Below are 144,179 nucleotides of genomic sequence, written 5' to 3'. Positions count from 1 at the left end.
ATGCTGAATACCACTCATAACCGATGCACCATCATAACTCTGAGCAATCACTTTTTCATGCTGGTCTCCCACTACTTCCTTCAACTGTTGTTCTATCACAACAGCAATATGTTGTGCTGTCTGTCCAAGTGGTGTAAAGTATCCCCAAAACGTTCCACCACCTGTCCATTGACAATGTAACGGAACACAATAGCTATTTGCCACGCGCAGCAAAATCAGTGGTTTCATCTGCAATTACCGCTATAAATTTTGCAGTACAAATCTCTTTTTTTATTTCTTCTCTGCATACTGTTAACATGCAGTCCAGGAGTTCATTTTGAATAGTTTTGATGTTCCTTTGAAAACAGTTGAAGCTGTCATGTGGTCTGACAACTTCTTATCAAACTGGCTGACTAATTCTACTATTGCCCGGAAGTTTCCTGGATTCCTTGACTCTTCAGACTCATCATGACCTCTGTAAGCTAGTTCTTGTGCACCACACGTCTTCATGCATTCTATTAAAATAGACAGAACATGACGGTTGTCATCCACTTTCTTGTTGTGTCTTTCTACTGATAACTGGTATCCACTACTTAACTGAGACCTGATATCCACAGTTCCCAACACTGCTAGACTCATTTCGTTGTCTAGATGTTTAGCAGACACTTCATGCCTTCTGGACTTTTCTTCCAGTCTCTTCAGGTCATCCATACCCTTTGATGTCCAGGCTTCCTCTCCACCAAGTAACAAACATGGGAAGCAGTACAAGCTGTTTGTTTCCTCACAACCACAGGTCCAGGTGTGTTTGTCATACACTGACCTGTTGAAGCTGCGTGTGTATGTTCTTGACCTACTTGTACCTGCAGACTCTATCTTCAAATCAGGTGTGGGTCTTCCAGTCCTCTTGATTCTTAACTTCTCATTAAGAGTCAACTCTTTAAAATTAATAGACTTCAGATAGGCCACTGTAACGCTCTGTTCACTCATTCTGGTTAATGTAGTCGAGCTGTTGCAACTCTGAAATGAAGATATTGCAGAAATGATTTAAGTGCCACTGTTGTATACATGTAATGATTTACAGCTTCAGAAACAGCACTCATTTCATTGACATTCATTGACAGTGCCACAGCCATGATCTACCAACTATCTGGCTTGGCCTTGCCAGGATTAAAGACTATTAATGCATTTGTGATGCACACACTGTCACAGCTTACATTGTCTTTGCAGGACTAACAGGGGCAGTCATTCCATTGCCTCCACTATACTTTCTGCTTTGATCCTTCCAGCATTAAAATATATCTGCTGCACAGAGACTGTAGTCCCACAGCCTGTATGCATATTGCTTACTCCCTCATTGCAAAGCCAGAATTACAACACTAAATGGTTATTTCATTCCAACACTGGCGTCTGGCGACAAGAAAGTCCCCCATCCCAACAGCCTACCAAAAATACCTGGCTCAAAAACCTCTGAAATCAGAAAGCAAAAAACAGTAATGAACTGCAAATGGCTGCATTAATTTAGTCCATTGCACAGAAATGGTAGTTACAGGGTTTCCCCAACAGCAGACTTTACCCAAACAGTCATCTTGCAAGGCCATAACGGACAGTAAACAAGGGCAGTCACCTCAATGAATTCACAAACACCCCCCCCACACCTCCCATTACCAAGTAGCTGCTTTTTACTGGTCAGGATTAAAGTAAAAATACTAACAACTGCATTGCATACTTTCATTTTGCTGACAGACTCACTATCACAGCTTGTGTGCATCAGCCAAGTATACATTTAATTTTAAAATTTACTTACCAGACTTTCTACAATAAAACATGGTTTAACAAAAATTCCTTGACAGCCCCCCCCCACCACATACATACAAACCACTCAGATTTTAGAGCTTCAGCTTCTGGTCGATCTTATTTGAGCGAAATCGACATTACTGTTGAAAATGTAGACAGAACTGCAGCTATTCACACAAGCATTGCCCCCAGCCCAACTCCCTACCCAGAGAAACTGCTTTCAGCCTACAATGTTTAAGCGAAATAAATCACCACCATTTCTTTCACATCACAATAGCCAAGAACTTGCACGTAATCTTACTTTATTTGCAATAGCCAAGAACTTGCACATAATCTTACTTTATTTGCTGGTGTGTCTGTAAACTACAGGCCATTTCATTTCAGAGACCCCCCCCAGGCTATTTCTGACAAAAATGATCTAAAATGCCCCAACCACCCAAAAGAAAGACTACAAAAAATGGCCAAAAATGATCATACTATATTATGTTATGTAACCACCATAGTCATGTACAAGCTTCACATGCAGTTGTTTCCTTATTGGTATGCACAATATCTTAATTTTATTTTCCAGAAAAGGAGGATGCATACAGAGTACCAGTCCCAGATCAATACACATTTCCATTTCACATGTACTGATTCTGAAGTATTCAAGTACCACATATACCGATTTAAAACACAAGGCATGTGTAGTACACTGCCTGCTTATTTTAGATTATTCTAATGCAAGCATTCTACCCTAATTATGTTTTTCATTTTCTTACAATTATAGCTACTCAGACAATATAGAAGTGCAGTAGTAGTGCTAATGACCCACCCCCTAAAAATAATTTACACTCAACATCTTGTTCTGGGAAAATGTTAAGAGTAAAACAAAGAAAAATATAACACTACAGTGCAAGTTTGTTAAGAGGGAAGCACATCAGCTAACTTAAGATAAGTGTGTCACTGGACTGCTTGCTGTTGCCAAGTTAACCACTGAATAGGATCACAAGTACACTAAAACAAACACATGAAACATTAATCCTCAGGGCCTCAGGGCAGGGTAAACACCTGGACTGCCATAAACCCATAAAAGTCAGCATTTTCTGCATGTTGTAACTACCAATCTATTCAGCCTGTAGACACTCGGTCTCCAACTTCATTTGAGAGTGTGAAAATTTTATAACTTAAAGCCATTTACTATGTGCTGCTATTTTTGGGGAGGAAGAGAATTCCTAGCCTTCTGATCTTCCAGAATCTAATAAGGGTTATTCTGCTCTTAAGTTAAGAGTCTCTCCACACTGTATAATTACTTATCTCTTGTGTATAATTAATCTGCATCCTTTCTGTAAAGTTGGTGCAATCTGAAGTGGGTCTTGGGGGAGGGCCAAATGAATGTTTAACTACCTCAGACAGTATTGTTTTGCCAGGTGTAGCCTGAAGCCAGTATGATTCACTGGAGTGTATTAATCCATTGCATTAGTCAATCATTAAAATTTGTTAATTTCAAGACATTAGACTGCAAAGTGTGTAAACATTTATTCTTACAGGAAAAAGTACATTTGCTAGCATTCTTTCACTATGCTCAAAACCACAAAAGCTGGTATTTTAAATACACTTCTTCCCTGTTTGCCAACAAGCTATCACTATGAGAGTCCAATCAAAACAAAATGAAGTGGTAAAGAAAACTATTTCAATGCCTTGGCTACATGACAGCTTGCTTAATATCTGGATGGGAAGCAAAGTCCCCCATCCCAACAGCCTACCAAAAGTACCTGGCTCAAAACCTCTGAAATCAGAAAGCAAAAAAACATTAATTTAGTCCATTGCACAGAAATGGTAGTTACAGGGTTTCCCAACAGCAGACTTTACCCAAACAGTCATCTTGCAAAGCCATAACGGACAGTAAACAAGGGCAGTCACCTCAATGAATTCACAAACACCCCCCCCCTCCCATTACCAAGTAGCTGCTTTTACTGGTCAGGATTAAAGTACAAATACTAACAACTGCATTGCATACTTTCATTTTGCTGACAGACTCACTATCACAGCTTGTGTGCATCAGCCAAGTATACATTTAATTTTAAAATTAATTTTACTTACTAGACTTTCTACAATAAAACATGGTTTAACAAAAATTCCTTGACAGCCCCCCCCCCCCACCACCACCACATACATACAAACCACTCAGATTTTAGAGCTTCTGGTCGATCTTATTTGAGCAAAATCGACATTACTGTTGAAAATGTAGACAGAACTGCAGCTATTCACACAAGCATTGCCCCCAGCCCAACTCCCTACCCAGAGAAACTGCTTTCAGCCTACAATATTTAAGCGAAATAAACCACCACCATGGTTGCATTTCTTTCACATCACAATAGCCAAGAACTTGCACATAATCTTACTTTATTTGCAATAGCCAAGAACTTGCACATAATCTTACTTTATTTGCTGGTGTGTCTGTAAACTACAGGCCATTTCATTTCAGAGACCCCCCCCAGGCTATTTCTGACAAAAATGATCTAAAATGCCCCAACCACCCGAAAGAAAGACTACAAAAAATGGCCAAAAATGATCATACTATATTATGTTATGTAACCACCATAGTCATGTACAAGCTTCACATGCAGTTGTTTCCTTATTGGTATGCACAATATCTTAATTTTATTTTCCAGAAAAGGAGGATGCATACAGAGTACCAGTCCCAGATCAATACACATTTCCATTTCACATGTACTGATTCTGAAGTATTCAAGTACCACATATACCGATTTAAAACACAAGGCATGTGTAGTACACTGCCTGCTTATTTTTAGATTATTCTAATGCAAGCATTCTACCCTAATTATGTTTTTCATTTTCTTACAATTATAGCTACTCTCAGACAATATAGAAGTGCAGTAGTAGTGCTAATGACCCACCCCCTAAAAATAATTTACACTCAACATCTTGTTCTGGGAAAATGTTAAGAGTAAAACAAAGAAAAATATAACACTACAGTGCAAGTTTGTTAAGAGGGAAGCACATCAGCTAACTTAAGATAAGTGTGTCACTGGACTGCTTGCTGTTGCCAAGTTAACCACTGAATAGGATCACAAGTACACTAAAACAAACACATGAAACATTAATCCTCAGGGCAGGGTAAACACCTGGACTGCCATAAACCCATAAAAGTCAGCAGTTTCTGCATGTTGCAACTACCAATCTATTCAGCCTGTAGACACTCGGTCTCCAGCTTCATTTAAGAGTGTGAAATTTTTATAACTTAAAGCCATTTACTATGTGCTGCTATTTTTGGGAGGGAATAGAATTCCTAGCCTTCTGATCTTCCAGAATCTAATAAGGGTTATTCTGCTCTTAAGTTAAAAGAGTCTCTCCACACTGTATAATTACTTATCTCTTGTGTATAATTAATCTGCATCCTTTCTGTAAAGTTGGTGCAATCTGAAGTGGGTCTTGGGAGAGGGCCAAATGAATGTTTAACTACCTCAGACAGTATTGTTTTGCCAGGTGTAGCCTGAAGCCAGTATGATTCACTGGAGTGTATTAATCCATTGCATTAGTTAATCATTAAAATTTGTTCATTTTAAGACATTAGCTTAAAATACTTTCAAAATAATATATATATTATATATATGCAAGTTACCTGGCATTAAGCTACTTTAGGTGTAGAAACCAAGACTGCGAAGTGTGTAAACATTTATTCTTACAGGAAAAAGTACATTTGCTAGCATTCTTTCACTATGCTCAAAACCACAAAAGCTGGTATTTTAAAATACACTGCTTCCCTGTTTGCCAACAAGCTATCACTATGAGAGTCCAATCAAAACAAAAATGAAGTGGTAAAGAAAACAATATTTCAATGCCTTGGCTACATGACAGCTTGCTTAATATCTAGATGGGAAACAAAGGCTGTGAAGAATCAAAAACATAAATTACTTTTAAATACATTACTGGAGTGGAATGCCAGTCAAAATAAAGTATATAAAAAAGACAAGCAGCCAACAAAATGCATTTTCTGAATACACAAAAAACAGTATAAAAATGACAGAAAACCAGAACATTCTGCAAAAGGACAGATTAAAAGCCATGACTGTTAACTGCATTTTCTACATATACTAATATATCAGAGAGTTGGGCAGTAACAGTCCATACCGGTGTTTCTCAAACTTTTCTGATCGTGGCCCACTTGAATAGTAAAGCATATAACTCAGTGGCCAACAAGCCTCTTCCATAAGCCACATGACATCACATATCCAGGTATACACAAGCACCAAAATGAAACATTTCCCAAACACTGACACAGTAATGAATAATTTTCCCCAGTAACCTGTTCATTAGTTTGAATTGTGTATGCACAAGCACTGAAATGACACAAATTATTTTGCTCAGTGGTTGCTTCAGCTGTCTGACCATGTATGCACAAGCACTTCCCTGATACACGAATGAATTTCCCCAAGCAAAATCTTCATTACTATGTCCAGGTATACACAAGCACCAAAATTAAACACTTCAAATAGTAACAGTAATTTTCCCCAAGTAACCATTCATTAGTTTGTACTCTGTATGCACAAGCACTAAAGTGACACAATACATTATTTTGCACAGTTTTCACTTCAGCAGTCTGACCATGTAAGCACAAGCACTTCCCTGATACAAATTCCCTACGCAAAATATTCATTACTATGTCCAGGCAGGTATACACAAGCAAGCACTGAAATGAAACATTTCCCTAAAAGAAAAAAGACCCCTTCAGTAAAATGTCCATAGCCCAGAAAGATGAATGCTGTGCTTCTTAGTCCCAAGAAACTGTGGAAAGCCCCACTAAGATGGCTGTATCTTGCAGTAGTAAACATATTCAGTGCAAGTAAGCAACTATTGCTGTAATTTGCTTAACAGTAAATGACAGGCATTCTCATGCCTGATAAGTGCTTTCTGACTGCACCAACATTCTGAGATCGGAGGGAGGTTTTCAAATGAGGCTGGATTCTAACTAGACACAAATGCAGAAATTGATGAATATAGCAGTTGTGATAATCCAGATTTCCAGTAGGAGTGATTTTATTATTCTGCTATTCATCTATTAAGCACCCAGGTTCAGACATCCCATTTGCAAAACCATCAGCTGCACATGAATTAATTTAGTAATTATGATCCCTGTACATACATATGTTTCTAATCATAACAATTCTGCATAAAACATTAGCTTCTGATACTTTGCATATAGGTTACTGAGCTCAGACAGACACAAGTGATGTCTTTAAAGATGTTAGAAATTCATGGTAATAAAAATGTATAGTAATGCAAGATATTGAGAAGAGTGGGGATACACAGCTAGCATAGTCTGATAGCAAGCAAACACACACAATAGTTTTAGTGTCTTGTCAACTAAAGTGTCCATAGGAATGTCAATATTTTAAGTAGTAATCTGTGTGTGTATAGTGTTTGTAAATAAAATGCCATTGTCAAAACATTTTCTTTTAGAGTGGATAAGGTAAATACAAATCTTGCTTTAAGGAAAACAGAAGTCTTGGTGTTTCATGTAGAAAGATTTCTGCTAGACTACTGTTAAAAAAATATCAATTATTCAGACACTGTGTATAAAATGAGGGTACTACTAATACTATGATGACTGCAAACTGGGCGCCATAGTCGAAAACACATCTGACACAGATATCCTTCAGAAGAGCCTCACAGAAACGGATAACTGGTGCCAGAGCCATGGCCTAAAGTTAAATGCCAAGAAATGCATAGTCATACCCTTCGGGAAAAACAAGGTTACCCCTAGCTACCATATAGGTGGCAATCCACTGAGCACAGAAGAAGTCATCAGGGATCTGGGGACCCAGGTTGACAGTAGCCTTTCGTTTGACACTCATGTTGCTAAAGTAGTTAGGAAAACCTTCTACATTGCCCACTTGATCATGAAGGGATTCACATCTAGATCAAGGGAGGTCATCGCCCCCATGTACTCATCACTCATTAGACCTATGATTGAGTACAATGCCCCATTCGGAATGTATCTGACCAGACACCTGCAGCAGCTGGAAAGGCCCCAAAAGTTTCTCACCAAAAGGATAAAGGGCCTCAAAAATATGTCTTATGCTGCCCGACTGAAAGAACTCCAGCTCTATTCAGTCTCATACCGCTTGCTCAGAGGTGACCTGTGCCTGACATATAAGGCCATGTCAAACCCTGATTTGATGAATATGCTTCACCTCAAAAAATCTAGATCCCTCAGAACCACAAGGGCGGGAGACTTAAACCTTGACACGGTTATTAAAAGAACATGCTGGAGGGACAGATTCATCACCCAGAGACTCCCTATGCTGTGGAACAAAATCCCGGTACATGTGAGGCAGAGCACCTCGCTGGCCTTGTTCAAGAGGAATCTTGACCAATGGATGGGGGATCGCAGATATACCCCAGGGATTACTTCAGTGTCACTGCTTGACAGAGGCACAGCAAAATAGGCATAGTTTTATTCTAACTAAAGGGGTGGCGAAAGCCAAATAACTATGGGCTAGGCTTATAAATGCCCTTGGGCAGATAGCCTAACCTATCAGAGCAAAGTTTATATCTGTATGTAATGAGCATTTTTGCCTAGAACAAGGGTTCTAGGAAGCTTTTAGCACTCAAGGAGATGACTTGGAAGACCTTGGAGATGCTGCAGATTTTCTGCCTAGAAATCTAAAAGACAGTGTGCAAGGTGCCCATGAAACAGCTCACTATTGGTATGAGATACTGTATTTAGCAGTAATATGAATGTATTCTTTTTTTTTTTTTTAATAAGAGTTTGCTTTTTATGTTCTGTTCACCTATGCAACTAAAACTGCACTTAGACTTTATTTCCCTGCTGCTTTGTTAAATAAATACCACCTTGTTTGGTGCAGTTGGCAAATGTTCACCTTTTAAACAGAAATATTCCTTTGTTTCCAGTCTATCAGAAGTTTGAGCTGACTTTTCACCAAGTAAGCCAAGTATGGTCTATCCAAAAAGGGAGCATGTAGTATGTTCCTGTAGTACCAAAATCATGGCAGCAGTCAAGCAGCGTCTTCAGTCACTGCTGCAAATGAACAGAAGGTAGCAAAGACCAAACTGATTCTGACTCCAAACATGTTACCATTACTTATGTGACAAATGTAGAGGAAGCACTTGAGATGTGCCTAGTCGCCTTATAGTAACAGGTTATACAAGAAAGACGAGACCAGAGCAACTAGATGGGAATATTCTCAACTTAACTGATGGGAGAAACGATGACAGCCTACATGGACATGGAATGGACTGAGTATCATGACTATAATAAAGTCAGAAAAGCACTGTTTTGACCAAGCTACTGTTATTTTAGAGACACAAGTTTTGAAGTGTCATAGCTGGAAATTTTCTAATAACATAACAGTAAGATCGCAATTATGTGATTTTGAAACATTCTAAAATTATGGCTGAATACTGAGAAACATACTAAAATAGAGTAATATTAGTCTTTAATGAATTCACGAGCGTTGCCTTCTGCATTAAGAAAATGGGTATTTCAAGGCTAGCGCACAAGGCTACTAAAATGTTGTGTTAATAGACATATTATTCAATTAAACTGCGTTTAAAACTGAGTAGCCTAGAACTTGGATCTCATTCTGTAGTAGTAGCAGCAGGGCTGTAATACCTCTGGCAGATAGAAGGGGTCCAAAGATGTGTACATCTGAGAAAAGCACAACCATATCTTTTCATAGGTTAGTACTAGGCTAGATGCCCTCGTAGCCAATTTCCCTTTCAAAGGTGAGACTCAAACCCTGTATCTTGTGTCTGAGATTACCTTAACCATTATGCCAAAAAGTAAATACCAAGAAAAAAAAAATCAATTTTCCGTGCCCCTCCTGTCTTGCTGGCATATGCTGGTAAGCAGACAGAAGGCTGAGGCATCAGAATAGTTTGTATAGAAATGACAGAAGCCAAAAGAAGAATACTTTGCACTTTGAATCTTAGTATATCCAATGCAATAGCTGCTACTTGATGTCACGATCCATCACATTTGTACTCATTTAATAAAAACACATTCCTCCCTCTGGCCAACTTCCTTAAACAAAGCTGCTTGATCCATAAGCGGTTTTGGATTAAGGGTATGGTAAAGCTTTTCTGGTTTCTGCCTGACCTATGTGTTTTATTTTTAGACAAAACTTATTGTTAACAAAACAGCCTAAAATGCGGTTATTAAAACAAGATATTAAAATGGTACATCCACAACAGCATGTCACTAATGTATTCTTTGTTTTCTGGTACAACTTTCTTATATTTATAAAGTGCTATACAGAAAATATTTTTAGTTAAATAAGAAAGCACAAGTTATTCAAAGCAGCTGAACTGTAACTAGATGAGTGAGTTGAGTATTCATCAAATGGAGCAGGCAAATATGATGTTCTTAAGTTGTACCCAACCCATTATTTTCAGATATGATAACAAAACAGACTTCCTGGCATACCATGAAGCCATGACGAGAATATTATGAAGTGACTGTTTTTTTATGCATATACTATTATATTTAGAAGAAAACACATTTCAAATGTGCATTAGTTGAGAAATGTATTCACTGCAGTACAGCAGTCAGATATGGCATTAGGAGCCACGAAATGAAAGCCAGGATAGCAGTATAGTATCTATCATCTCCTAACCATGTTTTTTATCCTCCTAAAACTAATATATCTTCCCTTAAAGAGTGAGTGGTCATCTAAATTTACCACGGGGACAAAAAAAATGCAACCAAATGCCACACCAAGAACGGTTGTAAAAACTGAAGTACTACAAGACCTTAATTAGAAAGTTGCCTTAATGTTAAAATTCTTTAGAAAACGCATGCTAAGTCTGAAAGTCAAATAAATCTAAACTTTAATAGATTCATTGATTAGTACTAAGTTAGCTGCCCTTGTAAGCCTCGCCAATTACCCCACGTGAGAATCAAATCCTGCACCTTGTGCCTGTAAGGTAAGCACCTTAACTATTATGCCAACTTCCAACCCTCAATGAGTTATCAGAAAATGACAAATTTTATAAGACAGAACATAACAAAAACATGAGGCGAAAGTTTAAACTCTGCACAGTTAAGAGGTATGGTACTCTATTACAAAATAACCCAAGTAATAAAATGTAAAAATATATAAAACACTGATCGATTTGGAACTACGACAGCCTTAGCTGTGAATAAATAACTGGAATACTAAATTATCCTATGATGAAGAGGAGTGAGGTTGCTTTCTTCCTTCTTACCAGCAGTTGAAAGGAAGGAACCATTTCAGTTTATTTTATTTTGTTTATTTTTAACAAGTTTGATTGGTGAAGGAATACATAAAACCCTGTGATTGTTCATGACTAACAGCAGACAAAGTTTCCCAGTTTATGGAACTACTCAAGATACACAATAATATGTCTAGCATGCAAGGCATCCTCTGAACAAATTCTGATGGATTTACAGAACATAAACAAATGAAATGGCATCATAAATCCTCAGTATAGAACCTCTTCTGCACTATACTGATTGGAGAGATAGGTGTACATCCCTGTCTCTGCTGTCCATATTCAAGTACAACTTGTATCTATGGATGGGCAACAGAAAATTGACCCCAGGACTAGTAGTGCCTGCATCCTTACACACCACAAAAAAGGCAAAAAGATGATCACTTTGAGTATCCCTCTGATGTTAGAGTGCAAGTTAAGTCAATGTAAAAATGGCCACAGCCTTATATTTCAAGAGACTGCTGTTTTACATATGTGCAGTGTGCCTCCTCACCTTTACTCCCAAAGGTAGCCTAGCCACCTTCTCACCATTACTCCCAAAGGCAGCCGCCTTCTATTTTTCACTATGATGTTAGACTGGGACAAAACTGAAAGACCAAATAAAAGTTAACAGTTTTTAAGCTATTGCTGTCAGAAATGTATAAACATCAAGCCGCTTACCTAATAAAATAGCCATGATGTGATGTTTGATATAAGGAAAGTTAAAAAAATGACAATCACAGTAATGTATTTCAAAATGTTGTATCTAAACACAACACTGTACATCCAAGCTATAATGACCCTCTGAGCACACAACACTGTACATAACCAAGCTATAATGACCCTCTGAGCACACCTCTGAGATTGAGGAAAGTTTAAGAAATAATGACCACACTGACCCCATTTCCATCATAAACACCAGCATCAGCAAACATCTGTCTTAAATGACACAATCAGAAAAGTGCGCACAAAAAACATATCTAAAAACATGCATAACACTGTTGTATAACATTTAAAACAGTCTATTAAATTTCAAAATATTAATGTTAATAAATATCAGTTTTGAAGAGATTTAAGTTTTTAAAACAGGATGCAATGCCACATTTTCATTGATACCTGGATAAACCATTGCAATGAGACATAATTGCTGAATAGTCACTGCCCTGATAAATCTGGTCTGTCACAAGATGCACATAAACACACACACACTTGATGCACATTTACCTTCAGGCAAATTACAGGAATACTTTTCAGATATGCCATGTCTTTGTTGGCAGAATCCAGCACATGGATAAACAGAGACAGGGAAGGTATTCATACTCCATGCAATGAAGCCACAACCAAGAACTTAACCATGCACTGCGAGATGGCAGTGGTACTCAATGAACCACTGTGCTAATAAGCAGTTACATTCACACACATGCGGTTACTGCTAGACTACCAAAGACAGCCCCACTTATCAGGTACAAATGTTATTATTTAATTTATTTTGCTTTTCATCACTGTGAAATATTATTTCAGCTAATAATAAGCCCAAGAAGTGTCCACAGGTACTGCATCTAGTGTAGCAAAATTCTGGTACAATTTTAAAATGCTACACTGTCAAATGATTCTCAGTCAGGCATATAAAAGACTTTGCAAGTCCAACCAAATATTGTTTTCATGAGCACTGTCACTGTTTATTAAACATAATTAAGGCCCCAAGTCTTTATTTACTTCATTTTATTGCTATTTTCACAACAGTCACCAGAGAGCAACCATTTTGCAAGTCTACTAGGGCTCTTTAATCACTGTTAGTAGTTAAAATTATCTGTGACAAGTTGACAACTAATCCAAAATAGCAGATTATATTTATTTTGGCTACAGTGGCTGGTGACAAGTTGACAACTAATCCAAAATAGCAGATTATATTTATTTTGGCTACAGTGGCTGGCAATTCGTTAAAATCAACAAAGGCTTTTCATTAGCCCCCCATGTTCTCAAAACAGACGTTCTCTTGGTCTCAAAGAAAGCACTGAGCTGTGCTGTGCACGTGCTGTAAAGCTGCAGCTGACAGGCGGATGTGCTTATTTGCAATAGCCAGTGTTAGTAAGCAGTCTTCCAACCCCCTGCACAAAGCCAGCTTTTGCATAAGGGCTCTCTCTTAAGATCTACATTTTTAGCCTAAAGACTATGTCATGTCCAGCCGAGACATTCACTGAAAGTGAAACCTTTTTCTCAGTCTTTTCCAAAAGGCTGGAGACAGTGTGAATTAAATTGCCAGACTAGCCTGAAGGACAGCTTAAAAGAGGCCGACGATAATAGCATGGCCAAGTCAGCAGGATACCTACGCGTAATGCAAGAATGAAAGCCTAATCCACGTTAGTTTTCTTTCATTCGGGAAGCCTGATGTAACATTCTGAAGTTTTAAAGCCTAGTTATCATTTATGCCTATTATGGGACCTTGCCTGCATATACAATGTACTGCTTACTTCTGAAATCCAAAATAGGTAAAAAATGAATAACAATAATAATAAATAAAACTAGCCTACTGCATGTGGAAATGCAAACCTTGAATTAGAAGACAGTCCATAATTCTAACAACAACAACTGACATGTTTTTAACCTAACAATCACCGTTGCTTTAAATACATTACCCCACTTTAAATGCGACCCAGATGAAAATACCTGGGAACTGAAAAGACCAAGAACCAATAAGTTATGTATCAGAGGTCGTCATTTAGTGGTCCAAGTTCCTTGAACCATGAATGTAAACATTTTACCATTTACTAAAACGTTCTATCTCTCCAGACTGGAAAGACAGATTTTAGCAGTTTAAAGGGTAAAAATATTAATTACCAAGGCATTAAACTTGTTCACAAAATGGTATACTGTCTCGGAGGAATTCACACACACACACACACACACACACACACTAACTCACCTGTTGTCCGTGTCGTTGATTCCAATCCACTGATTCAACTTCTTCAAGCAGCTGCAATAAATCCACCCGACCAGTAACCAGACAGACCACCACAGACTGACGCTATAATTTTTTCCTAACTGTTGAGCCAAAAAAAAAATAAAAAAAACGTTTTTAAGCTATATAATAAAATTAAATAAGCACACAGAAAAAAAGAGATTAACTGTTCATCCAATGCTGCCGAAAACCGACTGATTGATTCTCGCTCTTTTCCCAGCTCATAAAGCCCGGGAAGAGAGCGACAACCAATCAGTAGCATTTGCCCAGCAAGCACGTCATGTCGTGCCTGCGGACGTCGCAGTCCGAGCCCCTTCCATATCTATGCGGTTTGTGAGTCAACCGCCAGATTTCTGAAGTTCTGGGCATCAGAATGATGCCTCCTTAGCTTCTCCGGGCTGCAATGTAAACATTGCAGAAACCCAGCAAGAATTTAGGGAAAAAAAAAAAACGCTATTGCGATTAAAGCGCGCAATGCGCATGCGCGTAATTTCGAGTCGCGGACTCGAAATTTAAGGTTAAAACGTAAAAAAATAGATTTTTTTTTTTTTTTTTTACATAAAAAAATTAAACAAACTACTCAGCTGTCTAGCTGAGGGGGCTGCAGTCCGGCAGACCGATGCCACGAGCCGCCCCTGGACCCTGGGAACTATGGCCCTATACACCTGACTAACCTGGTCTGCAAGGCTATGGAACACATTATCATGGAACTCATTAACAGAGACATTGGGAACCTCCAAACCTTGGACCCTACCCAGTTTGGCTTTGCTAAAGGCAGATCATGCCTCCTAAACCTGGTGGACTTCTTTGAGATGGTTACCAAGGCATTAGATGAGGGAAAGGAGGTCTACACAGCCTACCTAGACCTCGCAAAGGCTTTCAACACCATTCCCCATTCTAGTAGTATAGACAAGCTCACCAGCTTGAACATAAACCCCTACATTATGAGATGGATTGCCAACTGGCTCATGGATAGAACCCACATGGTGAAAGTTGCAGACTCTACGTCCGACTCTAAACCGGTTACAAGTGGCGTCCCCCAGGGCTCAGTCCTAGGACCCCTCCTGTTCGGTATATACTTCTCAGAGGTACAGACAAGCATGGGAGGACTATGGCTGACCAAGTTTGCAGACGACTGCAAACTAGGGCCATAATTGATTCTCTAACTGATACAGACACCCTCCAGATGGGTCTCACTGAGACAGATACCTGGTGTCAAAATCATGGTCTCAAGCTAAATGCCAAAAAGTGCATAGTCATCCCCTTTGGAAAAAACAAAATACCCGCGAACTACCACATAGGTGGTAGTACCCTAAATGCAGGAAATATAATAAGGGATCTGGGGATCCAAGTAGATAGTAATCTCTCCTTTGATAATCATATTGCCAAGGTGGTTAGAAGATCCTTCTATGTGGCCCACCAAATCACAAAAGGGTGCGCATCTAGAACAAAAGAGGTTATTGTGCCTCTCAACTCATCACTCATTAGACCCATCATAGAATACAGTGCCCCATTTGGGATGTACCTTACAAGACACCTGCAACAGATGGAAAGACCACAAAGGTACCTCACCAAGAGGATTACTGGTCTCAAACAGATGCCCTATGCAGCCCGACTCAAGAAACCCCAGCTGTACTTGGTTGCATACTGCTTACTCAGAGGTGACCTCTGCCTGACATACAAGGCCATGTCCAACCCAGAATTGATGGACATGCTCCACCTAAAAAAAAAAACAAATCCCGGAGAGCCACATGCTCTAGAGATATAAACCTCACCACAACGATAAATAGGACATGCTGGAGGGATATATTCCTATCCCAGAGACTCCCCATGCTTTGGAACAGTATTCCAATATACATCAGGCAGAGCCCTTCACTAACACTCTTCAAGAGAAACCTTGAAGGGTGGATGGGAAACAGAAACTTTACCCCGGGAATCACTGCAGTGGCTCTGCTGGACAGTGGCACAGGGAACTAATGGCTCTGCTGGACAGAGGCACAGGGAACTAATCTAAGGGGGTGGCGAAAGCCAACACATTTTGGCTAGGCTTATAAATGCCCTTAGGCAGATAGCCTAGTACTTACCTATGAACCTATATATATATATATATATATATATATATATATATATATATATATATATATATATATATAATATACGTGAGTCTACTTTTAAAGCTCAAAGTTTCAAAACTTAGATCTTATGGTCTTGAACATAAAAAATTTGAAGTTTTGAAACTTTGAGCTTTAAAAGTAGACCTATATATATATATATATATATATATATCTATATATCTATATATATATATATATATATATATATATATATATATATATATATATATCCCTCTCTCTCCCATAAGACTGACACCCAAAATCTTGAAAACTCAAAATCTTGAAAATTCAAAATCATGAATCCCAAAAGACTGAAAACACATAGGATACAAACACTGACTAGAGACAAGAGAAAGCATATTACGTTCCACAAAGTAAGAGCAGGGGGGCAAGCCCACTTGACACCCCATGTGGAGGGCACCCTCTGATACTTAAATATATCAACTCCGAGATTGCACTCCACAGAAAAAAAGTGGTGGACATATCATTACATGCTTCATGACTGCCTGTTGTAACCTTAGCATTGTTCCCTTCCAACTTGCTACACTACAACATAACTCATGTTAATGTAGTGATGTATGTTCACTCTCGGAGTTGATATATTTAAGTAGCAGGGGATATGGGGAGTGCAAGGGGCCTTGCCCCCCCCCCGCTCATACTTGGTAGAAAGTAATATCCTTTGTCTTGTCTTTGTTTCTCTGTGTCCTTGTACTGGAATATAGGTAGTGTTTGTATTCTTTGTGTTTTCAGTCTTTTGGGATTGAGGATTTTGAATTTTCAGAATTTTGAGTTTTCAGGATTTTGGGTGTCAGTCTTATGAAATTTGAGATTGTGGGTTTTCAGTCTTCTGAAGTGAATCCCTGTATATATATATATATATATATATATATATATATATATATATAGATTCCTATCAAATTGTATTTCCCACCTATTCTGGTTTTATATCGTCCACTTTACAATTCAGAATGTTGAAATTTAGCATTGTAAGATTTCAGTATTATAGGTACATAGGTTCATAGCTAGGTACTAAGCTATCTGCCCGAGGGCATTTATAAGCCTAGCCAGAGTGTGTCGGCTTTCACCACCCCGTTGATTAATTAACTGATCCTCTGTCAAGCAGAGCCAATGAAGTGATCTCAGGGGTGTATTTTCTGTTACCCATCCACTCGTCAAGGTTTCTCTTGAAGAGTGTTAATGAGGGGCTCTGCCTGATGTAATTTGGAATTTTGTTCCAAAGCATGGGGAGTCTCTGTGACAGGAATTAATCCCTCCAGCATGTTCTATTTATTGTTGTGGCGAGGTTTAGCTCACTAGAGCACATGGCTTGCAGTGACTTGGATTTCTTTAGGTGGAACATGTCCATCAATTCTGAGTTGGACATGGCTTTGTAAGTCAGGCAGAGATCACCTCTGAGTAAGCGATATGCCACTGGGTACAGCCAGAGTTTTTTCAGTCTGGCTGCATAGGACATATGTTTGAGGCCATTAATCCTTTTGGTGAGGGACTTTTGTGGTCTTTCCAGCTGTTGGAAGTGACTTGTGAGGTACATCCCAAATGGGGCATTGTACTTTATGATGGGTCTAATGAGTGACGAGTAGAGGGGCACTATAACCTCTTTATTTCTAGATGTGAACTCCTTAGTAATTAGATGGGCCACATAGAAGGATTTCCTAACTACTTTGGCAATATGATTGTCAAAGGAGAGATTACTATCTACCTGAGTCCCCAGATCTCTTATTACCTCTTCTGTATTAAGGGGGCTGTCACCTATGTGGTAATTTGTGGGTGTTTTGTTTTTCCCAAATGGGATGACTATGCATTTTTTGGCATTTAGCTTGAGGCCATAACTTTGACACCAGCTGTTCATCTCAGTAAGGCCCTTTTGGAGGATGTCCGTGTCAACCAGAGAGTCAATTATGGCTCCCAGTTTGCAGTCATCGGCGAACTTGGTTAGCCATAGTCCTCCTGTGTTTGCCTGTACTTCTGAGAAGTATACGCCAAACAGTAGGGGTCCCAGGACCGAGCCTTGTGGGACACCACTTGTGACTGGTTTAGACTCAGACCTGGAGCCCACTATTCTTACCGTGTGAGTTCTGTCTGTAAGCCAATTGGCAACCCATCTCATGACGTAGGGGTTTATGTTCAGGCTGGTGAGTTTTTCTGTAATACCCGAGTGGGGAATGGTGTCGAAAGCCTTGGCAAGGTCAAGGTAGGCTGTGTGAACCACCTTTCCCTCGTCTATGGCCTTGGTGACTGTCTTGAAGAAGTCATCTAGGTTTAGTAGGCATGATCTGCCCTTAACAAAGACGAACTGGGTCGGGTCAAGTGTTTGGAGGTTCCCAATGTCTTTGTTAATGAGTTCCATATTGATGCACTCCATAACCTTGCTGACCAGGCTAGTCAGGTTTATGGGGTGATAGTTACCAGGGTTAGTTGTGGCCCCTCCTTTGCGGAGAGGAATATCCATTGCTGTGCGCCATTCTATGGGCACATAGCCTGTGGAGAGGCTGAGGTTGAACAGCATGTTTAGGTGGGGAGTTAGTTCATTCTGTAGTTCATGCAAGACGCAGCCTGGGACAGCATCTGTTCCCATTGATGCTATGTTTTTTGGCTTTTGAAAGGGCTGTTTTCACCTGTGTGTCTGTGATTTTTGGGACACTACACTTTCCAGTATTGTTGTGGGTCCTTTTGGAGGTAAGAGGGGGGTGAAATTTGCACTGAATCTATCTGCCAGGTTGTTGGCAATATCAGCAGGTTCAGTATATGTTGTGCTATTTTGCACTAGTTCAGTGCATATCTGTGAGTTGCCACTTAGATTCTTAACATAGCTAAAGAAGGCTTTGTGGTTATCTTTTGAAACCTTGGCTATATTTCTTTTGAAGTTAGCCTTGGATGATTTTATGAAGGACCTTAGTTTCTTACTGATGCTGATCAGGGATGTCTTTCCTTTTTGAGATTTGCTTTTTTTCTGAACTAGTTTCCTCCTTCTATTGTATAGCCTGTTTATTGCAGGGGTCCACCAAACTGGTTTCCTTCTCTTAGAAGAGTGAGTCTTGGTTTTGCTAAGGATGGCACAATCCATGCATCCTTGTAGGTGCTCATAGAGTGCATCTGTAAAGGTTTCTGCATCTTGGGCAGCATTATCCTTTAGCGTGGGGGCTGTGAAACTTACCACCTCTGTCTTAAGTAAGGTGAAGTTTGCTTTAGAAAATTTTTTTTACTGTGGTTTCCTTAGTTGGGGGTGGTGGTGGGGTGTGGACATCCAGAGTGATTAGTTTATGGTCTGATCTAACCGGTGAGGGGTTGACCTCTGGTGTGGAACACCTGTCGCCCATGTTGGTGATGACCAGGTCCAATATGTTTTCATCTCTGGTAGGGGAGTTTACCAGCTGATCCAGGGCATTTGAGTTGATGAATTCCAGGAAGTGCTGGGCCTGGGAATTTGTACTCGAGTAGTTTTCCCAGTGAATGGTATGGTAATTGAAATTGCCCAATATCAGGGTGTTCTGTAGGACCTTCATGTTTTCCAATGTCTCCAGAAAGGTGGAGTAGTGGTCCTGGGTCATGGAGGGTGATCTGTAGCAGGCCACAATTTGCATTGCAGATTTGTCCGATGTTAGTTGCACATGGATGATCTCAGAGGTATCATGCTGCGCCACTAACCTTGAGTTGTAGGTATCCTTGATGACTATGGATACACCCCCTCCTTTTGTGTTTCGGTCCGTGTTCTGTGGCTGAAACATGTGGTATGAGTTGTAGCCCAGTAGTGGTGGGGTGCTCTCTGGAGCCTTAAACCAGGTTTCAGTTACTGCACAGATGTCGACATTGTCCATACTGAGAAGTGCTTAGAGTGCATGCATTTTGAGATTTAAACTCCTGGCGTTGAGTAGCATAACCCTCAGATTTTTGTTAATTGTGCTGTTTACGGAGGTGGGTTTGACTTTTGAGCCTTGCCTAAAAAAGGCACTATGGAGGCAGCAAGAGCCTTGGCCAGTATTCAAAAGCCTAGGGGTGACAGGTGTAAGCTGTCTCTTGCGAAGCAACGTGGCTTGTCGATCATGTCGTCCCAGGCTGACAGACACTAGATCCACTTTGAATGACACCGGAAGCTTAGCCAATTGTTGAAATTTATAATTTTTTCTTTATACTGAGGTGTCATTCTTGGTGGGAGCAGGATGCTACTCAGGGTCAGGGTCATACCAGCCTGGACTGCATGATCAGAGAGCTCTTCCATGTCTCTTTTAATACAGTCCAGGGAGGTACGTCTTAGGTCATTCACACCAACATGAACAATGACAGAGTCATATTTGTACTTGTTCTGGAGTGACCTGAGTGCATGTGTTATGTGGCAGGGTCTGGCTCCTGACAGGCATCTAACAGTAACCTTCTGCTTGTCCAGCCTAGTGAGTGGGACGTCACTGTGCCTGACTATAGAGTCACCTATTACTAGTGTGTTAGGTATGTTATTTCACCTTAAGGGCTGTGATTGTGCGGCACACTGATTTTGTGTTTTATGTGTTGTCTGGTTTGTGGCGGGCAGTGCAGGTTGTCTGGGTGTCTGCTTTGGAGGTCTCTGATGCTTTTGCAGGTTTTTATTTAGAGCCTCTAGTATGATTTTGTGTATTTATGTGTATTTTTTGCCAGTGCTATTTTAGTAGGTCTGTGTGTGGCTGGAGGTGTGGTGCAAGTGTTAACCTTCTCCTCTTGACTGTCTGTTCCAGTCTTGGATGGAGACAGCTTAGCTTCCATTTCAGCTGTATAATTGCATCTCTTGCATATGTTAGTGTTTTGTGGTAGGAGGAGAGGGTTGTCTGTGTACATGAGGCAGTTGTAACATTGACTCAGGATACCCAGATTCATCAGCTGGACTGGAGAGTGCACCTGAAGTTGCCCTTTGTTCATGCCTGAATAATAGGGTGAGCTGCTTAGTCGCTTTGTTGGTGAGGGGTGAATAAAGAGCCTTGCCCTGCTGGGCAATCAGTGTCAGGGTATATTAGCGCTTGCTATTAGGTCTGAGCAAGTGCTGGGCTGTAAGATGCTTTTTGAGTGCTTAGGTTGAGAGTTAGACTAGTTTCAAGGGAAAAACTGAAGAGGAGACTTAGTGGAGCCAGGAATAATTTAACCATAGCGAACCAGCACTGCCGGTGTGCAAAACCATGCAAACACGTTTTTTATAGTAGGGAAATGAAAGAGATAGAAATTATCCCAAAATGGCCAATAAACTACTAACTTCTGGCTGGAACCACTCCTCCAGGGACAGATAGGTTGCTCAAAGCTCTCCTCTCTCAAAGGTGAACAAAGAAACTTCCTTCTATCCAAGTAAGTTATGGGCAACTCAGAAACTAGTATCACAGCCCTGAATTCAGCACTAGCCTGAAAATTGGACTATACTAGCTTAGAAAGGCAGGAAACAAGGATTTTTTTTGGTTGTTTTGTTTTTTTGAAAAGATAAGGCAAAAACAGTAAAAAATACATTTAAAACAGCTTTAAATGACTACAAACGATCAGAAAAGGCTATCGCACCTTAGTGTGTAGCCTACAACTGTTAAATAAATTATTAAAATAAAAAACAACTTTTTAAAAGTGCAGGCAGTCAAATAAATGCAATATGTGAAAAAAAACAAGCTTTTAAATCACAATAAGTGCTGGAAAATCTGCATTTAGGCAGACAACAGTTAAGTACAGCAAGAAAGTACAGAAAACTGATAATCACTCCAAAGTCTCTTTTCTAAGCTAGAAGGCTTGTATCAGTTTAAGGCATTCTAGTGCTACCCAGTAGGTTAGTTACAGGAAAGATGGGAAACAAGCGCAGATGTGTTTTTTTAAACCAGAAAGTTGAAAGAGATGGACAAACTGTCCAAATGGTCAATAAACTACAATTTCTGGGCCAAGAATCTCTCCCCTTGTGGTAGACAGGCTAACTAGGGCTTACCACTCCCACTGATAAGCTAGAAGGCTTTCTTCCAACACAGACAGGCTTGCGGGGCTCAGAAGCTTACCAACAGTCTTGGATACAGCAACTCTGTATCTGGATTAGGCTAGTTACAGGAAAGATGGGAAAAAAGCGCAAGTGTGGCTTTTAAACCAAAACATTGAAAGAGATGGAAAAAAAATGCCCAAATGGCCAATAGCTACAATTTCTGGGCCAGGAACCACTCCTCTTGTGGTAGATAGGCTACCTAATGCTTACCACTCCCAGTGATAAGCTAGAAGGCTTCCCTCCAACACAGAAAGGCTTGGGGGCTCAGAAGCTTACAAAGAGTCCTGGATACAGCAAATCTGTACCTGCACTAGACTAGTTACAGGAAAGGTGGGGAACAAGAACAAATGTAGGTTTTTAAGCCAGCAAGTTGAAAGAGATGGAAAACTGTCCAAACGGCCAAATAAACTAAAATTTCTGGGCCAAAACTCACTCTTCCTGTGGAGGATAGGCTACCTAGTACTTACCACTCCCACTGATAAGCTAGAAGGCTTCCCTCCAACACAGAAAGGCTTGGATGGCTCAGATGCTTACTAACAATCCTGGATACAGCAACTCTGTAACCAGACTAGGCTAGTTATAGGAAAGGCAGGAAACAGGCACAAGTGCGGCTTTCAAACCAGAAAGTTGAGAGAGATGGAAAAAAACTGAGCAAACAGCCAATAGCTACAATTTCTGGGCCAAGGACCACTTCTCTTGTGGTAGATAGGCTACCTGATGCTTACCACTCCCACTGATAAGCTAGAAGGCTTCCCTCCAACACGGAAAGGCTTGGGGGGCTCAGAAGCTTACAAAGACTCCTGGATACAGTAAATCTGTACCTGGACTAGACTAGTAACAGGAAAGGCAGGAAACAAGTGCAAACACAGACTTTTAAATCAGAAGGTTGAAAGAGATGGAAAAGCTTCCCAAATGGCCAATAAACTATAATTTCTGAGCCAGAAACCACTCCTCCTGTGGTAGATAGGTTACCTAGTGCTTACCACTCCCACTGATAAGCTAGAAGGCTCCTTTCCAACACAGAAGGGCTTGGGGGGGTTCAGAAGCTTACCAACAGTCCAGGATACAGCAAATCAGTACCTGGACTGCACTAGTTACAGGAAAAGCTGGAAACAAATGCAAAATGGGCTTTTAACCAGAAAGTAGAAAGAGATGGAAAAACTGCCCAAACGGCCAATGAACTACAATTTCAGGGCCAAAACCCACTCTTCCCATGGTAGATAGGCTACCTAGTGCTTAACACTCCCACTGATAAGCTAGAAGGCTTTCCTCCAACACAGAAATGCTTGGGGGGCCTCAGAAGCTTACCAACAGTCCTGGATACAGCAAGTCTTTATCTGGACTTGACTAGTTACAGGCAAGTCAGGAAACAAGCTTAGAATTTTTTTTTTGTTACAGAAAAGCAGCTAAAACAGCAGTAAATACAATTCAAATTGTAGTGCAGGCCAGCACACCCGAGTGTGTAGCAACACTAGGCAAAAACAGTTCAAATAAATGCAATTAAATTAACAAATGACTAAAAAACAAGTGCAGAAGGCAGTAAATTAGGATACTAACAAGCAGTAATAAGTGCAGAGTAAGAGCAACTGAACAGATAGCATGCAGAAGAGGAACTAAGACAGTTACAGTTAGAGCAGCTGAATATAATATATATACATATATATATATATATATATATATATATATATATATATATACATATATATATATATATATATATATATTTTTTTTTTTTTTTTTGAGGGAGGGAACAGAGCAGGATTAAGTGGCTACAGGAGTTGTCCTTTCCACATGCTCTCTTTGTACACAGTAGGAGTGCCCGAAATCAGAATATGATCTCACTGCACTCAGTTGAGTGAGCAAATGAGATGGGCCCAGAATGAGTATCCAAATACAAATTTACAAGAGGGGCAGGCAATTAAAAAGCCACCAACATTAACACCAAAACAAGAACAGGGAGGATGGGTGGGGAACTAACTGTAGAGAGACAGCCACAACTTCAGTTGAGTTAATATTCAGTGAAAAACACAAATAAAAAAATTAAATACAGTACTATATGCAAAAGAGCAGATAAAAGTGTGCTTAAATTCACTTACACATCCAGCTGATTTCAGGTAGATGTTAGCCAGCCAAAGCTCTAATATTAAGCAGAAATAACTCAAAATGTACCACTTATATTAGGCAAGACAGAATGTCAGTGATGAGCTGAAACTACCCCCACTGTTATCAATGGCTACACAGAAATTCTAAAAAGTACTCTGTAGAGAGACAGCCACAACTTCAGTTGAGTTAATATTCAGTGAAAAACACAAATAAATAAATTAAATACAGTACTACATGCAAAAGAGCAGATAAAAGTGTACTTAAATTCACTTGTACATCCAGCTGATTTCAGGTACATGTTAGCCAGCCAAAGCTGTAATATTAAGCAGAGATAACTCAAAATGTACCACTTATATAAGGCAAGACAGAATGTCAGTGATGAGCTGAAACTACCCCCACTGCTATCAATGGCTATTCAGAAATTCTAAAAAGTACTCTGTAGAGAGAAAGCCACAACTTCAGCTGGGTCAATCTTCAGTGAAAAATACAAATAAATAAATTAAATAAAGTACTATATGCAAAAGAGCAGATAAAACTGTACTTAAATCCATTTATACATCCACCTGATTTCAGGTAGATGTTAGCCAGCCAAAGCTCTGCTATTAAGCAGAGATAACTCAAAGTGTACCACTTATATAAGGCAAGACAGAATGTCAGTGATGAGCTGAAACTACCCCCCACTACTATCAATGGCTACACAGAAATTCTAACAAGCATTCTGTAGAGAGACAGCCACAACTTCAGTTGAGTTAATATTCAGTGAAAAACACAAGTAAATAAATTAAATACAGTACTATATGCAAAAAAGCAGATAAATGTGTACTTAAATTCATTTATAAATCCAGCTGATTTCAGGTAGATGTTAGCCGGCCAAAGCTTTGTTATTAAGCAGAGATAACTCAAAATGTACCACTTATATAAGGCAAGACAGAATGTCAGTGATGAGCTGAAACTACCCTCCCACTGCTATCAATGGCTACACAGAAATTCTAAAAGTACTCTGTAGAGAGACAGCCACAACTTCAGTTGAGTTAATATTCAGTGAAAAACACAAATAAAAAAATTAAATAAGTACTATATGCAAAAGAGAAGATAAAAGTGTGCTTAAATTCACTTACACATCCAGCTGATTTCAGGTAGATGTTAGCCAGCCAAAGCTCTAATATTAAGCAGAAATAACTCAAAATGTACCACTTATATTAGGCAAGACAGAATGTCAGTGATGAGCTGAAACTACACCCACTGTTATCAATGGCTACACAGAAATTCTAAAAAGTACTCTGTAGAGAGACAGCCACAACTTCAGTTGAGTTAATATTCAGTGAAAAACACAAATAAATAAATTAAATACATTACTACATGCAAAAGAGCAGATAAAAGTGTACTTAAATTCACTTATACATCCAGCTGATTTCAGGTACATGTTAGCCGGCCAAAGCTGTAATATTAAGCAGAGATAACTCAAAATGTACCACTTATATAAGGCAAGACAGAATGTCAGTGATGAGCTGAAACTACCCCCCACTGCTATCAATGGCTATTCAGAAATTCTAAAAAGTACTCTGTAGAGAGAAAGCCACAACTTCAGCTGAGTTAATCTTCAATGAAAAATACAAATAAATAAATTAAATAAAGTACTATATGCAAAAGAGCAGATAAAACTGTGCTTAAATCCATTTATACATCCACCTGATTTCAAGTAGATGTTAGCCAGCCAAAGCTCTGCTATTAAGCAGAGATAACTCAAAGTGTACCACTTATATAAGGCAAGACAGAATGTCAGTGATGAGCTGAAACTACCCCCCACTACTATCAATGGCTACACAGAAATTCTAACAAGCATTCTGTAGAGAGACAGTTACAACTTCAGTTGAGTTAATATTCAGTGAAAAATACAAGTAAATAAATTAAATACAGTACTATATGCAAAAAAGCAGATAAAAGTGTACTTAAATTCACTTATAAATCCAGCTGATTTCAGGTAGATGTTAGCCGGCCAAAGCTTTGTTATTAAGCAGAGATAACTCAAAATGTACCACTTATATAAGGCAAGACAGAATGTCAGTGATGAGCTGAAACTACCCCCCACTGCTATCAATGGCTACACAGAAATTCTAAAAGTACTCTGTAGAGAGACAGCCACAACTTCAGTTGAGTTAATATTCAGTGAAAAACACAAATAAATAAATTAAATACAGTACTATATGCAAATGAGCAGATAAAAGTGTACTTAAATTCACTTATACGTCCAGCTGATTTCAGGTAGATGTTAGCCGGCCAAAGCTCTGATATTACGCAGAGATAACTCACAATGTACCAGTTATATAAGGCAAGACAGAATGTCAGTGATGAGCTGAAACTACCCCCACTGCTATCAATGGCTACACAGAAATTCTAAAAAGTACTCTGTAGAGAGACAGCCACAACATCAGTTGAGTTAATATTCAGTGAAAAACACAAATAAATAAATTAAATACAGTACTATATGCAAAAGAGCAGATAAAAGTGTACTTAAATTCACTTATACATCTAGCTGATTTCAGGTAGATGTTAGCCGGCCAAAGCTCTGATATTAAGCAGAGATAACTCAAAATGTAGCACTTATATAAGGCAAGACAGAATGTCAGTGATGAGCTGAAACTACCCTCCACTGCTATCAATGGCTATTCAGAAATTCTAAAAAGTACTGTGTAGAGAGAAAGCCACAATTTCAGTTGAGTTAATCTTCAGTGAAAAACACAAATAAATAAATTAAATAAAGTACTATATGCAAAAGAGAAGATAAAACTGTACTTAAATCCATTTATACATCCACCTGATTTCAGGTAGATGTTAGCCGGCCAAAGCTCTGATATTAAGCAGAGATAACTCAAAATGTACCACTTATATAATGCAAGACAGAATGTCAGTGATGAGCTGAAACTACCCCCCACTACTATCAATGGCTACACAGAAATTCTAAAAAGCATTCTGTAGAGAGACAGCCACAACTTCAGTTGAGTTAATATTCAGTGAAAAACACAAGTAAATAAATTAAATACAGTACTATATGCAAAAGAGCAGATAAAAGTGTACTTAAATTCACTTATACATCCAGCTGATTTCAGGTAGATGTTAGCCAGCCAAAGCTTTGTTATTAAGCAGAGATAACTCAAAATGTATCACTTATATAAGGCAAGACAGAATGTCAGTGATGAGCTGAAACTACCCCCACTGCTATCAATGGCTACACAGAAATTCTAAAAGTACTCTGTAGAGAGACAGCCACAACTTCAGTTGAGTTAATATTCAGTGAAAAATACAAATAAATAAATTAAATACAGTACTATATGCAAATGAGCAGATAAAAGTATACTTACATTCACTTATATGTCCAGCTGATTTCAGGTAGATGTTAGCCGGCCAAAGTTCTGATATTAAGCAGAGATAACTCACAATGTACCACTTATATAAGGCAAGACAGAATGTCAGTGATGAACTGAAACTACCCCCACTGCTATCAATGGCTACACAGAAATTCTAAAAAGTACTCTGTAGAGAGACAGCCACAACATCAGTTGAGTTAATATTCAGTGAAAAACACAAATAAATAAATTAAATACAGTACTATATGCAAAAGAGCAGATAAAAGTGTACTTAAATTCACTTATACATCCAGCTGATTTCAGGTAGATGTTAGCTGGCCAAAGCTCTGATATTAATTATGGGTTTCAGTCAAGTGATTTTTCAGTATTTTGGAATTTCAGTCTTATGGTCTCAGTTAAATGAGTTTTAGTCATATGAAGTTTCTATCATCTGATATATTCATATATGGGTATGTGATGTGTGATCTATAACACATTTCATCCAACAAAGTATCACAATTGCTCAAAAGCACATTTCATTGAAAACACAAATGGCTAAATCACATTTGATAGAAACATGGGTAAGACTACAGAAAATCACTGTTAGTGTGGTTTTGGGTCATAGCAATTACAAAGCAAATTAGTAATGATCGGTATTTGTACCTTACTCACCTTGTACCTTGCACCTTGCTCAGTATTGTTACATCTCTGTCTATAGATGTTTGTGTTTGTACACCAGCAATGATTCACTATGCAAGGAGTTTTCTCTTTTCTGTTTGGATGTGTGACTGTGGAGTTAGTTTATTTTAGTAAGTAAAGAAAGTGTGTGGGAAAGCCTTTTCATACTATCTACTTGCCATCTCCCCATTCTTAGGTTGGACTTGTATAATTTTTTTTGATTATTTCCTAGCATAGTAGACAATGCTTCTAATAGGTTCATAGGTAGGTACTAGGCTATTGGCCCTAGGACCTATATAAGCCTAGCCAAACAATACCCTATCTTTTGCCACCCAAGAAAATTATTTTCCTATGCCCCTGTCAAGCAGAGCCACAGAAGTAATCCCCGGGGTGAATTCCCTATCTCCCATCCAATCATCAAGATTTTTCTTGAAGAGTGCTAATGAGGAGCTTTGTTTGATATAGATAGGTAGTTTTTTCCAGAGTATGGGAAGTCTCTGAGACAGGAATCTATCCCTCCAGCATGTTCTGTTTATTGTGGTGACAAGGTTTAGGTTCCTAGAGCGTGTAGCTCGGAGGGATTGGGATTTCTTCATGCAGAGCATGTCTAACAGCTCTGGGTTTGACATAGCTTTGTATGTTAGGCAGAGATCGCCTCTGAGTAGGCGATATGCAACAGAGTAAAACTGAAGTTTTTTGAGATAGTCTGTGTAGGGCATCTGTTTGAGGCTGGTAATTCTCTTTGTGAGGTATTTATGTGGCCTTTCCAGTTGTTGTAGATGTCTTTTGAGGTACATACCAAAAGGGATGTTGTACTCTATAATGGGTCTAATGAGTGATGAGTAGAGGGGAACAATTACCTCTTTTTTCCTGGATGAGAAACCTTTTGTGATGAGGTGTGCCACGTAGAAGGACTTCCTGACTATTGTGGTGATGTGATTATCAAAGGAGAGACTACTATCCACCTGTGTCCCAAGGTCTCTTATCACAGTTTCGGTGTTAAGTAGATTACTGCCTATGTGGTAGTTCATTACTACAGAGTTTTTACCAAAAGGGATGACAATGTACTTTTTGGCATTGAGCTTGAGGCCATGGCTTTGACACCAGGCATCTGTCTCAGTGAGGCCCTTTTGTAGGATGTCCACTTCATTAGGAGATTTGATTATGGCCCCTAGTTTGCAGTCATCTGCGAACTTTGTTAGCCAAAGACCTTCTGTGTTGGCCTGTACTTCAGAGTAGTAGATACCAAACAGGAGAGGACCTAGGACTGAACCCTGTGGTACTCCACTTGTCACTGGTCTGTAGTTGGATTTAGAGTCTGCTACTTTCACAGTGTGTGTTCGGTCAGTGAGCCAGTTGGCAACCCATCTTGTGACATAGGGATTTATACCTAGTTTAGTGAGTTTGTCTATAATTCTAGAGTGGGGGATGGTGTTGATAGCCTTGGCGAGATCTAGATAGGCTGTGTGTACCACCTTACCCTCATCCACAGCTTTGGTGACCGCTTCAAAGAAGTCTATCAGGTTTAGGAGACATGATCTGCCTTTTACAAACCCAAACTAGGTAGGGTCCAGAGTTTGGAGATTACCAATGTCATCGTTTATAAGTTCCATGATGATACGCTCCATAGCCTTGCAGACCAGGCTCATCAGGCTAATGGGGCGGTAATTCCCAGGGTCCGTGGTGGCTCTCCCTTTGTGGAGTGGGATAACTGTTGCTGTGCACCATTCAGTGGGCAAAAAGCCTGAGGTGAGGCTATGATTGAACATGGTAATTAGGTGGGGTGCCAGTTAGTTCTGTAGTTCATGTAGAACGCAGCCTGGGATGTTGTCAGGTCCCATGTATGCTGTGTTCTTGGCTTTGGAGAGTGTGTTTTTTACCTGTGCAGCCGTGATTACAGGTACTTTGCATTCTTCCGGTATAGAGATGGGCCCTTTAGGGGATGAGAGAGGGGTAAAGTTAGCACTGAACCTGTCTACCGGGATGTTGACAATATCAGTTGGTTCTGTATATTTAGTGCCATTGTGCTGTAACTCAGAGAAGATTTGAGTGTTGCCATTGAGATTCTTGACATAGCTATAGAATGCTTTGTGGTTGTCTTTAGAATTAGTTGCGATTTTGTTTTCCTAACTAGCTTTGGAGGATTTTATGAGGGATCTCAGCTTTTTACTGAGGCTGACCATGGAATTCTTCCAATCATGGGATTTTTACTCTTTTTTGCAACAGTTTCTTTCTTCTGTTGTAGAGTTTGTTTATAGCAGGGGACCACCAGACTGGCTTCCTTTTTTTTGGAGGATAGCGTCTTGGTTCTGTTAGGGATTGCATGATCCATGCACTCATGTAAGTGCTTATAAAGTGCAATTGTATAGGATTTAGCAGTCGTATCTCTATTGTCCGTCAGCATGGGTGTCGTGAAGTTTGCTACTTCTGTCTTAAGAAGCGTGAAGTTGGCTTTGGAGAAATTTTTTATGGTGGTTTCCCAAATGGGGGGGTGGGGCTGGGATGTGGATGTCTAGGGTGATTTGCTTGTAGTCGGAACTGACCAACGAGGAAATGACCTCTGGTGTGGAACACCGGTTGCCCATGTTGGTAATGACCAGGTCTAGGATATTGCTGTCCCTGGTGGGGGTGTGGATAAGTTGATCCAAGGCATTGAAATTTATGAATTCCAGAAAATGTTGAGCACAAGAGTTGGTACATAACTAGTTTTCCCAGTTAATGGTGGGGTAGTTGAAATCGCCCATTATTAGGGTGTTATGTTGTACCCTAATATTTTCCAGTGTATCAAGAACTGAGAAGTGGGAATCCTGGGGCATGGTGGGGGAACTGTAGCAAGCTACAATTTGCATTGCGGTCATGCCCAGAGTTAGTTGCACTTGGATAATCTCAGATGCATTATGCTGAGCAACTAGCCTGGAGGTGTGGGTATCCTTAATGAATATGGACACTCCTCCACCTTTAGTGCTTTGGTCCAAGTTAGGTGGCCAAAAGGTGTGGTATGAATTATGGCCTGGTAATGCAGGGGTGCTCTCTGGATCCTTTAACCAGGTTCCTGTCACTGCACAGATGTTGATGTTCTCCATTTTATGGAGTGCCTCGAGTGAGTGCATTTTGAAGTTTAGACTTCTAGCATTGAGTAGCATTACCCTCAGATTTTGCTTGCTTGTACCTGTTACGGTGGTAAATTTGTCATTTGAATCTTGCCTAAAAAAGGCACTATAGGGGTGGCAAGAGCCTTAGCCAGTATCTGGAATCCCAAGGGCGACAGGTGCAGGCCATCTCTGGCAAAGCATTGTGGTTTATCGATCATGTCAGCCCAGGCAGACAGATACTGGATCCCCTTAGAATGACACCAGAAGCTTAGCCAAATGTTGAAGTCAATCATTTTGTCCTTGTACTGTGGTATCATTCTGGGTGATGGCAGGATGCTACTCAGGGCTAGGGTCGTACCTGCCTGAGCTACAAGATCAGAAAGCTCCTCCGTGTCTCTTTTCATGTAGTCCAGGGAGGTATGTCTCAGGTCATTCACACCAACATGGACAATGACAGAGTCATATTTGTACTAGCTGTGGAGTGACCTGAGTGCATGCATTATGTGGCAGATCCTGGCACCTGACAGGCAGCTGACAGTGACTTTCTCCTTATTTAGCCTGGTGAGTGGAACATCAGTGTGCCTGACTATAGAGTCACCTATGACTAGAGTGTTAGGTACATTGTTATGCCTTATGGGCTGTGGTTGAGTGGCACACTGAGTTTGTGGGCTATGTGTCATTTGGGTTGTGTTGGGGGGTGGAGGTTACTTGCGTTTCTGCTTTGGAGGTCTCTGTTGCTTGGGTAGATTTTTTTTAGAGCCTCCATGAATGTAGGTGTGTGTTTTGTGTTTCTATGTGTGTGTTTTGGTAGTGTAGGTTTTGATGGACTATGTGATGAGTGTGGTGTGGTGCACGTGTTTACCTTCTCCTCTTGACTGTCTAGTTCAGTCTTGGATGAAAATAGCTTTGCTTCCAGTTTGGTTATATAAGTGCTTCTCTCACATGTTGTAGTGTTGGGTGGTAGGAGGAGAGGTGTGTACATGAGGCAATTGCTGCATTGCCCCAAGATGCCCAGATTCATCAGGTAGACAGGAGAAAACACCGGGAGCTGACCCTTAGACATGCCTGGATAGGTGCTTATTTATTAAGTACTAAAAACTGGTTTCTTCTAGACAAGTGAGGAAAGTTGAGTGCTGTAGTAATTTGTAGCTTATTTAGTGCTTACAATAAGTTCTGAACAAGTGCTAAGCTTAAAGAAACAGATTTGAGTGCTGAAACTAGAAAACTGGCTAGTTCTAAGAAACAAAATTAGACTAGAAGGCTTCCCTCCAACACAGAAAGGCATGGGGGCTCAGAATCCTACAAACAGTCCTGGATACAGCAAATATGTATCTGGACTAGACAACATATAGGAAAGGCAAGAAACAAGCTTAGAAATTTTTTTTTTTTTTTTTTTGTAAAGTGGAAAGGGGAAAGGAGAAGCAGAAGCTAACTGGGTTGGCCTTCTCAAATGTTCTCCCTGGAATAGGTAGAATGAAGTAATGACACTAGGCAGAGAGGAGTGTCCCAGATCAAATTTACAGTAGGGGAGGGCAACTGCAAAGTCACTAAGTATAAAAACAGGATACCTAGAGGGACGGAGGGTGAGAAACAAAAATCAGAACAAGCAAACCCAACCAGATGCTTAACAATTGTAGAAAATGTGTAAAATAAAAGTGCTATAAATAACTCAGAAATAAGCAAAAAACGGGATACTTAATGTTATATATCTCAGATTTGTTAGCTCAGAGCCCTTCCTCCGACTTCCTCCGACTTCCTCCGATTAGCTCAGTGTGAAATGGCAGAAATAGTCACAAGTTAACTTCTTAAGTAACAAAATTGAAAATACTTTTGTATGTACTGATTTTTGTATTTAATTATATCTTTTTTTTCTTTTATTATTACATCACTGGTGTCTCCACATGCTTTATTGTATAGTATTTATTCCACTGTCAAATTTTGTGTATATGTGCTTTATAATTACATCTATACCCCCTAGGACTCCATTGATAATGGGTATTTATTACCCAGTTGGACCAGTAAACAAAGTCACTAAATAAATAATAAATAATAAATTAAATGTTTTTCTTAGTCACACCAGTGTATAGGAGGTGGGAACTGAAGCCACTGGCATCTTCATCAGTGTGAGAATAAAGACATTTAACCTGAAGATCTACTTGTTCACCTATATGGAGGGAGACATGAAGAAACACTTCTTACTTGGCATAGTCGTAATAATTATATCTTTGATCTATGCCATTACTGACAGATGTGACACTGGTGTACAATAGTTATACATTTATTTTTAATGTCTATAACTGTTATTGTTAAACACCAAATATTTTTTATGACAGAATCTATACTCTTTTAGGTGCTCCAGTCTGCTCCTGTGCATCTGCTGATTCCTTTCAATCTGTTCAGGGGCTACATATATAAAAAAGGGCATAATGGCAAAATTGATAGTGACACACTGTAGCTATTTATTTGGGAATGTAAAACAAGTTATACTTACAGTACACAGTTGGTGACTGTGCCATAACTTCTTCCTCCCTTTAGCAAAGGAGGTCAGGATTGTGACACATCATGTCAGCGTAATGGTGACGGCAGAGTTACTCCACGTGTGTGATGCCAGTAGTATGGATAACAGCCTTGCCCATAGTATTCTAGGCATCAGCCTTACACTCTGACCCTGTCTAGCCATCATGTAGGAGCCTTTGGCTTTATTCCTGCTGGAGCATGTCCAGAAAAATGTCAGACTCCTCCTTAAATCACCTCTATGATCTAAAATGAGCACTGCCTTCACCTTCTCCAACCATAATATCTCATCTTGAAGAGTCTCAGGAAAAGTTGTAGTTGATTGGCATCCAGAACAGTTCTGTCTTGTTCCAACATCCATGTAACTATGGGCATGAACTGGCAACTCATCTGCACAATGGATGGCAAATTCAGGAAATATAGATACCATATTATTGTTTCCAATGACACTCTAAAATGTGCAACATGGCAGCCCTTCATTCCTGTTTATCCTGTTAGAATGCAAGCTATACAGCAACTTCAACTAATGATGGTTAATTATAGGAAAATAATTTTCTCCTCCCAGAAATAATTGTCTTCTCACTTCTTTGGAGATCTGCACACAGGTGCCCAGGCATGCCCAAGGCATTGTATAGAAACCTCCACAATGTTTACCAGATTTGCTCAGTGAGCAAATTGCTTGAGTCAGAAACAATACTTAGATGAGCCATAATTAGCATATTCATTGCACCCAGAGGATGAAACTACTCAACAACTGTCAGACAGCCTCATCACACTAAGGAAGAAGCTCAAGAGCACAGACTTCTCATGAGGATGATGACTCATCCAATGCACTTCCTTGCTGAGCCAGCTCTCTTCATCACCTTTATTTATTTATTTTTATGTATTTTACATTGGTTTACCAGGATTATCCACCGGGCTGAAAATAATTAGCCCCTTTTCAGTGGAGGCCCTAGGAGAAAAGCTCCACAATGAACATGACAAACAATAACAATGTAAAAAATAAAACAATACATAATAGCTACATATATACAAAATGTTTGAAAACATGCTCTTACACAGCCAGGAGAAAGAAAAAAAAACAAAAAGGTAGCAGTAAAGAAATATAACAGGTATATAATTGCATTTGAAACAAATCAAAATAGCAAACAATTGCAAGAGTTAATATCTTGAATAACGGGTCTATATTAGAACACCGAACATTCAAAATATTGAGTGTTCTAATATCGAACCCTAGCAATTGAAAATACAAAACATGAACATTCGGAACAGCAAATTTTTTCCTAGGGAAAAAATTTGCTGTTCCAAAACACATACACACAACACAAGCACACCAAACAAACAGCAATCCACACACATACACCTAAACTCTTACACCTAACCCTACACTAAACTATGCATACACCACTAACTATCCACTTACCTTAACCCAAACCCTAACCCTAAGGTCCATCACTATCACACAGTCACCTCACCAGCACCCTAACCCTAACCCACCTAACCCGCCCTAACCCACACGTCCACACAAACGGACATTTACCTGACCTGCGCCCTAACCCTAACTCAACTAACCTGCCCTAACCCACACGTCCACACAATCACACAGTTACCTGAACCCGACCCATAACTTTCCACCAGAGCGCTGAAAATACCAAAGCAACAGAAACAGACAACCAAATTCTTTCCCAAGGTAAGAATTTGGTTTCCTGTTTCTTCGATATTTTCAGCATTTGCTGAGAGCGGGTCGATATTAGAACACTCGATATTTCAAATGTTCGGTGTTCTGATATAGACCCTTGAATAACTATATGATTTTCAGATAAGTAGGTAAAATAGTTCAGAATTAGATTGGGAGTGAAAAAACATAAGCCAAACCAATTAGGGTCTAGTGGCAAGTGGCGAATAAGGTATATTTTAGTTAACAGCAGTAGTAGTGATAGTAGATGTGACATGGAAATTATGCTGATGGAAAAGAAGGATTGTAAGACTGAGATAAAGTGGAAGACGTGAGCTTGGAGAGGTACAGCAGAGGAGTGAAATTAATAGGCCAGTGGTAGCAAACAAAAAAAGTGGGTGAAAGCAATACTGTGGAAGCATTGTTGGGAAATAGAGGCTCTAGAGTAATTCTCAGAGCAGTTTGGTCAATAGACAGACAGAGGTACAAAGAACAAATATAGCAAAAACTGAGGTGAGGGGGTAGATTGAAAGTGGAGAGGGTGAGAGGGGAGGAGAGAGTAAGTTTCAGTGAGGTGATAAAAGGAGAAAGCAAGAGGGAGAAATTTTGGAGAAAGAATTAGAGAGAGTGTTTGAGAAAGAGGGTGAAAAAAGGGGAGGTAGTAGAGAAGAGATTGATCATCCAGGGTTGGTGCAAGAGCATAACCATTTATTTGTAAGGTGTTTCTTCAGAAGTGTTTTAAACTTTAATGTATTGTTACTGTTGATGGTTGTTTGGGGTATGGAATTCCAGATTTTGGATATCTTGTTTGATATTAGGGAGTCATCATGGTAATTGCTGGATTTAATTACTTCTAGAAGTAGTTTGTTGGTTGTTCTTAGAGATCTGTTGGTGTTATAGGGGTGAATCAGGTCTTTTAGGTATGTGCAGTTGCTAGGGTGGAGAAAGACATTATGTGTGAAGTTCAGTTGGTGGAATGTTAGTAGGTTTGGAAGTTCCAGCCATTTTAGTTGGTGTAGTTTGTTACAATGGTGTGATCCATAGGGGAGCAAGTGGCAAATTTTGCTTTTTTGATTTAACAAGATCCCATCTTATTTAGGTCTGTGTTCTAAAATTAGTGAGTACAGGTGATGCATACAGCAGGGAGGAGAGTAAGTGTGTATTGGCTATGGATTTTTTGGTGGCATTAGTAAGGAAAGGTTTGACCCTATAGAGTGACCCTAGTTTAATGTGTACCTTTTTGATATTAGTAGATATGTGTTTATCAAATCTGAGACTGTTATCAATAGCAACACCAAGGAGTTTGGTGTGTTCAACAGGTTCAGTTTTAGTGTTGGTGGAGTGGATGATGATGGTAGGATGTAGAGAGTGATATTTTTTGTTGGTGAAGAGCATGAGTTTAGTTTTATTGGGGTTCAGGATAAGTAGGCAGTTAGAGGGGAAATTTTCGATGTCAAGGAAGACAGGTACAACTAATGCTAACTGTGACCTGTCATTTCTACTTTCTTAGTAGGTCTGTCTATTGTTATAGTTTTCCACACACATTGACAGTACTTCTGCATATATATTTTCTCTCTCTTTGTCTCTGTATCTATCTGCATGTATATATATATATATATGGGTCCCTATCAGATCGTCGAAATGCCAATTCACCTAACTTTCATTTCGTCGAAACTTCATTACATCGACAAGCATTTTAGGTGGGGGGCTTCGCCCCCCACACCCCCCAATGTGGGGGGCTGTGCCCCCCACACCCCCCCTAAATATATATATTAACTCCAGGGTCGCACAACATTGGGGACGGGGGCAAATGCTTGTCGATGTAATGAAGTTTCGACGAAATGAAAGTTAGGTGAATTGGCATTTCGACGATCTGATAGGGACCCATATATATATATATATATATATATATATATATATATATATATATATATATATATACACATCTACACACACACACACACACACACACACACACACACACACACACACACACACACACACACACACACACACATATATACGCACATACATAAGTACTATTTTTGCACAAATACTTTCTATTTTTATTTTATTAATGTTGACATTGTGCATCCTCTGACAAACCAGCTGCAATGAAAAGCTCCAGCATATTTGCATGATGTATTCCATCTGAACATGGGCATATCGGCAAGTGCAAATCTAAACAAGGGCAGCCTGTTTTGCTTCATTATCATATGTAGCAATTCATTATATAGTCATTAGCATAAATCATGGCTGACCATATTATTAGCCTAGCCATGTCATGTAGCTGGATTTTCTGCATTGCACCCACCCTGCACATGGCCACTTGTTGGTCAAATCCACTTAGCACAATGTGACAAAGTTTTATGAATCTTGGCCTGCAATCTCAAGTTATTGCCTGCAAGCACAAGAGATGCCAGAGATTATAATTAAAATTTCAAACAGTAGATTTATGCATTTCCCTACCATTCACCTCATTTTACATTTATTATAGATAGTGTCACAAAGTTACACACATTTTTCAGACCAGATGTGTTACCAGCAGGAAATAAGAAAGAAAAATATATCAGTATCTTTAAATTAGTTTCCTTAGTCTGGTACCACCTGTCACCATATATTAATCAAAAATACTTGTAAGTCAACTCTAAAATCATGGACCCATTCAGTGAAACTGCTCATGCCATCAAAATAGATAGATAGATAGATAGATAGATAGATAGATAGATAGATAGATAGATAGATAGATAGATAGATAGATTATAGATAGGTGCTTTACCACCAATCAACACCTTTGTAACTTCATATATGTTAAGTCTTGAGAAAGATGAGAAAGTTGAAAATCTTTACCACAGACTCATCCAGTGTTAAAACACTCATATCAAAAGACACATATACTCATACATAAATGTCATACATGTTAACAGTTAACACCCTTATATGCACATAGATTCATACATACATACATATACATATCAACAAACTCAATTACAAGTTACACATGCACACACATACACACATACACACACACACGCACACTCATACAGACACACACACACACACACACACACACACACACACACACACACACACACACACACACACACACACACACACACACACACATACATGTGAGGGCAAAGCTAAGATAGCACTGAGTTAATAGCTCTTTTCAGAGCTTTGACCGGAAATGTTATTATATCTTCATATTTTTTATAACCAACAATGAAGTACTTATTTTTTTATTATATTCTAAAGTCTGGACCTTTTTTTGTAGAAAATGTCTTGGCAGATTACTCAAATTATTCAAGAAGTAACTCAAAGAACAATCGTTCTGATTCTACTATTAAGATAGAACTACATTCAGTGTCAACATCACTTCAGGAATTAACTACCACAATAGACGGATTCCAAGAAAATCTCCAAGAAATCAAAGAAAACAGTCTTAGATAAACTAATATTTCGAAGAATTTATTTAATTAGCTTCAATTAAAAGTCTCAGGTATGGAATGTGTGATATTGATAACAGACTAAAAGAAAATGAGCTTCAAACAGCAACACTATAAAAACTGGAAAGGCTCACCTAGACTCTGCCACAACTTGCTGTGAGGGAAAGGATAGTTTGTTTTTATTTCTTGTATTTTGTATTACTTGATTGCCTTTTTGTTTTGTATACTGTGATTTGTTTTCTTTACACTGTGTTTTTCTTGTATTCTGCTTTTAACTGCATATTAAAACTTGAAAAGAGACCACACCTCTGTCTCTTGTGAGTCAGACAGAATTTTTTCCTACCTTCCCACCTGTTGTGTTCTTAAACACCACTGTCTTTCTAGTTGCCTGCCTCTTATGTTAATTTGAACATATATCTCATTCCCCCTCTCCTTTCACTGGCTGGTGTGAGTAAGCATAAGATTATCATTTTTGTGAAATCAGTCCCCTTCAACTATTTAAATTTATTGGCCATCCTACTGTATTCTATAATACCAGAATACAAAAGTGTCCACCCCCTTTCAATCTATCTTGCTCTTTTAAAATAATGGCTCTCCAGTAAAACCTAACTGCTTCATTTGTTTCTAACTTCAGAATATCTCCCTAAATACTTTATCCTTAAATTTTCAGGGTCTACGTATTAGTTTCCCCTCAAGTGCTTGGTAGTGCTCTGTACAGACTCAAACACTTTGACTGACATTTTTTCTGTAAAAGCATGATTGAAATTTCTCCAGTACCTAGTTGCACACATGACAACTAGTTTTCAGTGACAAGCACTGTCCACATAGTTGCAAACCAGATAATGCTGACAGTGATTGATATTCTCACTCCAACTGTCTGATCAATAAAAAAAGGGTCCGTTGCCATGGATATGAACTTTCCTACTGTCTCCATTACTGGCTTGGTGGATATGGGCATCCTGAGGCAATGTAGAAATTGCCTCATGTTTACTGACAATCAGTTAATTTTCAAACAAACTGATATGGTACGTGAGCGATGTAGTTTCACAATGTCACAGGAGGCAAAATTCTCATGTAAAAGTATTCCTAATGTCAATATGGTTGTCAGTAGTACACACGCTAATCCCATCATGCACAATTTAAAGCAGACATATAGACCCACGTATATGCTGAGGCACTTATATGTAGCCTTCCGAAACCATAATGACAACCTAGATAAACTTTTCAAAAGCAAACTTCACGTTACTTAAGACCAAGGTGGAAAGTTTCAAAGCCCCCATGCTAAAGGATAATGCTGCCTAAGCTGCAAAATCCTTTACTAATGCACTCTCTGGGCACCTGCAAGAATGCATGGATCATGCTATCCCAAGCAAAACCAAGACTCACTCCTCCAAGAAAAGGAAATCAGTCTGGTGGACTCCTGCCATAAACAAGCTATACAACAGAAGGAGGAAATTAGTACAGAAAAGAGTAAAATCGCAAGAAGGGAAGACATCCCTGATCAATATCAGCAAGAAACTACGATCCCTCATAAAATCATCCAAAGCTAGCTTCGAAAGAAAAATTGTCAAGGACTCCAAAGATAACCACAAGGCATTCTTTAGCTATGTCAAGAATCTAAGTGGCAATTCTCAGATCTGCTCTGAGTTAGTGCAGAATGGTACAAAATACACTAAACCGACTGATATCGCCAACATCCTGGCAGACAGGTTCAGTGCAAACTTCACCCTCCTCTCACCCCCAAAAGGGCCCATAACCATACCAGAAGAATGCAGTGTCCTTGAAATCACAGACACTCAGGTTAAAACAGCCCTCTCCAAATCCAAAAATACAGCATCAATGGGACCGGATGGTGTCCCAGGCTACGTCCTACACAAGTTCAAACTCAGCCTCTCCACAGGCTACATGCCCATAGAGTGGTGCACAGCAACAGTTATTCTGCTCCACAAAGGAGGAGCCACAGTAGACTCTGGGAACTATCGCCTTATAAGCCTGACTAGCTTGGTCTGTAAGGCTATGGAGTGCATCATCATGGATCTCATTAACAGAGACATTGGAAACCTCCAAACACTGGACCCTACCCAGTTCGGCTTTGTTAAGGGCAGATCATGCCTCCTAAATCTGGTGGACTTCTTTGAGACAGTTACCAAGGCTATTGACAAGGGAAAAGTGGTCCACACATCCTTCGACACCATTCCCCATTCTGGTATTATAGACAAGCTCACCAGTCTGAACATAAACCCCTGTTTCATGAAATGGGATGCCAACTGCCTCACAGACAGAACCCACATGGTAGGAGTTGTGTGAGCTAGGTCTGACTCTAAACTGGTTACAAGTGGCATTCCCCAGGGCTCAGTCCTAGGACCCCTTCTGTTTGGCATATACTTCTCAGAGGTACAGGCAAACACAGGGGGACTATAGCTGACCAAGTTCACAGTTGACTGCAAACTGGGGGCTGTAATTGACTCTCCGGCTGACACAGACATCCTCCAAAAGGGTCTCTCTGAGACAGATACCTGGTGTCAAAACCATGGCCTCAAGCTAAATGCTAAAAAGTGCATAGTCATCCCCTTTGGAAAAAACAAAGTACCCACAAACTACCACATAGGTGGTAGTCCCCTAAATACGGAAGACACAATAAGGGAGCTGGGGACCCATGTAGATAGCAATCTCTCCTTTGATAATCACATTGCCAAAGTGATTAGAAAATCCTTCTATGTGGCCCACCTAATCACAAAAAGGTTTGCATCCAGATCAAAAGAGGTCATTGTGCCTCTCTACTCATCACTCATCAGACCCATCATAGAGTACAATGCCCCATTTGGGATGTACCTTACAAGACACCTGCAACATCTGGAAAGACCACAGAAGTACCTCACCAAGAGGATCACTGGCCTCAAACAGATACCCTATGCAATTTGACTGAAGAAACTCCAGCTGTACTCGGTTGCATACCACCTACTTAGAGGTGATCTATCCCTGACATACAAGGCCATGTCCAACCCAGAATTGATGGACATGCTCCACCTAAAGAAAACCATATCCCCTTGAGCCACATGCTCTAGGGATCTAAACCTCACAACAACAATAAATAGGATGTGATGGAGGGATAGATTCCTGTCCCAGAGACTTCCTATGCTTTGGAACAAGATTCCAATCTACATTAGGCAGCGCTCCTCACTAACACACTTCAAGAGAAACCTTAACGAGCGGATGGGAAACAGAAAGTTTACCCCTAGATCACTTCAATGGCTCTGCTGGACAGAGGCATAGGGAACTAATATAAGGGGGTGGCAAAAGCCAACACATTCTGGCTAGGCTTATAAATGCCTTCGGGCAGATAGCCTAGTACCTACCTATGAACCTATGAACCTATGAACATAACAAATACCTTCACCATCCCCAAATGCACTCTTTCAAAACAACACCCACATCAACACATAGAGCTACATCTCATGGTGCCTCTACCTCTAAGCCCATAAGGCAAGTCACCACACAATCCAACATTCTACTCATTGGAGACTCCATCACAGGACACACTGATGTCCCTCTCATCAGGCTGAGTAAGAAGAAAGTTATGGTCAGTTGCTTATCAGGGGCTAGGATCCATCACATTACACATGCACTCAGGTCATTGGACCACAGTTACCAGTATAACTCAGTCATAGTCCATGTGGGAGTAAATGACATGAGATGTACCTCTCTAGACTATATGAAGAGAGACATCATGGAGCTCTTGGAATATGTGTCTCAGGTTGGTATGAGCCTAACATTGAGCAGCATTTTACCTTCTCCAAGGATGATGCCATAATACAAAGAAAAGATGATTGACTTTAATAATTGGCTTAGTTTCTGGTGTCATTCTAAGGGGGTGCAGTATTTGTCAACATGGAAGGAGATGGTGAACACACCACACTGTTTTGCCAGGGATGGTCTGCACCTCTCCCCTCTAGGCTTCCAAATATTAGCTAAAACATTGTCTTCCCCATAATGCCTTTTTAGGCAATGTCAAACTGAAAGTACTCCTGACATAGCAAATCAAAGCCAAGAAAATCTAAAGGTATTACTGCTCAATGCTAGGAGTTGAAACAAAAAAACTCCACTCCCTAGAAGCTCTCTTTACCCTAGAGAATGCTGATGTCTGTGCACTCACTGAGACATGGTTTAAAGCTGTGGAGAGCACACCAACAGTGAAAGTTTATAATGCCTTCCACACATTTAGGCCAACTACTTCACAGGTAGGGACTAAAGGTGGGGGGTATCTCTATTTACATAAAAAAATAAATATACTTCAAGGCTGGTCAAACAGGACAATGTGCTTGAGCTGCTCCATGTTCAAATTACCATAGGTAAAATCCAATACCACTTCCTTGCAAGCTATAGGCCCCCCTCTATGACCCAGGAAACCCATACCATGTATTTAAACTTATTAGAAATACTAACAATCCAACCCAATACCATATTCATGGCTGACTTTAATTACCCCACTATTAACTGGGAAACCTATATGACACCAAAAGTACATGCACAGAGATTCCTGGATTTTGTAAACACAAACTCCCTGGACCAGATAGTCAATACACTATCTAGGGGTGCAACTATACTGGATCTGGTCATCACTAATATGGAAGACTGCTGCACACCCCCTACTGTATTGCCTTCTCTGGTAAGGTCAGACCACAAAATGGTCTCATTTGAAGTAAAAATAAAACCTGGATCCCCAGCTAAACCTGGAATATTCAGGAAATATTCTAAGGCTAACCCCCTGCTACTAAGTGAGAACCTGGCAAAATGTCAAGCCCCTATAACCCCTGAGAACACTTCTGCCTATGCAAAACTGTTAACAGAAACACTGTAAAAGCATGATACTAGCTACATAGAGGCAGCTGTACCCTCCAGGAAGAAGTACAGAACTAACTTAAAAAACAAGCCACCTTCGTGGAATCACAAAATCAATTGGCTGTATAAGAGGAGGAAGAAAATAGTGGCAAAAATTAGAAGGTGCAGCAGCATAAAAGCACACTCATCAAACTAAACAAACAACTCAGAGGATAAATAAAGTCTACCAAAGCCAACTTTTAAGTATGTTTGGCCTCCCAGGCCAAGGACAACCACAAGGCATTCTTTAGCTATGTCCACAACCTCAAAGGTAATACACAACTGTGTGCAGAGCTCACTGTAAATGGAGCTACCTATACTGAGCTGGAAGATATAGCAATCCTTCTGGCTGATAAACTTAGTTCCAACTTTACCCCTTTCTCCCCCTTAACCTTCCCTCAGGAAATATCATCAAATATAACTCTCCCTACTATTACTAGGGAACAGGTCCTTAATGCTCTCTCTAAGACCAAGAGCACTGCATCAATGGTCCCAGGCAATATCCCAGGATGACTTCAAAATAGCATGAAACATGACCTATCAAGGCCTCTGGAATTGCTATTTAACTGTCGCCTCCAAGCAGGCTTTGTGCCTCATGAATGGAGAAAGGCAATAGTTATCCCTCTGCATCGAGGTGGGCCATCTACAGACCCTGGAAACTGCAGACCCATAAGTCTCACTAGTCTTATATGTAAAGCCATGGAAAGTATTATCATGGAGATGATCAATAGAGATATAGTAAAACTCCAGACACTGGACCCAACCCAGTTTGGTTTTGTCAAGGGCAGATCATGCCTACTCAGCCTGGTGGACTTCTTTGAGAAGGTCACCAAAGCAATGGATGAGGGAAAAATAGTTCACACTGCCTACTTCAACCTGGCCAAGGCATTTGACACAATACCCCACTTGGGCATTGTTGACAAACTCAAGAGGTTAGGTACAAACCCATATGTCACCCAGTGGGTAGCCAACCGGCTCAAAGACAGGACCCAAGAAGTTAGAACTGGGGAGTCCACCTCTACAAAGAGGCCAGTCACAAGTAGAGCCCCTCAGGGATCAATCCTTGAACTGCTCTTTTTGGTATTTACTTCTCAGAAGTCAAGGTCAATGTCAGTGGTCTCTGGCTGACTAAATTTGTAGATGCTTGCAAATTAGGAGCTGTCAGTAAATCTTACACTGACAAAAATGTTCTCCAGGAGGGGCTGATACAGACAAACAACTGGTGTAAGAGTCATGGACTAAAACTTAATGCCAAGAAACGCACAATAGTATCCTTTGGGAAGTCATCTATTCTCTGGTAACTATCATACTGACGACACACCCCTTAGAGGTGACCCAGTAGTCAGGGACCTAGGGACACACATAGATAGTAATCTAGCCTTTGATCATCACATGTCTACACCAATGAGGAAATCATTCCGTTGTGCAACTTATAAACAAAGGTATGGCATCTAAGTCCAAAAAAGTCATTGTTCCACTGCATTTGGCATTCATCAGACCTATAATTAAGTACAATACCCCTTTGCCTAACTAGGCATATCCAACAATTGGAACGTCCACAAAGGTTCCTCACTAAAAGAATACAGGGCGTAAGTAATATGTCCTATGCAGACCATCTCAAGGCCCTATCCCTGTATTCTGTCTCCTACAGGCTTTTGAGGGGAGATTTGCACCTGGCATACAGGGCATTATCAGAGTCCAGTCTGATAGACCTCCTGCATATCCACAAAACAAACAGCACCAGAATTACCCATTCTAAAGACTTAAACCTTGCCTGTCATATAAATAGGACATGCTGGAGAGATAGGTATATATCCCAGAGACTACCCCATCTATGGAACAGGCTCCCCATCCATGTTAAGCAGAGTTCCTCCCTAACCCAATTCAAGTGCAACTTGGACAATTGGATGGGAAACCAGAAATGTTGCCCTGGTTTGGCACCTATGTCTCTAATGGATACAGGTAACCTGTAAATGGCTCATCTCCCAGGCCCATGCTTACACTTACTAAGGATATCAGAACTTGTCAGAGACTTGGAATGCATTGCTAGGCTTAAAAAGGCCCTTGTGGTATTTAGCCTAGTAAACACCTATGAACCTATGAACCTTTGAATTCACAACTCCTGGCTGATGGGGAAGCTGGATGATCTGGAAAACCAAGTGAGAAGGAACAATATAAGAATATTTCATCTGCCTGAGAAGTCAGAAGGTGATGATATGGTCTCTTTCCTAACAACTTGGATTCCTGAGATACTTAATTTACAAGAAAGCTTCTGATATGGAATAAAAAGAACACATAGATTGACTGGGAAAACATCTACTTCTACTAAGCCTAGATCTATTATAGTCAAGTTTTTATCCAAAGAACTGGTAATTAAGTCTACTTGGTCTATAGCTCCAATAAAATTTGACCAGTCAGCTATTAGATTTGACAATGATTATTCTTCCAAAACTATGGAACTTAGAAGGAAAACTTGGCCATTAATTAAACTTCTTAAACAAACCAACATCAAAGCTCAGATGGTCCTTCCTGCTAAAATACAGCTTCAGCTGTCTTCTGACACAAAGATTTTCTCCACTGCTGAAGAGGCACTTTCTTTTATTAAAAACAACTTCATTTCTCTTCCAGGAGGACATGGACTAGTTATCATCTACTTCTAAAAGATCTCCAGAAAAGGATACCTGGATGTTAACAAAAAGAAAGAGTTTTCTAAAGATGTAACTATCAAAAATAGCATGGACTAGTCAGTATGTTATATTTTATATCACTAGTAAAAATAATTTTATTTACTTTATAATTCTTTCTCAGAAAAACATCAGGTACTATTTGTTCTCCCTTCTTATCTTTCCGTCATATAATATTTACAGAACATTTATTTGTTATATGTTCCCTTTACTTTTTTATTATAAAAAAGGTAGTTATATGCTGAACATGTGCTTTATATCACAGTTATGAAGAAACTCTTTGCAAGATATTAATAAGTTTACTTTTTAAGGTTTGTGATAGTTTTTGTATGAAGCTGTTAAAGTCTGGATGAATTTTTGCTAGTCAGATATGTGATAAAGGGTACCATGAAAGGGAAAAAGAAAATGACTATGCTTTGGTTTCATTGTTTTCATGATCTGTGTGACTTGTGTGGCTTTGGGTGGTTTGGGTGTCTGTAATGTTATCTCCTTTGCATATTCTTATTGAGATAGAGTCATGATTTTGGAGGTTGGCGTAATGGTTAAGGTGTTTGCCTTACAAACACAAGGTGCAGGGTTTGAGTCTCACAAGGGATAATTGGCTAGGCTTAAAATGATTCACAAGGGCAGTTAGCCTAGTACTAATCTATGAACCTATGGTTGGCATTGTAAATTAACTCTGCTCTTTGATTGCTTTTGTCGACTGGATTTGGATCTAGTGTTGCAACTTTCCATTGTATGTTCAGTTTTGGGAGAATGAAGGAGCCTTCCGTGTCGAATCTTGAACATGATTAGTGAAATGTGGGGGAGATTATTGTGAGATTGATAATGGCTGCATGCTATCTCATTTCCGAGCATAAGAGTTGCATAGGTGTTGCTTAGGTGGAGAGATCATGAAGATGTGGTTTGCTTCCTTCTTCATTTTTTTTTTTGTGTGTGTGTGTGTTTTTGCTTGATTTGTTGATGTATGGTTTTGGAGTCCTGAGAGGAAGTTGGCTGGATTAAGTGAAGGGAACCAGTTTTGTTTAGAGAGCATTTGACTTAATGTTCCTCAGGGTGATATTGTACATTTTTCACTTGCATTCAAATATGGCAGTTGAAGATTGACATACTGTGCTTGTGGGTATGTTTTCCCACTAGTTTGTATGTCCCTTTAGTAGCTATATCTTGGCAGATAATTGGGATTTGCACATTATATTTCTGTCATGGTCATAAGGAAGCGAAGCAGCCTTTCTTTTCTTTGTTTTACTCACTTTTCATAGTAGCCATGTGTATTTCAGTAGACAGTATTATAGTTTATCTAAGTGTTAACCTGTGCTTATTCTTTGATGCACCCATGATGTGGAAGACATGAAGGGATGCAGCACTTCATTTTGTTAGCACTGTTGACCTAGAAATGGAGGAAAAGACAGTTTCACTTTTATGATAGTGAGGAAGTAAGCACCATCTAAAACCATAAGTGCTGCAGCCAAGGAAACTATAGTATTTGTGGATCTAATTTTAAACAAGAATTTTTCAGGGTTAAAGCACCATTGCTGATTCTGAGGAATCGCAAAGGAGATGACAAATTCACAAATAACTTCAAGGCTAATTTTCAAAGTTGTCTTCGTGTAATGTAGACAGTGTCAAGTGAAGTTTTATTCCTGCAGGTTATTTATTATTAAATGTGTGGTGCCATGCCTGAAGTCATATAATCCAATTCAATCAAGGGTGTGAAAACAATGAGACATCTGGGAGATTAATTATGTTTAACTCCTGGGTCAGTCACACATTTTACCCACAGACAGTATAATTACCAGATAATTTTAGACATTTATTTCCTCACTGTGCTTAAAAAAATATAATAATAATAATAAATGCAGCGACTTCAAAAGTGTTTCATCTTCACCTACAATGATTTCTGCACTGAGCATGCAAATGTTTATGGATGGCTGTCATCAGAATATCACAGCAGTGGTCACTCACTTCAATTGGTATTAGCCAGTGTTCTTTGCCATGCACATATCTACTGATTCTGAAGATGATTTCTAATAAGAATAATAATAATACTGCCATGCACTTGATGTTTAACTGGAGTACTGAAAAAAATCAAGGCTTTGAGGGACAGCATCTGGGTGCCTGGTGAGAGTGGTGATAAAATGAAAGCCTGGAGTGACAGAGATTAACAAAATGGAATACAGCTGTAACTCATGCATATTTTTTCCTCTTTCCCACTACAGAAGAATATTAAAAAAATGAAATGTGCTAATATGGTATAACAAATATCATGCCTTTGATAGTATGCTTATATTTGTCCATCATTTTTGTCACTCTCTGTTTTTAAACATGTTTCTGTGTAATATCCCACATTCCTGCTGTAAGCAAGAAGAGTTATATGCTATTTGTTACTCAAATTGTATCCTGATCAGTTGTTTAAATTTCTGGTTCGATATTCCTACACTTTAATGACATTTTTCCTATGTTCAATGTCTACATTTTTAGAAGTCTGGTCAGAATGCTAGAAAAATGAGTGCTGGTTTCTACAAATGCTGATTTAGTACATTATTTCACAAATTTATTTTATATTCCCCCGGATTCACTATCCTTCCATGCAGGACTAGCTTAGTCCTGCACAGACGTGGCCATTTAGGAGCAGGACGGCAGCGCGCCATGCATATTAATGAAGGCATGCTGACTGAGCTCCTAAACTTACACAGAACGTGTACAAGTGCAGGGGGCATATCTGAGAGCAGATCTCTCAGAATATACATGCCCCTGCAATGAAGAACAGCAGAGTATTAATAAAAGAATGAGCGAGACTGCTCATAGGTGTTCGCATACCCCCAGCAACATTCTCCCACGTTTACAAGAGCAATAGTTAAAACAGCAAATATAAAGATTTTTTTTTTTTTTTTATGAAACAGATTCAATTTAACCGTAGGTGCATGGGTTTGCTCATTGCTTAGCTACAGTTAATGCAGCTTAAATGGCACAAGAGGATAAAAAGCAAGATATATGCAAATGAAGCAGTACAGCAATAGTGTAGTGGGCAGCACATTCGCCTTACGAGCAATCATTCCTGGTTCGAGTCCCACTCCAGTACATTCAATTTTCCATGTCAAATCACTTTATGACCAATATTTTTAGTTGCATAACTGACTAAATAACATGTATTTGTGAATTGGAGTACTGCATGAAATGCAGATGTGAGGTGTCATTGTCATAATGTTGCAAAGTCCACAGATAATCACAACTGCCCCATACAGTACACAGGAAACAGAGATACAAATGGAAGGTAAAATGTGTAACGAATAATAACTGCATAAAGTTTCCTAATCCACCACCTTCCCAAGAACCAGTACACATTACTTTCTAAATTAGTGCGGTGGTAAGCATGAATAAGCACTAGTAAGCAAGTGTAAGCACTATTAAGCAGTAGTAAGTGAGAGTAAGCATATTTAAGCAGTAGTAAGTGGGTTTAAGCCTGTTTGTGCAGGAGTAAGCAATGTACACACAGATTAAGCAATATTGAAGCTAACTCTCTGTAAGCATATTTAACCAGAGGTTAGCATTGCTTACCTTCGTGCAAACCCGCTTACAATTGCTTAAAATTGCCTTAAGCACTCTGTATGCATCAGCTGCTGTTCTGGCCAGAAACAAAATGCACAGCCTTTGCAGGTCTTGAACTCAGGACCCTGTACACCATAGTCACAGTAGTTAACCACTAAGCCATCAGACCATTAAATAGGATAGAGGGATCACCAAACAGATCTTCACTATAGGGAATTCAAACTGAACATGCGAAAGGAATCTATATGCAGCTTTATGTTGTATAACCTACTACATAACATAAATATGTCAACTGGAGTACTGCATTAAGCCCAAATGTGAGGTGCCATTGTAATAAAGTGTTGAGATCCCCTAATAAACACAAGGACCCCACATAGTGTACGTACACATGAATCATGGATACCAAACACATATATAACATGCAATGAATAATAAATCAATGACAAAAAGCAAATATAATGCAACTTAAATATTAAGCAACGCTAAGCATTGCACAGCACAGCTTAGTATGTGTAAGCAATGTATAGGCCAGCTAGTTCAGTCTGCCCATTGGTATACCCCTTTTAGTAATGCCAACCTTAGGTAAGCAGGTTGGCCCATAGCTTAGTCTTTTCAAAACCTTCCAATCATGGCAAAGTGCAAGAAAAGGCCCTATTTAAACCCAACAGGCAGGAATACATGTCATATCTGGTTATATCTTCCCCTTGTAGGCAATATGTCTGGAATGGGAGAGGGTGTGCACTTTTGGGTGCAGCACTGGGACATCCAGGAGTCCAGAGTCATGGCAGGACTCCTTGTGAAAGACCATGACCAAAGACTGCTGCAGGACCAGTACCAGGGTTCCCACTATAAAATGGAAGCCTTGGATCATCTTGTCCATGACCTCACCAGTGCCACTGGCATACCCCAAACTGGTGAGCAGATCAGGCATCACTATGCCAACCTGAAGTGGTGAAAGGTGGATCTCTTGGATCAGTGGATCCAAGAGGCTAGGAGGATGGGGGAGGTCCCAGCCGTGTGTAAGTATCAGCCCACTACCTGTTTAATAATTGCCAGCTCATGTATATTATGGATATGTATGGCTAAATATTTATCTTATGTCCTTCACAGTGGCAAATGAGCAGGCTATGAACCAGGAGGCCCATGGATGTCACTTGGAGCAGTTGTGATGTGAGGCAGGTTAGTAATACTCTTGCATGTACTGTCATAGGAAATAAATCTAAAAATAGTAGTAAGTTAATTGCCTGTATAAAACCTGTATTGGTTCATAGGTTCATAGGTTCATAGGTTGGTACTAGGCTATCAGCTCTAGGGTCTATACAAGCCTAGCCATAACAATTCCCTGGCTATTTCTTCCCACACTATTTACTTCCCTGGACCCTGTCTAGCAGGGCGACTGACGTGATCACCGGGGTGAATTTCCTTTCTCCCATCCAATCGTCAAGGTTGCTTTTGAAGAGGGCCAAAGAGGCACTCTGCTTGACATGTATGGGCAATCTATTCCAGTGTCTGGGGAGTCTCTGGGTCAGGAACCTATCCCTCCAGCATGTTTTGCTTACTGTGATGACAAGGTTTAGATCCCTGGAACATGTGGCTCTGAGGGATTGGGATTTCTTTAAGTGTAGCATGTCCAACAGCTCTGGGTTTGACATGGCCTTGTATGCTAAGCAGAGATCGCCTCTGAGTAGACAATATGCGACAGAGTATAGCTGGAGTTTTTTAAGGTGGTCAGAGTAGGGCATCTGCTTTAGGCCTGTGATTCTTTTAGTGAGGTATTTCTGCGGCCTTTCCAGTTGTTGCAGATGTCTTGAGAGGTACATACCAAATGGGGTGTTGTATTCTATAATGGGTCTAATAAGGGATGAGTACAGTGGGACAATGACCTCCTTTTTTCTGGATGAAAAGCCCTTAGTGATGAGGTGTGCCACATAGAAGGATTTCCTGACTGTTGTGATGATGTGGTTATTGAAGGTGAGACCACTGTCCACCTGTGTCCCTAAGTCTCTTATCACACTTAAAGTGTTTAGTGTACTGCTACCTATGTGGTAATTCACGGATACATGTTTTTTCCCAAAGAGGATAACTATACATTTCTTGGCATTGAGCTTGAGACTATGGTTCTGGCACCAAGCATCTGTTTCTGTAAGGCCCTTTTGTAGAGTATCCACATCATTTGGGGATTCAATAATGGCTACCAATTTGCAGTCATCTGCGAACTTTGTTAGCCAGAGTCCCTTAGTGTTGACCTGTACTTCAGAGAAGTCTGAATTGTTTAAGGTATGTACTGCATACACCAGAGAATATGGCAGGAAGAGTCTCATATAGGTTGTATGTAAATAAAAGCATAATAGCCATACAATAAAGTAAACTGCTGGACTGCATGTGTTTACTCTGGTATCATATGGTAATGTAGATTTGCAATCACTTCATAGTACTGTTGTATTAAGCACTGTTACCCACACAGTGCAACATAAATAAAATGTGTAGGAATGTCTGCATATGACTGGTGTAATCCCAAGAGGTCATATAGTACAACTGAGAGAGACATAGACAGAAAACAGTGAAAAAGCAGACAACAAAATCCAAATAGCACTCTCAACTGAGACGTGAACTGTTGTAGTTTTAGCACACGCAGCCATAGTCCAAATCCTAAGAGTGGTAGTAGGCTACATACAGAATCATATCCCACAACTGTACAGATATGTTCAGAATGTTCTTTAAATCGGCCCATATCTGCTGCCTGTTACCCTGTCCCCCTGGGAAATCAGTGGGATGATCCCAGATGTTTAGGCAGCAAACAAGAAATACAACTGATTGTCACACATCTATAAGAACAAACCTGTCACTCTAGCAACTCCACAAAATGTTATGAGAGTAATAAGCCAAGTATGTCCCATCTACACCCCCATGTTGTCAAGCTGTGATCAGAGTGTGTACAGTAACAGAGTGAGATGTATGTGCATAACACTAATGTGGAATCTGGTAATTTGTTTGGCAACAAAGGGGAGTGTTAACAAACATTGCTCCCACAGGTCTGTCAGATGCAAACACTGTGCATAGAAATAAAAGATTGATACCCTGTACTGGTACTGTTTACTTTGGTAGTGTATGGCATTGTTATTGTTGCAGTTGCTCTGAATAATAAGGTATCACTGATCACTGTCACCCACGCTGTGCTACATAATATAACCGTCTAAGAAATCCTGTATAAAAGTGTTGTAATTCACTAAAGGTTTAAGAGGGCAATAGTCGAAATGTGTCCCAGTTCACCTGCATGTGGTCAAGACATGCCCAGAGTCTGTGCAAAAAGAGATGGTCAGGTATGTGCATAACATCAACCTGGAATCTGGGAGTATGTGTAGAAACAGTTAGTTAGTGTTAACAAACAATTCCTCCACAGGTATACCAGGTAAGAGGTGTATACTGCATGTAAAACCAGTTCATGTATATAGTTGTCGACAGCCATATCACTGTCCAAAGCAAGGCAATAGGGTAGTGTAATAATACTTGTAAGGTACTGATAGCACTGACTAGGAAAGTAATGCACACTACAGGAATATATTAGTTGTTAATTGACATCTTTCTCTCCCCCCACCATATCTGCAACAATAAATGAAATACCCAACTCAATTGGTATGTGCGGAATTAAATGTAATGTTGTGACATATGTCCTATTGTTGGATAATTATTTAAACCTGTTTCTATGCATGTGCTATGTTGAAATACTCCCACATTGGTGGCATGGTGTCATCAATGTACCTGCATACTGCTGTAATTACCACTGTGGTACCATATATGCATGTGTTCTGTTTGCTATGCAACTGTTCCATATCTGGTGTCGGGGTAATGGGAATATCTATGCATGCTGTTATACCTATTCCTGGAATGTGTTGACTATTACTAACCCACATATGCTGATAAAACATAAACACCATAGCACGTATGGGAATGCGGGTCCCAGCGGACCCACCTGTCCCACCTCAGCTGGCCATGGACCAGGGCACCAGCATGTCTGGGGCCCAACCCGGTATCTCCTCGTCCATTGGTCCTGCACCATCTTTGGGTGGAACTGGCTCAGGGGATGGGGCTCACCCCCCCGGAAGCGGGTGCGGACCAGGTGACAGGAACCTGTTACCTGTCGCCAGGTCCGGGTCGTGGTGCGTAGCGAGCTGAACTGGGAGTTTTGAGATCTGCTACACCAGCTCAAGGGCTACGTGTCATGACTAGAGGGTTGGTCTGGCTCTCCAACTCAGTCCCCAGCACAGCCACCTTCAGGGCTGTGAAGGTGCAGTGGTGACTGCCCATGGGTGGGGACCTCAGTCCCACTGTTTCCACTAGGGAGCTCACGGGATTCTGATTTCCCAACACCACTCCCCATCCAGGTGTTTTCCCCCCACATGTGTCATATACCACCTCTATATGCTTCTTGTCTTGTCTGTTAACTTACCCAACCTACCTCCCCAAATATACCTACTATCCCTCACCAACATCCCACTCTCACCTGAAAAAAATAGGGCAATCTTTTCCCAAAAAAAAATCTCGCTCCATACATACCTATCCATTTTGCACACGTGTCCACTGGACACGTAATCTGGTCTAATTGGCTTCACAACATAATACTGTTGTCCTCACCCCTCCCTCAGGGGCTTGAATGTCCAAATCTATCCCCAAATTCAGTGTATATGTATAGTTGTCAGCTGTTGCTGTAGAAGAAATGGACAGCTATGGACCTTCCCTAAACCTTCCTGCACATCCCAAGCTATTTTCCCTACTGTTTTTCCCTCTTTGTGCCCCTTTTTCATCACTTTCTTATCAACTTTTTTTTCTTTACTTTTAAATACATTAGCAAGGGGGTAAGCAGGAGTAAGCACTTTTAAGAAGCAGTAAGCGAGTTTAAGCCTGTTTGCACAGAGGTAAGCAATGCCTACACAGGTTAAGCAATTGAGAAGCTAAATCAGTATAAGAAACTGTAAGCGGAAGTTAGCAGTGCTTGCCTCCACACAAACCCATGCCAACCTGCTTACAAGTGCTTGAAAGTGCCTTAATCACTCTGTATCCAATGGCCCTTGTTCTACCCATCAACAAAATAAACAGCCTCTGCAAGACTCAAACGCAGTACTCTGCACACGATAGCAAAAGTGATTTACCACTAAGCCATGTCAGATATACATAACCCTGATGTTTTCACAAGCATATCATCCAGCACAGTCATTCAACAGTACAGGAAATGTATTTATACATGTAGATGTATGTTGAGTGTATACATATATTTATATCCAAATAGAAGATAAATAAAAGAGCTGCACCAGAATCAAAGAAAGCAGATTTATTTAGCGCTTTCGTTTTTCGTTGAAAACTTCTTCAGAATACAAATACATGAAAAACACTGACACACTTATACCTCTCCACTTAATTAACTTAATTAGAAAAATCTTGTACCAATAATTAATTAACTAAAAGGTACATACCTCTTAAAAATGCACTCAACATATACAGGACATGAAGTGAACTATAAATATAAAATATAACTTACATATTAAATATATACACACACACATACTAAAATCACACAATATACATTTTAAGAAATCTTGAATTACATAAAACCTTCAGCTTTTAACCTAAGAATAGAGCTTTAGCAGATAGTACTATTTAGACCTGGGTGCTCAGTGGCATTAGATCTAATTTTCCACCTTAGTTCTCTTAGTTCTAAAAAAACATTCAGTGGACCCCCTCTATCCCCCCAATGTTACTTGCTCTAAAATCATAAACTTAAAACTGTGTCCCTCATTTTTATGATCATGTACTGCCAAAGCATTCTATGGGTCTTGTCTATTGATGCCATAAAAATATTGGTAAATTCTGCCCCTAAGGGCATTGATGGCTTTCCCTAAGTAAAAACTTGGGCACTTTGTGCACTCGGCAAGGTAAACTACTGCCTTACTACTACAGGAGAATTTCTTCCTGAGGACATGCTTACCATAATTTGGTACTGCTACCTCAGCGCCTTCAATAATAAATTTACATTGTAGACAGAAGCCACATTTTAACATACCACCACTATCCATGTTTATTTTATGTGTTCTCTCTAGCATATTTTTAAAAGTGATGTCCTTTTTATATACAATTTTAGGGAATGTCCCCACTAGGTCCAAATAATCTTTACTGGTAGTAAACAAGTTCCAGTTATGTTGTATAATTTCACTAATATCTGGAAATTGCTTGTTATAGCCAAAAATAGCTGATTTTCTAAAAACAGTGGCTTCAGACCTTGGTGCATTGTCATTTATATCACTTCCCTTTCCAAGTAGTGGTACAAAATGACCCCTTTGCCTCTTAGTAACAACCTCTTGTAGTATATTTTCAACAAAGACATGTGGATAGCCTCTTTGTATAAGCATCCCTTTCAATACATGAATTTGATGCAAAAAATCATCCCACTCAGATACCATCCTTGCTAACCAAACACCCTGTCCTTTTACCAAAGATTTTTTCTGATGTAATGGATGAAAACTGTTAAAATGTAGGAGGGTGTTGGAGTAAGTAGGCTTTCTAAAAATAGTTCTATTAAAGCCCTTTTCATCTCTGTCCTTACTAATAGTAATATCCAGTTTATTGCCTCATGTCCTATTGTGTGGGTGAAATCAAAAGAAATCAGTGCTGTCCTTGATGAAGGCCAAAAACCTTTTTAATTCTTCTTTGTCACCATTCCATAAATAATTATGTTGTCCAAATAATGACCATAATATTTCCAATGTTTTGCAAAATTGCTGCTAAAGACAAATTCTGTTTCCCAAAGTGCTAAAACTAGTTTAGCAAATATGGGGGCACAAATGGCCCCCATTGCCACCCCCCTTACATTGTTTAAAGAGCTGTACCTCAAATACAATGATACTGGTGTCTAAAACCAATTCCATAAGTGTTCTAAGGATCAAGATACATTCATGACTAATATGTATCTGTTGACAGAGGAAAAGATAAAACCACTCAATACCTGCATCATGGGGAATTACAGAAAATAAATCCCTAACATCGCTGGTGACGAAAATAAGTCCATCCTCATACATATGCCTATTAATTTTACAAAGGAAATCCCAAGAGTCTTTAACAATCCATGAATATTCTTTGAGTATAGATTTCAGTTGTGTGTCTATAAACTTGGCAATAAAATAGGTCTTGGATGCTTTTGCGTCAACTATTGGTCTAAGGGGGGAAGGCATCTAAGTCCTTATGTATCTTTGGTATACCAAAGATAGTGGGAATTCTTGGACATTTTACTTCAATAAACTGATGCTCATCAAGATTAATTTGTCTGTTCAGTGTAAGTTCATCTAACATAATATCAACTTTTCTGTACAAAATATTCTTTTCATTCAGAGTAATCTCACAGTAGGTGTCTGTGTATAGTATACCAAACATTTTGTCAATATATGAATTAGTGTTCATAATAGCTAACCCACCCCTGTTGTCCGGCTTCATGACTCTTGTTTCCTTATTGTCACAAATACCATGTACCAATTTAATTTCATCCCTATCCATGTTGTTAACTTCCCTTAAAGACAGACCTTTTTTCCCAAAAATTTTGCGTATGTCATGTTCACACATTTTTTCAAATGTCTGCACAATGGGGTGTAAAGGGTGATTAAAAAGGCTAGTCTTTCTACAGGGGTCATGTTCTGTAAAGCTAGATGTCATTCCTTTAAAATAAAATAGAATGTTTAACTTCCTGGTATATAGCTTTAGATTTATTAGAACATCATCCAGCATGGCATCTTTACTGGGAACAAACGACAGGCCTTTATCAAAAACATTTGCAATCCTGTTGTCAAAAACATAGTCACTGTAGTTGTAATGTTAAAATCACTACAAGAGTTGTTTAGTAATGTAAATGAAGGCTCAATGTTGACACAATGTCCCAAATTACATTCACCCACTGTGTTTAAAACATTTAGTATGTTTTCCCACTCCCCTTGTGATTGTAACTGTAGTGGCTCACTTCCCCTCTCTTTCGTCACCAGCGATGTTAGGGATTTATTTTCTGTAATTCCCCATGATGCAGGTATTGAGTGGTTTTATCTTTTCCTCTGTCAACAGACACATATTAGTCATGAATGTATCTTGACCCTTAGAACACTTATGGAATTGGTTTTAGACACCAATATCATTGTATTTGAAGAACAGCTCTTTAAACAATGTAAGGGGGGTGGCAATGGGGGCCATTTGTGCCCTCCTATTTGCTAATATAGTTTTAGCATTTTGGGAAACAGAATTTGTCTTTAGCAGCAATTTTGCAAAACATTGGAAATATTATGGTCGTTATTTGCACAACATCATTATTTTATGGAATGGTGACAAAGAAGAATTAACAAGTTTTTGGCCTTCATCAAGAACAGCACTGATTTTTTTGGATTTCACCCACACAATAGGAAATGAGGCAACAAACTATCTGGATATTACTATTAGTAAGGACAGAGATGAAAAGGGCTTTAAAACAACTATTTTTAGAAAGCCCACTTACTCCAACACCCTCCTACATTTTAACAGTTTTCATCCATTACATCAGAACAAATCTTTGGTAAAAGGACAGAGTGTTCGGTTAGCAAGGATAGTATCTGAGTGGGATGATTTTTACATCAAATTCATGTATTGAAATGGATGCTTATACAAAGAGGCTATCCACATGTGTTTGTTGAAAATATACTACAAGAGGTTGTTACTAAGAGGCAAGGGGGTCATTTCGTACCACCACTTGGAAAGGGAAGTGATATACATGACAATGTGCCAAGGTCTGAAGCCACTGTTTTTAAAAAACAGCTACTTTTAGCTATAACAAGCAATTTCCAGATATTAGAGAAATTATACAACATAACTGGAAGTTGTTTAATACTATTAAATATTATATGGACCTAGTGGGGACATTCGCTAAAATTGTATATAAAAAGGACATCACTTTTAAAAATATGCTAGAGAAAACACATAAAATAAACATGGATAGGGGTGGTATGTTAAAATGTGGCTGCTGCCTACAATGTAAATTTATTATTGAAGGCACTGAGGTAGCAGTACCAAATTATGGTATGCATGTCCCCAGGAAGAAATTCTCTTGTAGTAGTAAGGCAGTAGTTTACCTTCACCAGTGCACAAAGTGCCCAGGTTTTTACATAGGGAAAACCATCAATGCCCTTAGGAGCAGAATTTACCAACATTTTTATGACATCAATAGACAAGACACGAATAATGCTTTTGCAGTACATGTTCATAAAAATGAGGGACACAGTTTTAAGTTTAGGATTTTAGAGCAAGTAACATTGGGGGACAGAGGGGGTCCACTCAATGATTTTTTAGAACTAAGAGAAATAGGGTGGTAAATTAGATCTAATGCCACTGAGCACCCAGGTCTAAATACTACTATCTCCTTAAGCTCTATTCTTAGGTTAAAAGCTGAAGGTTTTATGTAATTCAAGATTTCTTAAAATGTATATTGTGTGACTTTAGTATGTGTGTGTGTGGGTGTGTGTGTGTGTGTGTGTGTGTGTGTGTGTGTGTGTGTGTGTGTGTGTGTGTGTGTGTGTATATTTAATATGTAAGTCATATTTTATATTTATAGTTCGCTTCATGTCCTGTATATGTTGAGTGCATTTTTAAGAGGTATGTACCTTTTAGTTAATTAATTATTGGTACAATATTTTTCTAATTAAGTTAATTAAGTGGAGAGGTATAAGTAGGGTCAGTGTTTTGTATTTGTATTCTGATGAAGTTTTCAACGAGAAATGTAAGCACTAAATAAATCTACTTTCTTGGATTCTGGTGCAGTTCTTCTATTTATCTTTTATTTGGCTGGTGTTTTTTCTGTGTTTTAGATTATATCTAAATAGGTATATACATATATATATATATATATATATATATATATATATAGATATATATAGATATATAGATATAAATCTACATATATATATATATATATATATATATATATATATATGCATACATCTATAGATATATATGTCTATATATATATATATATATATATATATATATATATATATATATATATATATATATATATATATAGATATATATATCTATAGATAGAAAAGAGAACATAAATACATATATGACCATACACACAATTAATGGGGGTGAGGGGGCCCAAGCAACATACATCTTGTACGTATTGATATACCCCCCCCACACAGCCAAACAGGTCTGCCCTGCAATACAATACCAACTGTTGCAAATCCCATAACCGGGTTCCTATTACGTGATCGAACTTCAACAAGTTCGAACCCTATATGGTCAAAACCATATAGTCGAACTTGCAGAAGTTTGATCACATAAATAAATAAATAAATAAATAAATAAAGCATGTAACAGTAAACTAACTGTTGCAAGCAGGGGGGGGGCAAACCCCACTGCACCTCCACCCCCCCCTTTAAATATACCAACTCCAAGACCGCAGTATAGTGCGGAATGGGAATATTTCCCTTTACTGCACTGTAGTGTGATCTCAGAGTTGGCATATTTAAAGAGCAGGGGGTTTGGGGGTTGCAGTGGGGCTTGCCCCCTGCTTGCAACAGTTAGTTTACTGTTACATGTTTAATTTTTTTCTGTGTTCGAAGTTTTGAAACTTCGAACAGAAAAGTTCGATATTGTCATGTTTGAGGTTTCAAAACTTTGATCACATAATGGGAATCCCCCATAACCAGGACCTGACAAAACATGGGCACAAGATGTTAACAGTAATCCATCCCACCTGTATGATGTCAGGCTGGTATCAATAACATATCATGCAGTACAGTCTGGCTACCATAGGGAATGTACAATGTGGAAGCAATAAACATTCCTTAGATACATATACACAGACACATACATGCAGATACATATATAAATATATATATATATATATATATATATATATATATATTTACACATATATGTGCAACTACACATACACACACACACAGATAAGTTTAGCAAGATACATATGTAGAGGGTGCACACCATACGGATTAGCCAGTATGTCTACAGTTGCCACCTTACCAAATGGACACTGTATGAGTCACCCATACAAAAGACAATTGTTGCCTGCAACATATACCTACAGAGAGGTCAAAGGATATAACACCTCACACAGGTTTGCATACATGAAAAAGCTTTACTTGTGTACTATTACAGTTGTTTATGCCATGTTATATAGCTGTTTAGACTCTGAAATACATATAAACAGACTAATGCAACTGTCAAACAGATAAATTAATATAGTATTCCGGAAAGTATTACATATGTTGCTGTCCAGGCCAAGGCCTTCAAGTAGTACAACAGTAAAGATAGACTGGGCCACAGGATAACAACCAATCAACAGTAAGTAATGCAGATGTATAGTCCAGCAGCCTCTATCAACACTCTGTACACAATCCCTAGGGGATTAAGACCTCAGTTGACGCAATGGGATGTATCTGTTACATAACATGGCATAACTGAAACCATCACAATCACACTGACAAACAGAACAGTCTGGATGGCAGGAAGCAATAGGCCTGCATTTACCCAAGGTGAATTGTATGGTAATGTACATACAGGTACCTTAAGGCAGCTTACCCCTGATATCCCTCACGTTGTAACAGCCTAGGTTAGTTATGGTGCACCCCCCCCCCCATAGACTGACATACAGGGCCATATACCACTGTTACATACACTGGCCTTGGACTGCATAAGGGCAAACGTATTGTGCAGATGAAGCCCACACATATATGGACCCAACCCCACAATATGAGTGGGGGCCACAACAGCAGTAGAATGATGGCAGGAATGGCAGCATGACATATTCACAGGCCACTACATAACAACCCCAGACAGCATGTCATTTGGACAAAGCCTGGTATGTAGGTGGAGGACAAAAGGCTGGAACACAGGCCCATATATGAAATAGTGTTGTCATTCACTAAGCAAGTTGCTGGTGTTACAGGATAGTCTGCAACATACCCTTAGTCAGGAATATGAAGTCAGAAACACAAATGGATGTAGCCATGTACTGATAGCACTCAACACATACACAGCCAGTGATATATCTGACACAAGACCTGTGTGGTGGACAGGCAAAACATAGCACACCTCTGGCCATCAAGTGGTTAGGCACACAGCTGAGAGCTATGCAGACAGACTGCAGTCCGTGTTAAACTAGTATGTACACACAAACCCTGTAACACTGGTGCTATACAATGCATACAGCAACAGTACTCAAACTCTGTTGGTAGTTCTGGAACCTCATACACATATGTAGCTGAGCTAAGCTGACTGTGCAAGTCCTCTTGTAAGAGGTATTGCTACCTGCTGTCTGTAACGCTACTGCCCACACACAGGAAGGATGTCCACCATACAGGAAAGGTAAAGGGACCACGCCCACATGATGTAGGGATTTATAGTAGTAGGTTGCCATGACAATGGTAATTAGAAGTACTACACAGCATGTTGCATGCTGGTAGCAAGTGGAGGGCACTGATTGGTGCAGAGGCCATCACCTGATCATATGCATCAGCCACAAAAGCCATGCTACAATCTATTCCAGGCAGCTCAATCCATTTACTGGAGAGAGAGAAAGAGAAAGAGATGCAGAGAAAGAAAGAGAAACAGAAAACAAACAGAAAACATACAACAGATCCTGAATGACAACAACACCAAAAAAGACAACAAAGGAAGCAGGCTAAGGAGTGAGAAAAAAATTGCTTCCTACAAGGATACTATCCACAACAGACCTCATCCCCACAACAGATATGTGAAGAATATAGGCATGTAATTGACTGTAGTACTTGGTCCATAATACTGGGGTAGATGATGTGGAATGATATACATGTGCCATCAGGTGTTCCTGTTGTAATGACCTTCAGCTGAACAACTGCTATGGACATTAGAGTCGGTCCCTGTGGGTAGTGGGCCATACCGGTCAACTGTGTAGATCAGCACCGACTGACAAGATGTATGCCAATATAGTGTGTGGTGTGCAATGGAAGGGATGTATATTACTGTGGCCAATAGCTGGTGGTGGAAGTAATGCCATAATGATGGACACGTAGGTTCCAGAGCTCACCACTTGCAGGACACTCAGGTTAACATGTATTGTACCATGCTGAAATGCCATAGGTGTGTAATAGGGTTAACTGCAATCTGGCCCTATATATACCCCTAATGTTAGGCTGTGTCCATATGTGGCAACTTTCTGTGTTGTAGCAAGGCAGAAGAGTGCAGCTGTGCAGGAAGGAGTTTTGAGATTGTGGACCTGATGTCTGAATGTATACCGTACATAGGCATGTATATGTGTGTGTGTGTGTGTGTGTGTGTGTGTGTGTGTGTGTGTGTATATATATATATATATATATATATATATATATATATATATATATATATATATATATATATATATATGTATGTATATATATATATATATATATATATATATATATATATGTATGTATAAATCTATATATATATATATATATATATATATGTGTGTGTGTGTGTGTGTGTGTGTATATATATGTATATATATACATGTATGTTCACAGATATACAGATACCCATATGTAGACATAATATATATCTACATGGGTCTAGGACATTTCACCGAAAGCACATTTCACCTAAACACAAATGACTGAACACAAATCACTGAAAGCACAATTCACCTAAAACTCAATTCACCAAAACACATTTCATCTAAAGTTTGAGATGGCCTTGTCCCCACTGTAGTGTGACCCTGGAGTTAGTATATATAGTAGGGGGTGTGGGGGCACCACCCCCCACATTGGGGTGTGTGGGGGTGTAGCTCCCCATATATTTTAAGTAGATATGTTTGGAAAAGAGTAATATATTAAAACTGCAAGTATCCATGTATATAGTTCAAAATATTTAATATATGTGGGGGGCTATGCCCCCCCACACCCCCGATGTGGGAGCGGTGTCCCCACAACCCACTACTATATATACTAACTCCAGGGTTGCACTACAGTGGGGACAAGACCATCTACAACTTTAGGTGAAATGTGTTTTAGTGAATTGTGTTTTAGGTGAGTTGAGCTTTCAGTGGAAAGAGCACACTAATTTGAGTTTAGGTGAAATGTGCTTTCGGTGAAATGTCCTAGACCCATCTACACATATATAAATATATATATCTATATGTGCATGTCTACATATATACAAACACACACACACACACACACACACACATATATGTATGTAAATACATGTCCCCTATATTACCACCACAGTGCTGCATGCTATGTGTGAGGGAACAGCACACGTAGCAATACACGCAGATATATACAGCTGCGTGTGCAACATGGATGGGTATGTCACATGTGAACCCCTTGGTGGGACCACATTGCCCTCGTCTGTGAAGTAGGGAATGGGAATATGGGGAAGTATGGCAGGTATATCTGTGGAGGTTGTCCGGGTTGGTAGATATAGAGGACAGCCTACAGGGGTGGTATATAACACATGTGGTGGGTAAACACCCTGGATGGTGTGTGCGGTCTGTGATGTGGAAGCCCCATGGGCCCCCATATGGAAACAATGGGAACAAGTCTCCCACCCATTGCTACTCACAACAACAGTCCAAGGCCCTGAAGGTGCCTGGCTTGGAGCAGGAGGAGCATGTGGACCCTGCGAATGTGTACCAGTTGCTCAAGGTGATGTAGCACATCCCACATGTGTCTGTGGAGCCCACTATGGAACAGACCCTGGACCTGACCACGGGTGACAGGCTCATCCCCTGAGGTGGTTCCACCAGAAGGTAGTGCTGGACCAGTACATGAGGAGGCCCCAGGGTGGGTTCCACATGTCATGTGGCCTGGTAACATAGCCAGATGAGGTTGGAGAGGTGGTTCTGCTGGCAAATATTCCCTAAACATGTTGTTGTGTCACTATTATAGAACATATGTGGGTAGTAATAGTCTGCACAATCCCAGAATATGTCCAACACCATGCATAGATATCCCCAATAACACAGAATGTCAGATGTGCAGCAATCACATAGCAAGCATACCACATGCATATATGGAACCATAGTGGCCCTGACAATGGCATGCAGGTGAATAGTCCGTAACAGGCCAGCAATGATAGTGTCCACACAGGGAAAATGGATACAAACACATAGCACAAAGTGTGGTACAATATATGCCCCACTGGTAGGTAAGCTGTAGCCATACCTATTGAGTTTTGTGAACAGTGTGTTGATATGGTAGGGGGGGTGACAGAGATGTGTATTAAGAACTATGGTAACCTTGCTGTATGAGTTGCTCAGACCTGTTTCCATCTATATGTCTTTCAGGCAAGATGGCACATGAACGCCTACCTGCTTGTTCAGTGGCTGAAAATGACATTGAACTGAACTATTTCATCCAGCACTACCCTGTCCTGTTTGGCCGGGCTGCCCATGAGCAACAGGAGTGGACCACCCTGTGGAAAGACCTGGTCCACAGGGTCAATGATGTCGGACTGCATAAACGCAGTTATGAGCAGGTCTGGCATCATTGTTCTGACCTGCTTCGCAATGCCCGTTGGCATGCTGCTGCAGTCCGGGGGATCACCTTGCAATGGTGGGGGAGGGTCATGCCATTCATCCCCCTGACACGTGTTGAAGAGCTCCTCACCAGCCTTGTGGCACCTGCCCATCCACACAGCCAACAACTGCCAGACACCAAACCGGCTGAGGAGCATGCAGGTAAGGCCACAGGGCACATCAGTAGACCACTGTTGCATGTGCATCAACATCTGTACAGGTAGATCATGCATATCTGACATGTCATATCTATATAGTTTGTTGCTGCATAGTAGTAATAAACAGATGTGCATAAGTGGTAGTATTGTGGACTTGTACTGTTGATGTACTGTAATGCTGCACCCCCCTTGTAGCAATGCCAAAGCTGTGGCCACTGACATTCCATCTCACACTCTCTTATGTAGGTCCCTCAGGTATACCACCAAGGCAGAAGCCTGTAGCTGGTGAGTATGGTTTATGTTGATGCTTGCCAATACAGCTAGCATGTAATGGCTATGGTATATTCCATGCACACATCTAACACACCTACCCATAATGCATGCTGTACATGTTCACATATTGTTGCAGTTAAATCCACTGCATCACAGAGGTGACCATGATGGGGTACTGGAAGGGTATGTCAGACACCTGCAAGATAACTAACATCCTGGCATTGTGAAATGTGTCCACAGGGATTAACATAATGGTGAGACACATGGCCTAGAGTAGGGACATGTGTGAAACATCACCCTTATACAGTGCAACAACAGTGTATATGCCAGTATTACAATGGCAACTATTACAGATGTACGCTATGGCATAATGTATTACTGTGGTCCACATTATTAGCTGGGACTAGGCTGTAACATGTGGTGTTCAGTGTATGGGACACTGCAAACTGACACATGTGTAGGCCATACTTGTCAAGCATCTGCAAAAAGGCTGAAGGTGGGTAGGGGGTGTCAGCATGACACACCAGTGCACTGCAGCAGGGATCCTAAGGATGCTAAGAATGGCTGTATCTGCACACAGTCAGGTTCAGGAACTGTGGCAGATGGAAACTTACCCCCATAGCAATAGTGATGACAGTGTGTGAACACCAAAGGATGTGCACATGAGTAGACCTTGCAATCATGCAGATTTGGGGGACGTGTAGGGCAGACTGACCATACACTGGAAAATGCAGATGGCTCATGCTGGCATACCCCTGCCAACAATAGTGACTGCTGTAGTACACATAACAATAGGTGCAACAAGCCATCATGATAAGGGTGTGCACACATATGCACACATGGAGTGTATGCATTGCGGTCAGCATCCGCACACCTAACACATTTTGTAGACACTGCATGTGAATGTACAGGACATATGTCACATACCAGGCTCATGTACTGTTAATATATGTGGTGATGTGGTTCCATGGCAGACCAAGGAAGTGTATGTAATGTCAATAAGGGTGTGTACACTCCCCATAGCCACGGTGTGGTCTGATGGCTGTCCGTGTAATAGTATTGGATTGGTCATACATGGTCTGCTGATGTTGAGATCTGTAAACCAGACATCAGGCACTCACAAATGACATCTGTCCATATATCATCCCAAGTATGTGTTGCTGAAAAACGTAGGAGCTGTGAGCATTAGAGTTGACATAATGACACAGTATTACAAATACAGCAATGGGTTGTACACCCATGAGGTTTGGTGCACAGTACATGGCAGGGTGCAGAACAGGTGCACAGCAATACTGTGTACATGGATGCAGTGGTATCCAGGGGAAGGGGCATCACCTACTAACACAATCCATGCATCACACACATGTATACTTTTGCTGGCATGGATTGACTATAGCTGCACTGCATGCTGTTGTGTACCAGATGTTATGCATGTTGACAGATAAGTAATGGGACGACTGTGTGTACTATCTTTGTGCAACCTCACCTCTGTGTGTGTGTGTGTGCATGTGTGTGTGTGTGTGTGTGTGTGCGTGCGTGTGTGTGTGTGTGTGTGTGTGTGTGTGTGTGTGTGTGGTTATTTTTTCTGTAGGTTCACTCTGATGAATTGGAGGAACGTTGATGCATGTAGGATGTGTGTGTGTGTGTGTGTGTGTGTGTGTGTGTGTGCGTGTGTGTGTGTGTGTGTGTGTGTGTGTGTGTGTGTGTGTGTGTGTGTGTGTGTGTGTGTGTGTGTGTGTGTGTGTGTGTGCATATGTGTTTGTTTGTGTGGGTGTCCATGTATGCCCATGTGTGATTGTGGGGTTGTTCATACAGCGGTGCTTCCCTTTGGGATTGTGCCATACATGGACATGGACTGACACATTACACACCAGGAATACTTGTCTGATATGTAATCACAGGACAGCTGATAGTATAATACAGTCTGTAGCATGGAACATGCATTGGGATGGAAAGTAGACACCAGGTATACCCTAACATCACATTCAGCAGAGACATGACTGACAACCCACGTATGCAGCATTACAGATGCATTGGGGATTTACTAATCAACACCAGGGAGTGTATCCATATATTACAGTTGTCACATGATAAGTTGATTGAGCAGAATATCTGGCATGTACTGAGCAATACTTACACATGAAAATCCAGTGCGTGACATTGTGGAGTGAATGTAGTAGCCCCTCACATATAGGGGCCATGCTCCCGATGTCCAGACATATACAGGGTGAACACTGAATGACAGCAGTGAGGCTATGTAAAACCACTCCACTCCACTCAGGTCAAAGAGGTAATGGAATAACAGGTCTTGTGTTGTGATCACTTGTCTATGCATTTAGAGGAATGATACATTAATGAGTGGTATGAATGAGTGTATGTTACCAAGTGTGATGCAGGATGGGGAACTTATGGGAATAAATATGGGAGTGTCTGTAAATTCATGGACAGGTAGGTATTAAGGTGGAATGTGTGTGTGTGTGTGTGTGTGTGTGTGTGTGTGTGTGTGTGTGTGTGTGTGTGTGTGTGTGTGTGTGTGTACTGTTATGCAATGCTGTACAGGTCTTAAAGTGCATTTCTTGTTTTCCCCCACAGGTGGCGATGTGGGTCAGGGTCTCTCCTGCATGCAATCTGAAGTTGGTGTCCATACAGACACCGAAGATGATGATAGTACTGTTGAGGCACAGGTTGGGTTGTCAGGGGCCAAAAAAGCATCATCATTTGGCATCCCCATCTTAGCCACCCCAACCCTGCACACAGTTTCAGTGACTATTCCTAACCCACCACCATTGGCCATAGTGATGGGACAGTTGGCAGTTGGTGGCAGTCCACAGGAGAGTGTGGTATCCATGCCTACTGGGTCTGGTCACAGCAGGCATAGCCAGATGTCCGGCAGGGTACCACATAGGCAGATGTCCCAGGGTACTCATGGTAGGGCTGATGGTCATCATGCCCCTAGCAGAAGCACCACAACTGGTACCACCAGCTGCATGTTTCAGGCTGTCATGGGGGTGCAGGTACATATGGAACTGTACACCAGACAGGGCCTGAGGCTGCAGAGGGGCTGATCTCACATCTGCAAGTGACAACTTCCATGAACTGTCTGGTGCACTCTGTGCTCATACCGAGGTCATGGATAGATGGTTTGGTGAGATGATGGGCCTCATCGACCATTGTTTGCCCGTGCTTGAACATGTGATGGGAGTGCAGTGATGGCCGTGTGGACGTAGGCCAGCAACACCAACAGCTGATGGTCAAACTCTTACATGGCAACACTTGAACTAGACCCCTACTTAGGTATGTAGTGCTACTGAACTGTGTGGCTTTCATTGCACACACCACACAGCGTTTAGGGTGAGGTGTGTTCCAGGTTACATGTTACATGCATAACATCCCCAGACATGTGTAGAATGGTAATGGGGGATGTAATGGCTGTATATGGACAATACATAGTCTGACATACCATCATATACACATTAACAGACACATAACAGGCAGACCACACATCCGAGAGACCTTGGCCTATCGGTGCTAACTAACTTCTCCATGTGTCCAATGTGTTACAGGTAGGGTGCACACAGCACATGCATAACTGGGCTGGATTGTGGTATCAGTTACCTGTATGGTTGATGGTAACAGTGGTCACCATAAAGTGGTACATGGGGCATATACCGGGTGTACCATGGTGTAATAACTGTGTATACAGCACCCACATCCCCCAGTAGATATTGTACTCCCTGGAACCAATGATGACACTCTGACATACCCACCATCACACACTGCCCACAACTGTGATACAACCCATTGTATATCACAACAGTGGTACTACAGGGATAAGCATCTAATGCACATGCCACGGGCATAGTAGGGTGTTGCATTGTCATGCCTCACCTATGGGCAGCAACACCACTATCTACACTACTGTGTGGCAATGCATATTGTAATAGGAGTATGTGGCCTCAGAATGCTGTACCCTACAGATATACAGACATGTACACATACCCATACTTGCTAGACCTCAGTGGGTATTCCATGCCTATCGACCCATTTGTACAAGACTGTTGTGCTGGTACTGCAAGGCTCACGTAGCTGGTAGGGAGAGGAGCGTAACAGGTTACATGTAATGTCCAATACAGCAGCAGCCACAACAGACTATGACAATGGGTGTTGCAGTGGTTATGAAGGCCCTCATGGAATTCCCAACTTCAGGTGTACTAACACACAGACACTGCTATCCTCAGTAATGCACATGTACACATATGTCAGTACTGGGGTGCATCACTGCAGGTGGTCATAGCTGTGTACCTGGCTATTGTCCATGGAGAGATGGGTTGTGTAGGGGATGTGTGTACAGTGGTATCATGCCACCTACCATGTTCCACCAGGCAATCTATAGACAGACACCACTGTGGTGACCCTCAGGGTGAGAGTGACATGCATCAGCCAATATTCTGGGTACCTCCTGCACATGACCACTGAGGTGCTCTTGTTGACATGTATGCAACATGTATTACAACACATGGTTAGTGTCTGTGATGGAGACCTGTACCCAAGCATGTTCTGTTGACTGTGGTAGCGTAGTGGAGGTACCCATGGCATGTGGTGCATACAGGGTGTTGTCTCCTGTATGTGCCAGTTATTACACAGCTGGGCAGACATGTCAGTGTCAATCAAGCATAGGTTGCCTGTACGTATCCCAGCTGGATAGCTGCCATCTTCACATATGTACAGGGACTTACAGTCATCAGCTTGGCAAGTAGCTATTCAGTAGGATGAATGTGTCAGCAGATAGATGTTTGACAACAATATGCATGCCATTACTACATGTTGGAAGCCCTCACTAATATGTGCTGTACAGACGGTAGTCTACAGTTAAATTCCACATGTCGGATCATTATCCAGTAGGGGATATATACTGTGATACAGCTCACACACCAGGAACATGACAGGGAATCCTCAGAGTCCAGCTATGCCTGCAGGTGTGCTAGCTGTCAGTACTACATTTAGCACTCTACTCTTGCCTGGGAAAGCACTGTCAACAATAGTACCACTATGATACATTACATGCCAGTGTGACAGAATGTACTGTGGGTTACTACCCCTGTATGTAACACATTCCCACAGATTAATGTGCTATACAGGTCTCATATACTTACATACACTTATTACAGATGTCATTATCCTGTTATGTTATCAGACTGGGTGGTAAGAACTGGTTACCAGGGCTAAGCCATGCTTAGCAGGTGTCAGCATTGCTGCAATATAACAGCTAAGTAGATATGCACACTGGTAAGTGAAGCCTATATGGTGTAAGCACCCGTATATTTAACAATACCGTAACACCGTTTATCTTCACGCAAACCCACGCAAACCCGCTTAAAGCTGCTGAAAACTGCCTCAACTACTCTGTATCCGACAGCCCTTGTTCTGCCCAGCAACAAAATAAACAGTCCTTGCAGGTCTTGAACTCTGGACCCTGTACACTATAGTCACAGCAGTTAACCACTACACCATGACCCCTGTGAAAACTCTTGTTGTTTTTCCAATATATCTGTCAATACACATATTGATTACTATTGAACAATTGCTTTTACTTCCACAATTGTGTAGTACTTGTTATTGATATTACTGTTGCATCACATATGTTGTTATATTATAATGTACACATATCAGATTCATACAATGAGATACATCTGGGAAGGTTCATAGGTTTATACTAGGCTATCTGCCCTACAGCATTTATAAGCCTAGCTGAAAATGTGTTGGCTCTTTCCACCCTTATAATTTAACTTCTAGAGCCTCTGTCCAGTAGTGCCACTGGAGTGATCCCAGGTGCAAACTTACAGTTTCCCATCCACTCATGAAGATTTTTCTTGAAGAGGGCCAGCGAGGGGCTTTGTCTTACATTTATTGGGATTCTATTCCAGAGTGTGGGAAGCCGTTGGGATATGAACCTATCCCTCCAGCATGTCCTATTTATTGCTGTGTTGAGGTTTAAGTCCGAGGAGTGTGTGGCTTTAATGGATTTGTTTTTTATAAGGTGGAGCATGTCCATTAATTCTGGGTTGGACATGGCCTTGTAAGTCAGGCAGAAGTTGCCTCTGAGCAGGCAGTAAGCAACTGAGAAGAACTGTAGTTTCTTTAGCCTAGTTGCATAGGGCAACTGTTTGAGGCCCATGATCATTTTGGTAAGGAACTTTTGGGGTCTCTCCAGCTGCTGCAGGTGCCGGGTAAGGTACATCCCAAATGTGGCATTGTACTCAATTATGGGTCTTATGAGTGATGAGTACAGGGGCAAAATGACCTCTCTAGATCTAGACGAGAACCCTTTAGTTATAAGATGGGCAATATAGAAGGATTTTCTGACTATTTTGGAAATGTGATTGTCAAAGGAGAGGTTAATATCAACCTGGGTACCCAGATCTCTAATTACTTCTTCTGTACTTAGTGGGTTACCTCCTATGTGGTAATTAGTGGGCACCTTGTTTTTCCCAAAGGGGATGACTATGCATTTTTTGGCATTAAGCTTGAGGCCATGGCTCTGACACCAGGTATCTGTCTCCGTAAGACCGTTTTGGAGAATGCTTGTGTTGGCGGTGGAGTCTATTATGGCTCCTAGTTTGTAATCATCAGCAAACTTGGTAAGCCACAGTTCTTTTTTGCTGGCCTGTACTTCAGAGAAGTATATGCCGAACAAGAGGGGCCCCAGGACTGAGCCCTGTGGGACTCCACTTGTAACAGGTTTAGAGTCGGACATGGCACTTCCAACCCTGAACACATGCATTCTATCCGTAAGCCAGTTTGCAACCCATCTTGTGACATATAGGTTGATGTTTAAGCTGGTTAGTTTTTTTATGATTCCAGAGTGAGGTATTGTGTCAAAAGCCTTAGTGAGGTTCAGATAGGCAGTGTGGATTCCCTTACCCTCATCTATGGCTTTGGTGACTGTTTCAAAAAAGTCAACCAGGTAGGAGGTAGGATCTGCCTTTAACAAAACTGAACTGGGTAGGGTCCAGTGTCTGGAGGTTCCCAATGTTTTTGTTTATGAGATCCATAATGATACACTCCATAGCCTTGCAAATTAGGCTAGTCAAACGTATGGGGTGATAGTTCCCAGGATCCATTGTGGGGCCACCCTTGTGGAGAGGGATCACTGTTGCTGTACGCCATTCCTTGGGTACATAACTCATTTTAAGGCTAAGTTGGAATAGTGAATTTAAGTGGGGGTTTAGTTCTTCCTAGAACTTGTGCATTTGAGGCTTTTATGGTGGAGCAAAGTTTCTTGCTAATACTGATCAGGGATGCCTTCCCTTTTAGGGTTTTGGCCCTGTCATGTAGTAGTCTCTTCCTTTTGTTGTATAGCTTGTTTATGGCTGGGGTACACCAGATTGGTCTCCTATTTTTGGAGGAGTGAGCCTTGGTTTTACTTGGGATGGCATGATCCATGCATTCCTGTAGGTGCATATAGAGTGTGTTCGTATAGGATTCTGCGGTTTGGGTGATATTTTCCAATTTCACAGGGGCTTTGAAACTTCCTACTTCTGTCTTGAGGAGAGTGAAGTTTGTTTTTGAGAGGTTTTTCACTGTGGTTTCCTTGGCTGGGGGTGGGGTTGGGATGTGGATGTCCATTGTGATCAGTTTGTGGTCCAATCTCATCAATGAGGGATTTACCTCCAGTGTGGAACATTGGTCCCCTATGTTTGTAATGACTAGGTCTAATGTATTTTCCCCTCTTGTAGGAATAGTGACTAGCTGTTCCATAGCGTTTGAGTTGATGAACTCCAGCAACCATTGGGCAAATGAGTTTGGACTCGAGTAGTTTACCCAGACAATGTTTGGGTAGTTGAAGTCCCCCAATATTATGGTGTTTGGTAGGATCTTCATATTCTCTGGTGTTCTCAGGAAGACCGTGTGTGGGTCTTGAGACAGAGAGGGTGATCTATAGCAGGCTATGACTTGGAAGGCAGTTTTGCCCATTGTTAGTTGCACATGCATTGTTTACGATGCTTCATGCAATGCCACTAATCTGGAGATGTGGGTGTCCTTGATGAAGATGGATACACCCCCTCCCTTGGTGCTATTGTCCAAGTTTTGTGGCCGAAAAGTATGATATGAGTTGAATCCTGGTAATGCTGGGGTGCTCTCAGAAGCCTTGAACCAGGTTTCTGTCACTGCACAGATATCGATTTGCTCCATACTGAGGAGTGCCTCAAGTGCGTGCATCTTTAGGTTTAGACTTCTGGCGTTGAGTAGCATTACCCTTAGTTTTTTATTCTTTGTATTGTATAAGAAGGTGGGTTTGTCTTTTGAGCCTTGCCTAAAAAAGGCACTATGTGGGTGGCAAAAGCCTTGGCCAGTATTGGTGACAGGTGCAAGCCATCCCTGGCGAAGCAATGTGGCTTGTCTAGCATGTCGTCCCAGACTGACATTAGCTGGATCCCCTTTGAATGACACCAGTAGCTTAGCCAATTGTTGAAGTGAATATTTTTTTCTCTATACTGTGGCATCATTCTGGGTGAGGGCAGGATGCTACTCAGGGTCAGGGTCATACCGGCCTGAGCTACATGATCAGAGAGCTCCTCTATGTCTCTTTTCATGTAGTCCAGGGAGGTATGTCTCAAGTCATTTACACCAGCATGGACAATGAAAGAGTCGTATTTGTACTTGCTGTGTAGTGACCTGAGTGCTTGAGTTATGTGGCGGATCCTGGCACCCGACAGGCAACTTACAGTGACCTTCTCTTTGTTCAGTCTGGTGAGTAGGACGTCAGTGTGCCTGACAATAAAGTCACCTATTACTAGTGTATTAGGGGTGTTGTTTGGCCTTAAGGGCTGGGACTGTGTGGCACACTGTCTATGTGGGGTATGTGCATGGTTAATGTTGGGTAGTGAGTGCTTGTGTGTCTGCTTAGGAGGTCTCTGCTGTTTTGACAAGTTTTTATTTAGAGCCTCCAAGTATGTCTTTGTGGGTTTATGGGTCATGTTTTCGGGTGTGATTAGACTATGTGTGACTGGTTTTGGGTGCTTGTGTTTACCTACTCCTCCTGACTGGTGGTACCAGTCTTGGGTTGCGAGAGCTTAACCTTCAGTTTGGCTGTATAGTTACATCTCTCGCATACATTAGTGGTTGATGGTAGGAGGAGGGGGTTGTCTGTGTACATGAGACAATTGTAGCATTGCCTCAGGATTCCCAGGTTCACCAGCTGGACTGGGGAGTATGACTGAAACTGTGCTTTGGACATGCCTAGAGAGTTCTAAATATTGGTTAATGGGAGAATCTGGAGCCTATTACTACTGTTTTGTACGAGGGGGTAAGTGCTATTAGTTTATTTGCATTTACTGTGAAGCTAGGGCAAGTGATGGACTGTAAGAGGAAAGTAGAGAGCTTTCCTGGAGAGTTTGACCAGTTCCAAAGATTTACAGAGAAGCTAGAGTAAGTGTTGGACTGTAGGAGGAAAGTAGAGTGCTTTCCTTAAGAGTTTAAGTAGTTCTAAAGGAAAATTTGAAGAGCAGACTTTGTGGAGCAGGGAAAAGTTTAAACAACGCTGTGCTACATTGCGCGATGTTGCGCTATGCGCAAAATCACGCAAAACTGCGCAAAAGCGGATTTTAAGGCAGGGAACTTGAAAGAGCTAGGAATTAGCCCACAACGGTCAATAATCTACTAGTTTCTGGGCTGAGACCACTCCTCCAGGGACAGATAGGCTGCTCAAAGCTCCCCACTCTCACTGGTGAACAGAGAAGCTTCCGCCTATCCAAGTAAGGATATGGGTATACAGAACTGTGAGATTTACACATGACAGGAATATGGATATATGCATATACATATGTTGATATATGTCTACATATACATACACATATATATTCATACATATGTCTGTCTACACATCTGTATAGTGCATCATATATATATGGCCATGTGTAGATCTCTTTGTGTGTATATATATATATATATATATATATATATATATATATGTGTGTGTGTGTGTGTGTGTGTGTGTGTGTGTGTGTGTGTGTGTGTGTGTGTGTGTGTATGCACATCCTATGTGTACAGATATAGCTATGTATGTTGATATATATATATATATATATATATATATATATATAGATATCTATAACTATATGCTATATGTGCATACATATCTATTCAGATATACCTATTTATGTCGATAGGTATGTAGATATCCATAAGTATATGTGCATATGTATCTATATCTGTATATGTGTAGACAAATATTGCTGTGTATATGTATATATTTGAATGTATATATATATATATATATATATATATATATATATATATATATATATATACACATATATGTTTACCATATGTTCAGAACATGGAGTGGAGTCCTACCTCAGTATCAATAGTCCTAACCTGTTAGTACAAGGGGATGTCATGTATGTATTGGAGGTATATATGTAGACTGTTGCTACTCTAATAGGGGGTGTCTTAACAGACATGTTGTGTGTGGGAGGTCACATCTGCTTTTGACATGTGCGCCATTGACTACTGACAGACATACTAAAGACATCACAGTACAGTACCACTGCTAGCACATTAATGATCCTGTGGACTACAGCAGAGATATGACCAATATATGTGGACAGTCTGGCACTCTGTGGTCAGTCCAGAGGTTTACACATATCCCCTTCATGCAAGACATGTGGACTACGCCTCCCAATGTGGATGTTAATAGCCATGGACATGGGTATATTATGTAAATATTGGACTACATATGCCCACAAGCCAGTCTGTCCTGACACATAATACCTGGTGGTGCAGGGGTCACATGGCCACATACTATCCAGTAGTTAGTGACATACATCTGTACAGAATCCCACTGCTTTGTCAGAAACACACAACAGTTATGGTGGCCTGGCAGCAGTATGTCTTACAAATAACTGGACATAGCACACTGGGTAATTACACTAGGCTGCTAGGCATGTCACAAAGCACTGTGCAAACTACAAGCAGACTGCCACAACACTGGACTACATTTTGTATGGGGGAATACACATGTACCTGCAATTATAGCGGGTCCTACATGTATGTCAGGTACAGAGTAACAGATACCTGTGAGAAAGTGCATACCCACAGCCAATGTAAACACAGCCACAGACACATATGGTACACAAGCTTCATATGACACTATATGGACTATCTGATAAACACCATTCTCATATGTGCCACTCACACACTAACCCTACATATACTGGGTCATGGCACTGTGTGGTCCGATGGCTGTCTGCGGTATGGGACACGTGTGTGTCTGGCCCTACAGACAAGTGAGCCAATAAGGTACCATACACTGGAGCAGCATGTAACATCAGATAGAACAGGACCAAGAACAATGGCATCTACCACAGTCTGTGCACAGCCCAAGGTACGTATGAGCAATACACATACTGTCGATAATCATCCTAAGTGCACAGACCCAAGTACTGTACACACAGCAGCAGAATGGCCAAGTTATGTCTCAGAAATAACCCCTACTATACATAACATGTCTAGCAGGCTGATATCTGACTAGCTTGTTATCAGGTATGATGTCAATATATAATGGTGTACAGAACATATGCACGTCTTACTGCATGACATATGTACAAAGGTTGACATACTTGTGGCTGGAGCTACAACCACTGCCCCAATATTGGCATGTTGCTGTTATAACCTCATCCATTTATACCAGGGTTTGTTGTGACATATGTCCTATGAGGGATATAATTAGTAACTCTCATGGCTGTCACCATGTACTGACTGCAATCCTCACACTATGCTTCTGCAGTTCTCAGATAGGTATTCTGTGAGTAATACAAGAAACAAAATGCTCCACACACTGCCCAGTCTGCAGATGACCCTACAGATGAGAGTTTCCTCAAAACCATAGCACTGTCATGACAGGAATTAAACATGTAGATCTGCCATATCCACACAGACCCTGTTAAACCGCCATTACTCCAAATGCAGAATAGCAACACTTACATTCTGTAGTCATGTCAGGCACATCCCCCTCCTGTCTGTTGGCCTGTTTCCACAGTGTATTTTGTTAGATGTAAATCCCAAAACCATCTGTAATGCTGTTTGCCAAACACCAGCTCTAGGTCCTGCTCACAGTGAATGAAAAGGCCCAATATCAACATGATGTTTCTAGATATTGGAGTATGTTTCCATGCAATTGGCTATGGGAATGTTACCACAGCTATTCCACATGCAATCAGCTAGAGGATTGCAATTCATGCAGATGCCATCAGCTGATCATGAGCATCACTTACAAAACACAAGCTGCAGCCTAAGCAAAGTAGGTGTACTTCTCCACATCCACCAGAGAGGGAGTGAGATCGACAGACAGATACAAAGTAGGTCAGGGAGGGGATGGGAGAGTAAAATCTAAGCATGTTTGTGTCACACACCTAACAGTACAGGGTTTCAAACCCCTGACTGGCCATATAGTGCTATCACATGTCTATGCAGTTATTGCATGCGCCACATAACTTACATGTTGAAGAGCTGTCCAAATGTATATGTGATAGTGAGTGACATCTGCAACAGTGATATAGTAGCAATATGGTAGGTGTAGTAGACATGCCTGTCCACATGAACAGATGTCAGCATCAACACAGCCACACTTTCTCAGGGACTCACACACATTGACACACTTGGCAGGGATAGGAATACACTTTATGACTAGTTTGTTTGCCACAATACAGTAATGCACAGGTATCACATGTATCACAAGGGTTATCCAGAGGTTATATGGGCAAAGGGTATGTGAAGGTGTCTGACATCAGACAGCATGCTTCAGTATGCCAATGGGAGTTGTAGTGAGTGTGAATGTGGTGAAAAGCATCATACACCACATACACAGACACAGGGTGCCAATACTGACATGCATGGGTGCATTGCTTCACAGGTGTGTAGTGGTTGACTGTGCCAGAAGGCTATACAATGCTAGGTGAAGAGTATACCTTGGCATCAGGCCACAGGACAATGGTCTGCAGTGTGGCTCAGGGGTGTAGTGTCTGTATTGACCCACACAGGTGGGTATTGTATTCACCATCCAGTCACCTGGGTTACTATTGTGTGTGGCCAGTGGTGTGCAATGCTTGCCATGTATGTGTTCTATAGTCCATGACATGGATGGTGTCTGGGATGTGCACACGCCTTACATGCATGTTCAGTGACATGTGGAACTGTACCTGGGGTGTCTGGCCCATGTTGTGAACACAGATAATCATCATATGTGCCAGTCCTGGCTTCATGTAGTGGGAACTAGTAATGGACACCAGGTTGACCCTGCACCTACATTGATAGCATGATACAGGTATTCCCTGGTGTCAGTGGCATCTGTCCATACAAGGCATGTGTTTAAGGCATGATATGTCCTTTATGGGTCACATTTGATAGCACCACAGTTGTTGCAGGCGTCCAGTGGGGAACATAGGGAAGGCACACTGTCTGCAAGTATGTGCCCATTGTACTGATGGACAGGGTGCCATGCCCTCTGTAGTCCACTGCAATCACACCATGGTTACTATCTGTGGGCAATATGCATGGTACTACCAACATAGCGGTTGTTGCCTAGGCAAGAGTGTTTGTGTATGAGACATGGGTTGAGAGTGTTCTCTGGGTAATATAAGGGTTGATTACTTTGTTTGCCAGGCCTTGATGTCACATGTAGGGGTATGGATTGGCACCCCAGCTTCTCGACTATTTGACATGTGTTATCCTTGTAAGGTGGATATTGTGACATATAATAGGGCTACCATATAAGAGATTTGCAAAACCCACTCCATACTGAGTCCAGTTGTTATACACTCACAACCACCACCACACAGGAGACAAATGACAAACACAGACACACACACACTCACACTTGCTATGTCTGAGATTACAACTCCTACATAACTAGTTTATCACACTATAGCATTACATGGTTATAGGATGCAGCATGGAGATTATTGGACTGCTCTTTCCCCAAAAGTGTATTTCACTGGGAGTGACATCAGCAGGCTTGCCAAAGAAGGTCAATGGAGTTTGTAGTGACAGTGAATGGCCTCAAAAGCACAGCACCATACAGAGGCAAAGAAACACACACACAAACATCCACACTTTCCATGTCTGGGAATAGAACCCCTTCCAAACTACTATATCACACTACAGCATTATGCTGTTATAGGACATGGCATGGAGATTATTGAAGTATTCCTTCCCCAAAGGTGTATTTCAAAGTGAATGACATCAGCAGGCTTGCCAAAGTAGGGCATTTGAATTGTAGTGAGTGTGACTAGCCTAAAAAGCATTGCTCCCTACACAGAGTTGTCAGGTCTGGGATTAGAACTCCTACCTAATTAGATTTTAAACTACAGCATTACACAGTTATATGATGTGCTATGGAGATTACTGGGCTACTCTTTTCCCAAAGGTGTATTTCAAAGTGAATAACATCATCAGGCTTGCCAAAGTAAGGCATTTGAATTGCAGTGAATGTGACTAGCCTAAAAAACATTGCTCCCTACACAGACAGAAACACACACACAATCAGACACACACACACACAGTTGATAGGTCTGGGATTCAAACTTCTACCTAACTAGTTTATCACACTACAGCATTACATGATTATAGGATGCAGCATGGAGATTATTGGACTACTCTTTCCCCAAATGTGTATTTCACTGGGAGTGACATCAGCAGGCTTGCCAAAGAAGGTCAATGGAGGTTGTAGTGACTGTGAATGGCCTCAAAAGCACAGCGCCCTACAGAGGCAAAGAAACACACACACAAATATCCACACTTTCCATGTTTGGGAATAGAACCCCTATCAAACTACTATATCACACTACAGCCTTACACAGTTATAGGACACACTACAGAGATTACTGGGCTACTCTGTTCCCAAAGGTGTATTTCAAAGTAAATGACATCAGCAGGCTTGCCAAAGTAGGGTATTTGAATTGTAGTTACTGTGACTAGCCTAAAAAGCATTGCTCCTTACACAGAGACACACACATAGTTGCCATGTCTGGGATTAGAAAGAACGCCTACCTACCTAGCTTATCACATGACAACATTACACAGTTAGAGGAAGCACCAAAGAGATTACTTGGCTACTCTTTTCCCAAAGGTGTATTTCAAAGTAAATGACATCAGCAGGCTTGCCAAAGTAGGGCATTTGAATTGTAGTGAGTGTGACTAGCCTAAAAAGCATTGTTCCCTACCCAGACAGAGACACACACACACAAACACACACTCAGTTGCCATGTCTGGGATTAGAACTCCTACCTAACTAGTTTATCACACTACAGCATTATGCAGTTATAGGACACGCCATGGAGATTACTGGGCCACTCCTTTCCCAAAGGTGTATTTCAAAGTGAATGAATCAGCAGGCTTACGATAGCGGGGGTATGGGGAGGGCAGTCTGTGTGAATGGGCCATAACCCATTCATCTAGATGTAGACACACCACACTCAGGCACACTCAGGTTTATATTCCACAGGTACATGTATTCAACTGCTAGATGACTATAGCCTTGTACAGTCATGTTGCACAGCTAACACTAGCACCACAGAGTATTTAATGCTGAGGGATACCAGTGGCTAATTTTTACAGTGAATGACATTTACACATCATGTGTTTGTAGCCATTTGTCTGTGTGCTGGGTGGGACAGGTCTCATGATGGAAGGCTCTTTGTCACTGTCACTCTCTTCCACACATCTATATATGTGCACTTTTGGCATATTATAGTGTATTGTCCTTGGATATATGTGTGTATTCCTATCCAATGTATGGGCAAAGCAAGACTGGTGCATACTGAGCAGTGTATGCACTAACATCCACAACTCTCAGATATGTATGGTCCACTGTTGTTGGCAGACATGGGCTTCATTTCTTTAAGTGTGTGAGCATGCCCAGTATGCCCTTCTGTATTGTATGTGTGTATCCATTCCAGGTAATTTGTACTCCAGTGCAGACCTTTATGTTCTACACCTACAGCTAGCAAACTGTTTCTGCAGGATATCTGTAGATCAGTTGGTATATGGGGTCAAACTGTGCACGGGATAGTGTGTACTGTAGGTGATTGTGTCTGTACTGCTTCTGCTACATGGTACTGGTGTTAGCAGAGATATCCAGACATGTGTACTGTTATACATTGTGATGTTTTTTTGTCCTCAAGTGATGTCCTGGGGAACACACGGTGAATGCAGCTGTGTCCACTATTGTGGTCAAATGTCTACATATCCATAGAATGTTATGCCATTCTGGAAGGGGAGCTGCAGACACTTGCTGCTGGGTCTGTGTATCCAGTTCAGCACCTTGGTACAGTGAAGGCAGAGGATCCCATACTTATACATCCATTGATGTGTCAGTATGACCTTATCTTACTGTGGCAATAAATCACGGCTGTAGAGACTCACACAGGTTACCCAGAGGGGTCATATGTCAGGACATTACCCCTATTGTGATATACGGGCAGGTTTGTAGTCACCCATTTATGTGTCTGCAGCCAGGGATAGTATGTGCACATGGCTGTGTGTCGGACTTTGCACATGCCATGCTGCCCATGCTCCCAGCCCCCTATTATTCTGTCCTATTCCATAAATTATGCATACATTCTCTGATACTTTCCCTGTACTTATCACCTCATCATAGCTGTGTTTTGGTTTTGGTCCACAGTTCATGCAGTGGGACATGGTGGACATGTTACTGTGGTTTGTCCACATGGCCTTGCATGTGGCTTATGTGGAGTGTGTTATGTTGTCATTTGGGTGTCCATGACATAACATACATTGGCAGTATGGGTGAGATGCAGGCCTTTGGCAGAGGCCTGTAGGCAATTTGGTGGTGATGTAGGCCAGCTGTAGCAGGCCATTGCATTCTTTCAGTCCTACAGTCCCATACTGCCATACAGTATATTCCCCATGGGGTGACAGGGTAGGTGTGCTAGGTGTCCATGCCAGTACTTTCTATCAGTATTGATCAGGTGGTGTGGATGCTGGCAGGGTGTTGCTTACAGCTAGGGGCACACCTGCATGGGACACTTGCACTGCATGCTGCATTCTTTCATTATTGCCATACACATGTGGTGGTCATATTGTACCCATTCCCAATAGCAGGGATAAGACCGGAGAGGTATCTGTGGGTGGTGTTTGGGTGAGCTGGGTGCATGTATGCTATGGACACTACTTGCATCTGACTCACAGATATGCATGGGGCATTCCAGTTATGCTGGCTTGTGCAGGGGCATCAGCCGATTCCCAATGCATTACTCCTATCACCTTTGTGATCTGCAAGTGTTCGGCCAGACGACATCAGTATTCCCTACTACAAGCCCAGATAATGTGATGCATACCTGTATGTACAATTCCAAGGGTGTGTCCATTTCACAGTTACACATTATATACTGTATGTCTGGGGTACTTTTCCCTGTGTACTGCTTGTATATCTAGCCCAACAGTCATGCCATGTCCATATTTCAGATGGTGACACATATTACTGCCGTACATTTACAATGGCTTACTGCTAGCATGTGTTATACTCGGGAGCATTGACTTTGGCACTGCAGTTGTGAGGACTTGGCCCTGTCATCTGCAGTAGTAGGCAATGGTCACCAGGTCAAACCTCAACATGAACACATGCTGACCACTTTCACACAATATGAAACACACACCAACCTAGCACACGCATACCTGCATATTGTACAAATGCTACTATCTAGCCTGCTATCTTGGCCACTTCTTGTTACAGCGTGTCTACATCAGATTGAGGGGGCACACCAAACTGTTACTACATTTCTAAATAGGATTGAGGGCACACCTGACTGTTTCTACATTTCTACATAGGACTGCAGGGGGCACACCAGACTGTTACTACATTTTTAAATAGGATTGGGGGGACACACCTGACTGTTTCTACTTTTCTACATAGGACTGCTGGGGGCACACCTGACTTTTACTACATTTCTACTTAGGATTGAGGGGGGTACTCCTGACTGTTTCTACATTTCTACATAGGATTTGGGGGGCACACCTGACACTTGTACACATTTGCTGTGACTGTAGTGGTATGTCAAGTACTCCCTTTCATTCTGTATTCTAACCTATCATGCTGACTAGAGGCATATCAGTGTACTGCAGGTCTTAGGTTTGATTGAACTACATATCAGTTTCTGACTTCTTACCTGCCAGAACTATCATCCCACTGCCTGACCTGATGGAGTCTGTCTGTGTAGGCCTGGGGGGGAGATTACCTATAGCCATCATTCAGAGGCCTTAGCACAGCCTTTGTTTATGTTTGTCTACACCTCTCCTGCTGGCTGAGACTGTTGTTGGGTATGTGAACCCCCCTTACTGGCATGTGTCTGTCATATGGACACACATGTGGCCCAGCACATTTCCTGCAGTGGGTGATGTCACCATGTGTAGTACTGGCTACTATGGTGACACAGTATTTGTTACAGATCTCATGCTGCCAGTATAGGTGTCTACTATCTGCTGGTAGCCCATTCAGCCAATTCCCTTGCATGCTTACATCCATACCATAGATACAATTGACAACACATACTACTCTATACGGCAATTGGTAAGGAGAGTGACTTACCTTGTGAGTGTGCTAGTATTGAGGATGGTGCTGGAGGGCTGCCTATGTCAGATTCACATAATACACTCCCTATACATGGTTGAGCACAGGTAGTGTAATGTTTGGCATCCCTTTTACTGTATGTGCGAGTCAGAAATAAGTGTCATTCCCTGAGTCCCTCCTGTATCAGTGTATGTGCTATGTGTTGTCACTTTGCCAAGGCCAGGACATACTGGGCATGCCACCTTCTGCCTACTGGGGAAGGTTCAGGTTGTTCCTCCTCTGAGTCACTCTTTGGCTGTGCAGGCCTTGGCAATGCTGGTGGGGGGTGCTGTGTGGCCCTGCCCCATGCTCTTCCTGCTACAGCTGTTTCCACAGGATCATATTGTGTAGCATGGCACATATAATGACAGTTTGAGTACATGTAGCTGGGGAGTATTGCAAGGCTCAACCAGATGTGTCCAGGCACCAGAACCATGACTTCAGCATCCCAAACACATGCTCTATTACAATTCTGGTCTGTGCTTGTGCCTCATTATGGAGTTCTTGTTCGGGTGTGTGTGCATTTCTGATGGGTATCATCAGCCACGGCTCCAGTGCATAGCCAGCATCCCCCACTAGGTGACTGTGAGAAATGTGCCAACTGGCAAATCTCTGGTACAGCTTTGTCAAATGCCAGATGTGAGAATTGTGATAGCTTCCAGGGCAGCCAGCACAAACATTCATTATTATGCCCTTGGAACTAGTAATGGACACCAGGTTGACCCTGCACCTACATTGATAGCATGATACAGGTATTCCCTGGTGTCAGTGGCATCTGTCCATACAAGGCATGTGTTTAAGGCATGGTATGTCCTTTATGGGTCACATTTGATAGCACCACAGTTGTTGCAGGTGTCCAGTGGGGAACATAGGGAAGGCACACTGTCTGCAAGTATGTTCCCATTGTACTGATGGACAGGGTGCCATGCCCTTTGTAGTCCACTGCAATCACACCATGGTTACTATCTGTGGGCAATATGCATGGTACTACCAACATAGCGGTTGTTGCCTAGGCAAGAGTGTTTGTGTATGAGACATGGGTTGAGAGTGTTCTCTGGGTAATATAAGGGTTGATTACTTTGTTTGCCAGGCCTTGATGTCACATGTAGGGGTATGGATTGGCACCCCAGCTTCTCGACTATTTGACATGTGTTATCCTTGTAAGGTGGATATTGTGACATATAATAGGGCTACCATATAAGAGATTTGCAAAACCCACTCCATACTGAGTCCAGTTATTATACACTCACAACCACCACCACACAGGAGACAAATGACAAACACAGACACACACACACTCACACTTGCTATGTCTGAGATTACAACTCCTACATAACTTGTTTATCACACTATAGCATTACATGGTTATAGGATGCAGCATGGAGATTATTGGACTACTCTTTCCCCAAAAGTGTATTTCACTGGGAGTGACATCAGCAGGCTTGCCAAAGAAGGTCAATGGAGTTTGTAGTGACTGTGAATGGCCTCAAAAGCACAGCACCATACAGAGGCAAAGAAACACACACACAAACATCCACACTTTCCATGTCTGGGAATAGAACCCCTTCCAAACTACTATATCACACTACAGCATTATGCTGTTATAGGACATGGCATGGAGATTATTGAAGTATTCCTTCCCCAAAGGTGTATTTCAAAGTGAATGACATCAGCAGGCTTGCCAAAGTAGGGCATTTGAATTGTAGTGAGTGTGACTAGCCTAAAAAGCATTGCTCCCTACACAGAGTTGTCAGGTCTGGGATTAGAACTCCTACCTAATTAGATTTTAAACTACAGCATTACACAGTTATATGATGTGCTATGGAGCTTACTGGGCTACTCTTTTCCCAAAGGTGTATTTCAAAGTGAATAACATCAGCAGGCTTGCCAAAGTAAGGCATTTGAATTGCAGTGAATGTGACTAGCCTAAAAAACATTGCTCCCTACACAGACAGAAGCACACACACAATCAGACACACACACACACAGTTGCTAGGTCTGGGATTCAAACTTCTACCTAACTAGTTTATCACACTACAGCATTACATGATTATAGGATGCAGCATGGAGATTATTGGACTACTCTTTCCCCAAATGTGTATTTCACTGGGAGTGACATCAGCAGGCTTGCCAAAGAAGGTCAATGGAGGTTGTAGTGACTGTGAATGGCCTCAAAAGCACAGCGCCCTACAGAGGCAAAGAAACACACACACAAATATCCACACTTTCCATGTTTGGGAATAGAACCCCTACCAAACTACTATATCACACTACAGCCTTACACAGTTATAGGACACACTACAGAGATTACTGGGCTACTCTGTTCCCAAAGGTGTATTTCAAAGTAAATGACATCAGCAGGCTTGCCAAAGTAGGGTATTTGAATTTTAGTTACTGTGACTAGCCTAAAAAGCATTGCTCCTTACACAGAGACACACACATAGTTGCCATGTCTGGGATTAGAAAGAACGCCTACCTACCTAGCTTATCACATGACAACATTACACAGTTAGAGGAAGCACCAAAGAGATTACTTGGCTACTCTTTTCCCAAATGTGTATTTCAAAGTAAATGACATCAGCAGGCTTGCCAAGGTAGGGCATTTGAATTGTAGTGAGTGTGACTAGCCTAAAAAGCATTGTCCCCTACCCAGACAGAGACACACACACACAAACACACACTCAGTTGCCATGTCTGGGATTAGAACTCCTACCTAACTAGTTTATCACACTACAGCATTATGCAGTTATAGGACACGCCATGGAGATTACTGGGCCACTCCTTTCCCAAAGGTGTATTTCAAAGTGAAGGAATCAGCAGGCTTACGATAGCGGGGGTATGGGGAGGGCAGTCTGTGTGAATGGGCCATAACCCATTCATCTAGATGTAGACACACCACACTCAGGCACACTCAGGTTTATATTCCACAGGTACATGTATTCAACTGCTAGATGACTATAGCCTTGTACAGTCATGTTGCACAGCTAACACTAGCACCACAGAGTATTTAATGCTGAGGGATACCAGTGGCTAATTTTTACAGTGAATGACATTTACACATCATGTGTTTGTAGCCATTTGGCTGTGTGCTGGGTGGGACAGGTCTCATGATGGAAGGCTCTTTGTCACTGTCACTCTCTTCCACACATCTATATATGTGCACTTTTGGCATATTATAGTGTATTGTCCTTGGATATATGTGTGTATTCCTATCCAATGTGTGGGCAAAGCAAGACTGGTGCATACTGAGCAGTGTATGCACTAACATCCGCAACTCTCAGATATGTATGGTCCACTGTTGTTGGCAGACATGGGCTTCATTTCTTTAAGTGTGTGAGCATGCCCAGTATGCCCTTCTGTATTGTATGTGTGTATCCATTCCAGGTAATTTGTACTCCAGTGCAGACCTTTATGTTCTACACCTACAGCTAGCAAACTGTTTCTGCAGGATATCTGTAGATCAGTTGATATATGGGGTCAAACTGTGCACGGGATAGTGTGTACTGTAGGTGATTGTGTCTGTACTGCTTCTGCTACATGGTACTGGTGTTAGCAGAGATATCCAGACATGTGTACTGTTATACATTGTGATGTTTTTTTGTCCTCAAGTGATGTCCTGGGGAACACACGGTGAATGCAGCTGTGTCCACTATTGTGGTCAAATGTCTACATATCCATAGAATGTTATGCCATTCTGGAAGGGGAGCTGCAGACACTTGCTGCTGGGTCTGTGTATCCAGTTCAGCACCTTGGTACAGTGAAGGCAGAGGATCCCATACTTGTACATCCATTGATGTGTCAGTATGACCTTATCTTACTGTGGCAATAAATCACGGCTGTAGAGACTCACACAGGTTACCCAGAGGGGTCATATGTCAGGACATTACCCCTATTGTGATATACGGGCAGGTTTGTAGTCACCCATTTATGTGTCTGCAGCCAGGGATAGTATGTGCACATGGCTGTGTGTCGGACTTTGCACATTCCATGCTGCCCATGCTCCCAGCCCCCTATTATTCTGTCCTATTCCATAAATTATGCATACATTCTCTGATACTTTCCCTGTACTTATCACCTCATCATAGCTGTGTTTTGGTTTTGGTCCACAGTTCATGCAGTGGGACATGGTGGACATGTTACTGTGGTTTGTCCACATGGCCTTGCATGTGGCTTATGTGGAGTGTGTTATGTTGTTATTTGGGTGTCCATGACATAACATACATTGGCAGTATGGGTGAGATGCAGGCCTTTGGCAGAGGCCTGTAGGCAATTTGGTGGTGATGTAGGCCAGCTGTAGCAGGCCATTGCATTCTTTCAGTCCTACAGTCCCATACTGCCATACAGTATATTCCCCATGGGGTGACAGGGTAGGTGTGCTAGGTGTCCATGCCAGTACTTTCTATCAGTATTGATCAGGTGGTGTGGATGCTGGCAGGGTGTTGCTTACAGCTAGGGGCACACCTGCATGGGACACTTGCACTGCATGCTGCATTCTTTCACTATTGCCATACACATGTGGTGGTCATATTGTACCCATTCCCAATAGCAGGGATAAGACCGGAGAGGTATCTGTGGGTGGTGTTTGGGTGAGCTGGGTGCATGTATGCTATGGACACTACTTGCATCTGACTCACAGATATGCATGGGGCATTCCAGTTATGCTGGCTTGTGCAGGGGCATCAGCCGATTCCCAATGCATCACTCCTATCACCTTTGTGATCTGCAAGTGTTCGGCCAGACGACATCAGTATTCCCTACTACAAGCCCAGATAATGTGATGCATACCTGTATGTACAATTCCAAGGGTGTGTCCATTTCACAGTTACACATTATATACTGTATGTCTGGGGTACTTTTCCCTGTGTACTGCTTGTATATCTAGCCCAACAGTCATGCCATGTCCATATTTCAGATGGTGACACATATTACTGCCGTACATTTACAATGGCTTACTGCTAGCATGTGTTATACTCGGGAGTATTGACTTTGGCACTGCAGTTGTGAGGACTTGGCCCTGTCATCTGCAGTAGTGGGCAATGGTCACCAGGTCAAACCTCAACATGAATACATGCTGACCACTTTCACACAATATGAAACACACACCAACCTAGCACGCACATACCTGCATATTGTACAAATGCTACTATCTAGCCTGCTATCTTGGCCACTTCTTGTTACAGCGTGTCTACATCAGATTGAGGGGGCACACCAAACTGTTACTACATTTCTAAATAGGATTGAGGGCACACCTGACTGTTTATACATTTCTACATAGGACTGCAGGGGGCACACCAGACTGTTACTACATTTTTAAATAGGATTGGGGGGACACACCTGACTGTTTCTACATTTCTACATAGGACTGCTGGGGGCACACCTGACTTTTACTACATTTCTACTTAGGATTGAGGGGGGCACTCCTGACTGTTTCTACATTTCTACATATGATTTGGGGGGCACACCTGACACTTGTACACATTTGCTGTGACTGTAGTGGTATGTCAAGTACTCCCTTTCATTCTGTATTCTAACCTATCATGCTGACTAGAGGCATATCAGTGTACTGCAGGTCTTAGGTTTGATTGAACTACATATCAGTTTCTGACTTATTACCTGCCAGAACTATCATCCCACTGCCTGACCTGATGGAGTCTGTCTGTGTAGGCCTGGGGGGGAGATTACCTATAGCCATCATTCAGAGGCCTTAGCACAGCCTTTGTTTATGTTTGTCTACACCTCTCCTGCTGGCTGAGACTGTTGTTGGGTATGTGAACCCCCCTTACTGGCATGTGTCTGTCATATGGACACACATGTGGCCCAGCACATTTCCTGCAGTGGGTGATGTCACCATGTGTAGTACTGGCTACTATGGTGACACAGTATTTGTTACAGATCTCATGCTGCCAGTATAGGTGTCTACTATCTGCTGGTAGCCCATTCAGCCAATTCCCTTGCATGCTTACATCCATACCATAGATACAATTGACAACACATACTACTCTATTCGGCAATTGGTAAGGAGAGTGACTTACCTTGTGGGTGTGCTAGTATTGAGGATGGTGCTGGAGGGCTGCCTATGTCAGATTCACATAATACACTCCCTATACATGGTTGAGCACAGGTAGTGTAATGTTTGGCATCCCTTTAACTGTATGTGCGAGTCAGAAATAAGTGTCATTCCCTGAGTCCCTCCTGTGTCAGTGTATGTGCTATGTGTTGTCACTTTGCCAAGGCCAGGACATACTGGGCATGCCACCTTCTGCCTACTGGGGAAGGTTCAGGTTGTTCCTCCTCTGAGTCACTCTTTGGCTGTGCAGGCCTTGGCAATGCTGGTGGGGGGTGCTGTGTGGCCCTGCCCCATGCTCTTCCTGCTACAGCTGTTTCCACAGGATCATATTGTGTAGCATGGCACATATAATGACAGTTTGAGTACATGTAGCTGGGGAGTATTGCAAGGCTCAACCAGATGTGTCCAGGCACCAGAACCATGACTTCAGCATCCCAAACACATGCTCTATTACAATTCTGGTCTGTGCTTGTGCCTCATTATGGAGTTCTTGTTCGGGTGTGTGTGCATTTCTGATGGGTATCATCAGCCACGGCTCCAGTGCATAGCCAGCATCCCCCACTAGGTGACTGTGAGGAATGTGCCAACTGGCAAATCTCTGGTACAGCTTTGTCAAATGCCAGATGTGAGAATTGTGATAGCTTCCAGGGCAGCCAGCACACACATTCATTATTATGCCCTTGGCATCGCACACAACCTGGCAGTTAATGGAGAGGAAGCCCTTGCAGTTGATGTAGACCATACCCTGCTCATCAGGTGGTGTTTTGATGCATATGTGCGTGCAGTCTATAGCATCCACTACCTAAGGGTATTCTGCTATTTGATTGAAGAGACGTATATTGCTGACCAACGCCTCATGAGGAAATATATGTGCTCACCGGCATGTGCTGACATGGCATCCAGGAACTGGTGGAGTGCCCTGGATGCTGATGACTGTGAGATCCCCATGATATCCCCAGTTGGTCTTTGGAAGGTACCTGTAGCTAGTATTCTTAGGCCTACACATACATTGGTATCCACTCGGATGGGTTCCCCTTTGTTAGTTCTGTGTGTCAGGCATGGCTGGCACAGCTCAACAATTTGCTGTAGGAGGTCCCTGTCCACCCTATAGCGCTCCACTATCTCCAGCTCATGTAGCCCCTGGTAGGTTACCCTGGGTCTGTACACTCTTCTCCATCTCCTTACTGTGGGTTGGTCAACAACATTTTCATCCTGACCACCCTCAGCCTCTTCCACATGTTGATGTATGATAGCTATTGCAACCCCTGTCATTTTGTTGTTTTTGTTTGTTAAAATTCTCCTGCTTGTATACACTGGTGGTGTAGAGTATGTGGGAAAAACCCAGAGGGAAAGGTGTTTGCATAGTTTATAGTAGGGTTCTGGGCTGGGCTGGTCTGCTGCCTATGCAATTGGCTGATTCTGATACATTTCACCTGCCAGCTATGCTAGTTCTCCCTGATTACCTTCCTACTGCTGTTTTCCCTTCCCATTGCCTTCCTGTTTAAGTCTGGGAGAGCGATGTGCAAACACAGTGCTCAAATGTGCACAGAGCTGCTATTTCCTGGTATACTTTTTTTTCCCATTAAAAATTGGTGCATGGTGCGCACACCCGCTTAGGCAATGTAAAGAGTGCTAGGCAGCCTCAGGCACACCCTCTTGCTTAGCTCTGCTAAGCTAAGGGCAATCCCAAGCCACAGGGCTCCAATCCACTTACAGTATGCCTGACACACACCCCTATAATGTCAGCTAACTCCCAGTCTTGCACCAAGCTACTCCTGCTCTTACACTGTTGGGTGCTGACTAGCATTGAGGAGAAATCTGGGATTCAGTATTATTCCCCACATTTGCATAGGATTGCCTGCTGAGGCATAGTTACAGGTCCCACACTGAGCCTCCCCCCTTAGCAACCACTATTCACTGGCCATGTTGTCTTCTGCCTGCCATTGAATATAATGGCAAAATAGTGATTTTGGTTAGAATGCTTATTTTAGTTTTTTATTTATTTATTTATTTTTTTTTTGCCCAATCCCATTTGCACGCCACTGCCCTACACTTAAACAGCCAAAATCAGCTAAAAAAATAAAAGTAATTTTTTTTGCAACTGTTTTTCCATGCCAATGGCCATATATTTGGCCATTGGCATGGTTTCAACATAATATCCATCCTTTATTTGGAGCTGTCATGGTTCCATTTTGTAGTTTGCAGAAATTTACTCGGTTACTAACCAAGTGCATTTCTACAAATTATACTAGTCCTGCACGGCCAGCTGCCAGCTTCCTGGATCACAAATTCACCTCATTTGCATGGATTTCACCTGAAAATGGGGTAATTTGCATGCAGGAGCTGTGTCCGTGCAGGACTAGTGCAGAAACACTTGTGCACGTCCCTACAGCTTATTCCTGGATCTCACGGCAGGCATATTGCCTGATGGAGCTCCTGCACTAGTGTGCAGGACTTGCTGAATCTAGGGGATTGTCTGTAGCAGAAATGCTTTGGAGCACTCAGCATATACTGAGTAACTCATGCATAATAACAGCTGACAGAAACAGATGTGGCAAGACTCAGGCTATGCAAGCTGAGCATTTTTGCTACTCATACACATATCTGAGGTCTTTTTTTCATACACGCATACCTCTCAGCTGTACAGATTTTTGTGGGGTGTTTGAATTTTTGCCTCATGTTTTTGGTACATTTTTCATGGGCTTGTGGTTTTCTGGCAAATCATTCCCAGATCATTAAATACTGAAGTCAATAACTGATGACAGTTATTTCAGTTTCAGGCTTTGTACTCTTCAAAAATGTTATGCTAATGCAAGCCTTTAGTTCTATTGACATTCTAGGTTTATAAGGGAAGTGTTTGGAAATATTCCCTAATTTTAGACCTTTGTCCCCCATTTATTATGGCTTTGTCCTGGTTGCTTGACATTTGAGGTTGAGAGGTATGCATATAGCTCTCTCTCTCTCTGTATATATATATATATATATATATATATATATATAGAGAGAGAGAGAGAGAGAGAGAGAAAGCGAGAGAGAGTGAGACTGAAATGAGCAAGTATATGTGTCTGAGTAAATGTTTCTATTTTCTTTGCTGTTGTTTGACCATAGAATTTTAGTATATATAAGTAATCTTTCCACATGAAGGAATGTTCTGATAACAATGTCACCTACAGTTTCAACAAGTGTATCCTTCCATAAATTTGACTCATCCAGTTTGTTGTTGATGGTGTGCAGTTACAGTTCAATTTCGTATATTAGAACAAAAAATAATTATTTTATTAGAGAGATTTGATTTGTACTATAATATTGTATTCATAATGGTGCATTGGAGTCCATAAATGTCCTGCCACCAATTCCAGTGTATTGCTCAAAATGACATTACGTACTGCTATTAATTTGCTTTATAAAACAGAGTACAGCATAAGGGAATTGAAATAAGCATCCTGTTGTGTTAGTTACATAGTTACATATTGGTCCTGTCTTGGGGATCATGTAACATTGGGGATGAAAATACAGCATAATGCTACAGTGCAACAGCTGTCTTTCTCTTTCATTAAGGGGTACTATGTCAACACCTGGCCTCCCTTCCCATACTACAAGACATTCTAAAATGGTTTGCATGTCAACAGGTTATGCTGCGCATATGGCACTAAGATGATCTGAAGATATGCTAACCGCATGCTAATCAGATGAAAAAGTAGCATATTCAAGAATTTCTCTGACCTTCCATGTTTATATCATACTAGTTAAGAAAAGAGCCAAGACTATTAGTCTTGGATGTAGGGGGGGGAGTAAAGCCGTTTCGTCCCACATACCCTTCTGTGGAGCAAGTGTTTAGTATAAAGCCATTAAAGAACATTTTCCAAGCTACTTTTTAACTGACACGAAATCCCACTTTTATTTATTGATGAAATTTCTACACGAGCACAGGACAACCGTTTTGTGTATGTATGTCAGTTCCTCAGTATTGACAACTCATCTCTCTGGAAGACTTAATTTTTACTTATGCTTTTCATACACATAACCACAGATATCACCTGATAAGATTCAGTACTAAATAAAGTTCTTCCATTTGTAAATGCTTTCTACTTGCTGCACTTTTTTATTTTATTTTCTTTTGCTTTTATTTCCCAACAAGCTTGGGTTATACTCTTCAGCTGAATCACACAATAATGTTTTCAGATTGCACCCAACAAGTTATATCTGTTTTTTCTTCCTAATTGCAAAAGCTTCCTTTTGTTTGAGATTTTCCAAATCATACTTAATTTAAATGATACAAAATTTTTTAGTAAACTTTTCTTGTTAGACCAAAGTTAAACAACACTGTATGTAAATGTGGGCTTATATCTGTGCATCAGTACTTCTGAGCTGTTTCAGAAACAGTGTACTATTGAATTTCCATTAGCACTTCACACACTGCTGTTCAAGCACAAATCTTCATGAAGAAGTACAATACTGAAAATAAGAACAGGGAAAATAGATAAAAAAAGAAAAAGAAAGAACTCTATGCATCTCTTACTCATTTTTTTACAATGGTAAAGACAAAGGTGTCTTGAAGCATGTATTTAACCATCCTAGCTAGGAATTAGTCACATATTTAATATTTAAGATGCACACAGCCAGAAAAATAAAACTTTTTGTAAATTATAACAATGTTTATAATATATGCCATACTTACTCATCAACTTTTTGTTGATTTCACTATTCCATACATAACATACTAGGTGTGAAAAAAACTATTCAAACTCTAATGTAATTGTATTAGATATTTTAGCAGTTTTTAAATATATAAAATTGTATATATTAGATATGTATTAATTTAATAATATTATAGTTTTTATTGTTTGTTGTTTCTGATCATGCTCAAGAAGAACACTTAATTCACTTCAAGTCTTTACCTAATAAATATTAGATTTTATTTTACATAATTATTACACTAAATACTGAATCCATTCTCTATTAAATATAAGTATTTCCTGAACCTATAACCAGGAACATGGAAAGTGACTATTGTAGTTTTACTTAAACCATCATATTTATCTTATTTCTGTTTCATTTATTTATAATTTTGTTAGAATTTATCTAGAAGGAAAACATTGAGGTGAGTGGAGATTATTATAAATCTTTAATTTATATTTACTTCAGACAGAAATAATATAGTAACATTTGCAGTAAATCTTAGAATATAATTATATGTCTTTGGAGAAAGCATTCAGAAAAATGAAAATAGAAAAGGCAACTGTATTGATATTATTCTTATGTCTACATGTTTTTTTTTTTATATATATATTGTTCTTTATTTTTTCTTTAGTTATTTTTAATACTCATAAATTATTTGTTAAATCTGATTTCATTATATCATTTAGATACTGCAGAGTTCTAATAAGATGTTCTAGAAAATCACACAGATTTGCTATTCCTCTGTGCAGAACTAGCCTAGCCTTGCACTGAGGCGGCCGTTTAGGAGCAGGACAACAGCGCACCATGCATAGTAATGAGGTGCACTACCTGAGCTCCTAGTCTTACATAGAGCGGGTAAGAGTGCAGGGGGGGTGTCTGAGAGCAGAGCTCTCAGAATATACTCGTCCCCACAAGGAAGAACAGCAGAAAGGGGTAAGAATTGAGTGAGACTGCTCATAGGTATCCGCATATCCCCACCAACAGTCCCCCTTGTGTACAACAGTAACAAAAGTATACATAAGTAACATGAACAAACTCATTTTTTATTTTTTTTAAAATCCCATTAAAGCTAACCGTAGGAGAGCGGTTGTGCCCACCGCTTAGCTACGGTTAATGCAGCTTAAATGGTTGAAAAGGTTAACAAAGAAGATATATGCAAATGAAGCAGCATAGCAATAGTGTAGTGGGCAGATCATTTGCCTTATGAGTAGGCATTCCTGGTTCAAGTCCCACTGCAGCACATTCCATTTTCCATGGCAAAGTACGTTATGAGTAATATTTATGTTGCATAACCCACTAAATAGCATATTTTTATGAACTGGAGTACTGCAGTAAATGCACATGTGAGGTGTCAGTGTCATAATGAATAAAGCAATAGTAAGCAGGTTTAAGCACCAGTAAGCAATAGTAAACATATTTAAGCACTAGTAAGTGGGTTTAAGCCCGTTTGCACAGCGGTAAGTAAGTGCCTACACTGGTTAAGCAATTCTAAAGGTAACTTTCTGTTAGCAGATGTAACGGCAAATTAACAGTGCTTACTGTCGCGCAAACCCACGCAAACCCACTTACAAATGCTCTAAAGTGCCTTAATCACTTTGTATCCAATGGCCCTTGTTTTGCCCATCAACAAAATAAACAGCCATGCACGTCTTGAACCCAGGACCCTATACACCATAGTCACAGTAGAGAACCACCAAGATATCACAGAAGTACATAAGAATGAGGTATCAGCAAACAAGTCTTCACCATAATAAAACCAAACTGAACACGTGAAAGGAATCAGTATACAGACATATGTGCCTTAACCCACTACATAACATAAATATGTGAACCAGAGTACAGCAGTAAGGCCAGAAGTCTGGTGTAATTGTAATAGAGTATTGCCCCCAATTAAACACAAGGACCCAATATAGTGTACGTACACATGAATCATGGATACCAGGCATACATGTAAGGTGTAAAGAGTAATAACTCAATGCCAAAAAGGAATTATAATGCAAAGTCTAATGTAAGCGATGCTAAGTACTGTCCAGGCCAGCTTAGGAGGTGTAAGTAATGTGTAGGCCAGCTAACTCAAAATGCCCAGTGTTATATCCCTTTAAATAATGCCAACCCTAGGTAAGCAGGTTTGTCCATAGCTTAGCCATTTCAAAACCAGCCAATTATGGAAAAGTGCAGGAAATCCAACCCAATTAAACCCAAGAGGTGGGAATACATCTCATAATTGGTTGTAGCTTCCCCTTGCAGGCACAATGGCAGTAAGGGGAGAATCTGTGTGCTTTCGGGCACAGCGCTGTTGCATCCAGGAGCCCAAGGTCATGGCAAGACTTCTTGTCAAAGACCATGATCAGAGACTGCTGCAGGGCCAGTACCAGGGCTCCCAATATAAGGCGGAGGCCTGGGACCATCTCACCCATGACCTCACCAGTGCCACTGGCATACCCTGAACTGGTGAGCAGGTCAGGCATCACTATGCCGACCTGAAACGGCATAAGGGGGACCTCTTGGAGGTTTAGCTCCAAGAGGCTAGAGAAGCGGGGGATGTTTCAGTCATGTATATCACCCCACTATGTGTGTAATAATTGCCAGCTCAGGAATATCATGGATAGGTATGGCTAAATATTCCTCTTATGTCATCCACAGCTGCAATGAACCGGGCCATGAACCAGGAGGCCCACATCAGTTGCCTGGCAAGGTTGCGACACAAGGCAGGTAAGTAATACTCATGCAATTACTGCCACAGGAAATAAAACTAAAAGTAGCAGTAAATTAATTGCCTGTACAAAACCTATATTGTTCAAGGCAAGTACTGCATACACTAGAGAATATGGTAGGAAGAGTCACATATCATTTGTATGTCAATAAAAGTGTAATAGCCTGACAATAAAAGTCTAACTGCTGGAATGCATGTGTATACTCTGGTATCATATGGTAATATAGATTAGCAATTATGTAATAGCACTGTTGTATTAAGCACTGTTACCCACACTGTGCACCATAAATTGAATGTGTAGGAATGCCTGTATATGACAGGTATAATCCCCAGAGACCATTTAGTGCAACTGAGAGACACATAGACAGAAAACAGGGGAAAATGCAGACAACAAAACCCGAATAGCACATGCAACTGAGATGTGAACTGATTTTTTTAGCACACACAGCCATGGTTTGAATCCTGCCAGTGGTAGTACTCTGCATACAGAATCATACCCCACAACTGTACAGATATGTCCAGAATGTCAAGTAAAGTGTACCATATCTGTTGCCTATCAATCTGTCCCCCCTGGGAAATCAGTGGGATGATCCCAGACGTATAGGCAGCAAACAGGAAATACAACTGATTGACATACATCTATGAGAGCAAAGCTGGCACACTAGCAATTCACCAATACCTTATGAGACCAAAGAAGCCATGTATGTCCCATTTACATCCCAACTTGTCAAGCTGCGGTCAGAATGTGTACAGTAACAGAGTGAGACGTATGTGCATAATAGTAATGTGGAATCTGGTACTGTGTGTGGGAACATTCAGGTAGTGCTAATAAACATTCCTCCCACAGGTCTGTCAGATACCAACACTGTGCCCAGAAATACAAGAATGATACCCAGTACTGATACTGTTTACATTGGTATTGTATGGCAGTGCGACTGATGCAGTTGTTTTGAATAATGAGGTATTACACATCACTGTTGCCCACACTGTCCTACAACATATAACTGTCTAGGAAATCCGTATAAGAGTGTTGTAATACAAGGTCAGAATGCAAAAGCACAGGGGATTAATAAGAAAGAAAGCAGATAGGAGATATACAGGAATATCTATATAGCAGACACAACTGTGATGGACAGTGTTTAAGTTGCAGCAGACACAGCCATGGTCTGAATCCTGGGAGTGGAATTAGGCCTCATACAGAATCGTATCCCACAACTGTACAGATGAGGCCAAAATGTCCAGTATATGGGCCCATACCTGCTGCCTGTCCCCCTGCCCCCCCCCGGTAAGTCTGTGGGATAATCCCAGATGATTAGCCAGCAAACAGGGAATACAAGTGATTGTCAAACATCTATGAGAACACACCTGTCACTGTAGCAACCCCCGAAACTGTTAGGAGAGTAATATTTCAAGTATGACCTATCTACACTCCCATGTTGTCAAGCTGTGACCAGAGTGTGTATAGTAACAGAGTGAGCTGTATGTGCATAATAGTAATGTGTAATCTGGAACGTTGTGTGGCAACAGTCAGGTAGTGCTAACAAACATTGCTCCCATTGGTACGTTGGATATGAACACTGTGTTGAGAAATAATGACCATTATAACCTGTAGAGGTACTGTTCACTCTAGTATTGTAGGGAATTGTGAGTGTTGCAGTTTCTCTGAATAATAAAGTATCACTGATCACTGTCACCCACACTGTGCTACATAATATAACTTTATAGGAAAGCCTATATATGTGTGTGTGTCAGGTCACTAAAGGTGGAAGAGGGCAATATTCTAGATATGTCCCAGCACACCAGCATCTAGTCAACACATGGCCAGAGTCTGTGCAGAAAGAGATGGATAGCTATGTGAGCAACATCAACCCGGAATCTGGGAGTATGTGTAGAAATAGTTAGTGTTAACAAACATTCCCTCCACAGGTGTTCCAGGTAAGAGGTGTATACTGCAGGTAAAACCAGCTCATGTGTAACGATGACGACAGCCATATCACTGTCCAAACTAAGGCTATAGGGTAGTGCAGTAAGACTTGTAAGGTAGAGATAACAGCACTGACTAGGAAAGTAATGTGGATTGCAGGAATATACTAATTGTTAATTGACATCTTTCTCTCCCCCTATCATATCTCCAAAAATAAGCAACATACCCAGCCCAACTGGTATGTAATGACACCTATGTTCTGATAATGTCCAATTGCATGATAAATATTTTAATTGTTCCCATGCATGTGTTATATTGAATTATTCCAACATTGATGGCATGGTGCCATCAACGTACCTGCATGCTGTTCTTACTACCACTGTGGTCCTATATATGCATGTGTTCTGTTTGCTATACAATTGTTCCGTATCTGGTGTCTGGGTTAATGGGAATAGCTATGCATGCTGTTATACCTAACCCTGGAATGTGTTGACTATTACTAACCCACATATGATGAAATCTAAACACTACAGCATGCTTGGGAAGGCCAGTCCCAGCGGACCCAAATGTCCCGCCTCAGCTGGCTGTGACACCGGGCACCAGCATGTCTGGGGCCCAACCTGAGACCTCCCTGTCCATTGGACCTGCACCACCTTTGGATGGAACTGCCTCAGGGTATGGGGCTCATCCCCCCCTGTGAGTGGGCGCGGGCAGGCACCTGTCAGCCATCGCCAGGTCGGGGTCATGGTGCATTTGGTGATCTTCTATGCGAGCTCGAGGGCTGCATGTTGTGATTAGAGAGTCAGCCTGGCTCTGCAACTCATCCCCCAGCACAACCACTTTTGGGGCTGTGAAGGTGCAATGGTGACTGCTCATGGGTGGAGACCTCAGTCCCACTGTTTCCACTAGGGGGCTCGTGGGCTTCCGATTTCTCAACAACCCCCCATCAAGGTGTTTACCCCCCACATGTGTCAAATACTGCCCCTGTATGCATCTTGTTTGTCTTGTCTGTTAATCTACCCAACCAACCTCCCAAAATATACCTACTACCCCTCTCCAACATCCCACTCTCACCTGAAAAAAAGGGCAATCTGTTCCCACAAAAAAATCTCACCCCGTACATAGCTGTCCATTTTGCACACATGTCCGCTGGACACATGTAATCCAGTCTAATTGGCATTACAACTTACTATTGTTGTCCTCACACCAACCCAGGGGTGTGAGTGTCCACATCTACCTCTATATTCAGTGTATATGCACAGCTGTTGCTGTAGAAGAAATGGGCAGCTATGGACCTTCCCTACACCCTTCCTGCACATCCCTGGCTATTTTCCCTACTGTTTTTCCCTCTTTGTTCCCCTTTTTTCAACACTTTCCTATCAACCTCTTTTTTCTTTTCGTTTAAAGAAATTAGCATGGGGGTAAATGGGAGTAAGCACTTTTAAGCAGCAATAAGTGGCTTTAAGCTTGTTTGTGTGGGGGTAAGCAATGCCTACACTGGTTAAGCAATTGAGAAGCTAAATCTGTGTAAGAAACTGTAACCGGAAGTTAGCAGTGCTTACCTCCATGCCAACCCATGCAAACCCTCTTACAACTGCTCAGAAGTGCCTTAATCATTCTGTATCCAATGACCCTTGTTCTACCCAGCAACAAAATAAACAGCCTCTGCAAGGCTCAAACGTAGGACCCTGCACAGCATAGACAAAGTGATTTACTACTAAGCCATGTCAGATATACATAACCCTGATGTATTCAAAAACATATCATCCAGCCCAGTCATTCAACAGTACAGAGAATGTATTCCAACATGTAGATGTACGTGTGCATGTAAATATAGTAATATCTAACCAACTACAACATATCTATATAGGCAGACATATATATACATATATATATATATATATATATATATATGAATATATTTCTAAAGATATATATATATAAATATATATGAACATATATACATGCAAATGCCTTCATCTATAGATATATATGTCTACATCTATATGTCTAAATATATACAGCAGGTTAAGCAGATGTGTGTATATATATATATATATATATATATATATATATATATATATATATATATATATAGGTATAGGTATATATGGACATACATCTGTAGATAACAATGGGGAAATAACAATGACATATATGTCCACATGCACTGTTAATGGGGTTGAGAGGCTCCAAACAATATACGTCTTATATGAATAGGTATACCCCCCACAGCCAATCACATCCCCCCTGCAATACACTACCAAGTGTTGCAGATCCCATAACCAGGACCAGACACGACATGGCCATCCCTAGGATACATATACACAGACACATATATGCAGATACAGATATACATATATATATATATATATATATATATATATATATATATATATATATATATATATATGGGTCCCCTTGAGTTGATCGACATGCCGAAACACCGACGCTAAGAAGACCGACGCTAAGAAGACCGACTCAAGAAGACCGACGAGACAGATGATTGACAAGGTGAAATCCCGACAGCCAAAACACCGACATGGGCAACGTCTGAGTGCAAGTCGGTAAGTGTGCGATAGTGAGGGATTTAGCGTTAGGGAGCAGACAGGTAAGTGTGAGATAGTGTGAGATTTTAGGGTTAGGGTGCGGGAAAGGTGAGTGTGCGGTAGTGTCGGACTTAGGGTGCGGGTAAGGTAAGTGTGTGATAGTGATGGACTTTAGGTGTAGTGGCGGGTTAAGTGAGTTAGGGTTAGGGTGCGGGTAGGGTAAGTGTGCGATAGTGACGGAATGTAGGTTTAGTGGCGGGTTAAGTGAGTTAGGGTTAGGGTGCAGGTAGGGTAAGTGTGCGGTAGTGTCGGACCTTAGGGTTAGGGTTTGGGTTACGGTTAGTGCATGTATAGTTGTGTGTAATGTGTAGTTTACGTTTTTACATATATATATATATATATATATATATATATATATATATATATATATATATATACATATACATATATATGTAACTAAACATACACACATAGCGATATGTATAGTAAGTTACATATATAGTACGTGCACACAATATGGGACAGCCATTATTCCTACAGTTACCACCTTACCAAATGGAGACTGTATGAGCCACCCATACAAATGGCATTCATTGCCTGCAACATATACCCACAGAGAAATCAAAGGATATAACACCACACACAGGTGTGCATAAATGGGAAAGCTTTATTTGTGTACTATTACAGTTGTATTTGCCATGTCGTATAGCTGTTTAGACACGGACATCCATATAAACTGATAATGCAACTGTGAAACGGTTATACTAATACAGTAGTCTGGAAAAGTTAACAAATGTTGCTGTCCAGGCCAAGGCCATCAAGTAGTACAATAGTAAAGACAGACTGTGCCACAGGATACCAAACAATCAACAGTAGTAATGCAGATGTATAATTCAGCAGCCTGTATCTACACTCTGTAGGCAATCCCTAGAGAGTAAAGACCTCAGCTGACATAATGGGATGTAACTGTTACATAACAAGGCACAACTGACACCATCACATGCACACTGACAAACAGAAGAGTCTGTATGGCAGGTGGCAGTAGGCCTGCATTTAACCAAGGTGGATTATATGGTAATGTGCATCCTCACACCCTAAGGCAGCTCACCCCTGATGGTCTTCAGGCCTTTGGGCTTTCAGGATTCTGTAGCGCTCCCATATACATATATGTATATATAGATATATGTATATATATATATGTATATATATATATATATATATATATATATATATATATATATATATATAGATATATATATAGATATATATATATATAGATATAGATATATGTATATATAGCTATATATGTATGCACATCCTATGTGTACAGATATGCCTAGTTATGTTGGTATATATGTAGATATTAATAACTATATGTGCATACATATCTATTCTGATATACCTACTACTGTCAATATATATGTAGATATCCATACATTTATGTGCGTTTGTATCTCTATCTGCATATGTGTAGACATATATTGCACTTTATATGTATATATCTGGGTGTTTATTTGTATATCTGTGTACATCTACATATCCATCTATGTATGTCGATATGTATATGTGTATGTCTATATAGATATCTGGATATGTATATGTACATATGACATCACCATACGTCCTGAACATGAAGTCTGGCCTTATCCCAGCTTCTGTAGTCCCAACTTCATAGTGCAAGGGGATGTCAGGTATGTACAGCAGGTATATTTGTAGAGCATTGCTACTTTAATAGGAATTGCCTTCCTAGACATGGTGTGTGTGGGAGGTCACATCTGCTTGTAACATGTGCGCCATTGGCTACTTACAGACATCCTAAAGGACATCAGCAGAGATATGGCCAATATATGTGGACAGTCTGAAACACTCTGGCCAGTCCAGAGGTATGCACATAACCCCTTAGTGCAAGACATGTGGACCAATCCTGACAATGTGGATGCTAACAGCCATGTAGATGGGTATAACACATAACTACTGGTATACATGTGCCCCCATAGGTTATGCATTCACACATCCCTGTTTGTCCTGCCACATACTAACCACTGGTAGAGAGGTGCCATAGCCACATACCACCCACTAGATATTGACATACATCTGTACACATCCAACTGCTCTGTGTGACATACATGACTGTTATGGTGGCTGGCAGCAGTACATCTGGCAAGTATCTGAACATTACATTTCACTGGGTAAGTACACTAAGCTGCTAGGCATGCAACAAAGCACTGTGCAGGCTACAGGCAGGCCATCTCAACACTGGCCTACATTTCCTATGGAGGAATGCACTTGTACCTGCATATATAGCAGGCTCTACAGGCATGCCACAGCACAGTTTAACATACACCTGTGTGACAGTGCATCATCACAACAATGTGAACACAGCCACAGCTACATATGGCATGCTAGTGTATTATTACAGTTTATGGACTGTCTGTTCAACACCAACCTCATATGTGCCACTCACACACTAACCCTACATATACTGGGCCACTACACAGTGTGGTCCACTGCCTGTCTGTGGTATGGGACATGTACCTGTATGGCCCTACAAACATGTAAGCCAACAGGATAACATACAGTGGAGCAGCATGTAACATCAGATAGAACAGGACCAAGAACAATGACATCTACCACAGTCTGTACACAAGCCAGGGTACATATTAACAATACACACACTGCCGACAATCACCATAAGCACACAGACCTCAGTACTGTACACACAACCACAGAATGACCAGGTTATGTCATCAAATATAACCCTTACTATACATTACATGTGTAGCAGTCTGATATCTCACTGGCTTGTTATCTGATACAATGTCACTAATTATGGTGTACAGTAACTATGCACCCCTTACTGCATGACATATGTACAAAGGTTGACAGAGTTGTGGCTGGAGGCACATACACAGGCCCAATATTGACATGTTGCTGTGATAACCTCATACATTTACTGTTGTAACAGGGTTTGTCACAACATATGTCCTATGAGGGATATGAAGTCAGTAACTCTCACGGCTGTCACCATCTACAGACTGCAATCCTCCCACTACCTTCTGCAGTTCACAGACAGGTGCTCTGTGAGTAACACCTAAAACAAAAGGCACCACACACACTGGCCAGTCTGCAGATGTTCCCTCATAAACATAGCACTGACATGGCAGATATGAAAACATGTAGGACAGCCATATCCACACACACCCTGTTAAACCATTACTCCAAATGCAGTATAGCAGCACTTACAGTCTGTAGTCAGGTCAAGCACATCCCCCTCCTGTATGTTGGCCTGTTTCCACAGTGTATGTTGTTAGAGGTAAACCCTAATCTATCTGAGATGCTGTTTGCCAAACAACAGATCGAGTTCCTGCTCATAGTGAATGAAAGACCCAACACCAACATGATGTTCCTAGATATGTATGTGTGTTTCCATGCAATTGGCTATGGGAATGTTACCACAGCTGCTCCACATGCAATCAGCTAGAGGAGGGCTGCAATTCATGCGGTGGTAATCAGCTGATCCTGAGCATCACTTAAAATACACACGTTGCTGGCTAAGCAAAGAACGTGTAGGTCTCCACATCCACCATTGATGGAGTGAGAGAGGCGGGAGAGTAAAACTTAAGCATGTTTGTGTCACACACCTGCCAGTATAGGGTATCAAACCCCTGATGACTATGTAGTGCTATCACATGTTCATGCAGTTGTTGGATACGCCACATAGGTTACATGTTGTGGAGCCCTCAGAACGTATATGTGATGGTGAGTGACATCTGCATCAGGGATATGCTAGCCATGTGGTAGGTGTAGTACACGTGCCTGTCTGCATGAACAGGTGTTAACATCAACACAGCCACACTCTCACAGGGTTGCACACACATTGAAACACTTGGCAGGGCCAGGAATACAACTCACCAGTGGGATTGCCACAACACAGTACTGTGCAGGTATCACATGCACCACAATGGTCATACACAGGTTATATGCGCAAAGAGTATGTAGAGGTGTCTGACATCAGAAAGCATGCTTCAGTATGCCAATGGAGGTTGTAGTGAGTGTGAATGTGGTCATACACATCATACATCACACACACAGACATGTGTGCCAGTACTGACATGCATGGGTGCACTGCTTCATGGGTGTGTTGTGGTTGACGGTGCCAGATGGCTATACAAGGCTAGGTGATGGGTATATCTTGGCATCAAGTCACATGGCAATGGTCTGCATTGTGGCTCAGGGGTGTAGTGTCTGGTGTTGCCCACACAGGTGGGTATTGTAGTCATCATCCAGTCACCTGGGTGACTATTCCCTGTGGACAATGCTGTGCATTGCTTGCCATGTATGCATTCCTTAGTCCATGATATGGACAGTGTCTGGGATGTGCACACCTCCCACATGCATGTACAGTGACATGTGGAACTGCACCTGGGGTGTCTGGCCAATGTTGTGTACACAGATTGTTATCATCAGATGTGCCAGTCCTGGCCTCATGTGGTGGGAACTATTACATGACAGCAGGTTGACCTGCACCTACATTGACAGCATGATACCAGTATTCCCTAGTGTCAGTAGCATCTGTCCATATAAGGCTTGTGTTTCAGGCATGGTGTGTCCTTTGTGGGTCACATTTTATGGCACCAGAGGTGTTGCAGGTGTCCAGTGGGGGACATGGGGTAGGGTCACTGTCGGCATGTACATGCCTATTGGACCGATGGATAGGGTGACATGCCCTCTGTAGCCCACTGCAATCACACCATGATTACTATCAGTGGGCAATATGCAGGGTTCTACCAACATAGCGGCTGTTGCCTAGGCAAGTGTGTGTGTTTATGAGACATGGGTTGAGTGTGTTCCCTGGGTAATACAAGAGTTGCTAACATTGTTCAGCTGGCATTGAAGTCACATTTAGGGGTATGGACTTGAACCCCAGCCTCTAGTCTATTTCACATCTGTTATCACTGTACAGTAGACATTGTAATATATACTTGGCTCACCATATAAGACAGTTGCAAAATCCGGTCCACATTGATTCAAGTTGTTGCACACTCATACTCACTGCCACACAGGATATAAATGACAAACACAGACACACACACACACACACACACACACACACACACACACACACACACACACACACACACACACACACACACAAACACACACACACACACACACACACGCACAGACACACACCTGTCATGTCTGGGATTAGAACTCCTTCCTAACTAGTATATTACACTACAGCACTATGCTGTTATAGGACGCACCACAGAGATTACTGGAGTGCTCCTTCCTCAAAGGTGTATTTCACAGTGAATGATATAGGCAGGATTGCCAATGTAGGGCATTTGAATTGTACTGAGTGTGACTAGACCAAAACGCATTGCTCCCTACACAGACATAGAAACACACACAAAACATCGACAACAGCCATGTGGGGGAATAGAACCTCTACCAGAGTTCTATGCTCACTACAGCATGATGCTGTTATAAGACGCCACACGGGGATTGCTGGAGTGTCCCTTCCCCAAATGTGTATTCGAGAGTGAATGACATCGGTAGGATTGCCAAAGTAGGCTATTTGAATTGTACTGAGTGTGACTAGACTAAAATGCATTGCTGTCTACACACACAAACACACAGACACAATTTCCAAGTCTCCGATTAGAACTCCTACCTAACTATTTTATCACACTACAGCAGTACACAGTTATGGGACGCGCTATGGAGATTACTATGCTACAACCTTCTCAGAGGTCTGTTTCTAAGTGGATGACATCATCAGCCTTGCCAAAGTAGAGCATTTGGATTGTATGTAGTGTGACTACCCTAAAAAGCATTGCTCTCTACACAGACAGAGTCAGACAGGCACACACACACACACACACACACACACACACACACACACACACACACACACACACACACACACACACACACACACACACACACACACACAATTGCCAGGTCTGGGATTAGAACTCCTACTTAACTATTGTATCACACTACAGCAGTACACAGTTATGGGATGCACTATGGAGATTACTGGGCTACAACCTTCCCAGTGGTGTATTTCTAGGTGGATGACATCAGCAGCCTTGCCAAAGTAGAGCATTTGGGTTGTAAGGAGTGTAACTACCTTAAAAATCATTGCTCTCTACACAAACAGAGTCAGACAGATGCACACATATACACTCACAGACACCCGCACTCTTGCCAAGTCTGGGATTAGAACTCCTACCTAACCATTTTATCACGCTACAGCAGTACGCAGTTATAGGACGAGCCACGGAGATTACTGGGCTACAATTTCCCCAAAGGTGTCTTGCATAATGAATGAGCTTACAGGCTTGTTATAGTAGGGCTATGGGGAGGGCATTGTGTGTGCATGCGCCATGACCCATTCATCTAGAGGTTGACACACCACATGCGGGCACACACAGGGTCATATTTCACAGGTATATGTATACAGTTGCTAGATGACTACTCTCTTGTACAGTCATGTTGCGCAGCTAGCACTTGCACCACATAGTCTGTAATGCTGACAGATACCGGTGGCTAGTATCTACAGTGAGTGACATCTGAACCTCATGTGGTTGTGGCCCTTTGTCTGCATTCTGGGTGGGACAGGTCTGGGTGGCTCCTTGTCACAGTCACCCTCTTCCACACATCTATGTACCTTTGGCTTCTTATAGTGTGTTGTCCTTAGATATATGTCTGTATTGCTATCCACTGTGTGTGCAAAGCATGTGTGGTGCATACAGGAGTGTCTGCACTAACATCTACGACTGCCAGATATGTCTGGTCCACTGGTGTTTGCAGACATGGCCTTCATGTGTTTAAGTGTGTGAGCATGCCCAGTATGACCTTTCAGTATGTTGTTGACTGACATTGCCTTCATTTCTCTAAGTGTGTGCGCATGAGCAGTATGCCCATCTGTACTGAATGTGTGGATCAAGTCCAGGTAGTTTGTACTGCAGTGCAGACATTTGTGTTGTACACCTACAGGTAGCACACTGTTTCTGCAGGGTATCTGTCGATCATTTGGCATTGACTGTTACTACATTTCTACATAGGATGGGGTGGGCACACCTGACTATTTCTACATTTTTACACAGAATTGGGGGGCACACCTGACTGTCACTACATTTCTATGTAGAATGGGGGGGGCACAACTGACTATTTCAACATTTATACACAGGATTGGGGGGCACACCTGACTGTCACTACATTTCTACATAGGATGGGGGACACACCTGACTGTTACTGCATGTCTACGTAGGATGGGGGCACACCTGACTATTTCTACATTTCTACACAGGATGGGGGGCACACCTGACTGTTGCTACATTTCTATGTAGGATGGGGAGGGCACACCTGACTATTTCTACATTTCTACACAGGATTGGGGGGCACACCTGACTGTTATTACATTACTATGTAGGATGGGGGCACACCTGCCACTTGTACACATTTGCTATGACTGTACTGGTATGACAGGTACTACATTTCATTCTGTATTCTTACCTATCATGCTGACTAGAAGCATACCAGTGTACTACAGATCTTAGAATTATTTACCTACATATTAGTTTCTGACTTCCTGCCCTTCAGAACTAATGTCCCACTGCCTGACCTGCTGTAGTCTGTCTGTGTAGGCCTGGGGGGAGGTTACCCATAGGCATCATTCAGAGGCCACTGCACAGCCTTTATTTGTGTTTGTCTACACCTGTCCTGCTGGCTGTAACTGTTGTCGGGTATGTGAATCTCCTGACTGGCATGTGTGAGTCACTTACCTTGTGGGTGTGCCAGTGTTGAGGGTGGTGCTTCAAGGCTGCCTATGTCAGATTCACATAGTACACTTCCTACACATGGTTGAGCACAGGGAGTATAATGTTTGGCATCCCTTTTACTGTATGTCAGAGTCAGAGAGAGGTGTTATTCCCTGGGTCCCTCCTGTGTCAGTGTATGTGCTATGCATTTCCTCTTTGCCAAGGCTAGGGCATACTGGGCATGCTTCCTTCTGTATACTGGGGCAGGCTCAGGTTGTTCCTCCTCCGAGTCACTCTGTGCCTGTGCAGGTCTTGGCAATGATGGGGGGGGGGGCAGTCTGGCCCTGCCCCATGCTGTTCCTGCTGCAGCTGTTTCTGCAGGATCATATTGTGCCACATAGCACATATGAGGACACTTTGGGTACATTTAGTTGGTGAGTACTGCAAGGCTCCATTGGATGTGTCCAGGCACTGGGACCATGACTTGAGCATCCCAAACACATGCTCTACTTTTATTCTGGTCTGTGCATGTACCTCATTATGGAGTTTTTGTTCAGGTGTGTGTGCATTTCTGATGGGTGTCATCAGCCATGGCTCCAGTTCATATCCAGCATCCCCCACTAGTTGACCGTGAGGGATGTCCCCATTGGCAAATCTCTGATACAGCTGCATCAGATGCCAGATGTGGGAATCGTGATACCTTCCAGGGCAGCCAGCACATGTATTCATTATTATGCCTTGGGCATTGCACACAACCTGGCAGTTGATGGAGGGGAAGCCCTTGTGGTTGATGTAGACCCTACCCCACTCACTGGGTGGTGTTTTGATACGTATATGCGTGCAGTCTATAGCACCCACTACCTCAGAGTATTCTGCTATTTGGTGGAACAGTTGCATATTGCTGGCCAACACCTCATGGGTGTTGGGGAAATATACGTGCTCACCGACATGTGCTGACATGGTATTCAGGAACTGGTGGAGTATCCTGGATGCTGATGCCTGTGCGATCCCCATGATATAGGTTCATAGGTTGGTACTGGGCTACCTGCCCAAAGGCATATATTAGGCCAGCCATGTTGTGCGGTATTCACCGCCCCTTTAGTAGTTCCCTAGACCCTTGTACTAGCAGCTAGTACCCTTGGCCCTTATCTAGTAGTGCTGTTGGTGTGATCCCAGTGTGAACTTTCTGTTACCCATCAAGGTTCCTTTTAAAGAGTAATAGTGAGGTGCTCTGTCTTATGTAGATCGGGACCCTGTTCCATAGTAAGGGAAGTCTCTGCGAAGGGAATCTATCCCTCCAGCATGTTCTATTCAATGTTGTGTTGAGGGTTATATCCCTAGAGCGTGTAGCTCGAGTAGATTTGGTTTTGCTAAGATGGAGCATGTTCAACAATTCTGGGTTGGACATGGTTCTGTACGTTAGACAGAGATCACCTCTGAGAAAGCGGTATGCAGCAGAGAACAGTCTTAGCTTTTACAATCGTGCTGCATAAGGAAACTGTTTGAGGCCAGTAATCCTCTTGGTTAGGTAGCTTTATGGTCTCTCCAGCTGCTGGAGATGTCTAGCCAGGTACATTCCAATTGGTGCATTGTACTCAATAGTGGGTCTGATGAGGGAAGAGTAGAGGGGCACCATTACATCCTTAGATCTTGATGCGAACCCTTTCTTGATCAGATGGGTCACATAGAAGGATTTTCTAACCACTTTGGCAACATGGTTATCAAAGGAAAGCTAACTATCTACTTGGGTCCCTAAATCCCTTATTTCTTCTTCAGATTTCAGGGGATTACCTCCTATGCTGTAGTTTCTGGGTACTCTGTTTTTTTCCAAAGGGGATTACTACGCATTTTTTTGCATTTAGCTTGAGACCGTGGCTTTGACACCATTCATCAGTCTCATTTAGGCCCTTCTGGAGGATCTCCATGTCGGCTGGAGACTCTATTATAGCACCCAGTTTGTAGTCGTCCATAAACTTAGTCAGCCACAGTTCTTCCGTGCTTGCCTGTACTTCTGAGAAGTATATGCCAAACAGGAGGGGCCCCAGGACAGAGCCCTGAGGCACACCACTCATTACTGGTCTGGATTCAGCCATAGATCCCGCTACTCTTACTTTATGGGATCTGTCTGAGAGCCAGTTTGCAATCCATCTTGTGACGTAAGGTTTTATGCCCAGGCTGGTGAGCTTATCAATAATACCTGAATGGGAAATGGTGTCAAATGCTTTAGCAAGGTCAAGGTAAACCATGTGTGCCTCCTTTCTCTTATCTATAGCCTGAGTAACTGACTCAAAGAAATCCACCAGGTTCAGGAGGCATGATCAGCCCTTGACGAAGCCGAACTGCATGGGGTCCAGCGACTGGAGGTTCCCAATCTCTCCATTTATGAGTTCCATAATGATTTGCTCCATAGCCTTACAGATCAGACTGGTCAGGCTTATTGGTCAGTAGTTCCCAGGATCAGTTGTGGCCCCACCCTTGTGTAGCAGAACCACCATTGCCATGCACCATTCTATGGGCACATATCCTGTGGAGAGGCTGAGACTGAACAGGGTATTAAGATGCGGGGTTAATTCCTTTTGGAGCTCACGTATGATACAGCCTAGGACACCATCTGGTCCCATGGAGGCAGTGTTTTTAGCTTTAGATAGAGCCTTGTTAACCAATGTATCAGTAATAATTGGACTTACACAATCCCCTAGAATGGTAATAGGCCCTGTAGGTGGTGGGGGGGGGGGGTTGCACTGGACCTGTCAGCCAAGATGTTGGCAATGTCAGAAGGGTCAGTGTATTTTGTTTCATTTTGTACTAGCTCAGAACAGACCTGAGCATTGCCATTTAGGTTTTTGACATAGCCATAGAAGGCCTTATGGTTATCCTTGGCATCCTTGGCAACTTTCTTTTCAAAATTAGCTTGTTGACTTAATGAGGGGCCTCAATTTCTTACTAATGCTGATCAGGGATGATTTTTCTACTTGAGATTTGGCCTTTTTTTGTATAAGTCTCCTCCTTTTATTGTAAAGTTTGCTTATGGCCGGGGTCCACCAGACTGATTTCTTCTTGCTTGAGGAAGGAGTCTTGGTTTTATTTGGGATAGCACAGTCCATGCAATCCTGAAGATGCATATAGAGTGCCTTGGTGTAGGATTCCACATCCTGGATATCATTATCCTTCTGCAAGGGAATAATGAAGCTTTCCACTTCGGATGCAAGTAGTTTGAAGTTTGCTTTGGAAAGGTTTTTGACTATGGTTTCTTTGATTGGGGGAGGTAGAGGAGTGAGGATGTCCAGGGTTATCAGTTTGTGGTTGGATCTGACCAAGGAGGGGGTGATAACGTGTGTGGTACAATTGGTGCCCATATTTGTGATGATTAAATCCAATATGTTGTCCCCTCTAGTAGGGAACATACTAGTTGTTCAAGGGCATTTAAATTTATAAATTCTATGAATCGCTGAGCATAGGAGTTGGAACATTGGTAGTTCACCCAGTCTATAGCAGGGTAGTTGAAATCACCCAAAATTATGGTGTTGGGATGGACCTTTATATTTTCCAATGTCTCAAGGAATGCAGAGTGAGCATCTTGGGACATGGTGGGCGATCTATATCTGGCTACGACTTGAAATGTCCCCAGTTGGCCTATGGAAGGTATCTGTAGCTAGTATTCTTAGGACTACACATACTTTGTTATCCACTGGGATGGGTTCCCCTCTGTTTGTTCTGTGTGACAGACATGGCCGGCACAGCTCTACAGTTTGTTGTAGGAGGTCCCTGTCTACCCTATAGTGCCCCACTATCTCCAGCTCATGTAGCCCCTGTTAGGTTACCCTGGGTCTACACACTCTTCTCCGTCTCCTCACTGTGAGTTGGTCAATACCATTCACATCCTCACCATGCTCAGCCTCTTCCACAAGTTGTTGTATGATAGCTATTGCAGCCCCTATCATTTTGTCTATTTGTGTAGTAAAAGTTCCCTGCTTGTTTACACCGGTGGTGTAGAGTGTGGGAAAATCCAGAAGGGAAGGTGTTTGCATACTTTATAGTAGTGTTCTGGGCTGGGCTGGTCTGCTGCCTGTGTAATTGGCTGATTCTGATACACTTCAGTTGCCAGCTATGCTAGTTCTTCTAAATTACTTTCCTACTGCTGTTTTCCCTTCCCATTGCCTTCCTGTTTAAGCCCAGGAGTGCACCGCGCAAACAGAGTGATCAAATCTGCACAGAGCTGCTATTTCCTGGTTTAATGTTTTTTTAAACCTTTAAAATCTGGTGCATGGCACATGCACCGAATTAGGCAATGTAAAGAGTGCTAGGCAGAGTCAGACACAAACCCTTGCTTAGCTGTGCTTAGCTAGGAGCAAACCTGAGCCACAGGGCTCCAATCTGCTTACAGTATGCCTGACATACACCCCCATGATGTTAGCTAACTCCTAGGCTTGCACCAAGCTATTCCTACTCTTACACTATTGGGACCTGACCCGACTAGCATGCTGGGGAAAACTGGGATTCCCTATCATTCCCCTCATTTGCATAGGATTGCCTGCTAATGTATAGTTACATGTCTCACACTGAGCTTCCCCCCTTAGCAACCACTACTCACTGTCAATGTTGTCTTCTGCCTGCCATTGACTTGCATGGCAGAATAGTGATTTTAGTTAGAATGCTTATTTTAGGTTTATTTTATTATTTTCCCCCCGATCCCGTTTGCGCGCCACTGCCCTATGCTTAAACAGCCTAGATCGGCTAAAAAAAATTAAATGTTGATTTTTTTAACATTTTAGGTTGTTTGCAATGCCATTGGCTCTATACTTGGCCGTTGGCATGCTTCCTGACTGATATTCAGCCTTTATTTGGAGCTGTCACAGCTCCATTTTGGATTTTGCAGAAATGTACTTGGTTACTAACCGAGTACATTTCTACAGATTGCACTAGTCCTGCACGGCTGGTTGCAAGCTTTCTGGATCACAAATTCACCTTGTTTGCATGGATTTCTCCTGAAAATGGGGTGATTTGTATACAGGGGCTTAGTCCGCGCAGGACTAGAGCAGGAGCGCTTGTGCACGCCCCTGCAGGCTGTTCCTGGATCACACGGCAGACATATTGCCTGCTAGAGCTCCTGCACTAATCCTGCATGCCATGCAGGGTATACAGAGTCCAGGGGAATGTCTTTTCTTTTTTTCTGATGTGGATTGAGAGTTAGTCTTTAGACTAGGTTTTCTCAAGTGAAGGCTAGGAATCTTTGTTATTCCATGTGTAGGTTTTCTTGGATTAAAATATGTTTTTTTTACTACTGTTTTACTTCAGTCTGCGATAATTTTTCTGTTATGTACATTACAATTTAAGCGTATAACTATTTTTTAAACATACTTTTCTAGAACATGGACTTAAACTTATTATTATTAAATATCAACAGGTTAAATAATCCCAAAAAGAGGGCAAATCTTCTAAAATATTTAGAGCTTAATAAACCAAATGTTGCATTCCTTCATGAAACACATTTTTCTTCAGAAACAGATAAACAATGTTAGAACCTTAACAAGTACATGACCTTAGCACATTCCTCCTATAAATCTAAAAAAGAGAGAAGTAGCTATTCTATGGAAAAAATGGATTCAATTACCTCAAATTATATCTAAAAATGGAGAAAAGAGGGTTTATTCACCATGATTATCATAAAATATTGTGATAGAACTTTATTGGTTCCAGGAATGGGAAATAAAGTGGCCAAAGGACATCTTGATTATATAATAAGTGAATATAGGGGAATTTTACTTTTAGAAGATGATTTTAATTGTCTGTTAGATAATTCTGAAACTAATTCAAATAGAATATTTAAGATCATTCCTATTGCTAAATCACTTATAGAATGGAAAGAATATTTTAATCTAAAAATACATTTTATTTTAAAGATAAAAACTTTCTAGAATACTTCCATTATTCTTTAAAATGTGTAACTAAAACAACAATTGATAAAATACTAACTTCTCATAATATTACTCCAAAAATAATATATTTTAATATAATTCCTTGTCCCTTTTTGGATCATAATGCACTAAGTTTAAGAATAAAAATTAATTTTAAAAGACTAACTTTCAACCAAAGAATCCAAGCATATATTACTAAAATGAAAGAATATAAAACATGGTTACTAGAGGAGATAGATAACTTTCTAATATTCAATATACTCCTGATTCTAACTTAATAATGGTATGAGACTTATTTAAATCATATATTTATGGTAGAACAATTTATTGGTACAAACATAAAGTAAAAGAATGGAATAAAGCAAGGCTAGATATCCAATTTAAGTTAAAAGAAATTAAAAAAAATATGAAAATAAAAGGGGAGATAAGACTTAAATAATAAATCTAAATAATAAATACAATGAATTATCTCATAAAACTGAAATGGCATTAGAAAAACTCAAGATAACATCTTATTCAAGATCTCCTAGACACTTAAAATATACAACCAACAGATCAAATTTCAAACAAATAATAATATTATTAAAGATTAAAAAAAACATTTAACAAATAAATTAAATTCAGATGTTGGAGACATTTTAGAAATCTTCAGAAATCATTACTCATCCTTGAATCAAAAAATAATAAATAACGGAAATGATTTACTATCTAACATTATAAATCTTTAGTTAAAAAAATCTCCTCCTTACAAAAATATATTTAGTTAAAACCTATTTCTTTACAAGAAATGATGCAAAAAATAAACAATATTAAAAAAAATAAACCTCCTGGAAATGAAAGAATAATTCCAGAACTATACAAATTATTTCCTCAAAAAGTTATGATAAACTTACATAGCATTTTTCTAAAAGTTCAAAATTTATTTCAAATACCACCCTCATGGAAATATTCCCTAATTACTCCAATTATAAAAGAAGGTAAACACCCTCAGGAATGTTCTTCTTATAGACCAATTTCACTACTCCATGTACATTACAAAATAGTCATGTCCATTTTAGCAGATAAAATGAAAGATATTTTACCAAAAAAATTAGTTCTGATCAATCTGGATTCATTCATAAAAGACAGACTTCTGATTTTAAAATATTAATTACCTTGATCGATGTAATGAATACTAAAAAAACAGAACTAGCACTTTAGATATTGAAAAAGCATTTGAGTCAATCAATTGGAACTACTTACTTAAAGTATTATATTTATTTGATTCCCCCACAATTTATGAAAATGTTAATAGCTATTTATAATAATAATAAAGCATGCATGAAATTAGGCCCAAATACCTCAAATTTTATATATTTAACAAAAGGAACTAAGCAAGGTTGCCCCCTTTATTATTTAATTTAGCCACTCAGTTACTTGCAATTCTTATTCATTCAAATACAAAATTTCCAGGTATAGAGTTTAATCAGGAATATAACTACAACATTATGTTATTTGCTGGTGATATTCTTTTAAATATAAAAAAAATTCTCCTGAAACATTACTAGAACTTGAAAAAAATAATAAATAACTTTCAAAATATGTCTAACTTGCATTTTAATAATTCTAAATCAAAATATCTCATTATAAATAAAAATAACTCAACAAATATAGTTGCCACTTAATAGACAATGCATCTACTAATGTGTTGTGTTTAGGTATTCATATTTATAATAATACAGAGGAGACTATATAATTATGAAAAAAATAATAATATCTTTTAGTGATGTAATTAAATTTTGGAATAAAATGTATACATTATTTGAAGATAGATGACAAATTATTAAAATTACATTATTCCCAAAATTATTACATGTAACTCAACCTCTTATTTTGCCACCTAATAGAAAACAAATAAAAACAACAGATAAATTATTATTACATTTTCTTTGGTACCCTAACAAACCTAGATTGAATATAAATCATCATTTCTGACCTTGGTGTAATGGAGAAATAAATTTCCAAATAGAGGAACGTATTCTAAAGCAGCAGCTATAAGGATGATCTCCAACTGGTTTAATAATAATTACATATCTAACTGGAAAATTGTATCTCATCTATTCAATACTAGAAAAATAAATCTCAATAGATTTAGCAAATTCAAATTTGTATACTCCCTTTTGATTTCATATTTTTAGGTATAGTCAAGTACATACATATTCTCCATCTATTTCTAATTATATAAATTTAATATTAAAATATTTAGGAAAACAATTAATAAAAACTATACAAATAATATACCAATGCAAATACTTAACTCCTGAAAAAAATCATAATTTTTATTATGGTTTTCAATGCATTGAAAGAAATACAGTTAAGTCAATAGGTACTATTTGTCAAGAGTTTAATTTCAATAATAAAGATGTAGTTTATCGACAATTAATAAGCCAAAAACAGTGTCTGGAAAAACGAAGCAGGAGTATATGAAAATATTTCAGTCCTTTATTGAGCCCAAATGCCAGTATAAAATAACACCACCATAAACGCCTTAAAACATACGAATGCGTTTTCATCAAAAACAGTTCGACTTCATCAGATGACTGAAGCCATTTGATTCCTCATATTTATATGATTACCAATTAATTAACACCATTTAATGTGCTTCTAACAAATTTAAAACAACCAATTATATTGATGCCATTCTCTTCATTTAAATATTTCATGAATAATTCATTTAAAGTGAATCCCTACCTACACATTATAAGATTTTATGTTTCCATAAAACCAATCTAAAAACTGTGATTCCTTAAAAGTCAATATCCTTCATTTTCCAATTTAAAAATTTTTCCTTTTTTATATGAATACATAATTAAAATTAAAATAAACATGAAAGTAAAATTAAGTTAAATTCAGTTGCCTGATCTGTTTACTCAATATAGTTGTCTTTATAAACCAGTGCATTAAATCAGGTTTTTATACAATAAATTTTATACTTGCATTTGGGCTCAATAAAGGACTGAAATATTTTCATATACTCCTGCTTCGTTTTTCCAGACACTGTTTTTGGCTTATTAGTACATTTGGTTCTGGTTTCTGCTTCTTTTGGTTTATCTACAATTAATCTTAACTTCAATCTAAACCAGATTGTCTCCTTTATCTAATTCAAGTTGTATCGTGATGCCAGAATGGATGCACATTTTATTTAAAATAATATATACAATTCTAGATAATTCATTTCCAAATTATATGTTATAATAGCTAAAGATGATTCTAATTTAGATGAAAAATTTTGGAACTTTTTCTCTAAAGAGTATTTCATAACTTTTTTCTGAACAAAATAAAAGAACAACTGCTATCTTCTATTTAAACCTCTTTTTGACACTCCATTGGAGTATATTTACTTGGAAATTTTTGCTTACAGCTTTGAAAATCCCTGAAAGATCTGCTAAACTGAGAAAGGGAACTAATATTGAATGCTGAAGATGTAAAAATCATTTAAAAGCTAATTGGTCACACATGCTTTATGATTGTAATATGGTACACAATTTTTTGGTCAAAAGTCCAATAATATTTTAAAACTTTGTGGAATGATACCTCTATTTTAAAGAAAGGAATGGTTCTCTTTAATACTCTAGGCACATCCAACTTAAAAAAAAGACTATTTGTATCTTACATGGACAATACTTGCTGTGGCTAGAAAAACTGTCACAAGAAACTGGAAGACTCCTACTGAATCAAATTTTAAGACTTTCTCTTTCTTCTAAAAGACACAGCACCAAAGAAACTGCAACAAAGAAGAGAAGAATTTATCCCAGCAAACTAAAGAACATTCCTTGGTTGAAGAGCATGCCCCTTATAGATTAATTTCTTTATCCAGTTAATTATAATAGTTTTAGTTGTATGATCTCAAATTTTGCCTTGTTTCATTTTTTTATAATCTTGATCTCAGGCCTTTTGCATATATTGTAAATTATTATAGTCTAGTTTTCTTTTCTAATAATAAGAATTATTCCAATGTATATGTTATATCAATGTCAAATTTTGTTAATCCAGTTATCACTTTCAATTTTTTTAATAAAACACTTTATGCAAAAAAAATGACCCAAAGTGTATTGCTTACACTAACTGCCATCTTAATCAACTGTTTCTTATTATCTCTTTGTAGATCTAATAATGCAGTTTTTCTCCTTGTTTCCTTATGGTGTCCTACTAATTGTGTACATGACATACTTATCAGAATTTTGTTTAAAATGTTACATTAGGTCTACACTTATTACTCTAATAAGTTGAATGAAATTGTAACCTAATGAAGCTTTCCTTATACTGATCATTCCTCATCTTCAGCATCAAGTTGGTGTAACAGTTCTGTACTTATTAGATCTTATTTACACCCTGTTGGGAAATATAAAGAGCCAAATTCTAAATTCTAAGATTGTAGAGAAGTAAAAGAACTTTCTCAGTCTTTAAAGTTATCGCTCTCATTATTGATCTTATCATTATATATAAACATGTTCTTATGTTACATTTGTGTACAAAACATCAGCACTCCCAGTGATTTATATTCATCTGTATTTGTTAATATACTCTCATTTATTGCATATGGATATTGAATATTATTTTCCTCACATGTAATAAAAAGCATTCCTTTATATTGAAACTAACATTTGTTTCTGCCCATTCTTGAAACCTGATAAACTAATTTTCATAAAAGAAATTATCTTTAGTCAATGATGCCACACATCCTATTTTCATATATTTAGCATATTTCTGGATCCAGCACTTGTCCAGTATAGGCATAGTGAACATAAAGATGTTAAACAAAACAGCCCAACACTAAGTTTGTGACATGCCCCTGTGAATCCTAAAATGTTTTGACATGTCTCCTTTTATTCTGCCACAAGACAGTTGACCAGTTTAACGTGATTTAATCCAACATGTAAGGCAGCCATTCACATTCCAGTTGTTTATTACTTGTAGAATTACACTCAGTGGGATAGTATCAAAAGGTTTTTGTTAAGTCTAGAAACAAGATATTTGAAATTATCCAAAAACATGAAAAAATGAAGAAACATAGGAATGGGTCAGACACCAACTGTTAAATGCCCCATTTTGATAAAATAAAAGAATTTAAAATAAAGTTGCAGAGTAAGCGCTTTAATCTCCAAGCTTCTCACTAAGGAACTGAGACGTCATCAAAAATTGAATATTTATTTATATAGAACAAATCCCATATTAATATCATATGACAGAAAATCACATGACTTAAAGCATCCGAGTGTAGAGTTCATCTGATAACATCACATGACTGGAAATAACATGGCTTAAAATGTCCAGCTTTGACATTTAAAAGCTCTCATTTTTTTAAGTGACATTTAAACTTCTAGAGGAATTAAGACCACAATTATTACTTGCATTCATGGCTATTTAACATTTGTATACTAGATATTTCAAATAGTTTTCACTATTATCACAATATACATTTTTACTTGCGAAGTCAATACCACTGAATAAAACCCTTGAAAAAAAAAACAGAACAAGCTAGTGTGTTTACAGTGCATTTGAACCATCTCTATTTTTTAATTGCTCTAAGATGTTCCAGTATTATATCTCTCAATCTTCTGAAGATCTTATTTACATAAAAATTTCACATGGACAACACTTGACTATAATTCCTCTCAGAATCTTTTCCTGCACCTGCACATCAGCATATATGGTATACATTGTAGTGTGTTGCTCATGCACTGATAAATATCCCTGCCTCAATCCCATGTCTAATGCATTTCTGATATAACTCTCTTAAACACTTTATCAAGAATATAGGCAAAGTTTGTCTAAAATCAGAAGGTTCCTAACTGAGCTCAATTTATGAAGGGGTAACTTAGCAGCCTTCATTCATGTTTCTGGAACATATGCTTTCTGTAATAACTGTGGAAATACAAATGCTAAGCTGGACAATAACTAATTATTGATTTTCTTTAACCCGTCAAGCCTAAAAGTGCAATTTGGCTATATTCTACTCATTTCTTCTGTAATGCTGGGCCATTTATAATTTTAGATTTTTATTCCTCCACAAGCTTCTCATGAGGACCTCCTCTGTTGCTGACTGGGAAATGTTCTCTTCCTGAATATTTCTGCCCTGCTGTAACTTTTTGCATATCGGTATGTTTTGAAACATTGCACACACTGCAGCGATTTTACTGCATGTTACAGGATCATTCTGCAGTGCAATGCAGGATGAATCAAGACCAGGGAAGTGAACCTTTAGCAGGCTGAGGACACATTCAACAATGACCCATACCTGTGACAAGGCATTATTGTATACATTTTCTGTGACAGTTTGTGGGGTTTTACTTGCTGTCATTTTCCATGGATCTAGGGCATATTTGTCATCACCAATAAGATACTCCTGTGGAAAATCACCCCCACAAATTGCTAGCATAAGTCCCACATGTCTCAACTGTGGGAGTCATGCATACTACCTGATTGGCCTGCAAACACATTGTATATTATATCCTGTTATTTACTGACAATCTGGCAGTTGATAGAGTGGAGCCCTCTACAGCTGATACATTGTTGTCCCTGTGCCTGGGTATGACTTTTATTGCAGTCAGGTTGCAGTCTGTGGCAATAATACCTCAGAGAACTAGGCTATGTCAAAAAAATGTTGCACGGTGTTGCCTACCTTCTATATGATTTGTGGCTATCTCATATGCTCCCTGGCATGTTGTAGCATGGAACTAGTGGAGTTTCCTTAAGACAGATGCCCTGGATACACCTGCTGTCTCTCCCACTGGTTGCTGACAGGTCCCTGCAGTGATTATTCTCAAAGCTGCACGCATTTTTATATCCATAAGGATAGGTAGGACACAGACATCCTATGACCCTGCATGTAAGGGTGAGATATAGTGCAACCAGATTCTGCATGGTACCTCTTTCCATACATTAGTACACCACAATTTGTGTGTTGTAGAGGGCATGATGTATTAGGCACAGATGGATAACTTGTTGCAGCCAGCAGTGATGATGTGCAACAATGTGGCTTGCAGCAATAACAACAATAGCCTGATTCATATACAAATACAAAGCTACCCTCCACACATTTTCCATTTGCCTCTCCTATCCACAAAGAGTTGCTAAAGTCAACCCCGTTACACTAACATCTCCCTACACTGACTGTATATATCCATACCATCATTTACAGTATATCTGCCATTTCCCTCATTGTAATACTGTTGCTAATTTTTGCATCATAATACCAACATTTTCTGTTATGTAAGTCATGTGATTTTTGTAGCTTTTCAAAATTACACTTAGTTTGTGTTTGTATCACCCCTACCTGGTGTATGAATGCTCACACCACAAAATCTGCTACCATGAACTGAAAAGGCTCACTCATACTTTGCCATATAATGCTGTGAGGGAGAGGTTAATTTGCTTTTCCTTATATTCCTTTCTTGTAATTTATATTTTTTTACTCTTTCTTCTATTTATTACATAATTTAGTAGTCATTACACTGTGTTTTAATTCTATCATGTTTTCTATTGCAATTTTAAACTAAGAAAGAAACAGAGTTGTTTATGAATCAGATAGATATTACAAAACATCACTTAAGGATAATTACCTGTGAACTGAAGGAGGAGCTAGAAACTAAACCTAGTATTTAAGAGGTAAAATAAAACATTTCAAGACTTTACTGGAAAAGCTTACTCAAACTCTACCATAGACAGCTGTGGGAAAATGCTAGTTTGTTTCATTTATACTGCTTTCTTCTGTTTTATATATTGTGGTTAATTTTCATTGCATTGTGTTTTAATTATATTTTATTTTCCCTTGCATATTTAAACTAGGAATAAAAAAACAGAAGCTATGTCTCCTATGAGTCACAAAGAAATTAGAACGTGTTGCTTAAGGTTAATTTTCTTTGAAATAAGTGAGGAGCTAGGAAATAGATATTGTATTCAAAGGGTAAAATAAAACATTTCAAGACTTTACTGGAAAAGCTCACTCAGATTCTACCATAGATTGCTGTGAGGGAAAGGTTACTTTGTGTTTCCTTATATTGCTTTCTTGTAATTTGTACTGCTTTATTGCTTTTTTCTATTTTATATGTTGTGGTATATTTTCATTACACTGTGTTTTAACTGTATTCTGTTTCTACTACATATTTAAACTAGAAAAAAAACAGAGCTGTGTTTCTTGTGAGTCATACAAAAATTAAAATAGCTTACTTAAGGTAAATTACCTGTGAACTGAGGGAGGAGCTAGGACCTAACCCTTACTTTTAAGGGGTAAAACAACAGAGCTGTGTCACACAGAAATTAAATTTATGGTGTTGTCATGTTTTTAGTCCCATTACCTCTCTAGTTACTCACCCTTGTGTTAATTTGACCATTTAATTCCTTCCATTTCCTCTTTCATTGGCTAATGTCAGTAAGCACAAAACTGTAATTTTGTAAAGTCACTCCCCTTTCAACTATTTAAATGCATTGGTCTTCCCACTCTATTGCATAGAGCCAGAATGCTTAGTTCTCACCCCCATCCAATCTATCTTGGTCTTTTACATTTAGTGGCTCACCCCTTAGAGTACAAAAGTTTGAGTTACTCCCTCTTTCATATCTAACAGCTTAGTGCACACTGCAACTCTGGATATCATCCCATTTTTCCATTTTTACCTTTAAAATCTGCAACATCTTGTCCAAGACCAGTAATCATTGGAGAGCCCACATTCTGTATCTCTGTAGTCACCTTGGGATTAATGCTTCTGTCCTGCTCTTGACAAGAGAAGGAGGATGTTATTTTTCTTTGGAACATTATTCCTGGAGAATGCAGATCACCCATAAGCCTGATAACTGCTTCACAGGTACCAGCATGGGATTTGTTCCACTGTTTTGCTCCTGGTAAGAGAAAGAGCAGATGACATTGATTCCTGACTGTCTCTGACTGGGAAGTGAGTGTCTGTGTGGGACCTTCCTTACTGGTCTGGCTGCTTTTCAAGGCATTTACCAGGAAAAAGCAACAAGCCTACACACGCCTGCATCATCTGGTACAAGGCTGTTGATCACCAAAAGTCCTGAGGCTGTCTCCTGATCTTGGGATTAGTGCTACTGTTTTGCTTCTGGTGAAAGAAGAAGAAAAGGTGCACTGTATCCCAGCAGCATGAAGATGTGGTGATAAGGTGAATCATCATTCTTGACAAAGCTAATTCTTTCTTTTCAGTAAACACTGCTTGATTAGCTGATGGCTAAACTAACTTCAGAATATCTCCCTAAATAGTTCATGCATAATAATCAGGGCCTGTTTTAGTAGTTTTCCTCAAGTGTTTGACAGTGTCCTGCATAAATGTAGCACCTTTAGTTGACAATTTTTTTATAAAACACTCTTGAAATTTCATCAATAACTAAATGCACTCAGGGCAACAAGTCTGTGCAATGACAAACACTGTCCCCAGAGCTGCAATCCAGATTCTCCAGATTTAACTATATATTCTTATTGCTACCATTTAATTAATAAAACAGGCCTACTGCCATGGATATGACCTTTCCCACTATCTCTGTTACCAGCTGAGTGGATAAGGGCATCCTGAGTATATGTAGAAATTGTCTCATGTTTACTTATAATCATCTAATTCTCAAATAAACTGATAAGGTACTTGAGAGATGTGTTTACACAATGTCACTGGAGGCAAACCTGTCACATTAAAGCACTCATTATGTCAATCAGGATATTGGTAGTACATATGCTGCACCCATCACACAGAGCATGAAGCAGTAACATAGACCCACATAAGCTGAGGAACTTAAATGTGACCTTCCTAAACCCCAAAGGCTTCCTAGCCTCTAGTAGTCAGAGACTTAGTAACACACGTAGATAGTAATCTTACCTTTGACCATCATGTCTCTATGGCAGTGAGGAAGTTATTCTATGTTGTGCAATTTATAAATAAAAGTATGACATCTAGGTCTAAGGAGGTCATTGTACCACTTTATTTGGTACTTATCACATTTATCCTTGAGTACGATGCCATCTTTGGTAGGTATCTAACCAGGCACATCTAACAATTTGAATGCCCACTGAGGTTCTTCAATAAGAGAATACAGGACATAAATAATATCCTATTCTAACTGCCTCAAAGCATTATCCCTATATTTTGTTTCCTACAGGCTGCTGAGGGGAAATCTATGCCTGGCATAAAAGGAATTGTCAGACCCCACTTGGATGGACCTTCCACATATCCACAAAGCAAACAACACCAAAATTACAATTCTGAAGACTTAAACCTTGCCTGTGATATATACAGGATCTACTGGAGAGACAGGTAAGTATCCCAGAGACTACTTCTTCTCTGGAATAGGCTCCATAGCCATGTGAAACAGAGTTCTTCCCTAAGCCTATTCAAGTGTAACTTGGACACTTGGATAGGGAACAGGAAATTCATCCCTGGTTTCGCACCTATATCTCTATTGGGCACAGTTAGCCTGTAAATGGTTTATCTTCCAGGCCCAGACTTGTAAATGCTTCACCTCCCAAGGCCCTGCTTACACTTACCAAAAGTACCAGAATGTTTCAGAGATATGCATGGCTGTGCTTAAGAAGGCCCCAGCTGTCATTAGCCTAGTACATACCTATGAACGTATGAACTGATAAAAACTGTTTCAGAATCCTGGCCATGTTAACTTAGTTTGTGTTGCAAAAAAATTGTGCTGGTTGCATTTGTTTAGTTTTGAAGATTTAATGCAATAATATTGTATCCTTACTGCAGGGGATTTATTTGAAACTGGATAAGACTTTCTGAAAGCAAAGCTACTTTCCTAATATTTCCTGTGCATCATGGAAATTATTATGTATTTTAACTTCCAGTATATGTTTTTTTTTAAATAGACTACAGTAATGCTTTCAGAATGGTAAATGCAATTGGCTTAATCAGTGTATAATTAGGCACTCTTTGTGTTTTATGGTAGGCTTTTACTGCTAGGGTTAAAAAATAAGCAAAAACAAAAAAGTACAAAGTATCTGAATATATCAAAGTTTACCAGGCAACTTTAGATGTCATTAACATCTTATAACACTTCTACTGCACAAAGATTAAGCAGATGAATGAGGTCATTGCTGATGAATGCTGCAGCCATTCAGTGATGTTTCATAAAGGTGTCTGAAAGGAACTTAAGTGGTCAGCTGGTCTAATTTTCATAACACAATTGTTTTTGTATGGTTTTACATCACCTCATTGGTAGTGTGTGTGTGTTGACCTTGTGCTCATTGCTTTCAGTGGGTGCAGCTCATGCCTTGGAAGTACAAAGATAAAGAATATAATACAACTGCTATTGTAAATAGCATCTATAATATAAATGGGGTATATTATATGCCTATTCTAAGATTAGTGTTAGGATTTTTGGTAATAATCACCTTATCTGCGCTATTAAGGAGGGGTGAATATTTTGTTTTATATATTTTGATACACTCAACTCAATTTGCATTATTTTTGTACGTGTTGGCTGAAAATCTGACTGACAGTGATAAATTAACTTGTACGTCTGACTGCCAGTTAGTGCAATCTGTCAGAGTGGTTTTACATGGATTTGTAGTTGACTCACTATTCAGGCACTGGAAATAGGAATGAATCTCATTTTAGTCTGGCTATCTAAGCATAGTCGAAGAGTAACAGGAATGGAGTGGCCTGCTTAGAAATTTGTGAATTAAAACTTTTGTTGCAAACATCAGTCTGTTGTTGGGGATGCACATAATACTATGGGAAGTTACTAGGTCGTTGAACCTTTTTACGAAGACAATGGTGTCAACTTGCATGTATAAGCTGCTTTTTCAAATTGTTTGTATTTAGGAGATGCGCCTTTCTGCTCTAGATCATGATACATTTTTATGTTTAGGTATGATAATATTTTTTCAATATCTTTTGAAAGAATTAAACAGAAATGGATGGCTCACTCACATACTTCAGGAGTACTATGTAAAGTTAATGTTCACTTATCTGGCCTATTTCAAAGTTATATAACAGCAAAGGGTACTGTGTATAGTAATATTTAACAGCTGACAGTCAAATTGACATCCAGAACTGGCTATGATGGGTCTAAAATGTATTATAGTTGAGCATATGTGATTCCATATTGCTGTTATGATTCTTATAAAGGATCGGAATCTAGGTAATCATTTTGGCATGGGGGGTAGATAGGTTAAAATTCCAAGACTGGGAAAGAGTTTGTCAAGAATTGTCACATGTTTGGTGTAAAAGACATAGCTAGTCACTTGAGGTTAAAAATACATATATATATATATATATATATATATATATATATATATATATATATATATATATATATATATATATATATATATATATATATATATATATATATATATATATATATATATATATATATATATATATATGTTTATATATATATATATATATATATATATATATATATATACATATATTTTTTCACATATTCTGGAACAGATAAATGTTGTTGTTGTCTTTCAGCTTTTCCCAGTTAGGGGTCGCCACAGCGGAACTCCGGTTTGCTAATGATTGGCAGTAGATTTTCACAGTGCTGAGTTGCCAGCTTGACGCCCAACCTTCAGTGAAGGCACACCCATTCACGCATGTCTTTCGGAACACCACTTGACCCGCGGGGAGGACATGCAGACGCCACACAGAAGGCACTTCCCGCACACTAGCTGAGAATCGAACGGGAGAACCTCTTGTTATGAGGCAACAACACTACCGCTGAACCACCGCGGATTCTGGAACAGATAAATAATTATGTGAAATAAATTTTTATTTGGTATGCTCTTTGCAGGCACTCTTGTATAACAATTTCTAGCTATTACCCAACGGTTCTGTCTGTTACTAGCTATAAATTATATACTCCAAAAAAAACTGGTACTTTAATACATTACTTTATAGTTCATGCTATTTTTCAATTGCCATGATTCCCCAAAGGAGCAGTGGACCATTGATGTATGGAGGATAGAAGCAAATTGATTCCTTGTTGGAAAGCTTTTAACGGTCACCTGAGAGAGGGATTAATAAAGTATAAGTAAACAGTCCAGGTGTTTTAAAAGATAGCCATAAAGGAATGGCAGGACTGAGTATGAATAAAACAGGGTCCACAGATGAGAGGCTCCTGGAACTATAGAAGGAAATGGAAAAGAGGAAAAATGAGACTGTTAAACTGCTAGACTCTGTGCTATAATTTAAAAGGAAATGAATGTCATGCAGCGATTTTAGCAACTCACTCGATGCACAGAAGCTTTAACAGTGTAATTAAGACAAAGGAGGCTGGATAATTCAATAAATGACTTATGCAGTAATAAAAAATGTAAAGTATCAACCATGTGAGTTTTAGATGGTATTTCAGGAGTTCTATGAAGAGTTTTATGACTGAGAAAAGGATGATGCCTACAGGAGGAGCAGGTTAAAAGATTCTTACAGGGCCTTTTTTTAACCTAAACTTAATAAAGACTAAAGAAAGTAAACAGAAGAGCAGGCAACTTTGTTAATCCTTCTCTATAAGGGGAGTCTCTCAGTACAAACAGGATCCCTTTGGAACATTGCCTGCAGTGAGTGGATAGCAAGTCCTACTTAAACTGCTTGACTTATTGAATGGAATTTTGATGATCCTTCCTCTTCATGGTCATAAGTTATTTTGGGTGATATTGAAGAAAGGCAATGATCCTTTTTCTCCTAGTTCTTACCAGCCTATGTCAGTATTGAAGAAAGATTATATAAACTATGATGCCACTAGTCAGTTGCCATGCTGACTCCACTACTCCCAAAGCTGATTCACATAGTTTTTGTGGATTTATTTTGGAAGACAAATGTTTGCTAATATATTTATAATACTGCTTTGCTACTAGAGGCTTTGAATTCCAAATCTCTAGTATTGCCGGTCAGTTTGGACACCAAGTTGTTCTTTAGTAGAATTGACTAAGGTCATTTGTTTTAAGTATGTTGGGGTTATTAGACAATATTTCATATTGGAAATAACTATTTACAATGGTTCTTTGAACCAAAATAAGGCAAAACAGGTTTTTATACATTGCATTAGTTGAATAATTAGGAATGTCTCTTCCCCTTTATTTCCTCCTTAACTGGATCCATTGTTAGATGTTATTCAGAAATATGAAATTACTACTAATATGTTAAAACAATAAACCTGTTTTGAAAAAAAAAGAAATATGAAATTACAGAATTTAGATGGGCTGATCAGGATGTAGAGATTTCCCTGTATGCTGATGATCTGTTTTTTATATTTAAATAATCCAGAAGCTGACCTTCATGACTTATTTAGTTTGTTGGAAAAGTCTGGGAACTTTCCTGTTACACTATGAATTAAAATAACAAGAACAAAATGTGAGCACACCAATACAGCCAAACAAAAACTATTCAAGTCCAAATTATTATCCAAATATTTATTATAAATGGATGAGTGCTTTTGCAGGATTGCTGCTTCTTCAAATCCAAATAAACTTTAAAACAAAGTTAGTCAATTTATACAAGTTAAAATCACATGCTTCCTGTACATACTCTATTAAGCTAACGTCTCTTGATTAATGCTGGTTTAAGGGGAACACTTGAACTCAAGCACAGATTTTTATGGGCTTGCAGAACTATCCATTTTCCTCCAAATTTTCCAAATAGTTGTTAACATCGCCCCTTCTCTTATTAACTATAGCCTGGTGTAAGGCTCTGAAATAAAAAAAAATTATGTCCCATTGTATTGGTGTGAAAAAGCAGAAACAATTTAGTCCCCACTATGAATTTTGTGATTTACATTTGATTCAATGATGTTTGGTTTTAAACTTGTTTATTTTATGATTAAATATTTAATATTTATGTGCTCTTTAATATTCATATATTCATATAATTTCATATGCTATTGGATAGATTTTAACCAATTATCTATATGGGCTATCTACTTAAACTGGTATTTTGTGTGATTCATTGTTCTGAGGAAGTCAACTGTGGATTAACGAAAGCGCTAAACTTCTCAATAAATTGCTGACCAAAAACTTTTTTGTTCTACTGGTGGAGAACTATTTTCTTTTTATTTATTTCTGGAGTACATTTCGCCCAGGTGCTTATTTTGTTGGTTCATAGTTTGTTTTTATTAAGCGCCAACACCACCTTTTGGTTTACTAAATATGCTGAATGGATAGAAGAAGTAAAAGAAAGAATGAGAAGTTCAAATGTACAAGATATGAAATGGGATGGGGTAATGGCCACAGAGATTGAAACAAAGTTAAGAAAAGCTCCTTATTGGAAAACCCCAAGCCCAGATTCAGTACCTAACTTCTGGCTAAAAGTATTAACATCTTTACATGAAGATTTAGCCATGAGTAACAACTGTTTCTATTTGTACCCTAAACAGACACCAACCTGGTTAACAACAGGAAAAACAATACTCCTACTTAAGAGCAATCTGAAAGCTATCCTTAAAACTATAGACCAATAACTTGCCTTCTGAAAAAGTATAAACTATACACTGGAACTGATACTGGCAGAGTTTATAGTCATTTAGAAGAAAACTCAATCATGGTGATAGAACAAAGGGGTAACAAAAGGAAGTCATATGGAACAAAGGATCATTTGTTGTTAAATAAAGTCATAATGGAAAACTGTAAAAAGGGAAAAAAATCTAAGCATGGCATGGACAGATTAGAAAAAAGCATTTCACAATATCCCATACTCATGGATAAAAGAGTACTTAAAATGTAAGGTACACCCTATACTGATCAATTACATTACAGCAACCATGAAACAGTGGCAAATCACTTTGTAGTTATTCCCGGGATAAAAATTCATAGGGTCAGTATTTCAGGGTGACTCTTTATCACTGCTGTTCTTTTGTCTTGCCCTTAACCCATTAAGCTGTCTACTTAACAGATTAGGTCATGGCTACAATGTGGCTTCCATAAAACAACAAAGTGCAAAGATTTCTCATTTCTTTTTATGGATAATTTAAAACTATATAGTTCATCAGACAAGGAACTAAAAACACAACTGCAAGTGGTCAACATTTTTTTTCAGATGATAAAAGAATGTCATTTGGTCTTGATAAATGTGCAAAAGCAACCTTTAAAGCAGAAAAGCTGCAGCACCAAGAAAACATCAGCCTCAGATAGGAATGTGATATAAAAGAACTTGAGCAAGACGGAGTGTATAGATATTTGGGAGTTGATGAAGGATCAAGAATAAAACATGAAAAAATGTAAATAAAACTTAGTAATGGATATTTTAGAAGACTAAAATTAATACTGAAAATAGCACTGACATCTTGGATCAAAGTCCAAGCTATAAACCAATTTGCTCTTCATGTCCTAACAGTTTTGGAGTGATTGACTGGCCCCAAAAGGTAATGGATCAACTGGACAGAAAAACAAGAAGAATGCCTCATGTCTATCAAATGATTTAAAAAACTTAGTGCATACCAAGGCTATACATTCCCTGTTCTGAAGGAGATACGAGGCTCCTCAAAATTGGTTACATGTATAGATCTTCAATCGTAGGACTACATACATATCTGCTGACCTCACAAGACCCAAATGTAAAGTTTTAAAACATGAGGAGAATAAGTCTAAGATGATTTCCCTGCTTAGCTTAGCAGAAGCTGAAATGGAAATCAAACCAGAAGTAGATAAAAATTAGGCAGCAACTGAATATGCCAAAAAAACAAAAGGAAGAACATAAAGTGAAGGATCAGGTGAGAAGGTAAGAAATGTGGAAAATGCATAAATATAGTTGCCAAGTACAGAAAACTCTTGGAGCCACCTCATTTTGATCAGGATCAAATGCAAGAATGGTTAAGGAGAGGTGAATTTAAACCAAAAGATGAAAGGGTAATATTGGTGGCCGAAGATAGTGGACTATGTACACATTAGTTTATAAAGTCTGTGGAACATGTGGGAGAAACAGGCAAATGTAGGTTTTGTAAAACAAATTGAAAATAGTCACACATCTTGTTGCTGACTGTGATATACTAATGGCAGAAGGACTGTATACTGAAAGGTATAATAATGTAGCAAGACTGTTGCACTGGGGATTGTGGAAAGATTATAATATTGAAATAGTTGAAAAACATTGAAAACATTAGCCAGAAAGCAATATAGAAAATAATGAAGTTTATATCACATGGGATCACCCATTATCAACAGTTCAAAAATAGATGCAAGAAAACCAGATATAGTAGTCCATGAATAGAAGGCAAAAGTAGCATTGATCACTGAAATTGCTGCACCCAGTGACTGTAGTGTCTTACATACAGAGGCACAAATTTATAAAATACCAAGATTTACAGGCACAAAAAATGAGGACAATGTGGAAGAAGGATACCCAGACAGTTCCAATAGTAGTAGAAACAATGGGGTCTTATAAAGAAGAAATTACAATCGTACTTAGATATGTTACCAATACATGTAACTATGTTCAAACCACAGAAGAAGTCATTACTGGGCACTATGCAGGTGCTAACATCTAAGACTGAAATAATACTAATTTCATAAACTTTAATCATACTTTAACTTAGGAATGGGGTCCATTCCCGTCATTGTATTAGAACCCTAAAAGACATGGAGAAATTAAAAAAGGGAGTACAGATGACAGAATTTTCAGATAATAAGAGTAGTATGGACCAGAACAGAGAAAGACATGAAATAATGAAGGAGGGAAAACAGATAAAGATATTAATTGCAGAGTTTAAAAATGAGGAAGAAATAACAAGAGAAAAGAAATTTCAGGGAAAGATCATATGACAATATGGCCACTTTATAAAAACTGGACACAGTTGTGGTAGTGTATAAGAAGAGGTATAAAATATATTTAGAAGTGGAAAGAAGAATAATGAAAAGAATATGAAATATAAAGACATTTTCAGAAGTAAGAGAAAGAGATAGAACAAGGAAGTGGCAAGCTAAGGGGAAATAGAAAAGCAGATGTATGGAAAAAATAGAGAAAAAGTAAAAATGGTCTTACGTAGGCAAAGATTTTTTTTCTGAAAGGAAAAAAGACATGGTTTCCCTTATTTAGGAAAATAAGCAAAAATGAGCAAAGGAAGGATGGATGCAATCTTAGATGGCAAAGGAAGCATGAAATCAAAAATAAGAAGACATTATGAAGGTGGTAGAAAATTTTGTAGAGAAAATGCATGAAAAAGAGGAAATAGGTGGGCAAAGAGAATGAAATGTGAAAAAAAATGAAAAAGTAAAGAATTATTTTAAAAAATGATGAAACAATAGAAGAAATAGAGAAGGTGATTAAAGAAGGTAAGGATATAGTAAAACAGGGGCAGCCAATGAGTATGTGCTTATATGTATGAATAATGAAAGCAGTAGTAAAAACTTATATGTATATATGAAATGAGGGAGGCAAGATGTGAGACGGAAGAAAATGTTATATTACCAACTTGTATGACATATGCAGATGATTTTGTTATAATAAAAACACAAGGAAAGGGTAAGTAAAGTTGTAGTAATGAGCAAAAAGCTGTTAAAAACAACTTCAGTTAAAACAAATTGGACGAGATTTGGCGAGATAAAAAATAAATGGAAGATATTACAGAAGAAAGGAAATAAAAATTTTGGGAATGGCATTTGGTGAGTTTTTAAGAGTAATAAGACAATGGAGACACTTGCTAGAACAAATAAAAAAAAAGCTTGTTAGCCTGGTGGAAAGGTTTTATTTATCATTTCAGAAAATAGATATATGTTAAATTGCTTATAATCAAAATGTCGAGGTGACTTACCTTGACAGTTAGAAGGATGAACAAGGAGCATCAGAGAGGCAAAACTGCAAACACAATTCCTGTTGAATGTGAAATGTCGATACAGAGATTGTGATCGCAGTTTGCAGCGTCTGTGATTTGAAGGGCATCCCACTACAGTGGGGATTGGGAAAATTACCCTTTTCCTCACTGTAGTGCAATCTTGGAGTTAGAATATATAAGTAGCAGGGGGTGAGGGGGCCACAGCCTTCACATGGGGGGTGCAGGGGGGGCTTGTCCCTCTGCAAAATGGTAGGACATCTTCTGCCTCATAGGTGTGGTGACCTCTAACCAGGAAATGCTGAAAGAAGAAGAAGTGGATGTTTTTTCAGGATGGTGAATGGTTGAATGTCGATTCTTTCCTTTGAAGGAATTGACATTCTAAGCAATTGCCATAATCTTTTCCATTGTTCCAGGTCGGGGATGTGAATGGTCAAGGTAAGTCACCTCAACATTTTGATAATAAACCATGTTAAATATTTATGCATTAGGAAAATAGCATATTTAGGGGGAATATATATGTTCCCCACTCAAATGGAAAAAAAGTTATTAGAGATTTTTAACTTCATTTAGGGCTTGAGGCTGAATCTGGTAAAAAGAAGGATAATTTATAAGACAGAAGAAGGTGTGAGTTTAAAAGAATCCACTACTGCAGTTAGCATCTATGTATTTATTTTGGGTAAAGAAAAAGGTAAAAGAAATACAAAAAGAAATGATAGGTAAGATACTATATACAAAATATAAAAATGTCTGGGAAGAAAAAAAGGGAAAAGAAAAACGGACAGAATGGAAGAGAAGTAATATGACAATAACATTAAATTATGGAAGGTAAAAGTAATTGAGGTTAATGGGAAAAGAACAGAATAGAATAATATGATTTTAGAAAAAAATGTTTGCACCCATGGAACAAAGTAAAAGTAGATGAACAAAATGCAATAAAAGAAAGGTGAAAAGGGTTTGAAATGTTTTATGAAACTGAGGATTTTTTTTTGTGGAGAATTGTATTAGACAAGTTACCTGGGAAATGGGAATATGACAGCTAAAGTGAAGATATAAAGAAAATGTCAAGACTGTAGTGAAGAAGAAACAACAAAACATTGTTGCTTGAATTGCAAAAGAATACAAAAAATTGGGAAAAGTTTGAAAATAAATACAGGTGGGAATGATTTAAATGTATAAATATAAATATGATATATGGAAAGTATGATAAGATCAAGAAATGTGATATTGATAAAAGGGATAAAGTACTGTTTGTGACAATATGGTTGTTGTGGAAAAAAAGATGTGAAACTTTATTATATAAGAAAATGGAAGAAAATAATGCATTAGCAGCAATAACAACATGGTTGCAGAAGAAAGGGTATGCTAATAGAGGGCAAATATAAAAGAAAAAAGAATAAAAAAAATAGAATTGTTTAGTTAAACTCTTTTGTGTTGATATGTTGTAAATAATAATGGCATAATATGAATATAAATGTTAATAAAGTACCCATACTCTCTTTGACCACTAAGTGGCATGGAGGGGCTGCTACTGAGGTCAAAGTTTTCCAAAAAAGAAAAAAATAGAAAGGTGGAAAGGAGACAGCAGACTGAAAGTGATGTGATGCAAAAATCTGAATGATCTCAAACTAATTCTATAAGAGAGGATATTGTGTTACAGAGTTGAAGGAAGGTAGTTTGGAAACTCCTGTGCTGATGGAGATGATGGATTTAGTTTGAGCAGAATGCTGATGAGGTAGTAAGTTGGAATACTATGGAGTATCAATGCTGGGAGAGGTAACAGAGGAGGTAATGAAGATGAATCAGGGGAAATAGCTGAATTACCAGAAAGTTCTGACAGCAGTTTGGGGTGGTATGCTTGGCCAGTGGCGTAGCTGTTTTTTAAAGTGTGCCCCTGCAACAGTGTTTTGTTGTGAGCAGTAGGAAAACATTTTCATGTGCAGAAATGGTAAACAAAGGCAATAAAGATGCTGTCTTTGAAAGTGAAAAGAATGCAAGGACTAATGCAAGCACAAAAATTATAAGTGGAGACCAGTGATAAGAATAAAACAAAGAACAGCAATACTATTAACAGGTATGAAGTTATGGACAGCATCATTTACCACTGGGTTTTAAAGTACAAGACATAAGAGCATTAATAGGTTTTGAAACAGAAGACTTTTAAGAGGTTACTTTTCAAATGTTTACTTTACTTGAAAAATGTATGAATGGAGTGGAGAAAAGGATTTTATTGGCACCATGAGATGAATATATCTTTCAGGACTTGGGGCTGCTCATAAGTGAGACAACAGATCTGCAAATCAGAACATTTGGCATAGAGGAGTTAAAGACTTCTACAATTCATTTCCAACAGACAAAGCAATGTGGATTTCCCTGAATCTGTTGTAGACGTACATATCAATAGTAATAAATAACTAAAATACTGAGCACATCAACAGTGCTAATAAAGGAGTAGTCATTTGACATCTGTTAGCCCATTTGTGGCTTTTCAGGTGGATCAAACACTCCACTGTCTCCATCAAGAATCTTACATGTTAGTCCATCACTTCCTACTGATACCAGAAGTAGTTCTGTGTCTGTGAGGGTTTCAATATTGCTTCACCATGAACAAAGCTAGGCAACACCAGTATCTCAAGCCTGTCACTGCATGGTCTTGGCAGGCTACACTGATCACTGTGTGACCACTACTCTACAAACCATCTGTCCTGTCTCTGTTGATATAGGTCTTCTACATTATCCATTTACATGTTAATCAATGTGATTGCAACATCTACACCACCTAGAATGGAAGGCACCCTTTGCTTTAAATTGCACTCTGCAGAGCTGTAAGGAGCTTTGTGTTTGCTTTATTTTATATATTATGACATATATTTTCTTAAATTGTTAACCTAACTACTTTAAGTAATTAATGTAACTGATGTATTTTCTTATGAGCAATTTTATATCTTTCTCTCCTTTTTCTCTGTTTAATACTAATGTACGTAAGCATGCGTATTTCTGTAAATTATATCTGATGGCTAAGTTAGTTTATGGTTACTGTGGTTTTAGGGTATTAACTAGTGTGTGCACTGCAACAAGCTCTATTATCTAAAATGTTGTTTCCTAATGCATTGTTTTAACTACCTACATCTTGTGTTTAGTTAGGAAATGACAGTTACTTATTTTTCTAAAGGGCAGATTGTCCTGTTAGTTTTTGCTATATATTAAATAGGATGCATAGTTTACTTCTTGTCACCATTTAAAATGCCACATATTTCAAACAGTGCATCTAATGTTAAGCTTTCTGTGAATGTAAATTGTTACTTCACTGAGTGGAATGTACAGTCCTTTTTACCTTCTCTAACATGCTTGGATTGCTTCTCATCTCTTCTCTTATGTCTCTCTTCCTAATCTTTTTCTTTCAGCTTTTTCCAGTTAGGGGTCACCATAGCAGATGTCTGCTCATGATTGGCATTGGAGTTTTACAGTGTCAAGTTGCCAGCTCAGTGCCCAACCTTCCACAGAAGGCACACACACACACACGCACACACGCACCCACACACGGCCAGTTTAGAGTGTCCAATCCACCTACAGCATGTCTTAGGGATGTGGGAGGAAACCAGAGCACTCAGAGGAAACCCACACATCCACAGGAAGGACATGCAGACTCTGTGCAGAAGGCACCCCAGCGAAGGATCAAACTAGAGAACCTCTTGCTGTGAGGCAGCAACGCTAACCATTACACCACTGCAGCCACCCTCTCTCTTCCTAATCTAGTACATACATAATGTTATTTCATAACAGTTACAGTCACAATTTTGCACCCCTAGCTTTCCTACAGGCACTTGCTCTAGTTTTACCTGCCAAATGCACATAGGAAATCCATGGTTGGTTCTAATCTGCATTTTTATTTTACCAGCAATTCAACTTTTAACTTAAAGAAGGTAAAAGCAATTTTTGGCCACTCCTGGACAAGTCTTTCAAGACATGTGCTCCTGTTCAATTTATTACTGAAGCACTGTTTCATGTGTTAGAATAAGGCAGTAAAGGCTCAAATTTTCATTACCTCTAATGTAGGCAGAGTGCAATTTAATAGCTCATCTTCCTTATCCAGGAAAACATGCTGCATTTAGTCAAGTGTCTGCAAGGGGATCCATACAGTCTCATTAGCTTGTTTACTCTGAAGATCACCTTGCGCATTTGTTTCTGATCTTGAAGGTGGACACTCATATCTTAAACAATTAAGGGGAACTGGTTTTAGTTAGTTCCCCCTTCTTTGTCTGACCACTATTGTGCGTGGGTTGTGTGACCTCTATATCCCCTGCATGCACCTTGCACAGCTTCATAGATTAATTCTAGCTGGGGGGAAGGTATGTTCTGCTTCACTCCTCTCACACCCCCAATTCCCCAGCTACCCGCTAGGCTGTCCAGTTTATACATCACATTCTCCACCCTCCCTCCACCCACTTCTGACCATCCATTAAAGGTACACACAACTTCATAAGCCCAAGTCCCACGTCTTCAACCACCTTCATGTGATAATTTCGCACCATAAACAGTCTCATCACTCTCCACACTTAAATAAAGCCACTAACAAACAGAACATCATTCCCAACTCCTTTACCTTCCCATATACTCTCTCCAGTCCTCTCCCATCATCACATGCTCTCACCACCTATTTTCAGAGCTCCTTTTTTAGCCTAGCCTTCACATTGCTTCTCCACCTTACCATCTTACTCCTCCTTCCTTTAACACACTGCACTATACCATTAGTAACTTCATCTCTTCTTCCATCTCTCAACTCACCCTTCACTATCCTACAATAAAGCCTCACAACCACTCACTTGAACCCCAAAACCTACCCCACTCATTTACATGCTCTATTTTCCACCTACCACTCACACCCAACCTCAGCATTGTACTCACTTTACGTCATCACCCCCAAAGCGACCAAGCCCCAACAACCCCATCTCAAACTTCCTAAACACCTCTATAAATTCACCCCTATCTTGCTCTTACTGCTTCTCAGAGCCAGCATTGAATCCAATCCTGGTCCTTCCCATCACATTACACCCATAACTTTTCCTGACACATCCACCCTTTCCTATGCATTAATTAATTCCTGAAGTATATTTAATAAACTTGACTAGAGAAACACGTTTCTTTTAAATGACTCACCAGATATCACAGCTGCCACTGAATCGTGGCTTAAACAAAAAAATCCTAACTTTCAGCATCAGCTTTCCACCTACAAATACCTCCAAGACATGTGTCCTGGGAAGAGACAAGGTGGGAGCGCTCTCGTTCTTTGTAAAAGCAAACTTAAAGCAACTATCATAGTTGAACCAGATACCTTCTCAGATAGGGGACCCAAATGGATCTTTCTAAAACTTCCCTCCTGGAAGAACATTCACCTTCTAATAGCAATTGCATACTTTCCTCCTACAGACTCTTTTAACAACCTTAAATCCTTTATTCTTACTATTACCTCAGCTGCCCACAAATATAAAAATATTGTTATTGTTGGTGATTTTAAGCAAAACAACCTAGGTCCCCTGAGAAATGACATTGTTGAATTCCTAGCCAATATCAACCTTATGCAGTTAGTCAACTTGTCCAAATCTTAAAACCAACAACTACTCTTTCCTGGATCTGCTAATCGATAACAACCCTCCCATTATAAAAGTTACACACAATACTCCTGTTCGCTGTACTAGGTGTCTTGGTCCCAAAAGTGACACAAGTGTGAATCCAGAAAAAAGCATTCTTTATTTAAAAAAACTCCTTGTTAAGTGATTTCATCTAATAATAAGAGACCTCATCAGAACACAATCCTTAGTTAAATGCTGGGTTATATGCAAATGTTCAACCAATCATACTAGTTGATTAATCAGTCAATTAAATATACTAATTATTTAAAGTGCTCAGTACATTTTGTTAAAAATCCCTCATATATGAAATAAAAGTCATTCTACACTAATATCACAATTGTGTATATACAACATATAAAACCGTATAAAAATAAATGAACACTAGATGTATAATATTGTAAACACACTATTCAATTATTACTGTATACTCATATAAATAAATTAGTACTCTAAATGTATGTTCTATTTAACTTTTAAATTCCAAAACAGGCTTTATAGAAATACTATCTTTGATCCCTGGGTGAACGGTTGCGCTTAACAAAATTTGCCACATAGTTTCTCTTTCACCCAATTTCTTACTAATGCTACCACACCTGGAATTAGCCATTATTTGTTCTAAAATTGCGAATTTAAACATATCGCAACTTGGACTTTTGACAAGATGTCTATATAATGCATTATTAATGTCTTTTTTTCTAATACAATAATAATGATCATAAATTCTATTTCTTAAGCATCTGTCAGTTTTGCCCACATAATAACTTGGGCATTTTGTACATTTGGCTAAATAAATCACATGTTGTGTATGACAGTTGCCTTTCTTAAACCTTATAACAGTTTGGTTAATATCTTCCAACGTAAGGGTGGTATCTTCCATTACAGCAAAACATTGACTGCACTGTCCACACTTACGGGTGCCCCTTCCTTTCTTTTATTTTTACTAGTAATGGGCTTACTCTTAAATTTGTTCTTTAAATTATGTCCTGTTTTATAAACAAACACATGATGCTCTCCTAATACCTTATAAATATTTTCATCAGTTCTCATAATGTTCCAATTTCCCTCCACAATTTTTTTGTATTTCTTTAACATATGTGCTGTATTGGTATATATTGGAATATACATGCTCGTTGAAAGTTGTTGTCATCTTGGCTATTACTTGGACTACTGGTGGTGTCCAAAGTTCCACATGGCCCTGTACTTAATAGGGGTTTGTACTTTTTACCCCATTCTTCTTTAACATATTTAATAGTATTATCAATAAGTCCAATGGGGTACCCTCATTTACTGAACATACTACCTATGTTGTCTAATTCTCTGAGCATATCATTGTATTTGGATGTCATTCTAGCTGCTCTAATACATTGACCCTTAATTACACTATGCTTCTGGCTATATGGGTGGCAACTAGACTATTCTAAATATGAGTTACTGAATAATCGACCATTTGATGTGGAAATATAAGTGTCTATGTAAGAAATACATTTCTTATCATAATTGTATGTAAACTTCAAATAATCACTAGATTGATTGAGATAATTGAGAAACATTTCCAAATCATTTATAGGCCCATTCCACAAGATAAAAATATTGTGCAAAAACCTTACATAGCAGCTTATATAACTATACCATCTATTGTTAAATATACATTCTTCCTCCCAATCAAGAAGGACTAAATTGGCAAAGATGGGTGCACAGGCAGCCCCCATTGCCACCCCTTACTTTGTCTATAATATTCTCCTTCATAGAAGATGTAGTTATGTTTTAGTACAATATCCATAAACTCTAAAATCAACAATACCTTTTCCCATGATACTCTAGCAAATTTTTGAATGCTGTTACTGAACCGACTCATTCCATCCTCTTTAGGAATGCATGAGAAAAGGTCTACTACATCGATTGTTACGAATGTTACATCTTCTTTACATAAGTCAGGAGTAAGTCGACTCAAAAAGTCCCATGAATCTATAACTATATGGGATACCTTTTTGTATATAGGTTTCAACCATGTATTTATAACCGTACCAAATGGAAAAGTTTTGGAATTGTTACCAGATATTATAGGATGGAAGGGAGGGTCAGGTACTTTGTGCACTTTTGGTATCCCCACAATAGTGGCTAAAACTGGAAATTTTACATTTAAAAAGTTGTACATATCCGTATCTATCATATCATCTAATAAAAATTTGTCCAAGTATAAATTAATTTTGTGATGTCCTACATTCACTTCATTCAGTGATGAAACATCATAGTTTCCCGAATTGAGTAATATGGTGTGTATTTTGTTGATATATTTAAAAGTGTCATATAACACCACACCACCCCTTTTGTCTGGTTTCATAACCCAAATTTGATGGTTACCCTGTAATTCTTTTAAAACTTGAAATTCTTTCTTACTTAAATCATATTGCATCTTTTTATCCTTGCATTTACTCTGAAATAAATACATCTCCTCCGTCACTACTTTCTCAGAAGTAGCCAAAGTAGTATTCACCAGTGGGATGAAAGTGCTTCTCTTTTTAAAATGTTTTTTAGTTACTTCATCCCTGTTCTCCTTAAAATGCATAGCTAAGTTGAGTTTTCGCATATATAACTTGAATTCTACTACATAATCAGTTATATCAAAGTTAGCATTGGGAACATATTTCATTCCTCTTGAAAACAGGGAGAAGTGTTCCTTCTCCAATTTAAATTGAGTGCAATTAAATATACTAAAATCACCTAAAGTGTATTGAATATCATTGTGTTTCACTATAGTCAACTCCTTGTCCAATTCTTTCTGTTCGTGTGCTGCCAATTCGCCTGATATGTGGGATCGCTCCAATTCCTGTATACTGGTGCTCTTTGTTTATCCTGTCCTTGCCATGCTTGTTTTTTTCTTCCTAAAAAATTCCTTTTGTTATTTTTCCAACCTTTTTCCCCCTATTATCATATGCTTCCTCAACAAAGTCATCACTTCCCTCTCCTTTAGGAAATTGGTCCTTTGTTTCATTGTAATTAACCCATCTATAAGCCTGTTTGTTCTCATATTGTTGCAAATCCCTTTTTATCTTCTTACATTTTCTGTCAAACTGTTTTTTACAATTTATTTCTACCCATTCATATTGAGTATTGTAAGAACGTTCTCATTCACCAAATAATAAATCCTTCATAATAGTCTCATTCAATTGTTCTATTTCTGTCATACTTGCACATAATTTTTTATCATTACATCTTATAATAAATTGCATAAAACTGAATCCAAAATTATCAAAAAGATTAGTACATTCCTGTATATTGGATTTGTTCATGTCTACTCCCATGGGCTGTTTGAAAACTCTTAAGCCCATCAGTACAATTTTCAAATCCAAACATTTTTTAAGATACATATTATCTAATTGTAGACTTTTCACAATATCCAGCTTTTTTCCAAAATTATAAATTAAATCTTTTAATATCTTATTGCTCCCTTGAGCTGTACCTCCATTGTCACAAGACCTCGTACTATATCTGTTATTGTCAAAGTCAAAATTACATTTAAAAAAGG

Source organism: Protopterus annectens, chromosome 3.part0 (genome assembly GCF_019279795.1).
Source record: "Protopterus annectens isolate FY-2018-M chromosome 3.part0, PAN1.0, whole genome shotgun sequence".
In the NCBI taxonomy this organism is placed as follows: Eukaryota; Metazoa; Chordata; order Ceratodontiformes; family Protopteridae; genus Protopterus; species Protopterus annectens.
Note: the sequence above shows the minus strand (reverse complement) of the source record.